The sequence below is a fragment of the Sus scrofa genome, chromosome 3, assembly GCF_054392235.1.
Source record: "Sus scrofa isolate SSC_HxYL_T2T_F1_AM1 chromosome 3, Sscrofa_HxYL_maternal_Yorkshire_Landrace_v2.0, whole genome shotgun sequence".
NCBI classification, from domain to species: domain Eukaryota; kingdom Metazoa; phylum Chordata; class Mammalia; order Artiodactyla; family Suidae; genus Sus; species Sus scrofa.
Genome location: NC_139385.1, coordinates 23,338,270 through 23,481,988, shown reverse-complemented (window position 1 = coordinate 23,481,988; position 143,719 = coordinate 23,338,270). Strand labels below are relative to the sequence as shown.

Below are 143,719 nucleotides of genomic sequence, written 5' to 3'. Positions count from 1 at the left end.
ACTGCAAACAGGTTGTTCATACTCCACGTGAGTCTGGTGAAGGTACTGTGGTGATTTTCTCATTAAGTTCATGAAAGAATAATTTTTCTTTAGTGTCCCGTATATAAGAAAGAAATGTTAGATATAATGTGATGTCCTTTTTTCCCCCTGTGTTTCCAAATTGAAACATATTTCATCAGTTGGTTGTGTTATAACTGCAGAAATAAAAATACATTGAAATCTCAACAGCTGGTTGACATTTAAGAGTGAATATGATCTCTAGCTAGGGTGTAGATATTAGCTGGTTTTTGGACATTAGCTGATGTGCCTCCCTCAGGAAATCATGTTTCCAGGTTTCATTAAGTTATTAGACATTTTTTAGACCTGGGATATATCTGCAAAGAAATAAAACAAATGACACAGACGGTTCCTGAATCCCATCGCTCCAGGTTTAGCCATGATAACATTTAACATGCTTTTGGTACCTTTATTACAATTAGTGAGACAATATGGATACATTTTTATTAATGAGAAGTCTGTAGTTTGCTTTAAGATTCATACTTGGTGCTCTTGTAAGCTCTGCTATTTGGCAAGTGCACACTATTACCTGTCACCATTATACCACAGAGAAATCTATACCCTAATGCTCCCTGGCATGTTTCTCCCAAAAGTCAAAAGGTAGGAAGTACCCAAAGGCTGTGAATAATGTGTGATGAATGGAAGGACTGGAAAAATAAAATGGGAAGTATAACACAAAATGGAATAGTCTTCAGCCACAGTGTGGAGTTAAAGCTTTAAATATGCTAGAGTATGGGTGGACCAAATAATACAAAACTCTATTGTGGTGAGAGAAGTAAGGCAGGCACACCAAGCCAAATATCATGTAATACTAATTGCATAGGCAAATTCATATAGCAGAAGTAGAAATTACCAAGGCCTGGTGGCCAGGGGAAGGTGAATTTTGACCTAATGGGTATAGAAGTCATGTTGATTATGATGACAAAGATGTGGGTATAGCTAGCATTGATGGGTCCTGAACAGTGTGGAAGTAAAAAATGCTATGGAACTGTATACTTAAAAATTATGCAAAGGGTACATATTATATCTGTGTCATCACACTAAAGGAAGTAAAAAATCATCAAGCAGAAGAGATGCTGAGCAGAAGCAGGGCACGTGAATATGTGGGAGATAAAATGGTCTTGTAACATTTCAAGAAGTGGTGGGAATCACCATGAGATTTAAATGGCCTGGAGGAGTCATTGGACTCTGTCCTTGAAACATAGCATGACTTACTTTTGTTATGTTTTTACAGCCACACCTGTGGCATATAGAAGTTCCTGGGCTAGGGATTGACTCAGAGCTGTACCCCAGCCATGGCAACACCAGATCCAAGGCACATCTGCACACTTTACTGCATCGTGCAGTAATGCTGTCTCCTTTACCCTCTGGGGACGGCCTTTCGTTCAGGGGACCTGCACACATTTTGTAGACAATGAATACTGGGAGAAAAATAGTGATGTGATTGGTAGTGACCGCCTTTACTGGCAGGATTTTGGTAATGTCACATATTCAGTATTTGATTTTCTTTAGGAGAAAGAGTTTGGGAATACATTTATTAGCATATTTTGCCTAGAATAGCTATCAACCGTCCATGAACGTTTAAACTCTAATTAAGTACAAAGACTTATGGAAGAGATGATAAGTACAGTCACTACAATGTGGCTTTTTGGGAGCAGACGAACTGAGAAGAAGTCACAAAGACAGTGTCTATTTAGCAGAAATTTAGATCAGCAGGAGGCGTCTGGGTCTCTATGCTTGAAACACAGCTTGCTTTGGGGGTCTTTTCCCATTGATTACGTTCCCCTTAGCTAGAAAACTGAAGGTCTGTTTTCATGTCTTTCCTGCTCTCCTCTGTTGCTTTCCTTCCTCCACTAAAGGGGCTGAACCTGCAGCAACTCAGTCCATACATATTATCCTCTCACACCTGTACACTCCCTCCCCATATCCTCACCAAGAAGAACTCCCTGAGTGATTCCTCAGCATCATGGTCAGTGTCCCGACAATTGCTCTGTGTCCCTCTCGCTCCCCCACCCCAGGATACAATGGAGGAAATGCCCACCTTTGAGGTAGAAGAAGAGGCTCTTTCTGACATTGAGATGAGCTCCCCTTTCTTTATCTCAGATGAAAATGCAGCTTCATTTCTTTTTTCAGTCAAAGGCAGTTATAAAATTCAGACCATGTACGTTATAGCTGATGTATACAATTTCCTTGGTTGGGGCATGTTGAGGGAAAATCAACTACAACAGAGACCTGATTCATTAAATCTTTCCCCCAATGTTAGCATCAAATAACTACTGTCCTAAGAGCAGGCCCTTTCCCCAGCAGAATATTTTCCTCCTTGAAGGAGGAAAATTTTATGATATCTGTTTCAAATTGGACCTGAGAAGTCTTCCAGGAAATGCTAGATCCTTTCCCACTGATGTCTTCTCAGGTTCCTTTGGGGACCATCAACTCAAGGACAGTTTCCCAGTTAGTTTTCTGAGGACAAAGAGGGAACAAAAGACCTGTGAGCCCAGAGCACAGGAAGCTTAGATCCTCACACTGTCCTTGTTTGTGTTTTTTCTCTTGTTACAGAGATCGAATATTGTTACAGATATTCACATGTATTATGAGAAGGACACTCCACCGATGAACAATCAGGGTGAAGGAGAAAAAGGTGGGGCTTTCCTGCTGGCTTTGATGGGAGAGCCGCCAGATTCCGGGTTCCTGGTGGGAATGAGGGCTGGGTCTGTAGAGCAAGTGCCTGTTGCCCAGTGAGGAGCAGTGCCAGATACTATGGTTCTGGAAGACACTACATCACTGGGTCTCTGGGCATGTGGGTGTCTCGGTGTGAGCCTAGGTGATGTGATTGTGGATCTGCACATGTGTGATGTGTAGTTCTTCAGGATGTATTTCCTGCTTAGACAGTACACCCACCACCTTTCTTTAGGAAAAATCACCTTTGCACATCATCTCTCTTGTCACACCTGCATCCTTCACCACAGCTGTTCCCAGTTGGCTTACCATTCCCAATGCTCAGGCAGAGATGGTGCTGAGACAGCTGGCCCAAGCTCTCGACCCCCTGAGTGGAGAAGCCAAAATGGGAACCAGGCGAGGGCCCCCATATGGTGCTCTGGACCCAAGACACTCACCTGTCCCTCAGCCAGGGAAACATCAGTCATGGGGAAAGAAGTGGGGGGGGGGGTCTCTGCTCCCTGTCCGTGTCTGGCAGTACCAGGGTCTCCAGAGGTCACAGACCTGCCCATTGTTATAAGGTGGCCTAAGTGGTCACAGAACCCAGGCAGCTCTGGGTGGACTTTACAGTCACATTGGCACAGACCTTGGTGGGAATGGCTCCTCCTCAGCTCATAGATTCTGAGAGGGCTGAGGCCCCCATGAGACAATGTAAGTCATGCACACTTTGTGTAGAAAAGGAACCCTTTGAGAAAAAACTATGATGTGATTGATAGCAGCTGGTTTTTAATGTAGGATTTCAGTAGAGCCAAATCTTCTACATTTGATTTTCTATAAGACCGGTGGTTTGTGAATCCATTTATTAGCATACTTTTCCCTAAAGTGGAAATCAGCCCTCCAGTGAAGTTTAAACTTTTTTTAATGATTTTTCTTTTTTCCATTAGAGTTGATTTGCAGTGTTCTATCAATTTCTACTGTAGGGCAAAGTGACCCAGGCACACACATAAACACATCCTTTTTCTCACAATATCCTCCACCATGTTCCACCGTTAGTGACTCTATGGTGTTCCCTCTGCTATACAGCAGGATCTCACTGCTTATCCACTTCAAGTGGAATAGTTTGCATCACTTAACCCCAGATTCCCAGGCCATCCTTCTTCCTCCCCCTTCCCCTCCGCTACCACATGTCTTTTCTCCAAGTCCATGGGATTCTTTTCTGTGGAAAGGTTCATTTGTGCCATATATTAGATTCCAGCTATAAGTGATATCATCTGGTATTTGTCTCTTTCTGACTTAGTTCAATTAGTAGGAGGGTCTCTAGTTCCATCCATGTTGCTGAAAATGGCATTATTTTGTTTTTCTATGGTTGAGTAATATTCTGTTGTGTATATATGCCACCTCTTCTGAATCCATCCATTAGTTGGTGGATGTTCAGGTTGTTTCCATGTCTTGGCTAGTGTGAATAGGGCTGTGGTGAACATAACAGGTGCATGTGCCTATTTCAAGGAAAGTCTTGTCTGGATATATGCCCAAGAGTGGGATTGCTGGATCACATGCTAGTTCTGTATATAGTTTTCTGAGGTACCTGCAGAGTGTTTTCCATGGCGGTTGTACCAATTTACATTCCCACCAACAGTGGAGGAGGGCCCTCTCTTCTCCACACCCTCTCCAGCATTTGTTATTGGTTGACTTGTAAATGATGGCCATTCTGACCAGTGTGAGGTGCTACTTCATAGTACCTTTGATTTGCCTTTCTCTAATAATTAGTGATGTTGAGCATTTTTCCATGTGCCTGTTGGCCATCTGTATATCTTCCTTGGGTAAATGTCTATTCCTAGTTCTTTTACCCATTTTTCAAATGGGTTGTTGGTTTTTTGGCTGTCGAGTTGTCCATGTGTTTTTGTATAATTTAGAGGTTAAGCCCTTGCCAGCTGCATCATTCAAAACAATTTTCTCCCATTCCATAGGTTGTCTTTTTTTTTTTTAATGGTTTCCATTGCTGTGCCAAAGCTTGTCAGTTTGATTAAGACCCATTGGGACCGATTGGTTTATTTTTGCTTTTAATTCTTTTCCCTTACAGTCTGATGTAAGAAAACATTTGTAAGGTTGATGTCAGAGACTGATTTGCCTGTGTTCTCTTCTAGGATTTTGATGGCGTCTTGTCTTACATTTAAGTCTTTAAGCCCTTTGGAGTTTATTTTTCTGCATGGTGTGAGGGTTTCATTGATATTCATGCAGCTGTCCCATTTTCCCAGCACCACTTGCTGAAAAGACCATCTTTTACCTGAACTTTTACATTCTCGCCTCCTTTGTTGAAGATTAATTGACCGTAGGTGTCTGGGTTTATTTCTAGGTTGTGTATTCTGGTCCATGGGGCTGTGTGTCTGTTTTGGTACCAGGACCACACTGTCTTGATTACCATAGCTTTGGAATATTGCCCAAAGTCTCCTGCTTGGTTTCTGTTCCTCAGGATTGCTCTGGCAATTCTGGCTCTTTTATGGGTCCATATAAATGTTTGGATCATTGGTTCTAGTGTGGTGAAAAATGTCATGGGTAATTTGATAGTGATTGCATTGACTCTGTAGATTTCTTTGGGTAGGATGGCCATTTTTACCATATCCATTTATCTAACTCTGGAGCATGGAATATCTTTCCATTTCTTTGAATCCTCTCTATTTTCCTTGATTAATGTTTTATCATTCTCACCATATGAGTCTTTTGCCTCCTTGCTCAGGTTTACTCCCAGGTATTTAATTTTCACAGAGGTGATTTGAAAAGGTATTGTATTTTTGTAGTCCTTTTCTGAGACTTCATTTTTAGTGTACAGAAAGGCAACTGATTGCTGAGTGTTAGTTTTGTGCCCTGCTACATTGCAGAATTTGTTGATCAGGTCAAGGAAATTTTGTGTGGAGTCCTTAGGGTTTTTGATATTTAGTATCATGTCATCTGCATAGCGTGACAATTTTACCTCTTCTCTTCCAATCTGGACACCGTTTATTCCTTTTGTTTGTCTGATTGCTGTGTCTAGGACTTCCAATAAGTATGTTGAATAAAAGTCAAGAGAGTGGGCATCTTTGTCTTGGTCCAGATTTTAGTAGGCTGGCTTTCAGCTTTTCTCCATGGAGTATGATATTTGCTGTGGGCATGTCATAAATGGCTTTGATTATGTTAAGGTAAGTTTCCTCTGTACCCACTTGGGTAAGAGGTTTTATCCTGAATGGATATTGCACTTTTTCAAAGGCTTTTTCTACATCTATTGAGATGATCATGTGGTCTTTGACTTTTCTTTTGTTAATGTGGTGTATGCTATTGATTGATTTGTGTCTGGTGAACCATCCTTGTGCACCTGGGATGAATCCCATTTGGTTGTGGTGTATGATCTGTTTTATAGGTTGTTGGATTCGGTTGGCTAAAATTTTGTTGAGAATGCTTGCATCTATGTTCATCACAGATACTGGCCTATCATTTTCTGTTTTGGTAGTATCTTTGGTTTAGGTATTAGGGTGAGGGTGGCTTCACAGAATGTCTTTGGGAGTGTTTTTTATTTTTCACCATTTTGGAAAATTTAACAAAGGATAGGTATAAATTCTTCTTTGTATGTTTGGTAGAATTCAGCTGTGAAGCCATCTGGTCCTGGACTTTTGTTTGTAGGGAGTGTTTTTATGACATATTCAGTTTCATTTGAAGTGATTGGTCTGGTCAGTTGCTCTGTTTCTTCTTGATTCAGTTTTTGGTGGGATGTAAGTCTCTAGAAGGGTGTCCATTTCTTCCAGGTTTTCAAATTTGTTGCCATCTAAATATTCAGAGTCTTCTCTCACTCTTTTTATTTTTTGTATTTCTGCAATATCCATTAAGATTTCTCCTTTTTCTTTTCTTATTTTGTTTATTTGGGTTTTTGTTCTCCTCGCCTTGGTGAGTCTGGCCAGAGGTTTTTCGATTTTGTTACCTTGTCAAAGAACCAGTTCTTGCTTTTAGTGATAGTTTTCTATAGAATTTTTTTCAATCTCTCCTTTATGGATTTCCTCTCAGGTCTTTATGATTTCCTTCCTTCTTTTGGCTTTAGGTTTTGTTCTTCTTTTTCTAGTTCATTTAGGTGGTGGGTAAAGTTGTTTATGTGAGGTTTTTCTTTTTTGAGGAAGGCCTCTATCACTATGCCTTTCCCTCTAAGCACTGCTTTTGCAGCATTCCATAGATTGGAGTGGTTGTGTCTTCAGTATCAGTTGTCCTGAGGTATTTTTCTAATTACCTTTTGGATTTCCTCATTGACATGTAGAGATTTTAGTAGCATGTTGTTGAGTCTCCATGGAGTCAGTTTTTTTCTGATTTCTTTCTCTGTGGTTGATTGCTAGTTTCATGGCATTGTGGTCAGAGAAGATACTTGAAATGATTTCTATCCTCTTAAATATGTTGAGGTTAGTTTTGTGCCCCTGAATGTGTCAGTCCTTGAGATTGTTCCGTGTACTCTTGAAAAGAATGTATCTAATTCTGCTTTTTTTTTTTTTTGGATGTAATATACTGAAAATGTCAGTGAAGTCTAACTTTTTTATTGTGTTATTTAGGATCTCTGTTGCCTTATTGATTTTCTGTCTAGAGGATCTGTCCATTGATGTGAGTGGTGTGTTAATGTCTCCTACTATTAGTGTATCCCCATTGATTTCTTCTTTTATGGCTCTTAGTATTTGGGTGTGCATGGGTGCTCCTCTATGAGGGGCATATATATTGATGATGATAATAACCTCTTCTTGAATGACACTATTTTAACATTAAATACTGTCCTCCTTTGTCTTTCTACATGGGCACCTTTTTAAAGTCTGCTTTGTCCGATAGGAGTATTGCAACTCCTGCTTTCCTGTCTTGTTCATTGGCATGAAACAGCTTTTCTCATCCCCTCACTTTCCATCTATGTGTCCTTTACCCTAAGGTGAGTCTCTTGTAGCTAGCACGTTGTAGGCTCTTGCTTTTGTATTCAGTCAAGCACTCTCTGCCTTTTGATTGAGGCAGTCGGTCCATGGACATTTAAGGCAATTATTGATACATATGCATTTATTGCCACTTTAAACCTTGTTTTCCAGTTGAATCTGTGTTTGTCCTTTTTTCCTTTTTTTGGTTGTATGATTTCTATTTATGCTTGTGTCCCTTTCTTTTTAGTTTTTGTGAATGTAATGTTTGGTTTTGCATTGCAGTTGCCCTATTTTTCAGGTCTGTTAGCCCATTCCTCTATCTGCTAGCATGAGCCTGATAGTCAGATAGGCTCCCACACATTATAATAAAAAAGAGCCTATATATTCTTAATTTCCTTGCTTGCATTTTGTAATTTTGAATTCCTTTTTAACATCTTCATGTTTGTCCTTTTGCTTGTCCTTGTGTGGATCGTCTCTTTTTCAATAGTTTTTTTCTTCTTTTTACATCTGTGTACTGGCGTATTGAAGTGATTGCATTCCAATTGTGATTTCCAGCATCTTGTTTTTCTTCGTGTTTATTTGGAGAAGCCCTTTCAGTGTGTCTTTTAGAATGGGTTTAGTATTGCTGTACTCTTCTACCTTTTGCTTGTTGGAGAAATTCCTTATTTCTCCTTCTCATTTAAAGGATATTTTTGCTGGGCACAGTATCAAGCCTGAAGATTTTTCCCTTGTAGAACTTTGACTATATCTTGCCACTCTCTTCTGGCCTGTAGAGTTTCTGAATTGAAATCATCTGATCGCTTTATGGACTTTCCCTTATAATTCGAGTTTTGTGTTTCTCTTGCTGCCTCTAAAATTCTTTTTCTTTTAATTTTGCCATCTTTATTGTAATGTGTCTTGGTGTGGGCCTGTTTGGGTTCACCTTGTTTGGGGCCCTTGGTGCATCCTGTTTCTTGATATCTGTTGCCTTTAGATTTGGAAAGTTTTCAGACATGATTTCTTCAAATATAGTTTCAATCCCCTTTTCTTTCTCTTCTTCTGGAATTCCTCTTATGCGTAGATTGGCACCCTGTGTTTTACCCCATAGATCTCTTATATTGTTTTCCTGTTGTTTCATTTGGTTTTCCATATGCTGTCCTGATTGGGTCATTTCCATTATTCTATCTTCCAAGTCCCTAATTCATTCCCCTGCATTATTCATGCTGGTCTTTAATGCTTTTAACTCAGTTTGCATCTCTGCAAGTGAATTTTCTAATTGTTCTTGAGCTCCTCCTGATATTTTCTAGTTCCTTTCTAATGTAATATGCTTTCCTTTTTCTATCTGCTCTTGAAAGAAAAATGTATGTCTTCTAGAATCAGTTATTTGGGGAGGGAATCCTTAGAAGATGGGAAAGGTGGCACATTCTTGCTTGTTTTAGTGTGGAGGGCCAGATGGATTCCAGTTTTGTTCTTGGAAGTAGAATGACAGGTTTGCTGATGGAAAGTGACTTACAGGTAAAGGCGTGAGGCCAGGTACTCTAGTCCCAAGAAAAATCCATATTACCTTGAGTTGATGGAGGTTTGTCAGAAAGGCACTAGGTGTGTCTGTATGTGAAATGGCTAGTAGGATTCTTAGTGTGTCAAAATCCTGACCCTTAATCTTTGTACACATAGATGACCCTGAGGAAGCCATGGACAAACTGCCCAAAATTGAACCAAAAGAAGAATCCAACAGCTCCTCAAACGTTAGTGCAATTTATTTATCTGAGAAACAACATAGCTTCACTTCCAACATTTTTAATCAAATTCAACTCTGAAAGTCTACAAAGGTCAAATTAGTGGATAAGTAAAATTTCCTGGGTTATATGAATGTTAACTGAATGTCTCTCCCAATGGATGACTGATTCAAAAGAACATTTAAAAAGTGACAAGAGCAGATAGAATGGGCAGGTGTGGTTGGGAGCATGGTTAGTAGCAGAGAATTGCTCTCCTTGAAAGAGAATTTGGTAACTTTGTATCAAAGAGCACATAAGAGTTTTTCCAGGATAAATCGAAGCCTTTCTCCAAGATGACGCCTGTGTTTTTCCTTTGGGACCTGGGACTAAAGGAATTTTACATTTGGGTTTTCGACAGACAGACAATGAAAAACCTTGAGTCTGTAGAGCACAGGAGGCTTAGATGCTGTCACTGTCTACTTTTCTCTAGATGCTGAATGAGGAGGACACCAACAAAGATGGGGTGAATACAGAGATCAACACTCCAACGAACATTTGGGGTGAAGAGGAAGATGGTGGGTCTTCCTTGCTGGCATTGGTTGGGGAGAGGCCAGATCTGGGGTTCGTTTTTGGAAAGAGGGTTGTAGGTGTAGGGTTCACAGCTCTTTCCCAGTCATAGCGATGCACAAATCATACTCGCCCTGGACATAAGTCTATCCTGTAGATGGTGCTTTGTGGTAAGATACGAGGCCTGGGAAGCGAGGTCCAAACATAAGCATGTGTAGTGTGAGCTTGTGGTTCCCCAGAACCTCTTGCCTGTTTCCACCACAAAGAGACACGTCAGCTTCATGGAGGACAAATCCCACCCCCTCTGAAGAGCTTCTCTGCATTCATGCATTCTCCCTTGACCACCACTGCTCCCAAGTTGGCTTAATGTTCCCATTGCTCAGATGGAGAGGGTGCCAAGCCATGTGGCCCAAGCCCTTGACCTCCTACATGGAAAAGCCAAAGGGGGACCCCGGCCGGGTTCCCCATGGGGTTGCTCTGGAACCCTGACCTGTGCCTCTCCCTCAGCAGGGAATCCTCAGTCATGGAGCCCTGAGGGGTGAGGGTCCCTGTCCCCCATCCATGCGTGGGCATAGCAGGGACTCCAGAGGTCCTGTAACACCTGCCCATCTCGAGAAGGTGGGCGGTCGGCGCTGGTGTCTTTGCTTCCACTTGGCCAAAACAGATCAGAATCAGGGGAATGTTTTCTCGTGTTGGATGGTGTCACGTTAAGACTTCCAACTGCCCACCCGAGGTGGCACACACCCAGGGGCTATTGCACATAAGAGCTCAGGGTGAAACTCCATCGTCAGCCTGGTGTCCGGCACCATGGTACAAAAACTTCTGCAGAGCTGGGCGAGAAGGAGTCAGTGCTCAGTCTTTGTGTCTCTCTGTGACAAACTGTCCCACTCGTCATAAGGCTCCTATGAGTGTGGGTAGCCTTTCACTCAGGGGACATGCACACCTCATGTAGAAAAGGGAGACTGGGAGAACAAGCAGGATGTGACTGAAAGTGGCTGTTATTGAGGGTAGGGTTTCCATAGAGTCACATCATCTATATTTGATTTTCTTTACGACAAGTGGTTGGTAAATACAATTACCAGCATACTTTCCTGGAATTGAAATGAGCCCTCCAGGACAGTTTAAAGTTTTAATCATCAACAATGTCTTACAGAAGATGCAATGAGTGCAGTAAAAACAACAGTGACTCTTGTGGCGCAGATGATCTGGGAAGAGGTCCAGCAGACCCTGGCCATTTAGCAGATATTTCAGATGGGCAGGAGATGTCTGGGTCCCTACGCTCCCAAGAGAGCTTGCCTTTGCGTGTCTTTGCCCATTGATGAGGGTCCTCTTTGCTAGAGAGCCACAGCTCTGGTTTCCTGTCTTGCCTGCCCTTCTCCTTTGCGTTCCTTCCTGCACCAAAGGGGCCGGCCCAGCAGCAGCTCAGCCCACACTTACCAGCCATGCACATCCATTCACTGACTCCCCACATCCTCCTCATCAAGAAAAACTCCCAGCGGGATTCCTGAGCATCACGCCCAGTGTCCTGACAGTTCCTCTGTGTGCCTGCAGATATCTCCGAGATAGCGCTGGATGATGTGCCTTCGGTGAAAATGGTGGGACGGCCTCCATTCGCTCCGCGGGTAAGTTGGGTTTTTAGTCTGAGCTTGCAGTGTTGCTTTATTTCCCCTTCATGGACATTCAGTTATGAAAACCTGAGCATGCACGTTCCAGACAATATGGACGATTCTGAGGGGTGGGACTCCCTGTCAAGCATGTTTGTTGCCAACTCCCGATGCCTGATTCCGCAGGACAGTGCAATAACAACACCTGTCCCAACCTGCAGAGGACAGAGCTCTTTCTTCAGAAGCATTTTTTCCTTGAGGGAAAGAGTTCTGTCACTTCCAACTGACATCGCCTTGGACGTCTCGTCCTCTAGGACAAGTTCTTGCCTTTCTCCCTGAGAAGGGTTTGCTCTGCCTTTGCTGGGTTCTCTGGACTCCACCGCTGTTGTGCATTGGGTTTTCTGCTGTCACCAAGTGAAGGAAAGACCTGTGCAAATACATGACCTTGCGGTCTGATCCTCATGGCACTTTCTCCTCTTGTCATTGCAGGTGGCCTTCATGGTGAACAAAACACGTATGTATGCTAGAAGCACTCATCTGGGGGGAGGGGCACCTTAGAACATGAGGAAGGTGGCACTTTCTTGCTGATTTAATATGGAGCACCAGATGGTTTCCAGTTTTGTCCTTGGAAGTAGCGTAGAAAATTTATTGCCAGAAAGTGACTTACAGGTATAGTCATGAGACCAGGTACTGCAGTCCCAGTAATAAACCATATTACCATAAGTTGATGGAGGTTTGTTTGCAAGGGACCTGGGATGTCTATAAATGGCTGTTAGTATTGTGAGTGTGTCAAAATCCTGAGCATTTATCTGACCTACCTCATAGATGACACCGAGGACCCTATGGAGAAACGGCCCAGCATCAATGCTCAAAAAGCAGCTCTCTACTATGATCAGGTAATTACTTTTTACTTATTTGTGAAAAGTATATTTTCATATCCTGCTTTTTGAAAGAATACAAATATGAACATCTACAAAGTTCAACAGAGGGCATACTTAGGATTATCCTTGGTTAGATGCATAGTGAATGACTATCTATCTCAAGGCATGAAAGTTTCTAGATGTCATTAAGCAAAAGGAAAGCAGCCTTAAGAAGCTGGCTGAGAGCAATATTATCAGCAGAGAATTGCCCTCCTTGCAAGAGATTTTGGTGATTTGGTGTCAAAGTACACATAAGAATTCCTCCACGGAGATTTGAAGCCTCTGTCCAGGATGACCTCTGTGTTCTCTTTGGGACCATGGACTCGAGGCGTGTTTCCCTTTTGGGTTTTGATGGACAGAAAGACCATGACAATTCTTGTGTCCATAGAGACCAGGAAGCTGAGATCTCACACTGTTTTCTTGCACTAGATGATGACCAGTGAAACGACTAATGATAATGCAGTGACGTCAGAGATCACGACTCCAGTGACGAACAATCAGGTTGAAGTTGAAGAAGAAGGTGGGTCTTCCTTGCTGGCATTGGTTGGAGAGTGGCCAGATCCTGGGATGCTTTTGGAAAGGGGGTCGTCTGGGATGTTGAGCAGGCAGCTCTTTCCCGGTCAGAGTGATGCCCTGGTGGTACATGCCCTGGACACAAGTCTCTTGTGTTGATTCCTTGGGTTGTGACACATTAGGAGGGACAGGGAGTGAGGTCCATGTGTGCGCACATGTGGTGTAAGCATCTGTTTCCTCATGAGCTCGCTCCTATTTATACAGAAAATACACCTCTCAACTTTCCTTAAGACACATCCCATCACCTCCGCATACCACCTCTACAGGCATGCACTCATCCCTCACCGCCACTGTTCCCAATGGGGCAGAGACCGTTGGCCCAAGCTCTTGACCTCCTACGTGGAAAAGCCAAAGTGGGACCCAGGCTGGGTTCCCTATGGGGATGCTCTGGAGCCCTGCCTTGCGCCTCTCCCTCAGCCAGGATTTGATCATTCATGGGGAGCACGGAGCGGGGAGGGCCCCTGCTCTGTGTCTATGCCCGGGAAGACCAGGGTCTCCAGAGGTCCTGTTGATGCTGTGCATTTTAAAAGGTCCCTGCCAGTGCTGCTGTCATTGCTTCAACACGGCCAAAGCAGATGGGAATCGGAGAGGCGTCGTCTTGTATTGGACGGTGTCACTGTCATTCTTACGTTTGGCCACCCTAGGTAGCACACACCCAGGCGATGTTGCAAGTGAGAGCTCAGAGTGCACCCTCATCCTTAGCCTGGTGTCCGGCACCATTGTACAAACTCGCTGCCCATCTGGGTGAGAAGGACTCCGTGCTCCCTCTGTGTTTCTCTCCATGAAGTAAGCCCCTCTTGTTGTAAGGCTCTTGTGAGTGTGGACATCCTTTTGTTCAGGGCCCACGCACAAAATGAAGCCTGCAGAAAAACTGTCATGGGATGGATAGTGGCTGCTATTAATGGTTGGATTAGAGCATTGTCATGTCTTCTATTTTTGATTTTAAGATCAATGTATTGTGAATCCTTTCATTAGCATACTTTTCCTAGAAATTATCCCTCCAGTAAAGTTTTAACTTTTTAAATGATTTTTTATTTTTTCCATTATACTAGGTTTAAATTTTTCTGTTAATTTCTACGGTGCAGGAAAGTGATCCTGTCACGCACAGGTGCACACACGTGCGTGTGCACGTGCACATACACACAGGCATGCATACATTTTCTCCCATTATCCTCTATCACGTTCCTTCGTGAGTGACTGGATATTGTTCCCTGTGCAATCCAGTGGGCTCTCATTGCTTATCCAGTCCAGATGCAATGGTTTGCATCCCTTAAGCCCAGAGGCCCAGTCCATCCCACTCCCTCCCTGTCCCTGTTGGCAAGCACAAGTCCCTTCTCCAAGTCCTTGAGTTTCTATTCCGTGGAAAGGATCATTTGTGCTGTGTATTAGAGTCCAGGTATAAGTGCTATCGTACGGGATTGGTGTTTCTCTTTCTGAGGGACTTTGCTTAGTGTGAGCGTCTCTAGTTCCACCCACTTTGGTGCAAATGGCACTATTCCTTCCTTTTATGGCTGAGGAGTATCCCATTGTGTATCTATCCCACCTCCTCCTAACCCATTCACCTGTCGATGGACATTTAGGTTGTTTCCATGTCTTGGCTAGTGTGAGGAGTGCTGCAATGGACATTCAGCACTGTATGTAAACATCCATGGGTGCATGTATCTTGTTCAAGGCAAGTCTTGTCCCCATATTCGCCCAAGAGTGGGATTGCTGGGTCACATGCTAGTTCTACATTTAGTTTTCCAAGGTACCTGCATGGTGTTTTCCATAGCGGTTGTACCAAGCTACATTCCTACCAACAGGGTAGGAGGGAGGGTTCCCTCTTCTCCACACCCTCTCCAGCATTTGTTATTTCTAGACTTACTAATGATGGCCATTCTGACAGGTGTGAGGTGGTCCTTCTTCGTAGCCTTGATATGCCTTGTTCTAATCATTCATGATGTTGAGCATGTTTTGATGTGCCTGTTGGCTGGCTGTCTATCTTCCTTGGGTAACTGTCTGTTCAGTTCTCTTGCCCATTTTTTAAATGGGTTGTTGTTTGTTTTTGCTGTTGTGTTGGAAGTGTCTTGATTTGTGTGTGTGTGTGTGTGTGTGTGTGTGTGTTTTAGATGTTAGGCTGATGTCAGTTGCATCACTTGAAACTATTTTCTCCCATTCCATAGGCTGTGTTAGTTTTTATGAGTTCCTTTGCTGTGCAAGGGCTTATGGGCTTGATTAGGACTCATTTGTTTAGTTCTGCTTTGGTTTCTTTTTCCTTGCACTCAGTGTGACCTACAGAAATGCTTTGATGTCAGAGAATGTTTTGCGGACATTCTCCTCCAGGAGTTTGATGGTGTCTTGTCTTACGTTTCAGTCTTTAAGCCGTTTTGAGTTTCTCTTTGTGCACGGTTTGAGGGTGTTTTCCAGTTTCATGGATTTTCATGTGGCTGTCCAGCTTCCCAGCACCACTCGCTGAACAGACTGTCTTTTCCCCATTTTACATTCTTGCCCCCTCAGTTGAAGAATAATTGACCGTCGGTTTGGGGGTTATTTCTGGGTTCTGCATTCTGTTCCAATGGTCTGTGTGTCGGTTTTGGTACCTTTACCACACTGTCTTGCTTACTGTAGCTTTGTAATATTGACCAAAGTCTGGGAGAGGTGTGCCTCCTGCCTGGTTTTTGTTCCTCAGGATTGCCTTGGCCATTCTGGGCCTGTTTTGGTTCCGTGTAAATGTTTGGATGGTTTTGTTCTACTTCTGTGAAAACTATCACAGGTGGGGATGGCATTGAATCTGTAGATTGCTTTGCGTAGAATGGCCATTTTTAGGATATTCATTTTTCCAAGCCAGGAGCATGGACTATCTCTCCCCTTCTTTGACTCCTCTTCAACTTCCTTGAGTCATGTTTTATTGCTCTCGGTGTAGAGGTCTTGCAGCTCCTGGCTCAGGTTGGTCCCTAGATAGTTAATGCTTTGGGTTCTTCCTTGGACCCCTGCTTGAGTGGCTAAGAGGAAGGCCGTCCCCTTCCCTGGAGTGAACACTGGGGGAGGTGTCTCCTTGCAAGCCTGGGGAGGGCAGCCTTCCTCCTGTTCCTTGGTCCTCTGCAGCTACCCGTGTGCACTCCAGGCCCCTTCTCCATCACCTTGTCTGCCGCCTCTCCTTGTTTTGTCTTCTTTGTTTCTGATTTACACAGGGTCCTTTTTCCCATGCGTCCTCACATGACAAAAACTAAAAAAGAACAAAGAGGAAAAGGGGAGAGCTCTCTTCTTCCTAGAGGGACTGCACCCTCATAAACTAATTGCCTCCCAAAGGCCCCACCTCCCGGTACCATCCCACTGGATGTTGGCATTCCAACATAGCCTCCGCTTAGGAGGGAACACAAAGATGCACGCCATAAGCACAGTAGCTTATGCTACTTATAGGCAGTGGGATTTGGTTAGGCTGTTCATGATACGATGCATGTAGCAGTGATTGTCTCCAAGTTGGCCCTGTTCCATCATTTTTACATCATTTGTCTTGATGCATCATTACTATTAGTCACCAACTTTTAAAAACATTTGTGGAATCAACTAGAGGAAGATTCCCTCCTCTCCCCCCACCACACACACACACAAATAAATAAACCACTGTGTGGCTTGGTCAAAGGAATGCCTAATCTACCTGGCAAACTGACTCTATATCCAAACTCAGTGAATTCTCCACTACCAAAATCAAGAGTTGGACATTTACAAGTTTCTTTTAATCACAAACTGAACGTGCCCCTCTTTGCCAGCAAACACCTACCAGTTCCTTTTGGGATAAGTAGGCACTTTGTACCGTACATCTAAGCTGTTTAAATGGATGAATCATTGGTGCACCATCACGCTCACATCCAATATGTTCTGAGATCTCTATTTGAGACACACATTACCGTGCGTGCTTTATAAAACATTCTGCTCACTTTGGGAATGGACTGGGATATTTCTGGCTGTCCATAACTTCTAGGGGAAAAGTTGTATCCGCTTCCTAAAAAACTGATTGGCCCTTTGACATGCATGTTTAGACATAGTCACAAGTGTTTAATAGAAAAATTTGTCTCAAAAGCCCCATACTTATGTTCCTAAGTAGTAAAAGCTTTTCTTCAGGGCGTCTTTAATCCTTAGTATGAATAAAAGTCATAATATTCTTCCTCCTTTCCTTTCTCAAAGCCAGAAATTACAAAAATAATTACTGATTTTCTTTCATTCTTTCTTTCTTTCTCTTTCTTTCTTTCTCTCTCTCTCTCTCTCTCTCTCTCTCTCTCTTAATTTCTTTTTTTTTTCCGGCAAATGAAAAACTCTCCTCAGGTTGTATGTACAAGTAACTGTAGCAAGATACAAGCATGTGACAAATTGGAAAATTATTTTTAATATGCATCAAAAATATTACTTTTGGACTTCCCATCGTGGCGCAGTGGTTGATGAATCCGACTAGGAACCATGAGGTTGCGGGTTCGGTCCCTGCCCTTGTTCAGTGGGTTAACGATCCGGCGTTGCCTTGAGCTGTGGTGTAGGTTGCAGATGCGGCTCATATCTGGCGTTGCTGTGGCTATGGCGTAGGCTGGTGGCTACAGCTCCAATAGACCCCTAGCCTGGGAACCCCCATATGCTGCGGGAACGGCCCAAGAAGAAATAGCAAAAAAGATTAAAAAAAAAGAAAATATTAAAAAAATAAAAAAATATATTAGTTTTTGTGAGGAGAAAACCTGAATAGGGCACTGCAGAATAGCAGTCGAAATGAAAGATGAAAATATTCACCCTGGTTATAATAAGCGTGAATCTCACATTTTGAAATGGTTTGATCTGCAAATGTCTGGTGACTCAGGAAGAGTAGAAATGGAGGGGTATGATCATTGAAACAGTAATGGGACTTCTTTAAGTTCTCCACCTGCTGGCTTTTTGGCTCTCCCCCCTGCAGGGTTTGCTCTCAACTCCTCCTGGGGGGCAGGTCATTCTCTCTCACAGAAAATTATTTTCTTAATCAGAGAGTTATGTGGGAGCCTGGGATTCAATTTTGGAAATGAAAAGCTTCCTCTGAGAAGCCAAGCTTTTCCACGGAAACACGCTTTCTGCCAGAAGCAGTTGGACCCATCTTGTGCAGGGTTGACTTCCCCCTGAGAGTTGTATGATGACACATCACCATGGTAATGTGCTTATGCACTTCTTGCCTCATGGTCAGACTGTCACTCTGTGGCCTGAGAGGTTCGTATGTGGTGGCCAGTGCGAAGCTCTCACTTCACGGCTCATGCTTTAGGAATGGGCAATCTCAATTGCTGTTCCAAAGGTGAGTTTACATTGATCCCCTGGTGGCTGTTCCTTCAAATGGGCTCACTCACTTTTTCACATGCATTTTTCTTCTTAGATATTTCTTGTCATTTCTACCACTCTGAGCTATCTATAGAGTTATAACTTCCACCTTTGTTGTGTTAATTAATATGTCTGGTCCACCTGCCTCAGATTCATCACTCGTCATTGTTGTGACCCTTGGACTGCCACTTCGTTACTCCTCATGTCGGTCCTGTTTGCACTTCCTCACCTGCAACAGGACTGAGTATCAGAGGAGATGAAAATAGATACTGTCCATCAGCTGCACAGCATCGATCCCATGAAGATGCTGGGGCATAAGCTTCCACCCTTCCTGACTTGAGGCATCCATTTACCCTCTCTGGCTTCAACCACCACTGAGTGTCTAGCTTACTCTTGCCACCACTCAAGGATGAACACATACGGAGCATTGACGAGGCACCCGTCCTTCCTTTTTCTAAAATGTTACCCGTACTTCATGAAGTCGTCCTCATAACATCGTACTAAAAGTCAGCCAGAAGACCAGTTCAAACACATTTAGAAGAATCTTTCCACCTCTTAGAACAGGGCATCGAGGCCCTTAGGGATCTACAACCCTTTCCCCAGGTTCATGATTCTTCTAAATGTGTTTGAACCAGACCATTAGGCACGATCACTCTACTTTCCTGTGTTTCTAGAAGGTCTCAGTTAAACAAAGGCATTTGTTCCAAACTCCTGTCTTTCGGTTGTTTTAAACTGCATGATCCTTCTAAGTCTGACTTTGATCCAGGCAGCACTCCTGGGCAGCTGGTGAGCCAGGGGACCAAAAGATAAAATGGAATAAACGAGTATGAATTTCCCTATGGTCTTCTGACAGCAAGATGTCAACTGTCCTCCCTGTTCTGATAGATTGCATAGGATGCTGCTTCCAGATTCAAAGAAACAATGGACAGAAGTCACAAAGATCAACCTCTGGTTGCATCAGAAAGTTATACTCCCGGTGCCACAAGCAGTTACACCCAGCAGGTGGGCCAGGTACATGGAGATTTTCTCATTAAGTGCATGCAAGGATAAGTTTTCTTTCATGTCCCCTGTATATGAATGAACGAGGAAGTATTATGTGATATCCTGTGTGTGTGTGTGTGTGTGTGTGTGTGTGTGTGTGTGTGTGTGTGGCCAAATTGAAACATACTTGGTCAGGTGGTGGTGTAATACTTGTGGAAATAAAACTACTTTGAAATCTCAATAGCTGGTTGATGGTTAAGAGTGAAGATGATGTCTAGCTAGGGTGTAGATGATAACTGGCTTTTGGACATTAGCTGATATGTCTCCCTCAGGGAGACCATGTTTCCAGATGTCTTTCAATTATTAGACATTGTTTAGACCTGGATTGTGTGGACAAAGAAGTCAAATGACACAGACGGTTCCTAAATCCCACCACTCCAGGTCCAGCCATTGGTGGTACCTTTATTACAATTAGTGGAACACTGTGGATACCTTTTTATTAATGAAACATCTATAGTTTGCCTTGGGAGTCATACTTGGTGTTCTTATAAGCTCTGCTCTTTGACAGATGCGCAATGTGATTTCTCACCACTGTAGCACAGAGAAATCCATACCCGAATGCTCCCTGGCGTATTTCTCCCAGGGGTCCAAAGATGGGCAGTATACAAAAGGCTTTGATGAATGTGATGATGAATGAGATGACTGGCAAAATGAAATGCAAAAGATACTCCGAATGAGCTACTCTTTAGCCACAGAGTGGCATTAAAGCTCGAAATATGTTAGAGTAGGGGTGGACCAGATAATACAAAAATCTATTGTGGTGAGTGAAATGAGGCAGGCACAGCAAGACAAATATCATGTAATTCTGCTTGTGTAGGCAAATTCCTATTAACAGAAGTAGAAATTACCAGGGCCTGGCGGCAAGGGGAAGGTGAGTTATGATGGGTCATGTCGGGCATGATGACAAAGGTGTGGGTGTAGGTAGGGTTGATGGGTACTAAAGCATGTGGAAGTCAAAAAGGCTACGGGACTGTATGGTTAACAATTGTGCAAAGGACAAATATTATATCTGTGTCATCACGCAAAAGGAAGTAAAAAAAATAATCAAGGAGAAGAGATGCTGAACAGAAGCAGGGCATGTGAATGTGTGGAGATGAAATGGTCTTGTAACCTTTCAAGAAGTAGTGGGAATCGCCCTGGGATGTAAAATAGGCTGGAGGAGTCATTGGACTCTGTCCTTGAAACGTAGCATGAATTATTTTTGTTTTGTTATGCTATGTGTTTACGGCCACACCTGTGGCATACGGAAGTTCCCAGGGTAGGGATCGACTCAGAGCTGTACCCAGACATGGCAACACCGGATCCAGGCCACATGTGCACACTACACTGCAGCATGCAGCAACCCTGGATCCTTAAGCCCCTGAGGGAAGCTAGGGAGTGAACCTGCATCCTCACGGAGACAGCTTTGTGTCCTTAACACACTGAGCCACAGTGGGAGGTCCGCAGAACATGAATTTGGAATTTACCTTTTTTCAAATGGCCTACATTGAGTTGATTGTGTTGGCTTTAGCTAGGAAGCTTAAAGCTCCCCTTCTCATTATGTCAAGGAACCTCCCCTTGGCCAGCCTCATCCCACTGGAGTGGTCGGCCAACAGCACGAGGGCCCATACTTAATAATCTCCCATCCTTCCCCTCCCTCCCTGTGTTCACACACCACTCCCCAACAATGCTGCCTGAATAATTCCTGAGCAGCATCACCAATATCATGACCCTTCATCTGTGTCCTCCTAGAAAAAATGGAGGAATTCCAGGCAGAGCTGCCCAGCATCACAGGAGAAACAGAGGCTCCAACTGGCTCCATCGTAAGTGCCTTTTATTATCTGAGATCAAAGCATAACTTCATTTCCTCAATTTTTCTTTTTTCTTGTTGCTTCTCTCTCTCTCTCTCTCTCTCTCTCTCTCTCTCTCTCAGGGCCACACCCTCAGCATATGGAGTGTCTCAGGCTAGGGATCTAATCAGAACTACGGCTGCCAGCGTACCCTACAGCCACAGCAAATCTCGATGTGAGCCGAGTCGGTGACCTACACCACAGCGCATGGCAACACCAGACCCTTAACCCACTGAGCGAGTCCAGGGATCAAACCCGCAACCTCATGCTTTCTAGTCAGTTTTGGTTCCACTGTGCCAAGACGGGAACTCCAATTTCCTCCTTTTGTCTACCAATTTCAACTATGAAAGTCTACACTGTTCAAATCAGTGGAGACCTACATTTTTCCTGGGTTGGATGCATGTTGACTGAATGTCTCTCCCAATGTGTGACTGATTGAAAAAATGACAATAGCCTTTAGAAACTGGAAGTATGGCTGAGAGCAGTGTTATCAGCAGAGAATTGCCCTCCTTGCAAGAGATTTTGGTGATTTGGTGTCAAAGTACACATAAGAATTCCTCCACGGAGATTTGAAGCCTCTGTCCAGGATGACCTCTGTGTTCTCTTTGGGACCATGGACTCGAGGCGTGTTTCCCTTTTGGGTTTTGATGGACAGAAAGACCATGACAATTCTTGTGTCCATAGAGACCAGGAAGCTGAGATCTCACACTGTTTTCTTGCACTAGATGATGACCAGTGAAACGACTAATGATAATGCAGTGACGTCAGAGATCACGACTCCAGTGACGAACAATCAGGTTGAAGTTGAAGAAGAAGGTGGGTCTTCCTTGCTGGCATTGGTTGGAGAGTGGCCAGATCCTGGGATGCTTTTGGAAAGGGGGTCGTCTGGGATGTTGAGCAGGCAGCTCTTTCCCGGTCAGAGTGATGCCCTGGTGGTACATGCCCTGGACACAAGTCTCTTGTGTTGATTCCTTGGGTTGTGACACATTAGGAGGGACAGGGAGTGAGGTCCATGTGTGCGCACATGTGGTGTAAGCATCTGTTTCCTCATGAGCTCGCTCCTATTTATACAGAAAATACACCTCTCAACTTTCCTTAAGACACATCCCATCACCTCCGCATACCACCTCTACAGGCATGCACTCATCCCTCACCGCCACTGTTCCCAATGGGGCAGAGACCGTTGGCCCAAGCTCTTGACCTCCTACGTGGAAAAGCCAAAGTGGGACCCAGGCTGGGTTCCCTATGGGGATGCTCTGGAGCCCTGCCTTGCGCCTCTCCCTCAGCCAGGATTTGATCATTCATGGGGAGCACGGAGCGGGGAGGGCCCCTGCTCTGTGTCTATGCCCGGGAAGACCAGGGTCTCCAGAGGTCCTGTTGATGCTGTGCATTTTAAAAGGTCCCTGCCAGTGCTGCTGTCATTGCTTCAACACGGCCAAAGCAGATGGGAATCGGAGAGGCGTCGTCTTGTATTGGACGGTGTCACTGTCATTCTTACGTTTGGCCACCCTAGGTAGCACACACCCAGGCGATGTTGCAAGTGAGAGCTCAGAGTGCACCCTCATCCTTAGCCTGGTGTCCGGCACCATTGTACAAACTCGCTGCCCATCTGGGTGAGAAGGACTCCGTGCTCCCTCTGTGTTTCTCTCCATGAAGTAAGCCCCTCTTGTTGTAAGGCTCTTGTGAGTGTGGACATCCTTTTGTTCAGGGCCCACGCACAAAATGAAGCCTGCAGAAAAACTGTCATGGGATGGATAGTGGCTGCTATTAATGGTTGGATTAGAGCATTGTCATGTCTTCTATTTTTGATTTTAAGATCAATGTATTGTGAATCCTTTCATTAGCATACTTTTCCTAGAAATTATCCCTCCAGTAAAGTTTTAACTTTTTAAATGATTTTTTATTTTTTCCATTATACTAGGTTTAAATTTTTCTGTTAATTTCTACGGTGCAGGAAAGTGATCCTGTCACGCACAGGTGCACACACGTGCGTGTGCACGTGCACATACACACAGGCATGCATACATTTTCTCCCATTATCCTCTATCACGTTCCTTCGTGAGTGACTGGATATTGTTCCCTGTGCAATCCAGTGGGCTCTCATTGCTTATCCAGTCCAGATGCAATGGTTTGCATCCCTTAAGCCCAGAGGCCCAGTCCATCCCACTCCCTCCCTGTCCCTGTTGGCAAGCACAAGTCCCTTCTCCAAGTCCTTGAGTTTCTATTCCGTGGAAAGGATCATTTGTGCTGTGTATTAGAGTCCAGGTATAAGTGCTATCGTACGGGATTGGTGTTTCTCTTTCTGAGGGACTTTGCTTAGTGTGAGCGTCTCTAGTTCCACCCACTTTGGTGCAAATGGCACTATTCCTTCCTTTTATGGCTGAGGAGTATCCCATTGTGTATCTATCCCACCTCCTCCTAACCCATTCACCTGTCGATGGACATTTAGGTTGTTTCCATGTCTTGGCTAGTGTGAGGAGTGCTGCAATGGACATTCAGCACTGTATGTAAACATCCATGGGTGCATGTATCTTGTTCAAGGCAAGTCTTGTCCCCATATTCGCCCAAGAGTGGGATTGCTGGGTCACATGCTAGTTCTACATTTAGTTTTCCAAGGTACCTGCATGGTGTTTTCCATAGCGGTTGTACCAAGCTACATTCCTACCAACAGGGTAGGAGGGAGGGTTCCCTCTTCTCCACACCCTCTCCAGCATTTGTTATTTCTAGACTTACTAATGATGGCCATTCTGACAGGTGTGAGGTGGTCCTTCTTCGTAGCCTTGATATGCCTTGTTCTAATCATTCATGATGTTGAGCATGTTTTGATGTGCCTGTTGGCTGGCTGTCTATCTTCCTTGGGTAACTGTCTGTTCAGTTCTCTTGCCCATTTTTCAAATGGGTTGTTGTTTGTTTTTGCTGTTGTGTTGGAAGTGTCTTGATTTGTGTGTGTGTGTGTGTGTGTGTGTGTGTGTGTGTGTGTTTTAGATGTTAGGCTGATGTCAGTTGCATCACTTGAAACTATTTTCTCCCATTCCATAGGCTGTGTTAGTTTTTATGAGTTCCTTTGCTGTGCAAGGGCTTATGGGCTTGATTAGGACTCATTTGTTTAGTTCTGCTTTGGTTTCTTTTTCCTTGCACTCAGTGTGACCTACAGAAATGCTTTGATGTCAGAGAATGTTTTGCGGACATTCTCCTCCAGGAGTTTGATGGTGTCTTGTCTTACGTTTCAGTCTTTAAGCCGTTTTGAGTTTCTCTTTGTGCACGGTTTGAGGGTGTTTTCCAGTTTCATGGATTTTCATGTGGCTGTCCAGCTTCCCAGCACCACTCGCTGAACAGACTGTCTTTTCCCCATTTTACATTCTTGCCCCCTCAGTTGAAGAATAATTGACCGTCGGTTTGGGGGTTATTTCTGGGTTCTGCATTCTGTTCCAATGGTCTGTGTGTCGGTTTTGGTACCTTTACCACACTGTCTTGCTTACTGTAGCTTTGTAATATTGACCAAAGTCTGGGAGAGGTGTGCCTCCTGCCTGGTTTTTGTTCCTCAGGATTGCCTTGGCCATTCTGGGCCTGTTTTGGTTCCGTGTAAATGTTTGGATGGTTTTGTTCTACTTCTGTGAAAACTATCACAGGTGGGGATGGCATTGAATCTGTAGATTGCTTTGCGTAGAATGGCCATTTTTAGGATATTCATTTTTCCAAGCCAGGAGCATGGACTATCTCTCCCCTTCTTTGACTCCTCTTCAACTTCCTTGAGTCATGTTTTATTGCTCTCGGTGTAGAGGTCTTGCAGCTCCTGGCTCAGGTTGGTCCCTAGATAGTTAATGCTTTGGGTTCTTCCTTGGACCCCTGCTTGAGTGGCTAAGAGGAAGGCCGTCCCCTTCCCTGGAGTGAACACTGGGGGAGGTGTCTCCTTGCAAGCCTGGGGAGGGCAGCCTTCCTCCTGTTCCTTGGTCCTCTGCAGCTACCCGTGTGCACTCCAGGCCCCTTCTCCATCACCTTGTCTGCCGCCTCTCCTTGTTTTGTCTTCTTTGTTTCTGATTTACACAGGGTCCTTTTTCCCATGCGTCCTCACATGACAAAAACTAAAAAAGAACAAAGAGGAAAAGGGGAGAGCTCTCTTCTTCCTAGAGGGACTGCACCCTCATAAACTAATTGCCTCCCAAAGGCCCCACCTCCCGGTACCATCCCACTGGATGTTGGCATTCCAACATAGCCTCCGCTTAGGAGGGAACACAAAGATGCACGCCATAAGCACAGTAGCTTATGCTACTTATAGGCAGTGGGATTTGGTTAGGCTGTTCATGATACGATGCATGTAGCAGTGATTGTCTCCAAGTTGGCCCTGTTCCATCATTTTTACATCATTTGTCTTGATGCATCATTACTATTAGTCACCAACTTTTAAAAACATTTGTGGAATCAACTAGAGGAAGATTCCCTCCTCTCCCCCCACCACACACACACACAAATAAATAAACCACTGTGTGGCTTGGTCAAAGGAATGCCTAATCTACCTGGCAAACTGACTCTATATCCAAACTCAGTGAATTCTCCACTACCAAAATCAAGAGTTGGACATTTACAAGTTTCTTTTAATCACAAACTGAACGTGCCCCTCTTTGCCAGCAAACACCTACCAGTTCCTTTTGGGATAAGTAGGCACTTTGTACCGTACATCTAAGCTGTTTAAATGGATGAATCATTGGTGCACCATCACGCTCACATCCAATATGTTCTGAGATCTCTATTTGAGACACACATTACCGTGCGTGCTTTATAAAACATTCTGCTCACTTTGGGAATGGACTGGGATATTTCTGGCTGTCCATAACTTCTAGGGGAAAAGTTGTATCCGCTTCCTAAAAAACTGATTGGCCCTTTGACATGCATGTTTAGACATAGTCACAAGTGTTTAATAGAAAAATTTGTCTCAAAAGCCCCATACTTATGTTCCTAAGTAGTAAAAGCTTTTCTTCAGGGCGTCTTTAATCCTTAGTATGAATAAAAGTCATAATATTCTTCCTCCTTTCCTTTCTCAAAGCCAGAAATTACAAAAATAATTACTGATTTTCTTTCATTCTTTCTTTCTTTCTCTTTCTTTCTTTCTCTCTCTCTCTCTCTCTCTCTCTCTCTCTCTTAATTTCTTTTTTTTTTCCGGCAAATGAAAAACTCTCCTCAGGTTGTATGTACAAGTAACTGTAGCAAGATACAAGCATGTGACAAATTGGAAAATTATTTTTAATATGCATCAAAAATATTACTTTTGGACTTCCCATCGTGGCGCAGTGGTTGATGAATCCGACTAGGAACCATGAGGTTGCGGGTTCGGTCCCTGCCCTTGTTCAGTGGGTTAACGATCCGGCGTTGCCTTGAGCTGTGGTGTAGGTTGCAGATGCGGCTCATATCTGGCGTTGCTGTGGCTATGGCGTAGGCTGGTGGCTACAGCTCCAATAGACCCCTAGCCTGGGAACCCCCATATGCTGCGGGAACGGCCCAAGAAGAAATAGCAAAAAAGATTAAAAAAAAAGAAAATATTAAAAAAATAAAAAAATATATTAGTTTTTGTGAGGAGAAAACCTGAATAGGGCACTGCAGAATAGCAGTCGAAATGAAAGATGAAAATATTCACCCTGGTTATAATAAGCGTGAATCTCACATTTTGAAATGGTTTGATCTGCAAATGTCTGGTGACTCAGGAAGAGTAGAAATGGAGGGGTATGATCATTGAAACAGTAATGGGACTTCTTTAAGTTCTCCACCTGCTGGCTTTTTGGCTCTCCCCCCTGCAGGGTTTGCTCTCAACTCCTCCTGGGGGGCAGGTCATTCTCTCTCACAGAAAATTATTTTCTTAATCAGAGAGTTATGTGGGAGCCTGGGATTCAATTTTGGAAATGAAAAGCTTCCTCTGAGAAGCCAAGCTTTTCCACGGAAACACGCTTTCTGCCAGAAGCAGTTGGACCCATCTTGTGCAGGGTTGACTTCCCCCTGAGAGTTGTATGATGACACATCACCATGGTAATGTGCTTATGCACTTCTTGCCTCATGGTCAGACTGTCACTCTGTGGCCTGAGAGGTTCGTATGTGGTGGCCAGTGCGAAGCTCTCACTTCACGGCTCATGCTTTAGGAATGGGCAATCTCAATTGCTGTTCCAAAGGTGAGTTTACATTGATCCCCTGGTGGCTGTTCCTTCAAATGGGCTCACTCACTTTTTCACATGCATTTTTCTTCTTAGATATTTCTTGTCATTTCTACCACTCTGAGCTATCTATAGAGTTATAACTTCCACCTTTGTTGTGTTAATTAATATGTCTGGTCCACCTGCCTCAGATTCATCACTCGTCATTGTTGTGACCCTTGGACTGCCACTTCGTTACTCCTCATGTCGGTCCTGTTTGCACTTCCTCACCTGCAACAGGACTGAGTATCAGAGGAGATGAAAATAGATACTGTCCATCAGCTGCACAGCATCGATCCCATGAAGATGCTGGGGCATAAGCTTCCACCCTTCCTGACTTGAGGCATCCATTTACCCTCTCTGGCTTCAACCACCACTGAGTGTCTAGCTTACTCTTGCCACCACTCAAGGATGAACACATACGGAGCATTGACGAGGCACCCGTCCTTCCTTTTTCTAAAATGTTACCCGTACTTCATGAAGTCGTCCTCATAACATCGTACTAAAAGTCAGCCAGAAGACCAGTTCAAACACATTTAGAAGAATCTTTCCACCTCTTAGAACAGGGCATCGAGGCCCTTAGGGATCTACAACCCTTTCCCCAGGTTCATGATTCTTCTAAATGTGTTTGAACCAGACCATTAGGCACGATCACTCTACTTTCCTGTGTTTCTAGAAGGTCTCAGTTAAACAAAGGCATTTGTTCCAAACTCCTGTCTTTCGGTTGTTTTAAACTGCATGATCCTTCTAAGTCTGACTTTGATCCAGGCAGCACTCCTGGGCAGCTGGTGAGCCAGGGGACCAAAAGATAAAATGGAATAAACGAGTATGAATTTCCCTATGGTCTTCTGACAGCAAGATGTCAACTGTCCTCCCTGTTCTGATAGATTGCATAGGATGCTGCTTCCAGATTCAAAGAAACAATGGACAGAAGTCACAAAGATCAACCTCTGGTTGCATCAGAAAGTTATACTCCCGGTGCCACAAGCAGTTACACCCAGCAGGTGGGCCAGGTACATGGAGATTTTCTCATTAAGTGCATGCAAGGATAAGTTTTCTTTCATGTCCCCTGTATATGAATGAACGAGGAAGTATTATGTGATATCCTGTGTGTGTGTGTGTGTGTGTGTGTGTGTGTGTGTGTGTGTGTGTGTGGCCAAATTGAAACATACTTGGTCAGGTGGTGGTGTAATACTTGTGGAAATAAAACTACTTTGAAATCTCAATAGCTGGTTGATGGTTAAGAGTGAAGATGATGTCTAGCTAGGGTGTAGATGATAACTGGCTTTTGGACATTAGCTGATATGTCTCCCTCAGGGAGACCATGTTTCCAGATGTCTTTCAATTATTAGACATTGTTTAGACCTGGATTGTGTGGACAAAGAAGTCAAATGACACAGACGGTTCCTAAATCCCACCACTCCAGGTCCAGCCATTGGTGGTACCTTTATTACAATTAGTGGAACACTGTGGATACCTTTTTATTAATGAAACATCTATAGTTTGCCTTGGGAGTCATACTTGGTGTTCTTATAAGCTCTGCTCTTTGACAGATGCGCAATGTGATTTCTCACCACTGTAGCACAGAGAAATCCATACCCGAATGCTCCCTGGCGTATTTCTCCCAGGGGTCCAAAGATGGGCAGTATACAAAAGGCTTTGATGAATGTGATGATGAATGAGATGACTGGCAAAATGAAATGCAAAAGATACTCCGAATGAGCTACTCTTTAGCCACAGAGTGGCATTAAAGCTCGAAATATGTTAGAGTAGGGGTGGACCAGATAATACAAAAATCTATTGTGGTGAGTGAAATGAGGCAGGCACAGCAAGACAAATATCATGTAATTCTGCTTGTGTAGGCAAATTCCTATTAACAGAAGTAGAAATTACCAGGGCCTGGCGGCAAGGGGAAGGTGAGTTATGATGGGTCATGTCGGGCATGATGACAAAGGTGTGGGTGTAGGTAGGGTTGATGGGTACTAAAGCATGTGGAAGTCAAAAAGGCTACGGGACTGTATGGTTAACAATTGTGCAAAGGACAAATATTATATCTGTGTCATCACGCAAAAGGAAGTAAAAAAAATAATCAAGGAGAAGAGATGCTGAACAGAAGCAGGGCATGTGAATGTGTGGAGATGAAATGGTCTTGTAACCTTTCAAGAAGTAGTGGGAATCGCCCTGGGATGTAAAATAGGCTGGAGGAGTCATTGGACTCTGTCCTTGAAACGTAGCATGAATTATTTTTGTTTTGTTATGCTATGTGTTTACGGCCACACCTGTGGCATACGGAAGTTCCCAGGGTAGGGATCGACTCAGAGCTGTACCCAGACATGGCAACACCGGATCCAGGCCACATGTGCACACTACACTGCAGCATGCAGCAACCCTGGATCCTTAAGCCCCTGAGGGAAGCTAGGGAGTGAACCTGCATCCTCACGGAGACAGCTTTGTGTCCTTAACACACTGAGCCACAGTGGGAGGTCCGCAGAACATGAATTTGGAATTTACCTTTTTTCAAATGGCCTACATTGAGTTGATTGTGTTGGCTTTAGCTAGGAAGCTTAAAGCTCCCCTTCTCATTATGTCAAGGAACCTCCCCTTGGCCAGCCTCATCCCACTGGAGTGGTCGGCCAACAGCACGAGGGCCCATACTTAATAATCTCCCATCCTTCCCCTCCCTCCCTGTGTTCACACACCACTCCCCAACAATGCTGCCTGAATAATTCCTGAGCAGCATCACCAATATCATGACCCTTCATCTGTGTCCTCCTAGAAAAAATGGAGGAATTCCAGGCAGAGCTGCCCAGCATCACAGGAGAAACAGAGGCTCCAACTGGCTCCATCGTAAGTGCCTTTTATTATCTGAGATCAAAGCATAACTTCATTTCCTCAATTTTTCTTTTTTCTTGTTGCTTCTCTCTCTCTCTCTCTCTCTCTCTCTCTCTCAGGGCCACACCCTCAGCATATGGAGTGTCTCAGGCTAGGGATCTAATCAGAACTACGGCTGCCAGCGTACCCTACAGCCACAGCAAATCTCGATGTGAGCCGAGTCGGTGACCTACACCACAGCGCATGGCAACACCAGACCCTTAACCCACTGAGCGAGTCCAGGGATCAAACCCGCAACCTCATGCTTTCTAGTCAGTTTTGGTTCCACTGTGCCAAGACGGGAACTCCAATTTCCTCCTTTTGTCTACCAATTTCAACTATGAAAGTCTACACTGTTCAAATCAGTGGAGACCTACATTTTTCCTGGGTTGGATGCATGTTGACTGAATGTCTCTCCCAATGTGTGACTGATTGAAAAAATGACAATAGCCTTTAGAAACTGGAAGTATGGCTGAGAGCAGTGTTATCAGCAGAGAATTGCCCTCCTTGCAAGAGATTTTGGTGATTTGGTGTCAAAGTACACATAAGAATTCCTCCACGGAGATTTGAAGCCTCTGTCCAGGATGACCTCTGTGTTCTCTTTGGGACCATGGACTCGAGGCGTGTTTCCCTTTTGGGTTTTGATGGACAGAAAGACCATGACAATTCTTGTGTCCATAGAGACCAGGAAGCTGAGATCTCACACTGTTTTCTTGCACTAGATGATGACCAGTGAAACGACTAATGATAATGCAGTGACGTCAGAGATCACGACTCCAGTGACGAACAATCAGGTTGAAGTTGAAGAAGAAGGTGGGTCTTCCTTGCTGGCATTGGTTGGAGAGTGGCCAGATCCTGGGATGCTTTTGGAAAGGGGGTCGTCTGGGATGTTGAGCAGGCAGCTCTTTCCCGGTCAGAGTGATGCCCTGGTGGTACATGCCCTGGACACAAGTCTCTTGTGTTGATTCCTTGGGTTGTGACACATTAGGAGGGACAGGGAGTGAGGTCCATGTGTGCGCACATGTGGTGTAAGCATCTGTTTCCTCATGAGCTCGCTCCTATTTATACAGAAAATACACCTCTCAACTTTCCTTAAGACACATCCCATCACCTCCGCATACCACCTCTACAGGCATGCACTCATCCCTCACCGCCACTGTTCCCAATGGGGCAGAGACCGTTGGCCCAAGCTCTTGACCTCCTACGTGGAAAAGCCAAAGTGGGACCCAGGCTGGGTTCCCTATGGGGATGCTCTGGAGCCCTGCCTTGCGCCTCTCCCTCAGCCAGGATTTGATCATTCATGGGGAGCACGGAGCGGGGAGGGCCCCTGCTCTGTGTCTATGCCCGGGAAGACCAGGGTCTCCAGAGGTCCTGTTGATGCTGTGCATTTTAAAAGGTCCCTGCCAGTGCTGCTGTCATTGCTTCAACACGGCCAAAGCAGATGGGAATCGGAGAGGCGTCGTCTTGTATTGGACGGTGTCACTGTCATTCTTACGTTTGGCCACCCTAGGTAGCACACACCCAGGCGATGTTGCAAGTGAGAGCTCAGAGTGCACCCTCATCCTTAGCCTGGTGTCCGGCACCATTGTACAAACTCGCTGCCCATCTGGGTGAGAAGGACTCCGTGCTCCCTCTGTGTTTCTCTCCATGAAGTAAGCCCCTCTTGTTGTAAGGCTCTTGTGAGTGTGGACATCCTTTTGTTCAGGGCCCACGCACAAAATGAAGCCTGCAGAAAAACTGTCATGGGATGGATAGTGGCTGCTATTAATGGTTGGATTAGAGCATTGTCATGTCTTCTATTTTTGATTTTAAGATCAATGTATTGTGAATCCTTTCATTAGCATACTTTTCCTAGAAATTATCCCTCCAGTAAAGTTTTAACTTTTTAAATGATTTTTTATTTTTTCCATTATACTAGGTTTAAATTTTTCTGTTAATTTCTACGGTGCAGGAAAGTGATCCTGTCACGCACAGGTGCACACACGTGCGTGTGCACGTGCACATACACACAGGCATGCATACATTTTCTCCCATTATCCTCTATCACGTTCCTTCGTGAGTGACTGGATATTGTTCCCTGTGCAATCCAGTGGGCTCTCATTGCTTATCCAGTCCAGATGCAATGGTTTGCATCCCTTAAGCCCAGAGGCCCAGTCCATCCCACTCCCTCCCTGTCCCTGTTGGCAAGCACAAGTCCCTTCTCCAAGTCCTTGAGTTTCTATTCCGTGGAAAGGATCATTTGTGCTGTGTATTAGAGTCCAGGTATAAGTGCTATCGTACGGGATTGGTGTTTCTCTTTCTGAGGGACTTTGCTTAGTGTGAGCGTCTCTAGTTCCACCCACTTTGGTGCAAATGGCACTATTCCTTCCTTTTATGGCTGAGGAGTATCCCATTGTGTATCTATCCCACCTCCTCCTAACCCATTCACCTGTCGATGGACATTTAGGTTGTTTCCATGTCTTGGCTAGTGTGAGGAGTGCTGCAATGGACATTCAGCACTGTATGTAAACATCCATGGGTGCATGTATCTTGTTCAAGGCAAGTCTTGTCCCCATATTCGCCCAAGAGTGGGATTGCTGGGTCACATGCTAGTTCTACATTTAGTTTTCCAAGGTACCTGCATGGTGTTTTCCATAGCGGTTGTACCAAGCTACATTCCTACCAACAGGGTAGGAGGGAGGGTTCCCTCTTCTCCACACCCTCTCCAGCATTTGTTATTTCTAGACTTACTAATGATGGCCATTCTGACAGGTGTGAGGTGGTCCTTCTTCGTAGCCTTGATATGCCTTGTTCTAATCATTCATGATGTTGAGCATGTTTTGATGTGCCTGTTGGCTGGCTGTCTATCTTCCTTGGGTAACTGTCTGTTCAGTTCTCTTGCCCATTTTTCAAATGGGTTGTTGTTTGTTTTTGCTGTTGTGTTGGAAGTGTCTTGATTTGTGTGTGTGTGTGTGTGTGTGTGTGTGTGTGTGTGTTTTAGATGTTAGGCTGATGTCAGTTGCATCACTTGAAACTATTTTCTCCCATTCCATAGGCTGTGTTAGTTTTTATGAGTTCCTTTGCTGTGCAAGGGCTTATGGGCTTGATTAGGACTCATTTGTTTAGTTCTGCTTTGGTTTCTTTTTCCTTGCACTCAGTGTGACCTACAGAAATGCTTTGATGTCAGAGAATGTTTTGCGGACATTCTCCTCCAGGAGTTTGATGGTGTCTTGTCTTACGTTTCAGTCTTTAAGCCGTTTTGAGTTTCTCTTTGTGCACGGTTTGAGGGTGTTTTCCAGTTTCATGGATTTTCATGTGGCTGTCCAGCTTCCCAGCACCACTCGCTGAACAGACTGTCTTTTCCCCATTTTACATTCTTGCCCCCTCAGTTGAAGAATAATTGACCGTCGGTTTGGGGGTTATTTCTGGGTTCTGCATTCTGTTCCAATGGTCTGTGTGTCGGTTTTGGTACCTTTACCACACTGTCTTGCTTACTGTAGCTTTGTAATATTGACCAAAGTCTGGGAGAGGTGTGCCTCCTGCCTGGTTTTTGTTCCTCAGGATTGCCTTGGCCATTCTGGGCCTGTTTTGGTTCCGTGTAAATGTTTGGATGGTTTTGTTCTACTTCTGTGAAAACTATCACAGGTGGGGATGGCATTGAATCTGTAGATTGCTTTGCGTAGAATGGCCATTTTTAGGATATTCATTTTTCCAAGCCAGGAGCATGGACTATCTCTCCCCTTCTTTGACTCCTCTTCAACTTCCTTGAGTCATGTTTTATTGCTCTCGGTGTAGAGGTCTTGCAGCTCCTGGCTCAGGTTGGTCCCTAGATAGTTAATGCTTTGGGTTCTTCCTTGGACCCCTGCTTGAGTGGCTAAGAGGAAGGCCGTCCCCTTCCCTGGAGTGAACACTGGGGGAGGTGTCTCCTTGCAAGCCTGGGGAGGGCAGCCTTCCTCCTGTTCCTTGGTCCTCTGCAGCTACCCGTGTGCACTCCAGGCCCCTTCTCCATCACCTTGTCTGCCGCCTCTCCTTGTTTTGTCTTCTTTGTTTCTGATTTACACAGGGTCCTTTTTCCCATGCGTCCTCACATGACAAAAACTAAAAAAGAACAAAGAGGAAAAGGGGAGAGCTCTCTTCTTCCTAGAGGGACTGCACCCTCATAAACTAATTGCCTCCCAAAGGCCCCACCTCCCGGTACCATCCCACTGGATGTTGGCATTCCAACATAGCCTCCGCTTAGGAGGGAACACAAAGATGCACGCCATAAGCACAGTAGCTTATGCTACTTATAGGCAGTGGGATTTGGTTAGGCTGTTCATGATACGATGCATGTAGCAGTGATTGTCTCCAAGTTGGCCCTGTTCCATCATTTTTACATCATTTGTCTTGATGCATCATTACTATTAGTCACCAACTTTTAAAAACATTTGTGGAATCAACTAGAGGAAGATTCCCTCCTCTCCCCCCACCACACACACACACAAATAAATAAACCACTGTGTGGCTTGGTCAAAGGAATGCCTAATCTACCTGGCAAACTGACTCTATATCCAAACTCAGTGAATTCTCCACTACCAAAATCAAGAGTTGGACATTTACAAGTTTCTTTTAATCACAAACTGAACGTGCCCCTCTTTGCCAGCAAACACCTACCAGTTCCTTTTGGGATAAGTAGGCACTTTGTACCGTACATCTAAGCTGTTTAAATGGATGAATCATTGGTGCACCATCACGCTCACATCCAATATGTTCTGAGATCTCTATTTGAGACACACATTACCGTGCGTGCTTTATAAAACATTCTGCTCACTTTGGGAATGGACTGGGATATTTCTGGCTGTCCATAACTTCTAGGGGAAAAGTTGTATCCGCTTCCTAAAAAACTGATTGGCCCTTTGACATGCATGTTTAGACATAGTCACAAGTGTTTAATAGAAAAATTTGTCTCAAAAGCCCCATACTTATGTTCCTAAGTAGTAAAAGCTTTTCTTCAGGGCGTCTTTAATCCTTAGTATGAATAAAAGTCATAATATTCTTCCTCCTTTCCTTTCTCAAAGCCAGAAATTACAAAAATAATTACTGATTTTCTTTCATTCTTTCTTTCTTTCTTTCTCTTTCTTTCTTTCTTTCTTTCTCTCTCTCTCTCTCTCTCTCTTAATTTCTTTTTTTTTTTCGGCAAATGAAAAACTCTCCTCAGGTTGTATGTACAAGTAACTGTAGCAAGATACAAGCATGTGACAAATTGGAAAATTATTTTTAATATGCATCAAAAATATTACTTTTGGACTTCCCGTCGTGGCGCAGTGGTTGATGAATCCGACTAGGAACCATGAGGTTGCGGGTTCGGTCCCTGCCCTTGTTCAGTGGGTTAACGATCCGGCGTTGCCTTGAGCTGTGGTGTAGGTTGCAGATGCGGCTCATATCTGGCGTTGCTGTGGCTATGGCGTAGGCTGGTGGCTACAGCTCCAATAGACCCCTAGCCTGGGAACCCCCATATGCTGCGGGAACGGCCCAAGAAGAAATAGCAAAAAAGATTAAAAAAAAAGAAAATATTAAAAAAATAAAAAAATATATTAGTTTTTGTGAGGAGAAAACCTGAATAGGGCACTGCAGAATAGCAGTCGAAATGAAAGATGAAAATATTCACCCTGGTTATAATAAGCGTGAATCTCACATTTTGAAATGGTTTGATCTGCAAATGTCTGGTGACTCAGGAAGAGTAGAAATGGAGGGGTATGATCATTGAAACAGTAATGGGACTTCTTTAAGTTCTCCACCTGCTGGCTTTTTGGCTCTCCCCCCTGCAGGGTTTGCTCTCAACTCCTCCTGGGGGGCAGGTCATTCTCTCTCACAGAAAATTATTTTCTTAATCAGAGAGTTATGTGGGAGCCTGGGATTCAATTTTGGAAATGAAAAGCTTCCTCTGAGAAGCCAAGCTTTTCCACGGAAACACGCTTTCTGCCAGAAGCAGTTGGACCCATCTTGTGCAGGGTTGACTTCCCCCTGAGAGTTGTATGATGACACATCACCATGGTAATGTGCTTATGCACTTCTTGCCTCATGGTCAGACTGTCACTCTGTGGCCTGAGAGGTTCGTATGTGGTGGCCAGTGCGAAGCTCTCACTTCACGGCTCATGCTTTAGGAATGGGCAATCTCAATTGCTGTTCCAAAGGTGAGTTTACATTGATCCCCTGGTGGCTGTTCCTTCAAATGGGCTCACTCACTTTTTCACATGCATTTTTCTTCTTAGATATTTCTTGTCATTTCTACCACTCTGAGCTATCTATAGAGTTATAACTTCCACCTTTGTTGTGTTAATTAATATGTCTGGTCCACCTGCCTCAGATTCATCACTCGTCATTGTTGTGACCCTTGGACTGCCACTTCGTTACTCCTCATGTCGGTCCTGTTTGCACTTCCTCACCTGCAACAGGACTGAGTATCAGAGGAGATGAAAATAGATACTGTCCATCAGCTGCACAGCATCGATCCCATGAAGATGCTGGGGCATAAGCTTCCACCCTTCCTGACTTGAGGCATCCATTTACCCTCTCTGGCTTCAACCACCACTGAGTGTCTAGCTTACTCTTGCCACCACTCAAGGATGAACACATACGGAGCATTGACGAGGCACCCGTCCTTCCTTTTTCTAAAATGTTACCCGTACTTCATGAAGTCGTCCTCATAACATCGTACTAAAAGTCAGCCAGAAGACCAGTTCAAACACATTTAGAAGAATCTTTCCACCTCTTAGAACAGGGCATCGAGGCCCTTAGGGATCTACAACCCTTTCCCCAGGTTCATGATTCTTCTAAATGTGTTTGAACCAGACCATTAGGCACGATCACTCTACTTTCCTGTGTTTCTAGAAGGTCTCAGTTAAACAAAGGCATTTGTTCCAAACTCCTGTCTTTCGGTTGTTTTAAACTGCATGATCCTTCTAAGTCTGACTTTGATCCAGGCAGCACTCCTGGGCAGCTGGTGAGCCAGGGGACCAAAAGATAAAATGGAATAAACGAGTATGAATTTCCCTATGGTCTTCTGACAGCAAGATGTCAACTGTCCTCCCTGTTCTGATACATTGCCTAGCATGCTGCTTCCCAACTGGAGGAAACCCTCCTGCGGTGGCAGAAGTATCAACCTCTGGCTGTGTCGGAAGTTTTTTCTACTGGCGCCGCAAGCAGTTACACCCAACAGGTGGGTCAAGCTCATCGAGATTTTCTCATTAAGTGCATGCAAGGACAAGTTTTCTTTCATGTCCCCTGTATACGAATGAACGAGGAAGTATTATGTGATATCCTGTGTGTGTGTGTGTCCAAATTGAAACATACTTGGTCAGGTGGTGGTGTAATACTTGTGGAAATAAAACTACTTTGAAATCTCAATAGCTGGTTGATGGTTAAGAGTGAAGATGATGTCTAGCTAGGGTGTAGATGATAACTGGCTATTGGACATTAGCTGATATGTCTCCCTCAGGGAGACCATGTTTCCAGATGTCTTTCAATTATTAGACATTGTTTAGACCTGGATTGTGTGGACAAAGAAGTCAAATGACACAGACGGTTCCTAAATCCCACCACTCCAGGTCCAGCCATTGGTGGTACCTTTATTACAATTAGTGGAACACTGTGGATACCTTTTTATTAATGAAACATCTATAGTTTGCCTTGGGAGTCATACTTGGTGTTCTTATAAGCTCTGCTCTTTGACAGATGCGCAATGTGATTTCTCACCACTGTAGCACAGAGAAATCCATACCCGAATGCTCCCTGGCGTATTTCTCCCAGGAGTCCAAAGATGGGCAGTACACAAATGGCTTTGATGAATGTGATGATGAATGAGATGACTGGCAAAATGAAATGCAAAAGATACTCCGAATGAGCTACTCTTTAGCCACAGAGTGGCATTAAAGCTCGAAATATGTTAGAGTAGGGGTGGACCAGATAATACAAAAATCTATTGTGGTGAGTGAAATGAGGCAGGCACAGCAAGACAAATATCATGTAATTCTGCTTGTGTAGGCAAATTCCTATTAACAGAAGTAGAAATTACCAGGGCCTGGCGGCAAGGGGAAGGTGAGTTATGATGGGTCATGTCGGGCATGATGACAAAGGTGTGGGTGTAGGTAGGGTTGATGGGTACTAAAGCATGTGGAAGTCAAAAAGGCTACGGGACTGTATGGTTAACAATTGTGCAAAGGACAAATATTATATCTGTGTCATCACGCAAAAGGAAGTAAAAAAAATAATCAAGGAGAAGAGATGCTGAACAGAAGCAGGGCATGTGAATGTGTGGAGATGAAATGGTCTTGTAACCTTTCAAGAAGTAGTGGGAATCGCCCTGGGATGTAAAATAGGCTGGAGGAGTCATTGGACTCTGTCCTTGAAACGTAGCATGAATTATTTTTGTTTTGTTATGCTATGTGTTTACGGCCACACCTGTGGCATACGGAAGTTCCCAGGGTAGGGATCGACTCAGAGCTGTACCCAGACATGGCAACACCGGATCCAGGCCACATGTGCACACTACACTGCAGCATGCAGCAACCCTGGATCCTTAAGCCCCTGAGGGAAGCTAGGGAGTGAACCTGCATCCTCACGGAGACAGCTTTGTGTCCTTAACACACTGAGCCACAGTGGGAGGTCCGCAGAACATGAATTTGGAATTTACCTTTTTTCAAATGGCCTACATTGAGTTGATTGTGTTGGCTTTAGCTAGGAAGCTTAAAGCTCCCCTTCTCATTATGTCAAGGAACCTCCCCTTGGCCAGCCTCATCCCACTGGAGTGGTCGGCCAACAGCACGAGGGCCCATACTTAATAATCTCCCATCCTTCCCCTCCCTCCCTGTGTTCACACACCACTCCCCAACAATGCTGCCTGAATAATTCCTGAGCAGCATTACCAATATTGTGACCCTTACTCTATGTATTCCTAGGAAAACTCTCAGTAATTTTGGAAGAGTCGTCATCTTTCTCCACAGTAAGTGCCTTTTATTATCTGAGATCAAAGCATAACTTCATTTCCTCCTTGTTTTCAAGCAAATTCAAGCATGAAAGTCTATAATGTTCAAAGTGTGGAGACTTACTTTTTTCCTGGGTTGGGTGATTTTTGACTGAATGCCTTTCCAAATGAATGACTGATTGAAAAGGAGATTTTTCAATATGATAGCATCAGTTACAAACTGCATGTGTGGTTCAGATCATTTTCTCCACAGAGTATTACCCTCCTTGAAAGAGAATTTTGTAATTTTTGGTCAAAATAGTCTTGAGAGGTCTTCCAGGAAATTTTGAAGCCTTTCTCACAGATGGATGACCTCTCTGTTTTCTTTGGGACCACGGACTCAAGGGAAGTTTCCATTTGGTTTTCTGAGAAAAGAAATACAGTGAAATGTCCTTTGTCCATAGAGCCCACAAAGCTTAGATTCTCACACTGTTTTCTTTTCTCTAGTCGACGAAGGAGAAGACTAACAGCAGCGGTGTGTATTCAGAGATCATCACTCCAGTGACGAACAATCTGGGTGTAGTAGAATGTGGGGCTTTCTTGCTGGCATTGGTTGCAGAGCCTCCAGATCCTGGGGTCCTTTTGGAAAGAGAGTTGGGGGTGTAGAGCATGCAGCTTTTTGCCACTCATAGTGATGCCCAAGATGTCCATGCCCTGGACACAAGTCTATCATGTTGATGCCTTGGGTTGTTACATGTTATGAGGGACAAGGAGCGAGGTCCATGTGTGAGCACATGTGGTATGTTTCCTCATGAGATATTTTTCATATTTACATGGACAAGACAATCATCAAATTTCCCTAACACAAACTCCATCCCTTCTGCAAGCTTGTCTACATTCACGCATTCTCCCATCACCAGCACTGTTCCCAAGTTGGCTTAATTTTCCTGTTGCTCAGGTGGAGATGGTGCAGAGCCACATGTCCTAAGCTCTTGACCACCTACGTGGAAAAGCCAAAGTGGGACCCAGGCTGGGTTATCCATGGGTCTGCTCTGGACCCCTGACCTGCACCTATCCCTCAGACAGGATTTGATCATTCATGGGGAGCATGGAGCGGGGAGGGCCTCTGCTCTGTGTCTTTGCTCGGGAAGACCAGGGTCTCCAGAGGTCCTGTCGATGCTGTGCATTTTAAAAGGTCCCTGCCAGTGCTGCTGTCATTGCTTCAACACAGCCAAAGCAGACGGGAATCGGAGAGGCATCGTCTTGTATTGGACAGTGTCACTGTCATTCTTACGTTTGGCCACCCTAGGTAGCACACACCCAGGCGATGTTGCAAGTGAGACCTCAGAGTAGTGCACCCTCATCCTTAGCCTGGTGTCTGGCACCATTGTACAAACTCGCTGCCCATCTGGGTGAGAAGGACTCAGTGCCCCCTCTGTTTCTCTCCATGAAGTAAGTCCCTCTTGTTGTAAGATTCTTGTTAGTGTGGTTATACATTTAATCAGGGCATATGCTGCACACACCATGTAGAAAATGAAGCTTGGAGAACAACCATGATGTGAATGATAGTGGCTGTTTTTAATGGTAAGCTTTCAGTGCTGTCAGTTCTTCTATATTGGATTTTCTTTAAGAGCAGTGTTTTTTGAATCCATTTATTAGCATACTTTTCATGGAAATCAGCCCTTCCATAGTGTTTTTTTTTTTAGTGCTTTTAATTTTTTCCTTCATAAGTGACTAGTTATTTTGCCCTGTCCTATCCAGTGGGATCTCATTGCTTATCTGCTCCCAAAGCAATTGCTTGCATCTCTTAACCACAGAGTCCAAGTTGAGCGCAACATACATTTTCACATATATTTGATCACTGTCATAGCTTCTATGGGGTTATAATCTTCTCAAGGTGTTTACCCATTTTTAAACTCAGCTATTATCCCACAGTCTTCTGTTTTTTGTTTTGTGTGTGTGTGTGTGTGTTTTGTTTTGTTTTAATTGAGTGTTAGTTTCTTATATTTTTGGGATTTGGGTCCCTTATTCAGAAGCAATATCTGCAAGTATTTCCTCCCACCCTATAGATTGCCTTTTCATTCTGTCGATTGTTAAGGAGACTATACTTTTTTGACTGGGGAATCATAGAACCTGGGCAGTGATCATTTGGCCATACATGTGTGAGTTTATTTTTAGGTCCTTGTCTTATGGATCATTGGTCTGTCTTCCTGTTTAGATGCTAGGGGTAGACTTTTTTGCTGCCATGGCTTTGCAGTGTGTTTTGAATCTGGGGATTGGGACATCTCCATTTTTATTCTTTGCTGTCAAGATCATTTTTTTATTTTGGGTTCTTTGGGGTTCTACTTGTATTTTAGGATTTTCTTTTCCAAGTCTCAAAAAATGGCATGAGGTTTTGTGAGTGGTTGCAGTTTATGTGTACTTCATTTTCAGTAGCAGAGAAATGTCGACAACATTAAACCATCCAGTCTAGGAACATGGTGTGTCGTTCCAAGCACTTGCACCTTCTTTAATTTCTTTCAGCCATGATCTGTAGTTTTCAGTGTACAAATTGTTCACTCCATAAAGGGGTGCCACTGCCTTCCTTGGGTCTTCCAGGCTCAGGGGTGAGAAGGATGTGCTCATGAAAAGAGTGACACAACCCTCTCTCCCGTCTGCCCATTCTGTCCAGCACCGGTGCCCTGAGCCATGCGCCTCTCTACTAGCAAAAAATGGGGTGCCCTTCTGGGAGTTCCTCCCAGGTCAGAGTGTTGACACTGTTGTTTGAGTGTCCCCAAGGACTCTCACAACGCCTAGCATGGGTCCAAGTGCCCAAGATAACCTGCAAATGAAAGATCCCCTCTGGATGTCCAGGTTCCCTGAATGAAGGAACAGTGAGGTGAGGGTGGTTGTTTGCCTCTTCTTCATCTTGCAAGCTCTTAGAGCTGCTCCGTCCACTGTGGTACCCACTAGCCAGAAGTGCCAGGTTATTTTTAACTTAGTTCAAATTGTGGTTAACACAAGCAATTAAAATAATCACACACACACACACATAACACCCAATGGCTTGATCACACTAGCCATATTTCAAGTGTGCCTGTAAATGTTGGGGTTTCTAGTTAGCCAACTTGAGGGGGAGAGCTGTAATGGACCTGCGGAAGTGAGAGATTGACAGGTGCTTCTCCCAGCATCTTGCTTTCTTGAAGGTTTAAAACCATGATCAATGTCTTGCTGAAGGACTGTTGCTCCACAGAGCCCAGGGGAGATGTGAGAATCTGGAGAGGACTAGTGGGGTGCCTTGGAAGGCAGCATTAGGTGAAGGGGAAGGGGAGAAATGGGTGGGGCAACTTTTCTTATAATGTCATTGCTCATGTTTATGTTTCTGCAGAATTGATTGTGAAGAGCGTTGGTAGCAACACTGATGAAAATTCAGGTAGGAACAACACTGCCAAAGGTGAAAGCTCGGATTCAGGTTCCCCGCTGGAGGGGATCCCTTGCAGCAGATTTTGGCTTTGTTTTTAAATTCACCTATGACAGCCATAAGCTGATGGGGCACAATACTCTGAGAGTCACTTGACACTGGAGACCCAAGTTCTTGGAGGGAGTGTCTGGTGGTGGATGAGAAGTATACTCTGTCTGCACTTTCAGGATCCCATTGCTCTTTCTTCCTCATGTGAAGGCACTCCCAGGGAAGGATGGCTTGTGGAGCACATCCTCTGGGATCACGGATGTGCTTCAGCCTCCTTAAGGTCATCTCAGACTGGACAGCTCACACAAGGCTGATGTGCTGATGCACACATCATGTTTGAGAGAGGGCTCCACGTCCACCTGCCTGGGGACCCTCCCCACCAGAAGGAAGTCTAGAGGAATGTGTGAAGGGGAGGCTGGGCTTCTCTGCACACTTGCTCTCACAGACCCACACACCTGGTCTCCTGGGCTTGACCAGGCCCAGGACAGAGGCTCAGGGCAGCAGGGCCTGGGACCCCTGGTTGCCTGAGAATCCACCGCTCATCCAGGCAGCCCTGGCCCTGATCCCCACACCCCAGTCATGTGCACACCGTGTCCTCTCCTCAGGCCTGACCAGCTCTCATCCCTCCTTGTCCTTCCAAGTCTCAGGGCAAAATCCTGGCAGGCACCCTGTGTTATGTAGATGCCTGTTGCCTCATTTTGGGGCAAGGAATTTGGATATATTCCTTCACCTCTGATTGTGCTTTTATCCTCTCTGAGGAGCTGGGAAAGTCAGGGTGGTGTTGTGAGCAATAAGCTTCTGCCAGATACCTCAGGTCACCCCAGGTAATAAGGGAGTCCTGGTTGTGTGGAGGTTTTTGTCCTTCCCTCCCCCAGGTGCCAGCACAGGATCAGGCCCATCCATGCCAGGAACTCCCTGGGTGGCATGGATTGGCTAACTGCCTGGAGAGAGGCAACATAGCCATGGCCCTTCTTCCACCCTGCCCTCATTGGAGGAAGGAAATGAGCAGTAATTAGAGGAGAGAAATGAGGAAGGAGGGAGTCGGAAGCTGGGGTGCTGGAGGAAGGCCAGGGTGTGCCCTGAGGTGCATGGGGACAGAGGCAGCCTGTGTGTGAGGCAGGAAGACACAGGTCTTATTCCAAGTCACATTGAGGGAAGCAGAGGGCTGCAGCAGGATCTTGGGGATCAGAGACCTTCTCCACTGTAGATGTGAACCAGCTGAGGCCCTGGGAGGTCCATGGAGGCGAGGACAGAAAGGGGCCCGAGACTGAGCTCCCTGCAGCATCATGGTCCTGAGGTTCCATCTTGATTCTAAATCACCCCTTTCCTTTCCCATGGCCTCCCCAACCTGGTGGCTGCCCCTGGACACAGAACACTACATGGCAGATAATGAGAATTCTGACCACAACTGTCAGGGTCATAAGGTAATCTGTTTCCTCTTTCACATCTTTATGTTTTCCTCTCTTTTTGTCACCCACAGACTCTTCCTTGTAAGTCTTTACCACCTCCTCTCTCCATCCTTTTATGATACTTACCATGATGGATTTGGTCTCAGGGACTGTACTTTTCCTTCCAGACACCAAAACGCTCCCTGTTCATGCGTTTAAGAAAAACATTTGGGGGGACAGCTTCCGATGCTGATGATGAGCACACCTAGGAAGAACCAGTGTCAATGTGGCAGACCGGGGGTGCAAAGGTGAGGAGACAGATGCGCCTGTTCTCCGCAGCATGCCCAACTTTCTTTTGGTTTTTCAGAAAGCCAGACAAAACTGTGTGGCCACCCTTGAGTGTGACCACGAAGTGGAGAAAAGAGGAGGGTATTAATCCATCCAGAGGATGCCATGAGCACACCTTCCAAGCAACACATCCCCATCCCAGGAGCCCCTGAGGTTGCTAGTCAGAGGGGCACTGTAGGGCCATCAAGTGCATAACTCACTAGGGGCTCTTCCCAGTGTGTTCTTTTTGAAGAGCCCCACTGGAGTGGTCCAACATCCTCTGCAGGACCCATCCCTGCAGTGCCAATCCCCATCCCCTGAAGTTACCAGGGAGCCTCCTCCCCCCACCCCCAGGGAATCACCAGGTGATGTGAGGCAATGGAGGAGTAGCCCTGACCTGTCCAGTCTCAGGACTTCTGGGAAAAGGGTGAAGAAGACCCAGACACCTGCTGCTCTGTGAGCAGGGAACTCACCTGTCCCTGCTCTGCATCCCTATGGACTCTTCATGGTCCTGGTATCATGTTGGGAAGCTGCAGGATCCCTGCTTGCCTAGGAGGTACCTGAGCCCTTGGGGTCCCTCAGCCTCTGCAGCCCCCTTGCAAGGTCTGGGTCACCTTATGGCCCCATTTCACAATCTGCGCTGGAGCTTCTGTAGATACTATACGTGTCCAAGTCACACTAAAGCAGCATGAGGTGGCACTCCATTGCAGTGCTCATTTGGGATGGGTTGCCAGGTAGGATTTATGTTACTTCTGTTCCTTTTGTTTTTTTCTTCAATTTTGTCATTAAATAACATAAACAACTTGTTTTATTACATTTAAAAAAAGCAGTGTTGTGGAGTTGCCTTGTGGCTCAGCGGGGTAAGGCTCTGGCTTGTCCCTGCTGTCTCTGGTCACAGGTATGGCATGGGTTCCATCCCTGGCCCAGGAAATTGTGCATGCTGAGAGAGTAGCCAAAGCTTTTTTATAAATAAATAAATAAATAGCAGTATTGTCCCCAAATGATCACCTTTGTGTTACAGATTGTCAGTCCGACACCAGTGACAGCCTGGATGTGGACACCCCCAGCCTGTCTCACAACCTCCATACCATCAGGACCTCCACATAGACAAGCACAGCAGAAGCCTCACTCAATGCTCACCTCCTAGGACACCTCACTTAGTGTAATCTCTGTTGTTTAATTGTGTGTCCCTTGTTTTATCCTTTAGTTTTATCTATATGTTCTACGTGTTCAGTATTCATCTCTATGTTGTGTTTTATGAAATAAAATGTTTCTTATTAAATTTGTTATTACACTGTATTTATCTATACAGCTGCTTTTAGAATCCTGCTTTATAAAATACACACAGAGATAGAAAAGCACCCTCAGCAGAGGCAGCGCTTCATGAATTGTTGGAAGGGAGGTGCCCTAGCGTCCACCAGGATCACTCCCTCCCTCACTTATCCCTCACCAAGTCTCAGTTCAGTAAGGAACTCCAAAGTTCATACTTTACACCGGTCCCATGTCAGTGGTTTGTTGTTGTTGTTGTTATTGTTCTTTTGAGGGCCACACCAGCAGCATATGGAAGTTCCCAAGCTAGTGGCTGAATCTGAGCTATAGCTGTTGGCATATGCCACAGCCACAGCAACACTGCATCCGAGCCACATCTGGGACCTATACCACAGCTCACCGCAGTGCCAGATCCTCAAACCCACCGAGAGAGGCCAGGGATTGAACGTGCATCCTCATGGATGCTAGTCAGATTCATTTCTGCTGAGCCACGATGGGAACTCCCCATGTCAGTGTCTTTCTAGGGAGTCTGTTGTCTGAAGCCTGTTCAATCCAGTGGTCATGGGGACAATAGACCCAGGATCGTTCGTGATGGCTTGGACATCAGGACTCTTGATACCCACTCGGCCTGGCTTGTAAAAAGTTCGTGATTCATCATCTGCCCCCTTGTGAATCTTAAATATGTTTCTCTATTTCCTTCCAGCACAGAGTATTTATTGGCAACAATGTTTCTGAAATTATAAGTGTTATTTCCTTATAGTTCTCCTTTTTATTCTAGATGCCCAGAGGAATTTTTTTTAAGCCCGACACTGCAGTATCATCTCTTATTAGTCATTGCAAGTAAATGATCAGTGTTCTTTTGAAAACAATTTCAAGACCGACCTTTTTAATTTTCAGAAAAATCTGCATGATACTGTTTAAAATTTGCTTTGTACCATTGGTTTTTCTCCTTCAGGTCCCTCAATCATTCATCTTTCAGATCTCTTATGACTGTCTTTTATTTCAACACATTCATCAGATATTTTACAATGTCTTGCTTGATTTATGTTCCAGGAGTTGTTTTTGTTTTGTTTCGTTTTGTTTATAGTTACTGAGAATTTCTTCCTTTTCATCCACCATTTCTGATAAGGTCTTATTTCTCACCCTGTTTCTCCTAGTTTTAACTTCATTTACAAAATGATTTTTCAGTATGTTAATTCTTTTTTGAATCCTATACCCTAACTGCTGAGTTTTTAAAATTCTGATCTCTGAAGCACTTGGATTATTTTCACTTTTTCTAATGCATTTTTTCTTCTTTACATTATTTGGTCTTTATTATTAATCACATCATCATGCATGACAAGAGGATCATCATATCCATGGAGAAGTTGATAAGCATTTGGATTGGGCTTACTTATCCCAGTTTTTTTTTTAATTGAATTTTATTTGGCCACGCCTATGGCATGTGGAGTTTCCTGGGCCAGATACCAAACTAGCACTATAATAGTGACCCAAGCAGCTGCAGTAACAATGCCAGATCATTAACCTGCTGAACCTCAAGGGAAATCCTTTTAATTGAAGTATAATTGACCGACAACACTAAGAGTTCCAGACGCAAAAATATATTTTTGATTTTGCTGTTCATTCCAAAATGATCATCACAACTAATATAGTAACCATCTGTCACAAGCCAATGTTGTTACAAAGTCACTATGTTATCTATGCTACACATTTAATCCCCATAACTCATTTATTTTTTACCTAGATTTTTGTAAGTCATTAATTTCCCTGGCATATTTCTCTCATCAGTGCACCCATATCCCCTCTTGCAACCACCTCTTTGTTTTCTGTATCTATGACTGCATTATGTGTTGTTAGGTTTGTTCACTTGTTTTGTTAGTTTCCACATATAGGTGATATCACATTGTTTGTCTTTTTCTGATATTTAACTGAGCATAATACCCTGTAGGTCCATCCATCTTGTCACAAATGGTAAGACTGCATTCATTTTTATGGCTAATAGTCCATCTGTGATATATATACATATGTGTGTATATCACAGGAGCATGGCTGGTTGTGTGTGTGTGCGTGTGTGTGTGTGTGTGTGTGTGTGTGTGTGAGAATCACATCTTCTCATGCATTCATTTATTCATAGATGCTTTGGAAAAATACCCAGAGGTGGAACAGGTGGATTTTCTGAAATTTCTATTTTCAATTTGTTTAGGAAACTCCATATTTAAAGTATATTACTTAAGATAATTATTAATTAATAATGCGTCCTACTGCATTTCACCTCATGCTGCAGATATGAGGGGTTTTTTTTTCTTCAGTGATACTAGGTTCGTTAAAGGCAGAAAAATTTTTAGGATGCCAATTTTCTCCTGATCTATTTACAGTATCTAGAAATAAGTTCTTAAAATTACTTTTTGTTAACTTTCGGTGATTATTTATAATTGCTATCTCTAGAGCAGTATTTTCTATAAGGGTGAATAATTTCATGTGACACTGAATGGAACACATAAAGAGTATAAAAGCAATTTTAATAAAACAATTTGCATTACAAAGCAAACTTACCTCCATGTTATGGACTCAACTGGGGTGACAAAGGCTGGAATGCAGAGAAAAGAGACAGAGGACCTGTGGGAATGCATAAAAGGGCAGAATTTATTACCAAGTCCAGGCTCAAATGGCTCATCACACAACAGGACAATAAAGTGAGAGGTGATACACAAATGTTGGCTAAAGAAATAGCTTTATTCAGAAAGCTAGCAGACAAACCAGTGCAAAAGGGTCCCAAAGACTTTCTACTAAAAGGGGTGAAGGTGTGGCTGGTTGTGGCCAACTTCTTGGTGCCAGAATTCTTTTTTTTTATTATTATTTTATTTTTTATTTTTTATTTTCCCACTGTACAGCAAGGGGGTCAGGTTATCCTTAGATGTATACATTACAATTACAGTTTTTCCCCCACCCTTTCTTCTGTTGCAACATGAGTATCTAGACATAGCTCTCAATGCTATTCAGCAGGATCTCCTTGTAAATCTATCCTAAGTTGTGTCTGATAAGCCCAAGCTCCCGATCCCTCCCACTCCCTCCCCCTCCCATGAGGCAGCCACAAGTCTCTTCTCCAAGTCCATGATTTTCTTTTCTGAGGAGATGTTCATTTGTGCTGGATATTAGATTCCAGTTATAAGTGATATCATATGGTATTTGTCTTTGTCTTTCTGGCTCATTTCACTCAGTATGAGATTCTCTAGTTCCATCCATGTTGCTGCAAATGGCATGATGTCATTCTTTTTTATGGCTGAGTAGTATTCCATTGTGTATATATACCACCTCTTCCGAATCCAATCATCAGTCGATGGACATTTGGATTGTTTCCATGTCCTGGCTATTGTGAAGAGTGCTGCAATGAACATGCGGGTGCATGTGTCTCTTTTAAGTAGAGTTTTGTCTGGATAGATGCCCAAGAGTGGGATTGCGGGGTCATATGGAAGTTCTATGTATAGATTTCTAAAGTATCTCCAAACTGTTCTCCATAGTGGCTGTACCAGTTGACATTCCCACCAGAAGTGCAGGAGGGTTCCCTTTTCTCCACAGCCCCTCCAGCACTTGTTATTTGTGGATTTATTAATGATGGCCATTCTGACTGGTGTGAGGTGGTATCTCATGTTGGTTTTGATTTGCATTTCTCTTATAACCAGCGATGTTGAGCATTTTTTCATGTGTTTGCTGGCCATCTGTATATCTTTGGAGAAATGTCTATTCAGGTCTTTTGCCCATTTTTCCATTGATTGATTGGCTTTTTTGCTGTTGGGTTGTATAAGTTGCTTATATATTCTAGAGATTAAGCCCTTGTCAGTTGCATCATTTGAAACTATTTTCTCCCATTCTGAAAGTTGTCTTTTTGTTTTCCTTTGGGTTTCCTTTGCTGTGCAAAAGCTTTTCAGTTTGATGAGGTCCCATGGGTTTATTTTTGCTCTAATTTCTATTGCTTTGGGAGACTGACCTGAGAAAATATTCATGATATTGATGTCAGAGAGTGTTTTGCCTATGTTTTCTTCTAGGAGTTTGATGGTGTCCTGTCATATATTTAAGTCTTTCAGCCATTTGGAGTTTATTTTTGTGCATGGTGTGAGGGTGTGTTCTAGTTTCATTGCTTTGCATGCAGCTGTCCAGGTTTCCCAGCAATGCTTGCTGAATAGACTTTCCTTTTCCCATTTCATGTTCTTGCCTCCCTTGTCAAAGATTAATTGACCATAGGTGTCAGGGTCTATTTCCGGATTCTGTCTTCTGTTCCATTGGTCTGTCTGTCTGTTTTGGTACCAGTACCACACTGTTTTGATGACTGTGGCTTTGTAGTATTTCTTGAAGTCTGGGAGAGTTATGCCTCCTGCTTGGTTTTGTTTCTCAGGATTGCTTTGGCGATTCTGGGTCTTTTGTGGTTCCATATAAATGTTTGGATTGTTTGTTCTAGTTCTGTGAAAAATGTCATGGGTCATTTGATAGGGATTGCATTGAATTTGTAGATTGCTTTGGGTAGTATGGCCATTTTTACAATATTGATTTTTTCCAATCTAGGAACATGGAATATCTTTCCATTTCTTTACATCTTCTTTGATTTCTTTGATTAAAGTTTTCTAGTTCTCGGCATATAGGTCCTTTACCTCTTTGGTCAGGTGTATTCCGAGGTATTTGATTTTGTGAGGTACAATTTTAAAAGGTATCGTATTTTTGTATTCCTTTTCTAATGTTTCATTGCTGGTATACAGAAATGCAACCGACTTCTGAATGTTAATCTTATATCCTGCCACGTTGCTGAATTTATTAATCAGTTCAAGGAGTTTTGGGGTTGAGTCCTTAGGGTTTTCTAGGTATAGTATCATGTCATCTGCATACAGTGACAGTTTGATCTCTTCTCTTCCTATATGGATGCCTTTTATTTCTTTTGTTTGTCTAATTGCTGTGGCTAAGACTTCCAAAACGATGTTGAAGAGCAGAGGTGAGAGTGGGCATCCCTGTCTTGTTCCAGATTTGAGTGAGAAGGCTTTCAGTTTTTCCCCATTGAGTATTATATTTGCTGTGGGTTTATCATAAATGGCTTTGATTATATTCAGGAATGTTCCCTCTATACCCACTTTGGCGAGGGTCTTGATCATGAATGGATGTTGGACTTTGTCAAATGCTTTTTCTGCATCTATTGAGATGATCATATGATTTTTGACTTTTTTTTTGTTAACGTGATGAATGATGCTGATTGATTTGCGTATGTTGAACCATCCTTGGGAACCTGGGATGACCCCAACCTGGTCATGGTGTATAATTTTTTTGGTATGCTGTTGGATTCGGTTGGCTATGATTTTGTTGAGAATTTTTGCATCTATATTCATCAATGATATTGGCTGATAGTTTTCTTTTTTGGTGGTATCTCTGCCTGGTTTTGGAATGAGGGTGATGGTGGCCTCATAGAATGTCTTTGGGAGTATTCCTTCTTCTTCAACCTTTTGAAAGTGTTTAAGGAGGATGGGCACCAATTCCTCTTTATAAGTTTGATAAAATTCACCTGTGAAGCCATCTGGTCCTGGACTTTTATTTGTAGGGAGTGATTTTATGACCTCTTCAATTTCATTTCTAGTGATCGGTCTGTTCAGTTGGTCTGTTTCTGCTTGATTCAGTTTTGGCAGGCTGTAAGATTCTGGAAAATTGTCCATTTCTTCCAGATTGTCAAACTTGTTGCCATATAATTGTTCATAGTATTCTCTTATGGTTTTTTGTATTTCTGCTGTATCCGTTGTGATTTCTCCTTTTTCATTTATAATTTTGGTGATTTGGGTTCTTTCTCTCCTCTTTTGAGTGAGTCTGGCCAGGGGTTTGTCAATTTTGTTCACCTTTTCAAAGAACCAGCTCTTGGTTTTATTAATTTTCTCTATTGTTTTTTGAGTCTCTATTTTATTGATTTCTTCTTTGATCTTTATAATTTCCTTCCTTCTGCTGACTTTAGGACTTTTTTGTTCTTCTTTTTCTAACTCGTTTAGGTGAAGGGTGGTCAATTTGGGATCTTTCTTCTTTTTTGCGAAAGGCCTGTATTGCTATGAATTTCCCTCTGAACACTGCCTTCGCAGCATCCCATAGATTTTGAGAGGTTGTGTCTTGATTATCATTTGTTTCAAGGTAGTTTTTAATTTCCTTCTTGATTTACTCATTGACCCCTTGGCTTTTTAGTAGCATGTTGTTTAGTCTCCATGGAGTAGGTTTTTTCTCTTTGCTTTTCCCATGGTTGATTTCTAATTTCATGGCATTGTGGTCAGAGAAGATACTTGAGATAATTTCTACGCTCCTAAATTTATTGAGATTCGCTTTGTGTCCCAATATGTGGTCGATTCTTGAGAATGTTCCATGAGCATTTGAGAAGAATGTGTATTCTGCTTTTTTTGGATGTAGTGTCCTGAAGATATCAATGAAGTCTAACTTTTCTATTGTTTCCTTTAGGATCTCTGTTGCTTTATTGGTTTTCTGTCTAGAGGATCTGTCCATTGATGTGAGGGGGGTATTTAGGTCTCCTACTATGATTGTATTCTCATCAATATCTCCCTTTATGTCTGTTAATATTTGTTGTATGTATCTGGGTGCTCCTATATTTGGGGCATATATGTTGATGATAGTAACATCCTCTCCTTGGATGGATCCCTTAATCATTAAGTAGTGTCCTTCTTTGTCTTTATGTCTTTTGTTTTAAAGTCTATTTTGTCTGATATGAGCGTTGTGACTCCTGCTTTTCTGTCATGTCTATTGGCATGAAATATTTTTCCCCACCCTTTCACTTTCAATCTATATGTATCCTTTGTCCTAAGGTGAGTTTCTTGTAGGCAGCGTATTGAAGGTTTTTGCCTTTTTATCCACTCCGCCACTCTGTGTCTTTTGATTGGGGCATTCAGCCCATTGACATTTAAGGTGATAATTGATAGATGATTATTTATTGCCATTTGAACCTCATGTTCCAGTTGATTCTATGGTTCTCCATTCTTCCTTTCTTTCTTTTTTTTTTTGGTTGGATGGTCTCCTGTTATTATCTGCTTGAGTGTATTTTTTTTCCATTTTTTTGCAAATGCAATATTTGGTTTTGGCTTGTGGTTGCCCTGTTTTTTAAGTATGCTAATCCCTTCCCATAATTGTGTGTTTTAGCCTGATGGTCCTGTAAGTTCAAACACTTCATTACTATATTAAAATTAAGAAGAGAGGGATACAAACAAAAAGGGTTATTTACCTCCTGACATCCCTTGCCCACATTTTATGGTTTTGATGACTCTTTTTTTTTCTTTTTAATTTTATTTTGTTTGAAGCATGTTCATGATTAAATCTGTATGCTGGCTTATTTGAGTGACTGCTCTCTGATTGCGGTTTCCTCAGTCCTAGTTCTTCCTCTTCTTTTTTTTTTTCTTTTCTTTTTTCTCTTCCCTTTCCTTCCTTTCTCTTTGGTTTAGAGAAGCCCTTTCAATATTTCCTTTAACCTGGGTTTTGTGTTGCTGTATTCTTTAAGTTTTTGTTTGTTGGGAAAAACTTTTATTTCCCCTTCTATTTTAAATGATATTCTTGCTGGATAGAGTAATCTAGGTTGCATATTTTTTCCTTTTAGCACTTTAAATATCTCTTGCCATTCCCTCCTGGACTGGACTGTTTCTGTAGAGAAATCAGCTGATATTCTTATGGGGGTTCCCTTGTAGGTAACTTTCTGTTTTTCTCTTGCTGCCTTTAGGATCCTCTCTTTATCACTAACTTTTGCCACTTTTATTATGATGTGTCTTGGTGTGGGTCTGTTTGGGTTCAGTTTGTTTGGGGCCCTCTGTGCTTCTTGTATCTTGAACCCAGTATCCTTTAGATTTGGGAAGTTTCCATCGATAATTTCTTCAAATATTTTTTCCATCCCCTTATCTTTTTCTACTCCTTCTGGAATTCCTATTATGTGTAGATTGGCCTGCTTTATATTATCCCATAGGTCTTTTATATTGCTTTCCAGTTTTTTGATTCGGTTTTCTGTCTATTGACCAGATTGAGTGATTTCCATTATTCTATCTTCCATATCACTGATTCGTTCTTCTGCATTATTCATTCTGGTTTTTACTGCCCCTAGTTCAGTTTGCATCTCTGCAAATGAATGTTCTAGTTTTTCTTGGCTCCTCCTTATATTTTCTAGTTCCTTTCTGAGGGTATCTGCATTACTGTTCATATCTTCTCTTAATTCCTTCAGTAGTTTCACTATTTCTCTTTTGAACTCCAGGTCTGTCTGACTGCAGAGATGTGTTTCATTGCTGACTGTTTTAGGTGAGTTCTCCTGTTGGTTTGACTGGGGGTGGTTTCTCAGCTTCTCCATCTTGCTTGTTGTTTCCTTTCTCCTGAGGGAGTTGTACTCTCCGTTATCGGGCAGTGTTTGCCTTGTCACTGCCGTGGAATATTTCCTGAGGGCTGGCGTTGTTGGTCAATCTTTTTTGAGGCAGTGTGGCTTTTCTGGAGAGTTGATGGGGCTAACAGTGTTTCTTTGAAGCAAAGGAGGGCTTCCTGAGGGCAGACAGGACTGGGAGGTCCACACCACGATGGTAGCAGATTTCACTTGGTCATGCAGAGCTTGGTCTGGTGTTTTTAGGCTGTGGGGTTCTTGCAGGGGGTTGGCGGTGTTGGGCAGCTGTTCCTCAGGAGTGCAGCACCCCCTGGGGGCTGGAGCAGCTATCTGGGTCACTGAGAACCTAAGAGGCTCTTCCCTAGGGCTGCCTGACTCAGAAGGATGGCCTGAGAATGTAGGCGGATCTTTTCACAGTCTGGCTGAGCTTGTTGCAGCTTTTCTGGGCTGCAGGGGCTCTTCCAGGGGGCTGGTGGTGCTGAGCAGTTACTTCACGGGAGTGGGGCACCCCCTGGGGGCTTGGGCGGGTAGCAGGGCCGTTGGAGACCCAAGAGGCTCTTCCCCGGAAGAGCCCGACTCAGAAAAACCGTCTGAGATCTTTTCCCGACTCGGCCAGGCTTGTTGCAGCTTTTCTGGGCTGCAGGGGGTCCTGCCTGGAGCTGGCAGTCCTATGCAGCTGGTCCACCAGAGCATCCCCTGGGGGCTTGGGCGGGTAGCAGGGCCGTTGGAAACCCAAGAGGCTCCTCCCCGGGGCAGCCCGACTCAGAAAAACCGTCCGAGAATTAGGCCAATCTATTCACAGCCTGGCTAAGCTTGTTCTAGCTTTTCTGGGCTGCAGGCCTTTTCTCGGGGGCTGGTGGTGTTTGGTGCTGCTCTGCGGAAGTGTAGCCCCTCCAAAAGGCAAGCAGGCCTGTGCAGGGACAGCCCCTGCGGTGGTAGGCTTCAGGCAATTGTTGAGGCCAGCCCTCCTGGATGGCAGGCAGCCCCGGTCCGGTGAGAGCGTAGGGTGTGGCGGGGGTGGGGGGAGGGGATGCACTGGGAAGCACAGCTTTCAGCTAGCTAGTGGGCCTGTAAGCTTGCTGTGGCATGGGGGGTATTCTATGGGGACCCACCCCTTCTTCTCTCCCCTCCCCAGCACAGGTGCAGACCAGGCTCTTCTCCCAGGTTCCCTCTGATGCGGCTTTCCACTTGCCCGCTCCTAGAGTATTGTTCCCTTCCTCTGCGACAGCTTTGTTTTCTAGTCTCCCAGGCAGTCTCTGCCCCGTCAAATGGTTTCTAGACCTCCCAAGCAGTTTCCGCTCTGCCCCGCCCCCCCAGCCCGGGGACTAACCTCTGGAGCTGAGGTATCGGTGCCCAGCCCCCACCCAGGAGTTCCCCGGCCCTTTCTCGGGGACTAACCTTCGGAGGCGAGGTCTCGGTGCCCAGCCCCCACCCAGGCGTCCCCCGGCCCTTTCCCGGGGACTAACCTCTGGAGCCGAGGATTCGGTGCCCAGCCCCCACCCAGGCGTCTCAATTTTTGGTGACTGTGCCCATAGTTCAGATGGTCCGTTGGGTTCTTGATCGGCTTTTCCGTACTCCAACTTACTGCTACACTCTTCTCTGCATCTGAAGATTCCTCTGGTTCATTTGATCTTTCCCCCGGTAGGTGACTTTCCAGGGTGCGGGATCCCTTTCTCCTCCGCAATTCCCTTTCAGGAGCGCCCTTCCCGCTGGGATTCACCTTCTCTCACTCTCCTCTTTTCTCCCGTTCTGCCCAATAATGTCACGAACTTCTTGCCATTATTGGAGTTTAGGTTCCTCTGCCAACAATTGGTTGCTGTTCTGTGCGAGTCATTTATTCTGTAGATGTGCTTTTTTAGTTGTGTTTGTGGGAGAGGGCGAGCGTGTCCCCCTACTCCTCCACCATCTTGTCCTCTCTCCCAGAATTCTTTGTTCTTGCAGCTGTCCATGTAGGTCTGGTCACAATGGTTCTGTGAACATCCAAAAAGACAAAGGTTATTCTCTGCAACTTTTTCTCTGTGAATGGAAAAGTGTTACATACCTTCACAGATCAGAGCCTTGAGAATGGACTATCCTGTGTATTTCTCATTTTCAGCAACATACTTTTATAAGAGGTGCAGGGCCAGCATGACTAAACACAGACAAGTGAGCACAGAGGTTAGGGCTAAAGGAATAGATTTAACAGAGAGTCAGGTTTGTTCTTCCTGGTTACATCTTTTCTGCAATGGCAGAAAAGAAACACTTAGTTGTCCCAAGAAGAAAAAGAGATTGCTCTAGGGTTTGGTGGGAAGAGGATTTTCCCCAATATCTGAGATTTAATCCCAAGGAAAATAAACCTATAATTATGTGTTCATTCTGACTCTGTTTCTTCTTTGAAGAAAAAATACTTAATTTGTACGGCTGATGCCAAGGAAATTGTATTTGCTCAGATATAACCAAGTGATTTGCAGACTTTTTTTTTTTTTTTTTGTCTTTTGCTGGGCTGCACCCAAGACATGGGGAGGTTCCCAGGGTAGGGGTCCAATCAGCTGTAGCCTCCAGCCTATACCACAGCCACAGCAATGTGGGATCTGAGCCGAGTCTGCAACCTACACCATACCTCATGGCAAGGCCAGATGCTTAACCCACTGAGGCCAGGGTTCAAACCTGCAACCTCAAGGTTCCTAGTTGGATTTGTTAACCACTGAGCCACGACAAGAACTCCCAGATTTGCAGACTTCTTGAAAATGAACTGTATTGTCATCTTGTTACCCAAGCTGATATGGCCATGACATTATATTTTCAAAGAAGAAATACAAAATATGCACAAAATGTTCATAGGTAAAAAAAATTATGAACAATTTTTGGACTTTATTTAGTTAAGCCTTCAAACTTTACTCTGAGAGATTGACTGAAACTACTGTTAAAGCTGTATGTGTGATGATTTTAGTACTGACTGAGATGACTACCTCATTAATGTAAGGTCACAGTAAGTTCTTCTGAGGGGGGAGGATGTGTATGTGTGAGTGAAAAGACCCTCTACCTATCTGGAAATGGGTTATAACCACGAATGCAGAGACATTCTTTAAGGGTGTTGTTTGGCCTGTGATCTAATGCCTTTTTGAGAAAGGTATCCATAGATATATTAAACGTCATAGCTCTGTTGATGTATGTCTTTGCCGCCGATGTTTAGCACCTTGGAGGCACTTCTCCACTTCTCAGTGGGCATCAGGGGTGAGCAGCCTGCTTTGCCTGGATCTTGCTCTCATCAGTTGCGGCAGGGCCTCATTTCTGTCTCTCATGGTTGGTTATACTTCACTCTGCCCTGTGATTCCCACAGTCCTCAATGTCCTCACTACTGTCGTACTTGGCATATGACTTCTAACCTTTCCCTCTACTCTTTTAGCAAAAAGGCATTAGGTCATGGACCACTTGTCCTCAGGGCTGAGTTTTAACATCTGTCCTGAAGGACTATATTGAGAGAAAACAAGGAGCACTTGGTCCACAAGGGTTTTCTCTTGCTTTCTCCTGAGTCCTAGTATATACTGTAATAGTCATCACAAGCCCCATTTTTGCTTTCTATCATGAAACTTTCCAAGGACTAAAAAATATTAAATGGTTGCATATTAAATAAATAAACCCTTCTTTCTCAAGGTTAATAAGCCTTACAATAGAAACATATTTTTATGATTACTGTCCTTTCATCAAATCTTGAATATCACTAAATCATATTTTTGGAAGGAAATTCCTCATAGCTTATCACATTTTCATGCTTTCATTAGAGGAGTTTATTGATGTTTAAGTGATCCTACTAAAAATAATTTACTTTGGTTTGGTTTAAAGAATATTTCTGTGGTTTTCTCCATGGTTTGTATAAATATATTACTAATATCTTTGTCTACAATGACATAATGCATTTTTATATTTAATACCACTTCTTAAGCAGAAGTTTCTGTATGACTTTCTCTGAAAATTGATTAATATTCTTCAGCTAGGAACATGGCCCTTTTCCAATAGAAATATATTGAGAACTTTAATGGATTTTGAGGAGCATGGTGATGTATCATGGATCATATGTGATTAGAAGCAAGAAGGAGAAGAAACTGTTGATGCCTTGGTTTCTTTTAGTCTCTTAGTGTTGGCATAAATTCTTCAGACTGTACACTCATCTTCACCACTCCTCCTTACATATGTGTTTGGCTGATTTGATAGAAGAATCTGAATTTGTTTCATGAAGACCAGGATAATTTGCTGCCTAGTTCGTTCTGCGATAAGCTCTATTAAAGATCACATTCAGTGAAGTGCAAACTTCTCAGGAGGAGAAGTTAGATAAAGAAAAGAGACAAAGTATAAAAGGTAAGGAAAAGGAAAGTGGGAGGAAAATAAATGGAAAAAATGACGAGATATTTCACGTATGGTAAAACATACCAAATTATTCATTTTTAAATTCATCATAAATTTTTGCCAAAATATTTGTCTACATAGTTTAATTATCCATTTAGTAAATATCAATGGCATATACAAAATGGCACAAAACTGATTTTCTTTGTTTTCCTGATTAGCTGGAAGAAAAAAATTCCATGTTAATTACACCACAGAATCTTGAGTTATCAGTTAAACATGGGGAAAACACTCAAAATTAGGAAGTTTTTATTGAAATAAAAATACTTAAATAAGTTCACAGATTCAAAAGAGTTGTGTGATGGATTAAAAATTTATAATATAAATGACTCTTTCATATCAGAATCAAAAAAGCTCAGAATCTAAGTCCCATAGTAATCTATTTTAGGAATTTGAAAACGGGGGCCTGTGGACCAAATCTTGTCTGTCACCTGTTCTTTTGTTAAAGTTTATTGTGACACAAACTTTCACATTTGTTTACATGTCTCTGTACCATCTGTGGCTGATTTTGTGCTACAAATATTGAGGTTATTAGTTGTCACACAGACTGATCCACAAAGGCAAAACTATTTATTATTTGACTCTATAAACAGTTTATTGACTTCCTTGTTTATTTAAAACTGTTTAAATATTATTCTAGTTTCAACCTGAATCTTCTAAAAATTTTTTGCAGTTTTTCCTGCCCATACTGTTCTTTGTTTCTGTAGAATGTTGTTAAAATTATAGATATATCCATACCATCCACTGCTTACTTTTTCTTTTTTACAACTATATTTCAAGCACTTATTGTATGAAGTGAAAGAATACTTATTTGATATTCCTTATTGTAAAGACAATGTCACTGAAAAATGCTTTTGTCCATACATCAATATCTACTTATAGAAGCAAGTATATATGATCCATTAGATTATATCCTCAATTCATAAAAAGTGTCATTAGACAAAAGCATCATTTTTAATTTTTCCATATATACTCCCATGATTATGTTTCTCATTTGTGTTCATTAACTGAAATCCAAAGACAAAACGTCTTTAAACATACACTATATATCATTGCTGATACATTAACCAACTAATGGCAATCTATTCACTAGGGGTGTACACTAGAACTCCTAATTTTGATTAATTGAATACATGTGGAAGGGTCTTCAAGCAAACAGCTAACATCTTGATTTTATAGATAAACTTGAAGAAAAACAATGTCATAAATTGTGAGATGGATAATACATATTTTGTGAGAAGACAATGTATGCTCATAGTAAGATTCAAGCAATAAATGAAGTATAAGAAGAAAAGAATTCTGCAAACCCAGCAATGAGATAACCACTATCAATATTTGTTGAGACTCATTCAATCCCAAAAGTGCACAATTCAAAAGATAAGGACATGTTGAAATTTCATAAAATAAACCCACCCTTACATCATCAGAATACAGATGCAGAAATTAACATCAATATACCTCAAAAGACCCTAAATTAAGTCTCCTACTAGTTAATATCTCCCAAGGAAAACAACAACCCTGGATTCAGTCAACACAAATTTGTTTTGCCTGTCTTGGAACTTTAGGTAATGGCTTCGTGAAGAATATGCTTTCTTTATATTTGGCTTCTTTCACTAAACATTGTATTTTTGAGATTTATCAATCTGGTTGCATACCAAGTTTGTAAAACCTCATTGCTGTACAGTGTTCCATTATCTGAATAAACTATAACTGGTTTATCTCTTCTACTCAGGAGAAGCATTTAGAGAGTTTCCAATACATACAACAAATATTAACAGACATAAAGGGAGAAATTGATGGGAGTACAATCATAGCAGGAGACTTTAATACCCTGCTCACATCAATGGACAGATCCTCTAGACAGAAAACCAGTAAAGCAACAGAGATCCTAAAGGAAACAATAGAAAAGATAGACTTAATTGACATCTACAGGACACTACATCCAAAAAAATCAGAATACACATTCTTATCAAGTGCACTTGGAACATTCTCAAGAATCAACCACATATTGGGACACAAAGCTAACCTCAACAAATTTAGAAGCATAGAAGTTATTTCAAGTATCTCCTCTGACCACAATGGCATGAAACTAGAAATCAACCACAGGAAAAGAAATGAGAAAAAACCTACTCCATGGAGACTAAACAACATGCTACTAAAAAACCAATGGGTCAATGAGGGAGTCAAGAAGGAAATTAAAAAATACCTGGAGACAAATGATAATGAAGACACAACCTCTCAAAATCTCTGGCACACTGCAAAAGCAGTGCTCAGAGGGAAATTCATAGCAATACAGGCCTTCCTCAAAAAAGAAGAAAGATCTCAAATTGACAACTTAACCCTCCACCTAAACGAATTAGAAAAAGAAGAACAAAAAAGACCTAAAGTCAGCTGAAGGAAGGAAATTATAAAGATCAAAGAGGAAATCAATAAAACAGAGATTCAAAAAACAATAGGGAAAATTAATAAAACCTAGAGCTGGTTCTTTGAAAAGGTAAACAAAATTGACAAACCCCTGGCTAGCCTCACTAAGAAGAGGAGAGAAAGAACCCAAATAAACAAAATTAGAAATAAAAAAGGAGAAATCACAACGGATACTGCAGAAATACAAAAAAACCATATGAGAATACTATGAACAACTATATGCCACCAAATTTGACAATCTGGAAGAAATGGACAACTTTCTAGAAACTTATAGCCTCCCAAAAGTAAATCAAGAAGAAACAGACCAACTGAACAGACCAATTACTAGAAATGAAATTGAATACATCATAAAAACACTCCCTACAAATAAAACCCAAGGACCAGATGGCTACACAGGTGAATTCTACCAAACATGCAAAGAGGATCTGGTGCCCATCCTCCTTAACCTTTTTCGAAAGGATGAAGAAGAACACTCCCAAAGACATTCTATGATGCCACCATCACCTTAATTCCAAAACCAGACAAAGATACCACCAAAAAAGTAAACTAGAAGCCAGTGTATTTGATGAATATAGATGCAAAAATTCTCAACAATATTTTAGCCAACCAAATCTAACAACATATCAAAAGGATCGTACACCATGATGTAGGGTTCATCCCAGGTTCACAAGGATGGTTCAACATATGCAAATCAATCAACATCATATACCACATTAACAAAAGAAAAGTCAAAAACCATATGATCATCTCAATAGATGCAGAAAAAGCATTTGACAAAGTCCAACATCCATTCATGATCCAGACTCTTGCCAAAGTGAGTATAGAGGGAACATTCCTGAACATGATCAAAGCCATTTATGACAAACCCACAGCAAATATAATACTCAATGGAGAAAAACTGAAAGCCTTCTCACTCAAATCTGGAACAAGACAGGGATGCCCACTCTCACCTCTGCTCTTCAACATCGTTTTGGAAGTCTTAGCCACAGCAATTAGACAAACAAAAGAAATAAAAGGCATCCAAAGAGGAAGAGAAGAGAGAAAACTGTCACTGTATGCAGACAACATGATACTACACATAGAAAACCCTAAGGACTCAACCCAAAAACTACTTGAACTGATTAATAAATTTAGCAAAGTAACAGGATATAAGATTAACATTCAGAAATCAGTCACATTTCTATATACCAACAATGAAATATTAGAAAAGGAATACAAAAATACGATACCTTTTAAAATTGCAACTCAAAAAAATCAAATACCTCGGAATACACCTGGCCAAGGAGGGAAAGGACTTATATGCCAAGAACCATAAAACTTTAATTAAAGAAATTAAAGAAGATGTAAAGAAATGGAAAGATATTCCATGTTCATGGATTGGGAAAATCAATATTGTAAAAATGGCCATACTACCCAAAGCAATCTACAGATTCAATGCAATCCCTATCAAATGACCCATGACATTTTTCACAGAACTAGAACAAACAATCCAAACATTTATATGGAACCACAAAAGACCCAGAATCACCAAAGCAATCCTGAGAAACAAAAACCAAGCAGGAGGCATAACTCTCCCAGACTTCAAGCAACATTACAAAGCCACAGTCATCAAAACAGTGTGGTACTGGTATCAAAACAGACAGACAGACCAGTGGAACAGAATAGAGAACCCAGAAATAAACCCCAACACATATGGTCAATTAATCTTTGACAAGGGAGGCAAGAACATAAAATGGGAAAAAGAAAGTCTATTCAGCAAGCATTGCTGGACAATCTGGACAGCTGCATGCAAAGCAATGAAATTAGAACACGCCCTCACACCATGCACAAAAATAAATTCAAAATGGCTGAAAGACTTAAATAGAAGACAAGACACCATCAAACTCCTAGAAGAAAACATAGGCAAAACATTCTCTGACATCAACCTCATGAATATTTTCTCAGGTCAGTCTCCCCAGGCAATAGAAGTAAGAGCAGAAATAAACCCATGAGACCTAATCAAGCTGAAAAGCTTTTGCAGAGCAAAGGAAACCTAAAAGAAAACAAAAAGACAACTTTCAGAATGGGAGAAAATAGTTTCAAATGATATAACCGACTAGGGCTTAATCTCTAGAGTATATAAACAACTTATACAACCCAACATCAAAAAGTCAATCAATCAATGGAAAAATGGGCAAAAGACCTGAATAGACATTTCTCCAAAGAAGATATACAGATGGCCAGCAAACACATGAGAAAATTCTCAACATCACTGATTATAAGAGAAATGCAAATCAAAACCAACATGAGATACCACCTCACACCAGTCAGAATGGCCATCATTAATAAATCCACAAATAACAAGTGCTGGAGGGGTTGTGGAGAAAAGGGAACCCTCCTGCACTGTTGGTGGGAATGTAAACTGGTACAGTCACTATGGAGAACAGTTTGGAGATACCTTAGAAATGTATACATAGAACTTCCATATTGCTGGAGGCCCGCTCTGGCGGCCAGGGAGCGTACACTTTTTCCTGAAGAAGATGGACGGACATTGGCTTTTGCATCGGAGACAGCCTCTTTGTCTCTTCTTTCAGGGCGCTGGACTACTCAAACTTTATTGGCAACAGTGGTTGATTATATAGATAGTTTTTCACTACAGATTACATTACAGTGTTAAAGTATATTGGTTAACTATCACATGGTATAGCAGCTGTGCATCCTGTTTTAAGATCTCGACCTTAAGTAAACTTAGTGAGTACTTTGAAGAGGCCATAAAACACAAGAATTTAGCATTTACAAACTTTGTTTGTAGACTGGTGTTTATCTTCAAAGCGTTATGGCAGGGAGACAGTGTGAGTAAATATAAACCAACTTAATTAAACTAGCTATCACTAAAAAGCTTTTAAAATCAAAGACAAAACTCACAGCTAGGTTTTTTGGATAAGATATGGCTAACTTCTATGGACCTCATTAAAATCCTAACTCTAAAGTTACTATATAACTAGTTAATAGATAAACACTATGTTTTAACTAAGTTGGATTTAAATAGGGGAAAAGTCCTTCAGGATGAAATTTTTATTATACTATTGTTACAAATCACCACAGGACAATAAGAATGGGAAATAAAAATAATAAGTAAATAATCAGGAAAGACTGAGAAAAACTGAATAGCAAATAAAACAGCAGGAAAGACTAGGTTACTCGAGAAACAATCCATGTTCTCCAATGCAAACATGGAAACTGTTTTCCCAGGAAAGCCCCAAATCTTCCCCATCAACATCAAAGTGAGAGCTGAGTAACCTGAGGCCTGCCCTCGGCTTGTACCATGCAGGTAGGCTTTTATCCTGACCAGAGGCCCACCTTCGGCATGCACCGTTCAGGTGAGTTTTTTTCCTGACCAGAAGCCCACCTTCAGCTTGTACTGTTCAGGTGAGCTCCCTTTCTTGGTTAAGAACCTGCCTTCAGGTTTTTCTGCCATCAGGCAAGGTCCTTGTTTTGAGTCCCTGCATTTTCTCAGCTCCTCACAATCCCACTCTTGGGCATATATCCAGACAAAACTCTACTTAAAAGAGACACATGCACCTGCATGTTCATTGCAGCACTAGTCACAGTAGCCAAGACATGGAAAGAACCCAAATGTCCATCAACAGATAATTGGATTAGGAAGATGTGATATATATATACACAATGAAATACTACTCAGCCATAAAAAAGAACAACATAATACCATTTATAGCAACATGGGTGGAACTAGAGACTCATACTGAGTGAAATAGTCAGAAAGAAAGATAAATACCATTATGATTTCACTTATAACTGGAATCTAATATACAGCACAAATGAACATTTCCACAGAAAAGAAAATCATGGACCTGGAGAATAGACTTGCGGCCACCCAGGGGGAAAGGGAGGGAGTGGGAGGAATCGGGAGCTTGGGGATATGAGATAAAACTTGGAATGGACTTACAATGAGATCCCGCTGAGTAGCATTGAGAACTATGTCTAGATACTTATATTGTAACAGAACGAAGAGTGGGGAAAAGAAAACGTATTCATGTAAGTGTATCTTGGCCCCCATGCTGTACAGTGGAAAAATAAATAAATAAATTTTAAAAAAATTGTGAAATATAAGAATTAGGACTTGACTGACATGACTAATATAAAAAGGATGGAGGGACTGTAGGTTAAAACCATTGGGAAACCTTAACCTTGGTCTGGAGGTCAGGGTTTAAATCCCTGCTCCATCCCCTTTCTAGCCAGGTGACCTGAGGCAAGTTCACTGCACTTCTTTGAGCCTCAGTTTTCTCACCTATAAAAGGGGCTAATGATAGCACTTACTCCATGAGTGGGCTCTGAGGACTGAGTGAGACAATGCAAATGAGGCACGTCCCATGGGACTCGGCAAACGACAGCTCTGGGCAAAGAGCAGCAACCTCACCACTTAGAGCTTGGCAAACTCCTTGAAGACTAGACTCAGAATGCAAACCCCCCCAATATCTCAGATATGATCACTGATTCACTTCAGCCCCCCAAGGATTCATTCAAAAATATTTACAACACATCTAGTCTGAGCCAGGCATCTTTCTGTACCCTGTTGGGTGAAGACATAAGCCAAATACACATAAAAATTCAGATCACTAAACTATGATAGGTCACTTGTTTCAATGACAGAGAAATTACATTCTTGGACAGAAAGCCCAGGAGAGGGTCTATTTCATTTTGAAGACTTCAGGACACACTGCAATGAGAGTCAAGGGACAGGGAGAGAGGGAAGAGGCCAGGAAAGGAAGGCAGTGCCTACGTGAGGTCTCCCGCAGTCAGCCCTGCTGTCTGCCAGGAGCTGGTTCTGATGCCACGGGGCTCTGGCTTCCGGCCAAAGCCACACTTACTTGATGCTGTGCAGCTTCCTCGTGATGATCCCTGCAACATCGACTTTCCAAGATGTACTTGGTAGAAGATCCTCATCCTGAGAAAACACACATAGAAATCTTTATACAGTTATCTATTACTCACACCTTCAGCCATCATCTTCATGAACCAAGTACTAGGCCCTGAAGAGCAATGGCGGGACTTTAGGATTTTCAATCACGGGAACAATATGGTTAGAAATGTACTTTTCAAGAGTTCACATTTTGGCTCAGTGGTAATGAATCTGACTAGAATCGTGAGGATACGGGTTTGATCCCTGGCCTCACTCAGTGGGTTAAGCATCTATTGTTGCTGTGAGCTGCCATGGAGGTGGCAGATGCAGCTTGGATCCTTCATTGCTGTGGTCCAAGCTGGCAGCTACAACTCAGATTCAAGCCCTAGCCTGGGAACTTCCTATGCCACAGGTTCGGCCCTAAAAAGACAAAGAGAGGAGTTCCCTTCGTGGCGTAGTTGTTAACAAAACCGACTAGGAACCATGAGGTTGTGATCCCTACCCTTACTCGGTGGGTTAAGGATCTGGCATTGCTGTGAGCTGTGGTGTAGGTCACAGATTTGGCTCAGATCCCTCATTGATGTGGCGCTGGCGTAGGCCAGTGGATACAGCTCTGATTAGACCCCTAGCCTGAGAATCTCCATATTATTCAAGAGCGGTCCTAGAAAAGACAAAAAGAAAAATTAATAAATAAATAAAGACAAAGAGATAGAGAAAAAGAAATGTGCTTTCCAAAGTACTTTGATGTCAGTATAAAGAATGGATGGAGGGAAACAAGGTCATTGGAGCTGTCCAGCTAAGAAGTGATGAGGACAAAAAGAAAAAAAAAAACAGACATGATAAGGAACCTGAAGTGTCAGAGTGGCGATGGGGAGGGATGAAGGGAGGTGTTAAAAGCTGGTTTGGAAGCAGGACATCACAGGATTTCCCAAAAGGCAGCTTGAGACCTATTAGAGTCAAGACATCAATGTGGGGCATTGTGACCAGCAGTTGGGGATAACAGAGAAATGGCACATATCCGAAAGCATCCCATGGAATGAGGTAAGTATTATTTTGTGATGCACGGATTTCTTTCCAGGATGGTGGAGAACAGAGGGGCAGTAAAGAGAAGGCTCGCTGGGCCTGGGGAGACAGGGTTCAAATCCCAGCTCCACCACTTGTTTGCTGGGAGGCCTTAGGAAAGTCATGAACTCCCTGGGCCAGTGTTTCCTCATTGGAAAAGGAAAGAAACTGATAACACCTCATGGGGTTGTGAGGATTATTGAGGAAATAGGAGAGGGACACGCAGAGGAGGGCATCATGTGTGTGCCTCTACCATTTACAGACATAGGTATGTAGACGCAGGTCCTGGTTAGGGACGCACAGTAATTTTCCCCTGTGACCTCAGTTAACAAAAGTGTTAAACACACACACACACACACACACACACACACACACACACACACACACACACACACACACACAGGGCCCTGCATCTCCCTTCTGCTTTTCCTAGATTAGTCACTGACCACACCCACATCTAGTCCCCTGCTGGTCATGACAGAATTTTCCCGTCTCCTCCCTGTCCAATCAGTCACTCAGCCCGGAACATATTCAAATGTCAGATCCCTGTGTAATACACCTGAAACTAACACAATACATCCAATCTTAGGATATAGCTTCTATGGGGAAGCTAAAAACGCAAAAGATACAAATGGCCTTAAATATAAGACAGGAATAGACCCACAGAGCAGAAACACCTATGGTTACCAAGGGGGAAAGGGGATGGCGAGCGACAAATCAGGAGTTTGGGATAAACAGATACACTCCACTACCTATAAAACAGATAACCAACACGGACCTCCTCTATAGCACAGGGAACTATACTGAATATTTTGGAATAAGCTAAAGGCAAACACATACACATAAATAACTGAATCTCTGTCCTATACACCTGAAACTAACACAACACTATAAATCAATTATAGCTCAGTAAAAAGTTATACGACACACAGAAATCAATTTTCAGCAAATTGCTCAGCCCCACTGCCTATTCTCGAAGGCATCCTCTCCTCAGCTCCCTCACCAGCTGTGGAAACTGAAACACCACCCCTTTCAACCTACAGCAGCCCCCACACCTCTAAGACTAAGACTCTAAAACTCCAGGAGACCCTGAGGACCCCGAGAAGGACAGCACAGCATCCTACATCCGCACAGGACGTCTGACAGTTTGAGGGGCCTGCCCGGGCACGCGCACACTTGCTCCTCATCAGAGCTCTGAGGGAGGGATCCCTGCAGAAGGAAGCCTCCAAAAGGCACCCCTGGAGCTGCTCAGATGCAGATGTCCTCTTTGTCAGCCTTGAGAAAGGGGCAAAAAGGCTGTGGCAAGGGATGCCTCAACATCGGATTCAGTGATTCTCTCCGGCTCCTCTGACTCTCCCCTCTGAGGAGCTGGCAGGGCACCTGAGGCAGGGAAGGCTGCCAAGGCCGAGCACAGCCACCAGGGGGCGGCCAGGAACAGCCACCAGGAAGGGTGGCACTGAGACAAAGACCCAAGGTGGTCACCCAGTTCACAGGCCCCCAAACAGAGACTGCGTCCCCTGGGCTCTGGATCCTTTGGCTGCACAGAAACGTTCTTCAAGGAACACGAGAACCGAGGCCCCTTAAAGGGTTTCACTCACCCTTTATTCTTTGCCCCATACTTGCTGCTGCCTGGAAATGGGGATATTGGACTGTCAGTCTTAGGCCCCTGGGATCTGATGGAGTAGCTCTCAAGGCCATGGTCCCTGAAAGCCTGTGACTCTTGGCTAAGCCTCTCCAGGTGTGGCTGGGGGGCCACCCCAGGGGGAAGAAGTGTGAGGCAACTGGACCAACAGACAGACTTTCCCTGCCCTTTTACAGAGATATAAAGCTCTAAGACAGGGCTTAGAAAACATTCTGGAAAGAACCAGAAAGGAAGCATTACAGCTGTGTAGGCTAGGGGGTCTCTGTCGAAGCTGCTCAGCCCTGCAGTCCGAGTACTAAAGCAGCCACAGATAAGGTGTACATAAACGGGAGTGGCCATATTCCAATAAAACTTGATTTACAAAAATACATGGTGGGCTGGATTTGTCCTGTACAGCCTCTCCTCTCAAAGAGCAAGCCGGCATAACATTTAAACACACACACACACACAGAGAGAAAGGGAGAAATTTTAAATTAAAAAAAATAAAATAAAATAAAACTCAAGAGTTCCCTTGGTGGCTCAGTGGCTACCAAACCCAACTAGGAATCATGAGGACACGGGTTCAGTTCCTAGCCTCCCTCAGTGGGTTAAGGATCTGGTGTTGCCATGAGCTGTGGTGTAGGTCACAGAAGTGGCTTGGATTGGCGTTGCTGTGGCTGTGGTGGAGACCAGCATCTGTAGCTCCAATTTTACCCCTAGCCTGGGAACTTCCGTAGGCTGGGGATAGGGTCCTAAAAAAAAACCAAACCAAAACAAAAAACCACTCAGATTCATATAATCATCAAACAAAAGAAAAAAACTTCCACAGAGGACTCTGAGGCCCTAAGCCATTCCCCTTCTTTTCTCTCTAACAGACAACCTTTTTCTTCGAAGGGGCACCTTGCCCCGATGTACCTTGCTCGGAAATTAAAGTCTCACGCTTAGAGTTATTAACCCACCTCCAAGATGGGAGTAGGAAAGCAAACCACATGAACACATCCATAGGGTGTCAGCCACAGGCAGGATCTCTCCAGCAGCCCCTCTTAACACCAGCAGTGCACACACTCTTACACCACATTCTGTTCCAGATGCTTCCACCACACCGGGGGCACGACATAGAGACACAGCTGAGACACAGAAAAGACCACCCCACCCCACCCCACCCCTAACAACCCCAGGGCTGAGGGCATAGGAAAAAGAAGGGAATCTGCAGTTTGATAGGCAGAGGGCAGCATTTGCTTCATGTCCCAGTACCACGGGCTGTCTAATTTGGGGGAAGACACAAACCTTCAAAGCCCCACTTCCCACATATGTGTAAGTGCCTGGCTGCTGCCCCCCCTCCACACCACAATAGCTCTCGGGTTAATTCATGAGGTCCTCTGTGTAAAAGCACTTCCTATGTGCTAGTTATCTTCTCCAGAAGGAAGACTGCAGAGGCAAACTGTAAACACTAGGGCCACGTAGAGGCTACAGATTCTCAAGGAAGGAAAAGGTTGGGAGCGCTGATCACCAAAGACCTACCTATCCAGTGAGCTCCTGAGGGACAAAATAGATACTGTGGGTCAGGTCACGCCTACATGCCTCTCCACTCTACAGTTTCTCTTGGTCTAAGTCTGCAAGAAATCTGGGGAAACGCACGTGGCTGTTACTGTTATGTGACCGACCTGACAGAACCAAGAAAAATCTGTACACGTACGTACACACACACACACACACACACACACACACACACGCAGGAAGAAGGAAAGAGAAAGAAAGAAAGAAAATGCAATTAGTGACATATCTACAGGGAAAAGGTTTGGTGATACTATTCCAGCCCAGGAATCAAACACCAGAACCTTATCCTGGTTCTGCCACTAACTGGCCCCAGGGTTGCTCTCCTGGGAGTGTCATTACACCTGCCCTTCAACCCTAATGGTGCAGTGGAGGAAACAAATTGCCAAATGACTCCAAAGGGGCTCTGCATCGTGAAATCACTACCCAGCCCTGCAAGGCGCCAAATGTTAGGGAAGACTGTTAGGATGACCAAAGACCTTACATTACTGTCCAAAGGACAAACGCACATTCCTGGTCTCAGCAGTTCCTTCCACTGGCACAGAAGTTTTTCTCTTGATGTAGTGCCCCAGACACTGAGGGAAATGTACCCAAAGATGTGTATTATAACCCCGTTTAACAGGGCGGCTTAAGAGCAAAAGGTGAGAACCAACCCACATGTCTCCACTAGGGCCCTGCTGGGATCCAGTACCAGGCTGATGGGTGATGTTGGGGGTGGGGAACCTCAAACACGGTGACACTGCATCTTTTTTGTATATACATTTCAATATATATACATATTTTTCAAGTTTCCTAACCAGGTAATTTCGCAAAATGAAGTTTAATCCCCTGGAGAGTTAAGAGGGGACATTTTCATGTACCTTTAACCTCCAGAAGGTGGTATCCATCCCAGCCCCAAGGTTTAGAATTTGACAGTTGCATCCTGTCTTCCGTAGAAACACCTTGATAAAGCTGACTGATGCCGTGGACATGAGCAAAATATCCTAGAGACAGACAGAGAAGCAAACGATCACTTGGTGACCCAGGAAGTAATCCCTGCAGAGCCCACTGTGCTGGGAGAGCAAGACACACGTTATCCTTCTTCAGGGTCAGCATTTATCTGGAGACTTTCTGGAGAAATGATGTTCAAATCTCCTTTCTTTTTTACTAATAAAAAACTACTGGAACCAAAACAAGTACAAGCTCCTTAGGGATGGAATTAACCAGCTTAAGAAAAATAAGATGGCCTATATCGTTACTTAGGAAAAATGAATGTCTCTGTCAAAACATCTGATCTAAATGGTCCTCTTGGAAATGTGCTTTTTCTGGCTCTAGTGAAAGGGACTCAGTACTCTGATAAAAATAAAAATTGTGCAGGTTTGATCCCTGACCAGATCGTCCACATTCCACATGTGTGGCCAAAACAAACAAACAAAAAACAAAACAAAACCCCCATGTGACAGCACGCAGAAGAAGAAATTTAAAAATCATTAGAAATGATGGGATTTTAATTGGGATTTTGCCAAATCTGTGACTCAGTGTGAGAGGATTAAAAGTTTCGAACCTCCTAATCCATAAAAGTATTATACCAGTGCAACTGCACATGCCTTCATTAATATTAACAATTTTTCAGTTTTCTATGTACAGATCTTGCACATCTTTCATTGAACTTATATTTCAGCATTTGATGTTCTTGATGCCATTGTTCTTGGCATCTAGAATTACACTTGATTTTTTCTTGAGTTTGTACCTAGTGATCTTGCTAAAATGACTAATTTATTCTAACACACTAGCAACAGATTTCTCTCAGCATAAATATGTAATGATGCAGTCTGTGAAAAATGGCAGTTTGTGATGCTTATTTTTCAATCCTTATGCCTTTGTTTTTATCTTTTTCTTGCTTTATTACCCTGGCTAAAGCCTCCCTAAAATGCTAAATAAAACATGATAATCAGTATACTTGTTCTTGATCTCAAGGGGGTGAGTTTTGAGTAATTCACCACTAGTTATTATATTTGCTTCAGGTTTCTGAGATGTTTTTGCTTTTCACTGTGGCAAATTTTGTCCAATGGCATTTAAAAAAATAAAATGTTCTTTTGACCCTGTCTGTGGCATGCAGAAGTTTCATGGCCAGGGAATGAACCCAAACCATAGCAGTGACTCCAGCCACAGTGGCGAACCCACTGAGCCACCAAGGAACTCCTGTCTAATGGCATTTTTGCATATTTTGGGATAACCCTATTATTTTTTTCCTTTGTTCTGTTAACTTTGATTTCCAAATGATACAAAACTGTTTGTGTCTTCCCCCAAACATTTCAACATATATATCTATTTTTCAAGTTTCCTAACCAGGTAATTTTGCAAAATGAAGTTTAATCCCCTGGAGAGAGAAGAGGGGACATTTTCATGTACCTTTAACCTCCAGAAGGTGGTATCCATCCCAGCCCCAAGGTTTAGAATTTGACAGTTGCACCCTGTCTTCCATAGAAACGCCTTGATAAGCTGACTGACACTGTGGACATGAGCAAAATATCCTATAGACAGACAGAGAAGCAAACGATCACTTGGTGACACCGGAAGTAATCCCTGCAGGGCCCACTGCGCTAGGAGAGCAAGACACATGCTATCCTTATTCAGGGTCAGTATTTATCTGGAGACTTTCTGGGAGAAATGATGTTCAAATCTCCCTCCTTTCTTACTAAAAAAAAAAAACAAACAAAAAAAACAAACTACTGCAACCACAAAAGTATGAGCTCCTTAAGGGTGGAATTAACCAGCTTAAGAAAAATAAGATGGCCTATATTGTAAGAAAGGAAAAATGTTTTCTGTCAAAACATCTGATCTAAATGGTCCTCCTGGAAATGTGCTTTTTCGGGCTCCAGTGAAAGAGACTCAGTCCTGTGATAAAAATCAAACTTGTGAGAGCACATGGAAAATAATGTTTTGGGGTCAGGAAATTGGGCAGATGGATGTCAGAGCACAGAAAGCCACACTTCTTATCGCGGTCCCCTCGCTCCCACCCTGTCTGGCTTAGAGCCTCTGTGTGGATAACGTGGCATCACAGGCGGGAGGGGGGACACAAGCCAGTGGCGGCCTAATGACTGGCCTTGTTCAGCTCTGGGGCAGGGGCAGCTGGGACAGAGGAGCTGGGAAACACCGAAGGGGGACAGGAAGACAGAGTCTGTCTGTTCGGAAGGCCTGCTGCTCAAGTGTCACCACTTCAAGAATAAAACTTGAGAGCAGCATTTGGAAACTTGTACTGCAGTTTGACAGAGGGATTTTATATCTGCTGAAGCTACTAATAAGTTAGGCTTCTATTCTGCATGTCTTTTCATGACATTCTGCTAGCAAGTCTTTGTTTCTTCTTTTTTCTTTCTGCAGCTGCATCTCGAAGTTCCCAGGCTAGGGATCAGATCAGAGATGAAGCTGCCAACCTATGCCACAGCCACCGCCACACTGCAACCCTGACACACGTGGGACCTACACTCCAGCTTTGGCCAATACCCGAGCCATAACCCACTGAGTGAGGCCAGGGACTGAACCCACATCCTCCTAGAGTCTACAGCAGGTCCTTAATCCACTGAGCCACAACGGGAACCCTGCAAAGCATCTCTCACTGTATTTTACAGAACCTCATCCACAATGGATTCCCTTTGGGGACAAGAATATGTCCTCAGGGCAGACATTTGGGAAGCCCTCTCCTGCTGGGCTGCAGGTCCAATCTCCAGATGCAAACCCAGGAGAAGAAAGAAGGAAGGGGGAACTGAGCCACTGGCCATGGAGGGTCCCTGCCTCTGGACCATTCACGAGGCAATCTGCCTCCAGAGCCCAGGGGGGAGGCTGCAGGCCTCGTAGCCAGGCCTTGCCCAACCTAACTGATGCCTGGCTTCACCCGCAGCTCAAAGTAAATACCACATCCTTCTTCTCAGGAGTCACCATTTAGAAGTTTCTCTGCATTTCGTACAGCACCGACCTACAGGACCCATCATGAGGGCCAAGCTGCCCTGCACACCCAGGAACTACACTCCTGGGACAGTTTCTCCATCCGGCTGAAATGAAGTCACACTCCTGTCTCAAATCCTTCCATTTCACTGATGGAAATTACTTGCCGAGGACTTCCTGTTGTGGCTCAGCAGGTTAAGAACCTGACTAGGATCCATGAGGATGCAGATTGGATTCCTGGCCTCACTCAGTGGGCTAAGGATCTGGCACTGCTGAGAGCTGTGGGGTACACTGCAGACAAGGCTCGGATCTGGCATTGCTGCGGCTGTGGTGTAGACTGGCAGCTGCAGCTCTGATTTGACCCCTAGCCAGGAACGCCCATATGCCAGGTGTGGCCCTAGAAAAGGAAAAAGAACGATGTTACTTGCAGAACCTGAGAGTGTTATGAACATTCTAACAAGGTGGCAACAACAACAATAATCCCTTATGTGGACAGTTCAGAGTAAAAGACAGATCAATGGCTTCTAAGCATATAAAAATCATTTTCAACCTCACCCCAAGAGGAATAAAAAATAAAAAGAGTGTACATTTATCATGTATCAGATGAACAAAGATTACCTTTCATAAGACAGAGGGTCCCGGGTATGGCCAAAAAATACAATTTCCTAAGACACTGTGCTGGTGAGGAAGTTGGAAAGTGTGCACAAAAGCACTTTCTTTTCCAGAATGAATCCCTAGGAGATCCCTGGTGGTTCTGCAGACTAAGGATCTGGCATTATCACTGCTGTGGCTCAGGTCACTGCTGTGGTAATGGTCTGATGCCTAGCCTAGGACCTTCCACATGCTGAGGGTGCAGTCAATTTAACAACAACAACAAAATAAAAACCAAGAAGGAATCCCTAATCCCTAAAACCTCAGACCTCTCAGTTGATGAGCAGATGCTGGGGAGGGAGAGGGTCACTTGCCTCTGTTAATTTCGGGGGCCTTCCTCGCTTTAGACAGTCTCACCAAATGCGGGATGCAAGGGTCCTGCCAGTAGCCAATGCTCACCGCAAATCTGGAAACAATGGAAAAAGAAGCAGGTGAGGAGAGTAGGTCAGGCCAGGTTCCATGGCCAAGTTCCCAGGACCCAAGTAAAGGAGCCACAAGAAATAATGTATTGACCCCAAAGGCCAAGTCCCACCTAGGGCCCCAGCACCAGCATAAACAGGCTTCTCCATCCACCTTTCTACTCCCAGACGCTGCCCCTCACACAGTGCCCACCATGCTCGTTTCTTCCCTCAGATCACACATTCCATTCCCAGGACCCTGAACATCAAGTAACCCCACGTCCTACACCATTCAGAAGACCTGCAACCATGTATTCACTCAGCAAACGCACTGGCCAGAGCTGATCAGAGCCATTTCATCCACCAAGAGTGCGGTTTCCAGGGGAAGGGAGATCCCAAAAGAGTGGGCCAACATCACTAATAACTCCCAAGGAATTTCTCCGGATTCATACACACCTGTCATTTCCTGTCCCTTAAGCAGGTCAAGGGAGGGAAACCAGGAACATGTACGCAATGCAGCTACAACTTGGGAAATGCTAAGGAAGCCCAAACTCTATCCTCATCTACCCTACCAGGATTTAAAGCGAGACTGTTCCAACCTGGGGAGCTGAGGCCCTGCTGGCCCCTGAAAGTCTCCTGCCACCATGAGTGGAACCAGCCTGAGGACAAATGACAAGTCATAGAAGGAACCTGGATCCCTAAGGCTTCATCATGTTCCATGGCCTGGAGCCTTCTCTATGTCCCTAGGAATATGAGCGAGGTAACAGTGAGATGATACAGCTCTTTACAACTTAAGCCAAATGGAGTTGGGCTTCTGCTACTTGCAGCTTAAAGCAAACTAAGTGATATCCTATTAACACAACGACTTCCACATTGCTTGATAAGTAAGTCCAAACTTAAGATGTGGGGCAGGAGGGGGGCATATGCTGGATGTCACCCATTAGGTTGTCAGCTCCTCGATACACATATCACATCCTTCCTTTCCTTCCTTTTCTTCACATCCAGCAACAAGGCTTCCTGCTGCCTTGACTGCAAGAGGTGCTCAATTTGGTACAAACACATCAACCCCTCCCCACTCCAGCCTCTCCCATCCATGTTTGCACATCCATACACACCCAGGAGAAAGCATGCATATGCAGCTACTCAAGGCAGCAACTCCACACAGCCACACACAAAGGACTCACTAAGGGACACAATTCACTACAAGCCCAGGCTGTCCAAGGAGAACAGAGAACACCTGCTCCCTGGTCTGAAACAGCGCTTTTCAAACAAGGAGCTGGGACTCATTCATATCCTAAAATCCCGGTAGCTTAACCGGACCTTTACAATTACTATAAGCAGTGTAAGTTCCCCAGATTCCCTCTTCTTTTGAAGATATTTGATTTGGCTAGTCCAGATTCTTTGGGTTTCCACACACATTTAGATTCAATTTGCTATTTTCTTACAGAAAAAGAAAAGACAGCTAGAGTTTTGACTGGGACTTAAACAGCTAGTCTTTTGTAATGCTATATTGTAAATGATATTTCAAATTCTCATTTTCCTGTGCATGCACATCTATTCACAACACGTGTCTGACAAAGGAGTCCTAGCCAGAATGTATCATGACCTCTAATAAGGTGAACCCAATGTGATCACCAGCAGCAACAATGGACAAAGGACTCCAATAGTCCATTCACAATAAGCACCTGAGAAGTACGCATTTGTCACCAGGGAAATGTCATTTAAGATCAAAATGAGACACTAGTTCACATCCACTGACAACAATGAATGTTTAACAAGGATATGGAGCCACTGCAGTTTGAATACATTGCCAGTGAGAACTGCAAACTGATACACCACTTTGGAAATTCGTCTGGCAATTCGTCTGGCAGTTAAATACATACCCACCCTATGGCTAAGCAATTCCACTCCTAGATATCTATCCAAGAGACATTTCAGACTGCTACAACAATGTTCCCTGCAGCCTGTTCACAATGGCCAAACACTAGATCCAACTCAAATCGGCACCACCAGGTAAACAGAACAAATCATGTCATGTTCACACCACAACACAAAAAGGAGCACATGATTTGACACTGACCACAATTCTCTCCTTGACCAATCTGCCGCCTGCCTCCTCTGACCTGCTCCTCCACTAGACCTCTGCCTGGGCTTAGAATATAAAGGCCTGGAATTCTGATCATGGTACAGTGGTTAAGGAATCCAACTAGGAACCATGAGGATGCGGGTTCAATTCCTGGCCTTGCTCAGTGGGTTAAGGATCTAGCATTACTATGAGCTGTGGTGTAGGTTGCAGATGTAGCTTGGATCCTGCATTGCTGTGGCTCTGGCGTAGGGCGGTGGCTACAGTTCCAATTAGAACCCTAGCCTGGGAATCTCGGATATGCCATGGGATTGGCCCCAGAAAAGGCAAAAAGAAAAAGAGACAAAAAGACAAAAAAAAAAAAAAAGAACATAATAAAGGCCTGAGCAAACTTGAACTCAGCTGCGAACAGCTCAAGGCCACATCGCCAGGATGACTCCCGTTCCCCTTAGAGGGCTTGCTTGCTTGCCTGAGAAAACTCCAGGCTGCCAAAAGAACTTACTCTTTGCTCCAGGTAACACCCTGTCCCCCAGTTAGCAAAGCCAGATGCTTTCACGGGGACCAACCCCCTCTTCCCCACGTTCTGTGCTTTTTCTCTGACTCCAATGAATCCCTGCTTCCCCCTCCTTCCTCCCTCACTCTCCCTTTAAAACACTCTCTCTACAAACTGGAGTTGGGTTGAGTTCATACTGGATTCTTTTCTGCATTGCAATCGTTCTTACTGATTAAAATCTAACCTTACCACTTTAACACGCGTATCCAGCTTTGTTCACCTGTGACAATGCGTGTTTTATCTTTGACAACGTGTGAGACATGGATGAATCTCCAAGAACATGTTGAGTGAAAGAGACACAAAAAGAATGCATGCTGCATGATTCCATTTATCTTATACTCAAGAATGGGCAAATCTATTCAGGGTAGCCAGAATCAGAAAATATTTGCTAAGTAAGGGTAAGGAGACAAACTAGAGCTAAAAGGGAACTTCCTGGGTTTTAGAAATATTTTATATCCTGTTTTGGGCAGTGATACACAAACACATTCAACTGTCAACACTCATCAAACTGAACCTTCATGTTCTGTATAAATTATCTCCCCCTCTCTCCCTCACACCTGCCACCTCTCTCTCGCGCTCTGCTGTCTTAAGAATACCTGAGCGGAAAGTTCCCGTTTTGGCTCAGCGTGTTAAGAACTCGACATCGGGGAGTCCCTGTTGTGGCTCAGTGGTAACAAACCCGACTAGGACACATGAGGACAGGGGTTCAATCCCTGACCTCTCTCAGTAGGTGAAGGATGCGGCCTTGCCGTGAGCCGCAGTGTGGGTCACAGACACAACTCAGATCTGGCTTGGCTTTGGCTGTGGCACAGGCTGGCAGCTACAGCTCCCATTCCACCCCTAACCTGGGAACTTCCACATGCCACAGGTGTGACCCTCAGAAGACCTAAAACGAAAAAAAGGAAAAGGAAAGAGAGCTTGACCTTGTCTCTGTGAGGGTGCCTGTTTGATCCCTGACATTGCTCAGTGAGTTAAGGATCTGGCCTTGCCACAAGCCTTGGCCTAGGAGGCAGATGTGGCTAGGATCCAGTATCGCTACGGGGGTGGCAAAGGCCTCAGGTGCTGCAGCTGATTCCACCCCCAGCCTCGGAACTTCCACATGCCACAGGTATGACCTAAAAAAAACAAAAAACCTGAGGAAATTCTAGATGGAGGAAAAAAAAGATGAGGACTGTAGCTAATCCTCCCAGGTTTCTTTCCAGGTCTCAGTCCCTCTTCTTCCTAGGAGGACCCCCATTTTGTCTGAGGCATCCATCTGCACTAGGAGGAAGTCTACCTCCCCACACTGTGCTGCACCCAGGAGTGGGGCCGTGTGTCCGAACTCTGGCTAAAGAGCTCTTAGTTCACAGAAGTCTTCAGAGCAGAGCTCCCCAGAAAGCTCCTGCTCTCCTGATGAAAAGGGGCACACTCAGACACACACGCCTCTTGCTAATATCCCTTCCTTTGCTTTCCTCCTGGACCGCAGCTGCTCACACGGTGCTCCCGGAAGCACAGACTAAAACAATTCGGACATCCCTGCAACAAATCTGTTTTTAACCTGCAAAGCAAGCTTGCGGAGCCTTGAATCCATTCACAACAGAGCAACTTTCTAATCAGAAGTTTTCAGACAGTGGAATTCCCTGGTGCCACAGCAGGCTAAGGATTCAGCACAGTCACTTCTGTGGCTCCCGTTCCAGCCCTGCACCAGGCACTGGAGCATGCCACGAGTGTGCCCCCCACCAAAAGAAAACAAAAACAAAAACAAAAACAATGAGTGTGACCAGAGAAAAAATACTCCGTCTCACTCCTGATTTAGGAAAACAGATCCTCTTCCACCTCACACCAGTCAGAACAGCCATCGCCGACTGGGTCATTTTGCTGTACAGCAGAAATTGACCCAACATTGTAAATCAACTATAATAAGAAAACATTTTAAAAAAAGAATGGCCATCATGAGTAAGTCTTCAAATAACGAATGCTGGGGAATGTGTGGAGAAAAGAGAAGCCTCCTACCCTGTTGGTGGGAATGTAAACTGGGGCAAGCAGTACGGCGGGGCCTCAGAAAACTACATTCAGAACTACCATATGCTCCAGCAATTCTACTCACAAAACCTGCATTCAAAAAGATCCATGCACCCCTATGCTCACTGCAGCCCCATTCCCACCAGTCAACACAGGGAAACCACCCAGAGGTCCACTGACAGATGAATGCATCAAAAAGGCATGGCACATAAATACACAATAGAATACTACGTAGCCATAGGAAAGAACAAAATAATGCCATCTGCAGCAACATGGATGCAACCAGGAATTACCATACCAAGTGAAATCAGAAGGAGACAGACAAATACCACAAACATCACTTCTAGGTAGAATCTACAATACAGCACAAATGAACCCACCTATAAAACAGACACTTTGTGGTTGCCAAGGGAAGGCAGGAGGGAGCGGGATGGACTGGGAGTTTGGAGGTAGTACATGCACACTCCTACACTTAAAATAGACCAGCAATGTGGTCCTGCTGTGTAACACAGGGAACCCTGTCCAGGCTCTTGGCACAGACCATGATGGAAGATAGGACGAGAAAGGCAACATATGTAGGACTGGGTCACTGGACTGGATGGTAGAAATGGGCACATCGTAAATCAACTATACTTTAAGGAAAAAATTATCATCCACCTGCCAGTATCGTTACACACAAAAGCAGTACATCCCATCAGAAGAGTTCTAACTTCTGGATTGTAGGAGGGATGATGGAGATGAGGAGGAGGAGGAGGACAAAGGGGGTGGGGATGCTAACAATGACTCATTCTGAACACCTACTATGTGCCAAGCACTGTGGGAAGGGCTCCACACTTAATCTCACAGCTACCCTCTGAGACAGGTTAACGGTATTTATCTTGCACAGGAGGGCTCCGTACCAAAGGATGCAGCAAATCCAAGCAGAAATTACAGACCTAACTCAGGAGCTAACTGGCTTTTGAAACATGATTTGTAGGGACCTTAGACAGCTGTAACTCAGGGGGGGCAGGAACCACCTGACTCGCAGCTACATCAGTGACTTCAAACAAATAATATTCAGGCTGCAGGGAAATCAAAACTAGCCATAAGAGGAGTTCCCGCTGTGGCACAATGGGATCAGGGACATCCCCACAGTTCCAGGAGGCAGGTTTAATCCCCAACCCCACTCGCAGTGTTAACGGAACTGGCATTGCCAAAGCTGTGGTCACAACCATCTGATCTGATCCTAGGCTTAGGAACTCTTAGGTCGCCGCAGGGTGACCAAAAATAACCCATCGATTAATTATTTTAAAAAAACTAGCAATAAGCATTTATCGAAGGCTTCACTTAGGGCCAGATCCTCTGCTAACCTTTGCATGGATTATCTCATTGGATTCTCACATGCAAAGGGCACGTTACCATTATTACCCCCAGTTTATTTTGTTTTATTTTATCTCATGTTATTTTATTTTGTCCACACCTGTGGCAGGCAGAGAGTCCCAGGCTGGGAATCAAACCTGAGCCACAGCTGTGACAACTCCACATCCTTAACAGCTGGGCCACCACGGAACTCTTCTTAGAGCCATTTTACAGATGAGGAAACAGAGGCAGAAAGAGAATAAAGGGCCTACCATTCTGCAAGGAGTCACAAGATGACTCTGTGACAAGCCGTAACGGTTTAATATGTTCCCCTGAAGATGCAGAAGAACCACAGAACTTGAACGTCACTGGTCCTGGACACTGTCCACAGTCATTCACCTGACGACTCTCACCATCTCTTTGCCTGGTTTGTTCACATAAGAGAAAACCCGGTGCAAACAAAGCTTGGATGCAATGCATCCAGGGGGCAAACAGGTCCGGGTTTTATGGCCCCAGAACCTATGTCAGAAGATTCTGACTCGGCATCTTCAGGATCCAGAGTAGGCCCTGAGCACCTCTGCCTTTCTTTTCAAAGTCCCACAGGCTATGCCGATGGGCACTCAGGCCTGGGAACGAGATTCCCCGCAGTGCCAAACCCTACCTTCCCCACAATGTGAAGCGGTCTCAGGACACGCGGGCCTTGCAAACTGAGGCAGAGAAGAGCTCAAATTATGACAACTATCCAACAGAGGGTCAAGGAAAGGCAGGCCCGCATTACACTATTTCTCTGCACTGCTGAGTCTGAACTATTTTATACCAAACTTGCCCTGTTTTAAAGTAAGCAACGTAGCCAAAATTGTTACCAACAACTTCTTTTTTTCTCTTTTTTCGCCGAGCCGGCAGCATGTGGGAGTTCCCAGGCCAGGGACTGAACCCCTGTCACAGCAGTGACCCGAACCACAGCAGTGACAAGGCCATATTCTTAACCCACTGCACCCCCGGGGAACTCTACCAACAAATATTACATAAACCAATACTACCAACACAAACGGCAGTCCCTAGGTGGCCCCAGCTTCCAGGAAGGACATTCAGTTGCTCTAACAGTCCACACTCCCTCCTGGCTCTGCCACAACACCCTCCTACATCCCTGTTTCCTTTCGCCCTCCTTTCTTTGCTCTCTTCCTTCCTTCCTTTCTTGCTTTAGGTCTTCTCTTCTCAGGCGAACATCATCCACTCAATTACAAACTCCAAGAACACGTTGTTTTTCTCAGCACTCGGCACAAAACTGTAACTATGTTGCTACCCCGGTAACTGTTTGCCTCCTGGCCTTTCCAACTGGAGTGAGTTCAGACACCACCTCAAACTTGCTCATTACCAGTTCTCCATCACAAAACACCACCAACTCGCCAAAAGGAAGGGCCTGGAACAAATTAAACTCTGAATTGTTGTTGAACGACAGGACGAGTGGAGGACACTCAAGCGTCATGCTTTCTTTTTCACGCCTTCAGGTCCATGACACACACCTGTGCTCACCACGCACACCCACCCCCCCCCCACACACACACACACAGCCTCCACTACACTCCTAATTCTAGCCTCCCTTAGCAAAACCCAGAGCTCTGGAGAATACAGGCTCGGCATGCAAATATGTGGCCCTGGACAGGCCATTCCCCCCCTTAACCAGCCTGGGTTTCAGGAGCACGACGGGGATCATGACAAGTCCCAGGGGAATCTAACTTATACAAGAGCAAGAACCTGCATTTCTCTTCCGAACCCATCAAGGCCGCAGTTATGATTTCCTTCAAGTGTGTGTCCAGGCCCAGTCCGCGCCCACCTTCTTCAGTGCCTTATCCCAGTCAAGGCATCCCCAGGCTTATACTGTGCCAGGCACACAACAAACGTTACATATTATTAGTCAAGTAAATGAGTCCCCGCTCTGAGCAGGGGATCACAGATGGCCCACAAGGGAACGCGTACCTTTTGGGTAAAAGCCCACTCCCAAGACACAGGCCCGCCTCCCACCTAGGCCCCACCACCCAGGGGAAGCCAGCCCCTAACCTCCCGGCGCCGCGCAGGTACCGCTTGCACAGAGAGGCATCTTCACAAGGGCCACGCACGCCCTCGTCGTCCGCGTCCAGAAGGGAGGAAGAACAGGCGGTAAAAGACGGCCTCCTCAGGCTAGTGGCCATGGGCGTGGAGGGTGCGAAGGGCTGCGTCCACCGGGGGCATGGAAAAGGCTCGAGGGACGCCTGGTGAAGAAGCGAGCCGCAGAGAAGGCAGGCGAGAGGAGCGGGGCTGCACCTGGCTCCGCTGGCGCGGCTCAGTGACGCCGCCCTAGGCAGCTGCACCAGCAACCTCCCAGCGTCTTGGCTTCTCCACCGAGGGGCTCCTTGGACAATTTCCCCGCCCCCTCAGCCCACGGAGGGGTCTGTTGGAGAACTCCTTTGGCCCCGCCCCCACAACCCGGTAGGTCAGGCGGCGAGGGGGCGGGACCTGAAATGGATGCCAGGGAGCACCGCAAGCCCTTCTGGGAATGGAAGTCCTAGCGCTTTGGGAAGCCAGCGGGTTACTCAGGGCAGGTTATGAGCTTTTAGAAGTGCAATTAAGAGTTCCCGTCGTGGCGCAGTGGTTAACGAATCCGACTGGGAACCAAGAGGTCGCGGGTTCGATCCCTGCCCTTGCTCAGTTGGGTTAAGGATTCGGCGTTGCCGTGAGCTGTGGTGTAAGTTGCAGACATGGCTCTGATCCCGGGTTGCGGTGGCTCTGGAGTGCGGTGGCGTAGGCGGTGGCTACAGCTCTGATTGGACCCCTAGCCTGGGAACCTCCATATAGCGCGGGAGCGGCCCAAGAAATAGCAAAAACAACAACAACAAAAGACAAACGACAAAAAAAAAAAAAAATACAATAAAAAAATAAAATATCATCCAACAAAGGACAATGAAGTTTACAACTGGGACAGGTATACATAACTCGAGGCATCTACAGTCCATCGTGCCCACTGAATAACAACTTTGCTGCTGAAATTTCTTAAAACTTACAGAACTAAAACAAAAGACTGAATAATACAAACGAGGAGTATTTCAGTGTAGTCATCTGTTCTGTCAATTGGTTTTTTTGAAAAAGGAAACACATCCTGTTTCCCCCGACCAGTAAATAAGCAAGAGCTACATGCAGCAGTGTGAGTATTAAGACATTTCTCAAGTCTTCTCAAATGAGTCCAAGGCAGGGATGGGATGGGGGAGGAAACTGATAGAAAAAGCATTGCTATAGACATCATAACAAACAATAAATTTAGATAATTTAAAATTAAAAAAAAAAAAGGCAAGAGGCAGCATTTCAGCAGCAAAGTGCTCAATAAAAAGTATACTGTAGAGGGTAATACACGAAAGTTGGGGTAAGAAGAGGACAGAAAAATGGGTCAGCAGGATGGGCGAAGGCCTCAAAGGAAATACGGCATTGTCGTTCTGGGAGGAATAACACGTTCTGAATCTGGAACTGCCCGGAATAACTTTGGTTCTCTTGTATTTACATCTTTGAAGACCATGATCGAAGCAATATTTCCACAACGATAGCAGTAATTAGGAGCAGACCATACTGTTACCAGCTTCTCATCAAACATAAATTTATGGCCTTCATGCACTAGCTGGTGTGCTCTGCAGATGAGTTTTAAGTTGTTGATATGAACAAACTCATTTGTGACCTTTGCGCCAAAAAGTCAACCTGCTCCTCGGGGACTGATTGCCCAAGTATCCACATCTTCAGGATCTGACCAAACCAGATCACAAAATGCTCCTTTATGAGGAATTTCTTGATTCCGTTCAATAGTACGGATCTGATCCAGTGTTTTGATATCAGGAGATAAACCACCATGAACACACAAAATCTGCTCATCTATTAAAGCTGCTACTGTGAGCATGTCAAAAACTTTGGTACAGTATCTCCAGGCATTAGCATTTCCATATTTGGTTTGGCACTCATCATAAAATCCATACACCTGTGTTATCTGTCTACTCTCATGATTTCCTCACAAAAGTGTAATACGATCAGGCCATTTAGCCTTTAGTGCAAGAAGGTAAGTGAAGGTCTCCAAACTATAATAACCTCTGTCTACAAAATCACCCATAAATATGTAGTTTGTGTCAGGAACCTGACCTCCAGTTCTGAATAGTTCACAAAGATCATAAAACTGTCCGTGTATGTCTCCACACACTGTTACAGGTGTCGACACTGGCTGGACATTTGACTCTTCCAAGAGGAGGTCACAAACATAGTCACACAACCGCTTCAGGTCGTTCTCGGGCAGGTACTTGCATAGACGCACTATCTCCACATACTTGTCCAAGTCCAGGGGCGCCATTTTAGAAATAACAAGCCCCGACAGCGGCGGCGGTATCGGCGGCTTTACTAGCTGCGGCAGCGGCGGAGGCCGAAGGTTATGAGCTTTTGGAAGTGCAATTAACTCATGATGGAAGAGCTGGCATAATCCTCAGCGTTGGGGCAAAGGGCAGAGAAGCCATCTGCAAAAACAAGTGCAGTGATGGATGCAGTAGGAGCTGGCTCATTCAGCAGGAAGAAGGCAGGGGACCTGCACCCCAGCCGAAGAGGACTTCCTAAACCTCTGCTGGGAGAACATATTATTTTCCCCAAACTGAATCCTTTGTGGATGACATTCTGTAAAATATAATAAAAGATGCTTTGCAGAATTCCTGATGTGGCTCAACAGATGAAGGACTTGGAGGCTGCGGGTTTGATCACTGGCCTCACTCAGTGGGGACAGATCCTCCAACAATGTCATACGCCATGGCAAAAGTCACAGATGTTGTTTGGTTCTGGTGTGGCTGTGGCATATGCTTCAGCTGCAGCTCCAGTTAGACCACTTGCACAGGCACTTCCAGATGCCACACGTGTGGTCATGTGAAGAAAAAAGGGAAAAAAAATGATTTGATAGAAAAATAACACGGAAAAGACATGCAGAATACAATACCGACTTTCGGGGGGGGGGGATTTTTTGGTTTTTCCTTTTTTTTTGTTCACCTTTTAAGGGCCTCACCCTCTGCATATGGAAGTTCCCAGGCTTTGGATTGAATTGGAGATACACCTCCTGGGCCTACACCACAGCCACAGCAATGCCAGATCCCAGCCTCATCTTTGACCTTGGCCTATGCCACAGCTTATGCAATGCCAGATCCTGAACCCACTGAGCAAGGCCAGGGATCAAACCCATGTCCTCATGGATACTAATGGGATTCATTTTTGCTGAGCCATGTGAGCCACCCCAAGCCCAACTTACTTTTTAGTAGATTCACCAGACGTAAAATCCCCCTGCTCACTTGCAGTAAAAGTGTCCAAATGCTACCCTCAAGTGTCATTCTGCAAATAGTCACCGTTGAGCAGCAGGCCTTCAAAACAGACAGACTCTGTCTTTCTGTCCCTCTTCAGTGTTTCCCAGCTCCTCTGTCCCAGCTCCCCTGACTCCAGAGCTTAACAAGTTCAGTCATTAGGCCACCACTGGCTTGTGTTTCCCCTCCCCCTGTGATGCCATGTTATCCACACAGAGGATCTAAGCCAGACAGGGTGGGAGTGAGGGGAACACGGTAAGAAGTGTGGCTTTCTTTGCTCTGACATCTGTCTGCCTGATTTCCTAGATCACCAAATAGTATTTTTTCATGTGCTCTCATGATGTTGAGTTCCATTTATTTTTTTACTTATTTACATATTTATGTATTTATTTATTGCTTTTGAGGGTCACACCTGAGCATTCTGAAGTTCCCAGGCTAGGGGAGGAATCAGAGCTACAGCTGCCAGCCTACACCATAGCCACACCAACATGGGACCTGAGACATATCTGTGATCTACACCACAGCTCAAGGCCATGCCAGCTCTCAACCTACTGAGTGAGGCCAGGGATTGAGCCCTAGTCCTCATGGATACTAGTCGGGTTCATTACCACTGAGTCATGACTGGAAGTGCAATTTTGAGTTTGCCTAAAATACTGAGTAGATATCACTAAAGCCTCAAAAAAGTACATCTCCAAGAGGCACATCTAGATCAGATATTTTCACAGAAAACATTGTGTTTTCCTAAGTAGCAGTATAGGACACTGTATTTTTCTTAAGCTCATTAGTTCCAGTCTTAAGGAACTTGTACTTATTTTGGTTAGGGCAGCTGTTTTTTTGTTTTTGTTGTTTTTGTTTTTGTCTTTTTGCTATTACTTGGGCCGCTCCTGCGGCATATGGCGGTTCCCAGGCTAGGGGTCGAATCAGAACTATAGACGCTGGCCCATGCCAGAGCCACAGCAATGCAGGATCCGAGCAGTGTCTGCAACCTACACCACAGCTCACAGCAATACCGAATCCTTCACCCACTGAGCAAGGGCAGGGACCAAACCTGCAACCTCGTGGTTCCTAGTCAGATTCGTTAACCACTGCACCAAAACGGGAACTCCTTTTTTTTTTTTTTTTCAATAATAGAAAGGGAGGGAATATCAAAGTCATTAATTTTCCTGGAAAGCCTCCAGATAAATGCTGACCCCGAAGAAGGGCAAAGTGTTGTCTTGCTCTCCTAGCACAGTGGGCTCTGCAGGGATTACTTCCGGTGTCACCGAGTGATCCTTTGCTTCTCTGTTTCTAGGATATTTTGCTCACATCCACAGCATCAGTCAGCTTATCAAGGTGTTTCTACTGAAGACAGGATGCAACTCTCAAATTCTAAACCTTGGGGCTGGCATGGATACCACCTTCTGGAGCTTAAATTTCTCCTCTTCTCTCCCAAGTGGTTTAAGTTTTTGAAATTACCTGGCTCAGAAACTTTAAATATATATATATTGAAACATGGTGCATGTCAGTCTGTCTCCAACCCCTGTTTGAGGCCACCCACCCCCCAACACACCACCCCTCAGCCCTGTCCTTGAACTCACCAGGGCCCTAGTGGAGACATGGGGGTTGTTTCCTTTTGCTGCTACAGCCAGGGTTCAAGTCAAAATCTTTGGGCACATTTCTCTCTGTGTCTGTGGCAATATAGCAGGACAAAAAGTTCTACCAGTGAAGGAACTGCTGACACAAGGAACATGTGTGTTTGTCATGTGGACTATAATGCAAGGTTTTATTGTCCTCATAACAGTCTTTGGTAAGATTTGGTGATTTGCAGGGCTAGGTAATGGTTTTTGGTGATTTGCAGGGCTGGGTAATGGTTTGGAGTCATTCTCTCATGGCTTTCCTCCACTGCACCATTAGGGTTCAAGGGAAGGTGTAATGACCCTCATAGGAAAGAAAACCTGGGGGTAATTAGTGGCAGAAGCAAAACACCAAGGTTCCAGTGTTTGCTTCCTAGGCTGGAAGTTTATGGCCAAAACTTTTCCCTACAGGTATCATACTGACTGCATTTTCCCTTCCTTCCTTCTTCCTTTCTTCCTTTCTTTCTCTCTTTCTTTCTACAGACTTTTCTTAGTCCTTCTATCAGCTTAGACACTTGACCATAATGGCTACATGCACTTCTCCAGATTTCTTGCAGACTTAGACCAGGAGAAATGGTATAGTGTAGAGGCATGTAGGCATAACTCTCCCTGCAGTAGCTATTCTGTCCCTCATCAGCTCACTGGATAAGAAGGTCTTTGTCCATCAGAGACCCCTTCCAGATGGGGTTGGAGAGTACAGAGAGCAGGTCCAGTCCTAGGAAGGCAATGCTCTGTGGGTCACTGGGGCCTCCAAATGTTGGGAGCGGGGAGGTGCAGCCCCTCCTTATCCAGAGGGTCTCAGGGACCAAGCAAGGGCCCAGAGCCAGGTGCCCAGCCTTATTCTTTATCCCAGCATGGGGCCCTCTGGCTCAGTGAACTCCCCTGCCCACATTCTGGTTGGCCAGCAGCTTCATGTGGTGGAAATGCTTCTTCTTGGCTGAGGCCCACCAGGCCTCTGCTGTGCAGAATAGGGGCATGGGGGAGGTGGGGTTAGTGCCTGGAGCTCCTACATCAATCACTGGCCAAGGTGGCAGTGGGGGCTCCCCAGCACATGGCCCAAACCTTGTCAGTTCACTTGCAGCTCACCTCTTGCACTGACCATCTGACCAGGAGAAACTGGCACTGTGAGGCCACTAGCCAGGCTACTGCAAGCCCGGCCCTCACCTTGGAGCCCCTCAATCCCCCCAGTAGGTTTGCTTGACTCCCGGAGCTTAGAGGATCAAAGCCCAATGGGCCACTCACTAGATGACCTCCATGTCCTTTCACGCAGCAATCACCTGTTCCAGTGATATTTAACTCACTTCCCAGGTGACATCTCAAACGCAAAGTGAAAAAAGCAGACACAAGTATGTAGACGGTAGGAAACCCATACATGACGTCCAAGAACCGCCAAAACTCCTCCGTGGGACTAGACCCCCAAGTAGGGTCAGATGGGGGAGGAGTGCAGACTTGGAAGTGGAGAGGTGCTTTTGGGTGATGGAAAGAGTCAGTGTCTTTATAAGGGTCCACACTGATGCGCAGGTGTGGACTTCTGCAAAATGCACTGACTTTACTCTTTACAGGGATGCAGGTCACTGTGTGCCTTTTACATTGACTTAAAAAATGCTGTGATGTGAGACTCACAAGCTGCAGGGCAGGGAGGGCCATATGATTCCACTTAGTAAAAAAGGGAAAGGCAACATGTCTGGGAATTAATAGCTACAGAGTATACTGTATGAAATAGAGAAACAACAAGTTCCTACTGTGTAGAACAGGGAATTATACTCAGTAGTTTGAAATAACCTGTAAGAGAAAATACCCTGAAACAGGATTTCTACCTGAGTGTGTGGGGATATATATCTATGTATAGAATACAAATCACATTTCTGTACACCTGAAACTAACTCAACATTCTAAATCAACTGGACTCCTGTTTTATCTAATTAAGTAAAACTTAAAAAACAAAGGCAAGGAGTATTTTCTGTAAACACACTCAGAGATGGTGCCTTCATCAGGGCTGGGATGCTGGACGCAGGTCCAGGGAATCCAAGCATCACAGTGGCACCTGGAAAATCACACTGGTGGGTAAAAGGCCCAGGCCCTGGGCTAGAAAGTCATGGGGGTGAGCCTGGGGGCAGGGTTGGGGGGACAGGTCCCTGGAGTCAGGCCCTTGGTGAGGTCTCAGGCCAGAACCTTGTTGCCTAGAAACCACTCATTGTGATTAGATTCTTAGCCTTGCACTGGCAACAGTGTGGGGACATTTTGCGGGACTGTCTGACGGCACGGGACGCTTTGTACGAGTGGACCAGGTCTGTTCCATGACCCGCTATAATGGCCACCTGGTTTGGGACCCTTGGCTCCGGCCTAGGGAATTCCCTGGGGCAGGTGGGTGGTAGTATGGCCTCCCTCACAGGCTACATCTCAAATGCGACAAAAGTGGTGTTGGGTAAGGCAAGTGAGCGGGGACCTCAAGACGTACATCAATCCATGAAGAAGGAAGGTACGTCTTCTTCCTTGAAATCAGGGGATGAGGGGAAAGAGAGTGCTATTGTAAGTGTCGAGAACAAGGTTCTTCCACAGACAACATCATGGAAAGACGTAGCCAAAGATCAGCCAGCACAGTCTGCTGCTGACAATGAGATCATAACACTAGGCAGTTTCAATAAGAACAATAGTGCTACGGAAGAGAACTTGAACCCTGAAAAACCAGCCCAAGGTATCAATTTGGAGATACAGTGTCTTCAGAGGAACTTATCCTCTGAAGCCTCCAACCAAGAGAACACACAGGTTCATCTCCAAGTACAAGCATGTACTTGGGAAAGAGACCAAATCTTATCTGTTTTAGAGGAGAAAACTCGAGAAAACAGCAATCTGAAGAGAGAAAACTTCCACATGATGGATGTACTTGTTGCCAAAGAAGTAGACCTGGTCAGACTTCAAGAGGCAAATACAAAACTCTGCACTCAACTTGAGAGCAGTGGTCAGGACATGTTTCAAGATAGGCTTCAGCATTTATCCCACCTCATTCGAGAAAAAGACATTGAAATCGATGCTTTAAATCAGAAATGTCAGACGTTGCTGACAATCCTGCAAACCTCCAAGGACGGGGATGAGGTGACCGGAGTTGGTAGGAGTCAGGTGGAGGAGCTGCTATGGCAACGGGATCAGTTCCAACAACAAGTGAAGAGGATGCAAGAGTGGAAAGAGCACGTGATGACCTCGGCGCAGAATATGCAGCAGGAGGCAACCCAACTCCAGAGAGAGCTGCAACAACTTCACGTGCAGGATTTAATTCACAAGGATAAGAATGCTAAGCAACAAGCCAAGTACACGGACCCGATCCAAGACTGGGAAGGCAATGAAATCAGACTGAAAACCATGGGGAAGCAAGTAGCACAACTTCAGCTCAGCCTAGAGCAGCTCTGCCATTCCAGAGATCTTTCTGAAGGGGAGTTTGACTTTACTGTACCACAGCCCTCCACCCAATCTCTCCCTTCCGAGTCAGCTGACTCTCTCAAGGACAGGAAATCCGGTGTGTTGACTGAGTCTTCTCAATTGCTCGAACAAGATGGAGGAGACTTAAGAAAAGTATTGGAGGAGAAAGATGCCATGATTAGAACCCTCCAGGAAGATAAGCAGAGACTGTCTGATTCCATCGCAGCCAGCGCCGACCTCGAAAGGAAACGACGAGAAGAGACAGATTCAGAAATGAAGCAGCTCTGGAATAAACAGGATGAATTCCAAATGTTACTGAAGGAAAAAGAGCTCATCATCCAAGCGAAAACCAATGATGTCCTTTCTTTGAGTGACAGGTGCACGAGTGAAGTGCGTGAAAATGAACTTTTGAGGCAGGCCGTGATCAACCTCCGGGAAAGGGTCGTCCATTTGGAAGCCGATGTGTGTACACTGCAAGAGGAAAAGGGAAAAAGAGTAGAAAAGTGTAAGGAGAGGGAAATGGAAACTCAAGCACTGCAAGAGACCAATGTGCAGCTCTCCATGATGCTGAGAGAAAAGGACTCAGAGATTATCACCATCAAGGAGAAGGCTCTTGCTCTGGAGCATCTCCTGAAAGAGCAAGAGCACGGCAACACAGAGCAACTGAGCCAGATTTTAAATGCCCTGACAGCCACACAGGAGAAGACCGTTTTGACTCAGAGAGAGAGAGACGAAGCCATGCTGCTCTTGAAAAGGAAACAATTGGAAAACGCTGCCCTCCAGAGCCAGGTTCAACACTTCCATGAAAAAGAACTCAGTTTCAAGAAGGACCTGGAGAGATTGAGTCACCAGGCTGTCCACTCGGAAAAGTCCTATAAACTCCAAACATTGATGGCTGAGGAGAGAGCTGCTCAACTGGGTATGAGAGTCAGCACCTTGGAGGAAAAGCTCCTTCTGGCCTCCAGGGCCCTGGAAGAGGCCAGCCAGCAAGCGAGCTGGCAGAGAGAATCCCTGAAGGAGCAACTGCATGCCATCTGCAAGCAGAGCGAGGACACTCGGCTGCAGCTTTCTCTCTCCCAACAGCAAGAGAAGCAGGCTGTACAAGCACTAGCGAACATGAAGACGGTCCTGGCTGAATGGATGGCAAAGGCAGACCACCTCGAAGGCCAACTCCTATCGGCTCACAAACTTCAGGAGAAAGTACAGGCGGCTTTGCATGGGAAGGAAGACCAAATTAGAGATCTGAAGAAGCAAACTGCTGTCCAACAGGAAGTGCTGGATGACCTCCAAGAGAAACTGATGAACTTAAGAAGTGACGCAGAAGGCAAAGTCGATAAAAGCCTCATGAGAAATCTCTTCATGGGCTATTTTCAAACACCCAAAGCTCAGCGCCCTGAAGTGTTCCAGATAATCGGAAGCACTCTGGGCATCAAAAGGGAAGCCATGCAGGTGCTTCTGAATGAAGAGCAAGGCAGTGGTCCCAGATGGATGACCAGGTGGCTGGGATCCAAAAGTGGCCCCGGGACACCTCTGGAACCAAATCAGCAATCAGCAATGCCCAAGATGTCGTTCTCAGAACTTTTTGTTAAATATCTAGACACAGAATCTCATCACACTTTGCCACTACTCAAACCCTCTGCTCCTGATGTGAAACATTCAAATGCAGCAGGAAGGAAAAAACCAGCTCAGAACATCCAACTCCATCTTCAAACTACCCTTGGATCCACACCCAAAAAACCAGAGGTGAAAGTGGGCTCTCTGTCTCTCTCTCTGGTTAACCCTCCAGGACCTGAGCCTGGTGGGTCTGGGCATCTTCTTTTAAATGCTATTACCGATGTGGTGCCCACATACCCACCTTTGCTGCTGCCACCTGGCAAGAATGCTGGTGCTGGGCTGAAAGACCTTTCCAAGCAACGAATGGTTCTCTAGCCAGAGAGGAAGACAGCCCTTCATAGAAACCACAACATGGCCTTTTAAGAAAAGCCATGAACTGTCCCCCCCCTTCAGTTTTTCTCTGTTAAATAAACATATAAATTCCTTCAAAAAGTGTGTTTTAAGGACTTCGACACCGTCACCCCAATTAACACAGTGGGTATTTATTTCTTTATTAATTTATTTTGGCATTTAGGGCCACACCCAAAGTGTATGGATGTTCCCAGGCCAGGAGTCTAATTGGAGCTACAACTGCCAGCCTATGCCACAGCACAGCAACGAGGGATGTGAGCCGGGTCTGAGACCTATACCACAGCAGACAGCATCACTGGATCTCTTAAACCACTGAGCGAGGCCTGGGTACTGGTTGGGTTTGTTACCACTGAGCTACAACAGGAACTCCCCATGCAGTGGTTCCTTCTTCTGTGAGAGGGTGATTGTGGGATTCCAGGCTGTGAGCAAAGGGTACTTCCAATAGTATTTCTAATCCTATCATTTTGTGTTTGGACTGCACCCAGGCCAGAGAGCTCATCCATGCCACCCACAGCAATGACAACACAAGTTCCTTAACATGCTGGGCCACCAGGGAACTCCATGCCTTCATTGTTTAAAACAGGTAGGTATTGATGTATTCCATAGGGAATGAAAACTCTAACTTGTGTTAATGTTTCAAATGATAAAATACACACGTGCACACTCCTTGTACAAGAAAAAAAGGTGAAAAGCACAAAAGTACAAGATGGGTGCTGGAAACTATCCATTCAGCCTTTTTCCAAGACCTCAATCCATTTATTTTCCATCCTGCTTTTGCTTTAGCCTCTTTCCTACGTGGAAATCTGCCCACATCTCTACAAGCAAACATTTCTCATTGTCCTCATTCAGCAGCATCCTTCTCTCCGCCTCTCAGAGTGAAGCTTCTAAAAAAATTCTTTTCTTTCTTTCTTTCTTTTTTTTTTTTTGTCTTTTTGCCATTTCTTGGGCCATGCTGAGGGATCTAATCAGAGCCATAGCTGCCAGCCTACACCAGAGCCACAGCAACACAGGATCTAAACCATGCCTGCAACCTACACCACAGCTCACGGCAACACTGGATCCTTAACCCACTGAGCAAGGCCAGGGACCAAACCTGCAATCTCATGGTTCCTAGTCGGATATGTTAACCACTGCACCACAAAGGGAACTCCCTGAAAAAATTCTTTATGCCTTGTCACCAGCACTTGTCACCCACATCTTACGAGAGCTCCCCCAAATCTTCTCTCATTAATGTCTTGGGCATTTTCTAATGCATTCAAGATTAGTCTTTTCATTAAAATCTCTGCAGTTTCTGGTCAATGTTCAGCACATCATCATTATTTAGAATTCCCTCCCTTGTCCTTTTTCTGGGGATGCCCCTCCAGAGGCCCCCTTCCTAACATCTGACCCCTTTTTTCTCAGCTTTCTCTGAGACATCTTTGGACCCCTTCATAATGGGTGTGTTCTCTCAGGGACCATGGTCTGATATGTGTCTTCTCATGCACCCTGTGGTCTCAGGGGAAGCTCCTCCACTCCCCTGACTTGACTTTCACCTGGATGCCAATGACCTGAATGCCCACCTCCCACCTCACCCTTCTCCTGACTCCACACTGATTTATCAGAGTGTCTGCTGGATGCCTCTACCAGGTTCTCCTCAGGTTTCTCAAAATCCCATGGCCTAAGGGAGCTCAGGACCCTCCCTTGGAACTTGCTTCCTCCTCCTTCATCCTTTTGTCATCTCAAAACCTCTGTCCATCTTGTCACCCAAGCAAGAGCTCTCAGAGCCGTGATGGCTCTCTCTCTCCCCCATTCTATATCCCATCAACCATCAAGTCCACTTCATTTCCTTCCCTTCCTGCCTCTTCCATGGACCAGAAGAGTGGACTCCTCCCTACTCTGGCTCGTTCCATCCCTGGGCTTCGCTGAGTCCACATTGCTCACTGCTCAGAGAGTGAAACTGCTCACATGGAGATCTGATGTTACTTCCCTGCTTGAAGTGGCTGTTGGGTCCCCACTGCCTTGAGTCCCAGCTTGAATCCAGTAACCAGGGCCTTTGGAGCCTTTCTGCCTGCTTGTCATCCCCACACAGGCCACCCTCCAGCCACATATGACTTCTTGCAAATTCAAACAGACTCTTACCCCAATAATTGCCAGTCAGATCATATCAGGACCATGCCTTCCAAAAAGTGAGGATCAGGAATGTGCAATTTCTCTCCTCTTCACCTCTTGGGGCAGGAGTATTTCCACACAAAACTGATGGGGAGGGCCAAACACTAAATGGATGATCCCCATGGCATTTTCATAGTCTAGGGGAGGACACGGTGACACTATGCAGGGCCACATGGAGTTTTCCCTTGGGCCTGGAGTGAACAAGCAGGTCCTGGAGTGGGCAGACTTTGGAGTCATAAGACAGTGGAGGTGACTCTGGTTCCCAGCAGGAGGGTGTGGTTTGCTTATTTGAATAATTTCCCAGTCTGGCAGGGAACTGGAGGTCCTACTTGGGGACTTGGGGATAAGTTGTGCCTGGTCTCTGGGATACGGAGGGTGGTTGGACTAGGGGCCCTTACCTGTGGGAGCAGAGGGAGGGAGTTTGGGCCATTTGAGGCCCTCGGATTTTACCAAGTGTCAAGGCAAGACTTCCCACTGAATCTGGATTTCAGGGGTTATACCCCAAAGACTCTGAGATACCTTGACACCAATGTGAACCTTGGTGATGACACAGCCTTTAGGCAGGAGGTGAAGTCCTGCCCCAGGCAGTGAAGCTGGCACTTGACCGAGAGGGAGAGGGGGTCTTCCACCACATGAAGTGTCTGAGCCCTAAGTGATGTTCACTCCGTGGATTCCAGAGGGTCTGGGGGAGCGCTGATATCGTCAGGCTCAGTGGCACCTGACCATGGACTGAAGAAATGGGAAGCCAGGCCACCTACAGGTAGGATGTTCCAGAGGGCCCGGATTCAGCTCTATCCTCTAGCAAGGAGGCCTGAATGACCACACTGAGCTTGTGGGGTGTGGCCTCCATGACTCAAGGAGTACTGGGAAGCTGGGTATTGGAAGCTCAGGATCTGTGAGAGTGACTCTATTTCCAGCAAAACCTAGGGCATGGCCAGCAATTCTTGCTCTGATTGTATGTGAGCCAGGGCCTAGAGGGGCAGTTTCTTGCATCAGAAGCCCACAGATATCTGATGGACATCACAGGTGGTCCAGAGACCCAGGAAGCAGGAGAGGAAGCTGCTAATACCTCTTCATGGAAGGCATCTCCAAAGGCACTAAGGGGAGCCCCTGTTGATTTCAGTCTAGACAGATTCCAGGGCCAGTTGTTAGAAGGGCCCGACCCAAGGGGGGCTAATTTAAAGTAATAGCATAGGAGTTCCCACTATGCCAAAGTGGGCCATGAACCTGACATGGTCTCCTTGAGGATGTGGGTTTAATCCCTGGACATGTTCAGTGGGTTATGCATCTGGCATTGCTTCAAGGTGCAGAGTAGGCTGCAGATGCAGTTTGTCTATAGTGTCACTATGACTCTGCCATGGGATGGAGGCTGCACAGGACACAGGCAACATCACCAACTTAGCTGTACCGTAGTGGCTCAGGAGGCAATCAGGGGGCCATTTTTCAGTCTTCTTGGGTTTGTGACATCCTGCCTTTGCCAGAACAGCATGAAGGGTGACTTCCAGGACTGTGTTGGGGGTACTTTCCTATAGAGAGTCCACCTGCTTACCCCATGCAGCCAGTGATGGAAATCAGGATAGATGCAGTGACCAAAGTCCTAGCGTCACACCTGGGAAATGGAACTCAAGCACCCACGATTTAGGATGTTGGGTTGTCACTGGTCTCAGGCAGGATCCTCGGGGGACCTCCTGGTAGACACAAGGCACACTGATGTCACCTTGCTTTGGGACAAAGTGAATTGAGAGAAGCTTCTGGAGTTCCCAGGAGGTTCAGGGGATTCAGAATCAGTCATTGTCACTGTGGTGGCTGTGGTCACTGCTGTGGTGGGGGTTCCATCTCTGGCCCAGAAATTTCCATGTGCTATAGGCCTGGCCAAACAAAACAAAAGAAGACACAATAGGTTTTGCCTAAGTGGCAAGAATGAGCCATTCGGGTGGGACAGATGGCAACAGCCATTGGAGACAAGAGATCATGAGCTAAAGCCCAAGCTGGCCAGCCAATGGCACTCACATCCCAGATAGTAATGCCTGCCTTGCAAACCCATTAACTAGCAAAAGAGTGGGTAGTTACAGCTGACCCGGTATCCTCACTTGAGGTCAGAGCATCCTGTTTGTGAAGCCAATTGCTTTCCTCATCTCTCCTTCAGTCTATCCGAGAGAGGTTCCCAGTTAGAGTTGTTGGGTTGGCTGAACACAGGACCCTCAACACCAAAAGATGGGATGGACAGCAGCTTACAAGTCACATGGACTCGCAGCCCAGGGGAGGACACTACACAGCATGCAGGGCTATCAATGAGCTCTTGTTCCTTCATTGAATACTCAGCCAGCATTTGATAACTGATCTTGCCCCACCATATGGGTACTGGGTTTGTGTTGTTTGTTTATGTTCCCTGTGTGTGTACCCCTTGGTTCTTGAAGTTTGAGAACATCCATTTCCTGCTTCGGAGAGATAGTGAAATAGAGAATACAAACAGAATTTTATTTAGAAGATTCTTTATAGTAAGTCTAGCATAGTGTATGTGATGAACATCTTGCAAATGCGTAATTGTGAAAGAGACACACATGAACTCACTTCACCTTGAGAAATTATGGACATGTCTATGGACTTTTTCACTCCAGTGTGTGACCTTCTACACTCCCTAAAGGGCACACATAGCCTAATTTCTGATTTTCCCCTTGGTCTTACACTAGCCTGTAATATTATTTGACCATCTATATGTGTTTTTCTAAATAACATTACTTCCGCCTTGATTGAACTTTACAAAAATGTTATTTTTTTCACTGAGCATTATGATTTGCAATTCAACTACGGATGCTTTGAAGTGGTAGCTCTAGTTCACTCATTTTCACTGCTGCATAGTTTTCATGGTATCCCTTTTCCACACGTTCCTTTCTTCACAAGATTTCTTTTTTTTTTTTTTTTTTTGTCTTTTTGCTGTTTCTTGGGCCACTCCTCCGGCACAGGGAGGCTCCCGGGCTAGGGGTCCAATCTGGACCGCAGCTCCCGGCCTACGCCGGAGCCACAGCAACGCAGGGATCCGAGCTGAGTCTGCAACACTCACAGCTCACAGCAATGCCAGATTCCCGGCCCACTGAGCAAGGCCAGGAATCGAACCCGCAACCTCATGGTTCCTAGTTGGATAGGATAACCACTGAGCCATGAGCCATGACGGGAACTCCTCTTCACAATTTCTGAGGTGACTTTGCGTGCAAAGCTCTTCCCCCAGTTCCTGCCACAGAGTCAGAACTCAGTAAACATATACTCAACTGCTGAATGAGACAACTTCTACTGACTCTATCACTGCACTTGTTTTTGCAGATGGCTTCTCTGCCCTTTGCCCCGACGCCCTGAGTTAATTGCACTTTTTTTTTTTTTTGTCTTTTTTTGCTATTTCTTTGGGCCGCTCCTGCAGCATATGGAGGTTCCCAGGCTAGGGGTCGAATCAGAGCTGCAGCCCCTGGCCTACGCCAGAGCAACGCGGGATCCCAGCCGCGTCTGCAACCTACGCCACAGATCATGGCAACGCCGAATCCTCAACCCAACTGAGCAAGGGCAGGGATCGAACCCGCGACCTCTTGGTTCCCAGTCGGATTCGTTAACCACTGCGCCACGACGGGAACTCTTAATTGCACTTCTAAAAGCTCATAACCTGCCCTGAGTAACCCGCTGGCTTCCCAAAGCGCTAGGACTTCCATTCCCAGAAGGGCTTGCGGTGCTCCCTGGCATCCATTTCAGGTCCCGCCCCCTCGCCGCCTGACCTACCGGGTTGTGGGGGCGGGGCCAAAGGAGTTCTCCAACAGACCCCTCCGTGGGCTGAGGGGGCGGGGAAATTGTCCAAGGAGCCCCTCGGTGGAGAAGCCAAGACGCTGGGAGGTTGCTGGTGCAGCTGCCTAGGGCGGCGTCACTGAGCCGCGCCAGCGGAGCCAGGTGCAGCCCCGCTCCTCTCGCCTGCCTTCTCTGCGGCTCGCTTCTTCACCAGGCGTCCCTCGAGCCTTTTCCATGCCCCCGGTGGACGCAGCCCTTCGCACCCTCCACGCCCATGGCCACTAGCCTGAGGAGGCCGTCTTTTACCGCCTGTTCTTCCTCCCTTCTGGACGCGGACGACGAGGGCGTGCGTGGCCCTTGTGAAGATGCCTCTCTGTGCAAGCGGTACCTGCGCGGCGCCGGGAGGTTAGGGGCTGGCTTCCCCTGGGTGGTGGGGCCTAGGTGGGAGGCGGGCCTGTGTCTTGGGAGTGGGCTTTTACCCAAAAGGTACGCGTTCCCTTGTGGGCCATCTGTGATCCCCTGCTCAGAGCGGGGACTCATTTACTTGACTAATAATATGTAACGTTTGTTGTGTGCCTGGCACAGTATAAGCCTGGGGATGCCTTGACTGGGATAAGGCACTGAAGAAGGTGGGCGCGGACTGGGCCTGGACACACACTTGAAGGAAATCATAACTGCGGCCTTGATGGGTTCGGAAGAGAAATGCAGGTTCTTGCTCTTGTATAAGTTAGATTCCCCTGGGACTTGTCATGATCCCCGTCGTGCTCCTGAAACCCAGGCTGGTTAAGGGGGGGAATGGCCTGTCCAGGGCCACATATTTGCATGCCGAGCCTGTATTCTCCAGAGCTCTGGGTTTTGCTAAGGGAGGCTAGAATTAGGAGTGTAGTGGAGGCTGTGTGTGTGTGTGGGGGGGGGGGGGTGGGTGTGCGTGGTGAGCACAGGTGTGTGTCATGGACCTGAAGGCGTGAAAAAGAAAGCATGACGCTTGAGTGTCCTCCACTCGTCCTGTCGTTCAACAACAATTCAGAGTTTAATTTGTTCCAGGCCCTTCCTTTTGGCGAGTTGGTGGTGTTTTGTGATGGAGAACTGGTAATGAGCAAGTTTGAGGTGGTGTCTGAACTCACTCCAGTTGGAAAGGCCAGGAGGCAAACAGTTACCGGGGTAGCAACATAGTTACAGTTTTGTGCCGAGTGCTGAGAAAAACAACGTGTTCTTGGAGTTTGTAATTGAGTGGATGATGTTCGCCTGAGAAGAGAAGACCTAAAGCAAGAAAGGAAGGAAGGAAGAGAGCAAAGAAAGGAGGGCGAAAGGAAACAGGGATGTAGGAGGGTGTTGTGGCAGAGCCAGGAGGGAGTGTGGACTGTTAGAGCAACTGAATGTCCTTCCTGGAAGCTGGGGCCACCTAGGGACTGCCGTTTGTGTTGGTAGTATTGGTTTATGTAATATTTGTTGGTAGAGTTCCCCGGGGGTGCAGTGGGTTAAGAATATGGCCTTGTCACTGCTGTGGTTCGGGTCACTGCTGTGACAGGGGTTCAGTCCCTGGCCTGGGAACTCCCACATGCTGCCGGCTCGGCGAAAAAAGAGAAAAAAAGAAGTTGTTGGTAACAATTTTGGCTACGTTGCTTACTTTAAAACAGGGCAAGTTTGGTATAAAATAGTTCAGACTCAGCAGTGCAGAGAAATAGTGTAATGCGGGCCTGCCTTTCCTTGACCCTCTGTTGGATAGTTGTCATAATTTGAGCTCTTCTCTGCCTCAGTTTGCAAGGCCCGCGTGTCCTGAGACCGCTTCACATTGTGGGGAAGGTAGGGTTTGGCACTGCGGGGAATCTCGTTCCCAGGCCTGAGTGCCCATCGGCATAGCCTGTGGGACTTTGAAAAGAAAGGCAGAGGTGCTCAGGGCCTACTCTGGATCCTGAAGATGCCGAGTCAGAATCTTCTGACATAGGTTCTGGGGCCATAAAACCCGGACCTGTTTGCCCCCTGGATGCATTGCATCCAAGCTTTGTTTGCACCGGGTTTTCTCTTATGTGAACAAACCAGGCAAAGAGATGGTGAGAGTCGTCAGGTGAATGACTGTGGACAGTGTCCAGGACCAGTGACGTTCAAGTTCTGTGGTTCTTCTGCATCTTCAGGGGAACATATTAAACCGTTACGGCTTGTCACAGAGTCATCTTGTGACTCCTTGCAGAATGGTAGGCCCTTTATTCTCTTTCTGCCTCTGTTTCCTCATCTGTAAAATGGCTCTAAGAAGAGTTCCGTGGTGGCCCAGCTGTTAAGGATGTGGAGTTGTCACAGCTGTGGCTCAGGTTTGATTCCCAGCCTGGGACTCTCTGCCTGCCACAGGTGTGGACAAAATAAAATAACATGAGATAAAATAAAACAAAATAAACTGGGGGTAATAATGGTAACGTGCCCTTTGCATGTGAGAATCCAATGAGATAATCCATGCAAAGGTTAGCAGAGGATCTGGCCCTAAGTGAAGCCTTCGATAAATGCTTATTGCTAGTTTTTTTAAAATAATTAATCGATGGGTTATTTTTGGTCACCCTGCGGCGACCTAAGAGTTCCTAAGCCTAGGATCAGATCAGATGGTTGTGACCACAGCTTTGGCAATGCCAGTTCCGTTAACACTGCGAGTGGGGTTGGGGATTAAACCTGCCTCCTGGAACTGTGGGGATGTCCCTGATCCCATTGTGCCACAGCGGGAACTCCTCTTATGGCTAGTTTTGATTTCCCTGCAGCCTGAATATTATTTGTTTGAAGTCACTGATGTAGCTGCGAGTCAGGTGGTTCCTGCCCCCCCTGAGTTACAGCTGTCTAAGGTCCCTACAAATCATGTTTCAAAAGCCAGTTAGCTCCTGAGTTAGGTCTGTAATTTCTGCTTGGATTTGCTGCATCCTTTGGTACGGAGCCCTCCTGTGCAAGATAAATACCGTTAACCTGTCTCAGAGGGTAGCTGTGAGATTAAGTGTGGAGCCCTTCCCACAGTGCTTGGCACATAGTAGGTGTTCAGAATGAGTCATTGTTAGCATCCCCACCCCCTTTGTCCTCCTCCTCCTCCTCATCTCCATCATCCCTCCTACAATCCAGAAGTTAGAACTCTTCTGATGGGATGTACTGCTTTTGTGTGTAACGATACTGGCAGGTGGATGATAATTTTTTCCTTAAAGTATAGTTGATTTACGATGTGCCCATTTCTACCATCCAGTCCAGTGACCCAGTCCTACATATGTTGCCTTTCTCGTCCTATCTTCCATCATGGTCTGTGCCAAGAGCCTGGACAGGGTTCCCTGTGTTACACAGCAGGACCACATTGCTGGTCTATTTTAAGTGTAGGAGTGTGCATGTACTACCTCCAAACTCCCAGTCCATCCCGCTCCCTCCTGCCTTCCCTTGGCAACCACAAAGTGTCTGTTTTATAGGTGGGTTCATTTGTGCTGTATTGTAGATTCTACCTAGAAGTGATGTTTGTGGTATTTGTCTGTCTCCTTCTGATTTCACTTGGTATGGTAATTCCTGGTTGCATCCATGTTGCTGCAGATGGCATTATTTTGTTCTTTCCTATGGCTACGTAGTATTCTATTGTGTATTTATGTGCCATGCCTTTTTGATGCATTCATCTGTCAGTGGACCTCTGGGTGGTTTCCCTGTGTTGACTGGTGGGAATGGGGCTGCAGTGAGCATAGGGGTGCATGGATCTTTTTGAATGCAGGTTTTGTGAGTAGAATTGCTGGAGCATATGGTAGTTCTGAATGTAGTTTTCTGAGGCCCCGCCGTACTGCTTGCCCCAGTTTACATTCCCACCAACAGGGTAGGAGGCTTCTCTTTTCTCCACACATTCCCCAGCATTCGTTATTTGAAGACTTACTCATGATGGCCATTCTTTTTTTAAAATGTTTTCTTATTATAGTTGATTTACAATGTTGGGTCAATTTCTGCTGTACAGCAAAATGACCCAGTCGGCGATGGCTGTTCTGACTGGTGTGAGGTGGAAGAGGATCTGTTTTCCTAAATCAGGAGTGAGACGGAGTATTTTTTCTCTGGTCACACTCATTGTTTTTGTTTTTGTTTTTGTTTTCTTTTGGTGGGGGGCACACTCGTGGCATGCTCCAGTGCCTGGTGCAGGGCTGGAACGGGAGCCACAGAAGTGACTGTGCTGAATCCTTAGCCTGCTGTGGCACCAGGGAATTCCACTGTCTGAAAACTTCTGATTAGAAAGTTGCTCTGTTGTGAATGGATTCAAGGCTCCGCAAGCTTGCTTTGCAGGTTAAAAACAGATTTGTTGCAGGGATGTCCGAATTGTTTTAGTCTGTGCTTCCGGGAGCACCGTGTGAGCAGCTGCGGTCCAGGAGGAAAGCAAAGGAAGGGATATTAGCAAGAGGCGTGTGTGTCTGAGTGTGCCCCTTTTCATCAGGAGAGCAGGAGCTTTCTGGGGAGCTCTGCTCTGAAGACTTCTGTGAACTAAGAGCTCTTTAGCCAGAGTTCGGACACACGGCCCCACTCCTGGGTGCAGCACAGTGTGGGGAGGTAGACTTCCTCCTAGTGCAGATGGATGCCTCAGACAAAATGGGGGTCCTCCTAGGAAGAAGAGGGACTGAGACCTGGAAAGAAACCTGGGAGGATTAGCTACAGTCCTCATCTTTTTTTTCCTCCATCTAGAATTTCCTCAGGTTTTTTGTTTTTTTTAGGTCATACCTGTGGCATGTGGAAGTTCCGAGGCTGGGGGTGGAATCAGCTGCAGCACCTGAGGCCTTTGCCACCCCCGTAGCGATACTGGATCCTAGCCACATCTGCCTCCTAGGCCAAGGCTTGTGGCAAGGCCAGATCCTTAACTCACTGAGCAATGTCAGGGATCAAACAGGCACCCTCACAGAGACAAGGTCAAGCTCTCTTTCCTTTTCCTTTTTTTCGTTTTAGGTCTTCTGAGGGTCACACCTGTGGCATGTGGAAGTTCCCAGGTTAGGGGTGGAATGGGAGCTGTAGCTGCCAGCCTGTGCCACAGCCAAAGCCAAGCCAGATCTGAGTTGTGTCTGTGACCCACACTGCGGCTCACGGCAAGGCCGCATCCTTCACCTACTGAGAGAGGTCAGGGATTGAACCCCTGTCCTCATGTGTCCTAGTCGGGTTTGTTACCACTGAGCCACAACAGGGACTCCCCGATGTCGAGTTCTTAACACGCTGAGCCAAAACGGGAACTTTCCGCTCAGGTATTCTTAAGACAGCAGAGCGCGAGAGAGAGGTGGCAGGTGTGAGGGAGAGAGGGGGAGATAATTTATACAGAACATGAAGGTTCAGTTTGATGAGTGTTGACAGTTGAATGTGTTTGTGTATCACTGCCCAAAACAGGATATAAAATATTTCTAAAACCCAGGAAGTTCCCTTTTAGCTCTAGTTTGTCTCCTTACCCTTACTTAGCAAATATTTTCTGATTCTGGCTACCCTGAATAGATTTGCCCATTCTTGAGTATAAGATAAATGGAATCATGCAGCATGCATTCTTTTTGTGTCTCTTTCACTCAACATGTTCTTGGAGATTCATCCATGTCTCACACGTTGTCAAAGATAAAACACGCATTGTCACAGGTGAACAAAGCTGGATACGCGTGTTAAAGTGGTAAGGTTAGATTTTAATCAGTAAGAACGATTGCAATGCAGAAAAGAATCCAGTATGAACTCAACCCAACTCCAGTTTGTAGAGAGAGTGTTTTAAAGGGAGAGTGAGGGAGGAAGGAGGGGGAAGCAGGGATTCATTGGAGTCAGAGAAAAAGCACAGAACGTGGGGAAGAGGGGGTTGGTCCCCGTGAAAGCATCTGGCTTTGCTAACTGGGGGACAGGGTGTTACCTGGAGCAAAGAGTAAGTTCTTTTGGCAGCCTGGAGTTTTCTCAGGCAAGCAAGCAAGCCCTCTAAGGGGAACGGGAGTCATCCTGGCGATGTGGCCTTGAGCTGTTCGCAGCTGAGTTCAAGTTTGCTCAGGCCTTTATTATGTTCTTTTTTTTTTTTTTTGTCTTTTTGTCTCTTTTTCTTTTTGCCTTTTCTGGGGCCAATCCCATGGCATATCCGAGATTCCCAGGCTAGGGTTCTAATTGGAACTGTAGCCACCGCCCTACGCCAGAGCCACAGCAATGCAGGATCCAAGCTACATCTGCAACCTACACCACAGCTCATAGTAATGCTAGATCCTTAACCCACTGAGCAAGGCCAGGAATTGAACCCGCATCCTCATGGTTCCTAGTTGGATTCCTTAACCACTGTACCATGATCAGAATTCCAGGCCTTTATATTCTAAGCCCAGGCAGAGGTCTAGTGGAGGAGCAGGTCAGAGGAGGCAGGCGGCAGATTGGTCAAGGAGAGAATTGTGGTCAGTGTCAAATCATGTGCTCCTTTTTGTGTTGTGGTGTGAACATGACATGATTTGTTCTGTTTACCTGGTGGTGCCGATTTGAGTTGGATCTAGTGTTTGGCCATTGTGAACAGGCTGCAGGGAACATTGTTGTAGCAGTCTGAAATGTCTCTTGGATAGATATCTAGGAGTGGAATTGCTTAGCCATAGGGTGGGTATGTATTTAACTGCCAGACGAATTGCCAGACGAATTTCCAAAGTGGTGTATCAGTTTGCAGTTCTCACTGGCAATGTATTCAAACTGCAGTGGCTCCATATCCTTGTTAAACATTCATTGTTGTCAGTGGATGTGAACTAGTGTCTCATTTTGATCTTAAATGACATTTCCCTGGTGACAAATGCGTACTTCTCAGGTGCTTATTGTGAATGGACTATTGGAGTCCTTTGTCCATTGTTGCTGCTGGTGATCACATTGGGTTCACCTTATTAGAGGTCATGATACATTCTGGCTAGGACTCCTTTGTCAGACACGTGTTGTGAATAGATGTGCATGCACAGGAAAATGAGAATTTGAAATATCATTTACAATATAGCATTACAAAAGACTAGCTGTTTAAGTCCCAGTCAAAACTCTAGCTGTCTTTTCTTTTTCTGTAAGAAAATAGCAAATTGAATCTAAATGTGTGTGGAAACCCAAAGAATCTGGACTAGCCAAATCAAATATCTTCAAAAGAAGAGGGAATCTGGGGAACTTACACTGCTTATAGTAATTGTAAAGGTCCGGTTAAGCTACCGGGATTTTAGGATATGAATGAGTCCCAGCTCCTTGTTTGAAAAGCGCTGTTTCAGACCAGAGAGCAGGTGTTCTCTGTTCTCCTTGGACAGCCTGGGCTTGTAGTGAATTGTGTCCCTTAGTGAGTCCTTTGTGTGTGGCTGTGTGGAGTTGCTGCCTTGAGTAGCTGCATATGCATGCTTTCTCCTGGGTGTGTATGGATGTGCAAACATGGATGGGAGAGGCTGGAGTGGGGAGGGGTTGATGTGTTTGTACCAAATTGAGCACCTCTTGCAGTCAAGGCAGCAGGAAGCCTTGTTGCTGGATGTGAAGAAAAGGAAGGAAAGGAAGGATGTGATATGTGTATCGAGGAGCTGACAACCTAATGGGTGACATCCAGCATATGCCCCCCTCCTGCCCCACATCTTAAGTTTGGACTTACTTATCAAGCAATGTGGAAGTCGTTGTGTTAATAGGATATCACTTAGTTTGCTTTAAGCTGCAAGTAGCAGAAGCCCAACTCAATTTGGCTTAAGTTGTAAAGAGCTGTATCATCTCACTGTTACCTCGCTCATATTCCTAGGGACATAGAGAAGGCTCCAGGCCATGGAACATGATGAAGCCTTAGGGATCCAGGTTCCTTCTATGACTTGTCATTTGTCCTCAGGCTGGTTCCACTCATGGTGGCAGGAGACTTTCAGGGGCCAGCAGGGCCTCAGCTCCCCAGATTGGAACAGTCTCGCTTTAAATCCTGGTAGGGTAGATGAGGATAGAGTTTGGGCTTCCTTAGCATTTCCCAAGTTGTAGCTGCATTGCGTACATGTTCCTGGTTTCCCTCCCTTGACCTGCTTAAGGGACAGGAAATGACAGGTGTGTATGAATCCGGAGAAATTCCTTGGGAGTTATTAGTGATGTTGGCCCACTCTTTTGGGATCTCCCTTCCCCTGGAAACCGCACTCTTGGTGGATGAAATGGCTCTGATCAGCTCTGGCCAGTGCGTTTGCTGAGTGAATACATGGTTGCAGGTCTTCTGAATGGTGTAGGACGTGGGGTTACTTGATGTTCAGGGTCCTGGGAATGGAATGTGTGATCTGAGGGAAGAAACGAGCATGGTGGGCACTGTGTGAGGGGCAGCGTCTGGGAGTAGAAAGGTGGATGGAGAAGCCTGTTTATGCTGGTGCTGGGGCCCTAGGTGGGACTTGGCCTTTGGGGTCAATACATTATTTCTTGTGGCTCCTTTACTTGGGTCCTGGGAACTTGGCCATGGAACCTGGCCTGACCTACTCTCCTCACCTGCTTCTTTTTCCATTGTTTCCAGATTTGCGGTGAGCATTGGCTACTGGCAGGACCCTTGCATCCCGCATTTGGTGAGACTGTCTAAAGCGAGGAAGGCCCCCGAAATTAACAGAGGCAAGTGACCCTCTCCCTCCCCAGCATCTGCTCATCAACTGAGAGGTCTGAGGTTTTAGGGATTAGGGATTCCTTCTTGGTTTTTATTTTGTTGTTGTTGTTAAATTGACTGCACCCTCAGCATGTGGAAGGTCCTAGGCTAGGCATCAGACCATTACCACAGCAGTGACCTGAGCCACAGCAGTGATAATGCCAGATCCTTAGTCTGCAGAACCACCAGGGATCTCCTAGGGATTCATTCTGGAAAAGAAAGTGCTTTTGTGCACACTTTCCAACTTCCTCACCAGCACAGTGTCTTAGGAAATTGTATTTTTTGGCCATACCCGGGACCCTCTGTCTTATGAAAGGTAATCTTTGTTCATCTGATACATGATAAATGTACACTCTTTTTATTTTTTATTCCTCTTGGGGTGAGGTTGAAAATGATTTTTATATGCTTAGAAGCCATTGATCTGTCTTTTACTCTGAACTGTCCACATAAGGGATTATTGTTGTTGTTGCCACCTTGTTAGAATGTTCATAACACTCTCAGGTTCTGCAAGTAACATCGTTCTTTTTCCTTTTCTAGGGCCACACCTGGCATATGGGCGTTCCTGGCTAGGGGTCAAATCAGAGCTGCAGCTGCCAGTCTACACCACAGCCGCAGCAATGCCAGATCCGAGCCTTGTCTGCAGTGTACCCCACAGCTCTCAGCAGTGCCAGATCCTTAGCCCACTGAGTGAGGCCAGGAATCCAATCTGCATCCTCATGGATCCTAGTCAGGTTCTTAACCTGCTGAGCCACAACAGGAAGTCCTCGGCAAGTAATTTCCATCAGTGAAATGGAAGGATTTGAGACAGGAGTGTGACTTCATTTCAGCCGGATGGAGAAACTGTCCCAGGAGTGTAGTTCCTGGGTGTGCAGGGCAGCTTGGCCCTCATGATGGGTCCTGTAGGTCGGTGCTGTACGAAATGCAGAGAAACTTCTAAATGGTGACTCCTGAGAAGAAGGATGTGGTATTTACTTTGAGCTGCGGGTGAAGCCAGGCATCAGTTAGGTTGGGCAAGGCCTGGCTACGAGGCCTGCAGCCTCCCCCCTGGGCTCTGGAGGCAGATTGCCTCGTGAATGGTCCAGAGGCAGGGACCCTCCATGGCCAGTGGCTCAGTTCCCCCTTCCTTCTTTCTTCTCCTGGGTTTGCATCTGGAGATTGGACCTGCAGCCCAGCAGGAGAGGGCTTCCCAAATGTCTGCCCTGAGGACATATTCTTGTCCCCAAAGGGAATCCATTGTGGATGAGGTTCTGTAAAATACAGTGAGAGATGCTTTGCAGGGTTCCCGTTGTGGCTCAGTGGATTAAGGACCTGCTGTAGACTCTAGGAGGATGTGGGTTCAGTCCCTGGCCTCACTCAGTGGGTTATGGCTCGGGTATTGGCCAAAGCTGGAGTGTAGGTCCCACGTGTGTCAGGGTTGCAGTGTGGCGGTGGCTGTGGCATAGGTTGGCAGCTTCATCTCTGATCTGATCCCTAGCCTGGGAACTTCGAGATGCAGCTGCAGAAAGAAAAAAGAAGAAACAAAGACTTGCTAGCAGAATGTCATGAAAAGACATGCAGAATAGAAGCCTAACTTATTAGTAGCTTCAGCAGATATAAAATCCCTCTGTCAAACTGCAGTACAAGTTTCCAAATGCTGCTCTCAAGTTTTATTCTTGAAGTGGTGACACTTGAGCAGCAGGCCTTCCGAACAGACAGACTCTGTCTTCCTGTCCCCCTTCGGTGTTTCCCAGCTCCTCTGTCCCAGCTGCCCCTGCCCCAGAGCTGAACAAGGCCAGTCATTAGGCCGCCACTGGCTTGTGTCCCCCCTCCCGCCTGTGATGCCACGTTATCCACACAGAGGCTCTAAGCCAGACAGGGTGGGAGCGAGGGGACCGCGATAAGAAGTGTGGCTTTCTGTGCTCTGACATCCATCTGCCCAATTTCCTGACCCCAAAACATTATTTTCCATGTGCTCTCACAAGTTTGATTTTTATCACAGGACTGAGTCTCTTTCACTGGAGCCCGAAAAAGCACATTTCCAGGAGGACCATTTAGATCAGATGTTTTGACAGAAAACATTTTTCCTTTCTTACAATATAGGCCATCTTATTTTTCTTAAGCTGGTTAATTCCACCCTTAAGGAGCTCATACTTTTGTGGTTGCAGTAGTTTGTTTTTTTTGTTTGTTTTTTTTTTTTAGTAAGAAAGGAGGGAGATTTGAACATCATTTCTCCCAGAAAGTCTCCAGATAAATACTGACCCTGAATAAGGATAGCATGTGTCTTGCTCTCCTAGCGCAGTGGGCCCTGCAGGGATTACTTCCGGTGTCACCAAGTGATCGTTTGCTTCTCTGTCTGTCTATAGGATATTTTGCTCATGTCCACAGTGTCAGTCAGCTTATCAAGGCGTTTCTATGGAAGACAGGGTGCAACTGTCAAATTCTAAACCTTGGGGCTGGGATGGATACCACCTTCTGGAGGTTAAAGGTACATGAAAATGTCCCCTCTTCTCTCTCCAGGGGATTAAACTTCATTTTGCAAAATTACCTGGTTAGGAAACTTGAAAAATAGATATATATGTTGAAATGTTTGGGGGAAGACACAAACAGTTTTGTATCATTTGGAAATCAAAGTTAACAGAACAAAGGAAAAAAATAATAGGGTTATCCCAAAATATGCAAAAATGCCATTAGACAGGAGTTCCTTGGTGGCTCAGTGGGTTCGCCACTGTGGCTGGAGTCACTGCTATGGTTTGGGTTCATTCCCTGGCCATGAAACTTCTGCATGCCACAGACAGGGTCAAAAGAACATTTTATTTTTTTAAATGCCATTGGACAAAATTTGCCACAGTGAAAAGCAAAAACATCTCAGAAACCTGAAGCAAATATAATAACTAGTGGTGAATTACTCAAAACTCACCCCCTTGAGATCAAGAACAAGTATACTGATTATCATGTTTTATTTAGCATTTTAGGGAGGCTTTAGCCAGGGTAATAAAGCAAGAAAAAGATAAAAACAAAGGCATAAGGATTGAAAAATAAGCATCACAAACTGCCATTTTTCACAGACTGCATCATTACATATTTATGCTGAGAGAAATCTGTTGCTAGTGTGTTAGAATAAATTAGTCATTTTAGCAAGATCACTAGGTACAAACTCAAGAAAAAATCAAGTGTAATTCTAGATGCCAAGAACAATGGCATCAAGAACATCAAATGCTGAAATATAAGTTCAATGAAAGATGTGCAAGATCTGTACATAGAAAACTGAAAAATTGTTAATATTAATGAAGGCATGTGCAGTTGCACTGGTATAATACTTTTATGGATTAGGAGGTTCGAAACTTTTAATCCTCTCACACTGAGTCACAGATTTGGCAAAATCCCAATTAAAATCCCATCATTTCTAATGATTTTTAAATTTCTTCTTCTGCGTGCTGTCACATGGGGGTTTTGTTTTGTTTTTTGTTTGTTTGTTTTGGCCACACATGTGGAATGTGGACGATCTGGTCAGGGATCAAACCTGCACAATTTTTATTTTTATCAGAGTACTGAGTCCCTTTCACTAGAGCCAGAAAAAGCACATTTCCAAGAGGACCATTTAGATCAGATGTTTTGACAGAGACATTCATTTTTCCTAAGTAACGATATAGGCCATCTTATTTTTCTTAAGCTGGTTAATTCCATCCCTAAGGAGCTTGTACTTGTTTTGGTTCCAGTAGTTTTTTATTAGTAAAAAAGAAAGGAGATTTGAACATCATTTCTCCAGAAAGTCTCCAGATAAATGCTGACCCTGAAGAAGGATAACGTGTGTCTTGCTCTCCCAGCACAGTGGGCTCTGCAGGGATTACTTCCTGGGTCACCAAGTGATCGTTTGCTTCTCTGTCTGTCTCTAGGATATTTTGCTCATGTCCACGGCATCAGTCAGCTTTATCAAGGTGTTTCTACGGAAGACAGGATGCAACTGTCAAATTCTAAACCTTGGGGCTGGGATGGATACCACCTTCTGGAGGTTAAAGGTACATGAAAATGTCCCCTCTTAACTCTCCAGGGGATTAAACTTCATTTTGCGAAATTACCTGGTTAGGAAACTTGAAAAATATGTATATATATTGAAATGTATATACAAAAAAGATGCAGTGTCACCGTGTTTGAGGTTCCCCACCCCCAACATCACCCATCAGCCTGGTACTGGATCCCAGCAGGGCCCTAGTGGAGACATGTGGGTTGGTTCTCACCTTTTGCTCTTAAGCCGCCCTGTTAAACGGGGTTATAATACACATCTTTGGGTACATTTCCCTCAGTGTCTGGGGCACTACATCAAGAGAAAAACTTCTGTGCCAGTGGAAGGAACTGCTGAGACCAGGAATGTGCGTTTGTCCTTTGGACAGTAATGTAAGGTCTTTGGTCATCCTAACAGTCTTCCCTAACATTTGGCGCCTTGCAGGGCTGGGTAGTGATTTCACGATGCAGAGCCCCTTTGGAGTCATTTGGCAATTTGTTTCCTCCACTGCACCATTAGGGTTGAAGGGCAGGTGTAATGACACTCCCAGGAGAGCAACCCTGGGGCCAGTTAGTGGCAGAACCAGGATAAGGTTCTGGTGTTTGATTCCTGGGCTGGAATAGTATCACCAAACCTTTTCCCTGTAGATATGTCACTAATTGCATTTTCTTTCTTTCTTTCTCTTTCCTTCTTCCTGCGTGTGTGTGTGTGTGTGTGTGTGTGTGTGTGTGTACGTACGTGTACAGATTTTTCTTGGTTCTGTCAGGTCGGTCACATAACAGTAACAGCCACGTGCGTTTCCCCAGATTTCTTGCAGACTTAGACCAAGAGAAACTGTAGAGTGGAGAGGCATGTAGGCGTGACCTGACCCACAGTATCTATTTTGTCCCTCAGGAGCTCACTGGATAGGTAGGTCTTTGGTGATCAGCGCTCCCAACCTTTTCCTTCCTTGAGAATCTGTAGCCTCTACGTGGCCCTAGTGTTTACAGTTTGCCTCTGCAGTCTTCCTTCTGGAGAAGATAACTAGCACATAGGAAGTGCTTTTACACAGAGGACCTCATGAATTAACCCGAGAGCTATTGTGGTGTGGAGGGGGGGCAGCAGCCAGGCACTTACACATATGTGGGAAGTGGGGCTTTGAAGGTTTGTGTCTTCCCCCAAATTAGACAGCCCGTGGTACTGGGACATGAAGCAAATGCTGCCCTCTGCCTATCAAACTGCAGATTCCCTTCTTTTTCCTATGCCCTCAGCCCTGGGGTTGTTAGGGGTGGGGTGGGGTGGGGTGGTCTTTTCTGTGTCTCAGCTGTGTCTCTATGTCGTGCCCCCGGTGTGGTGGAAGCATCTGGAACAGAATGTGGTGTAAGAGTGTGTGCACTGCTGGTGTTAAGAGGGGCTGCTGGAGAGATCCTGCCTGTGGCTGACACCCTATGGATGTGTTCATGTGGTTTGCTTTCCTACTCCCATCTTGGAGGTGGGTTAATAACTCTAAGCGTGAGACTTTAATTTCCGAGCAAGGTACATCGGGGCAAGGTGCCCCTTCGAAGAAAAAGGTTGTCTGTTAGAGAGAAAAGAAGGGGAATGGCTTAGGGCCTCAGAGTCCTCTGTGGAAGTTTTTTTCTTTTGTTTGATGATTATATGAATCTGAGTGGTTTTTTGTTTTGGTTTGGTTTTTTTTTAGGACCCTATCCCCAGCCTACGGAAGTTCCCAGGCTAGGGGTAAAATTGGAGCTACAGATGCTGGTCTCCACCACAGCCACAGCAACGCCAATCCAAGCCACTTCTGTGACCTACACCACAGCTCATGGCAACACCAGATCCTTAACCCACTGAGGGAGGCTAGGAACTGAACCCGTGTCCTCATGATTCCTAGTTGGGTTTGGTAGCCACTGAGCCACCAAGGGAACTCTTGAGTTTTATTTTATTTTATTTTTTTTAATTTAAAATTTCTCCCTTTCTCTCTGTGTGTGTGTGTGTGTTTAAATGTTATGCCGGCTTGCTCTTTGAGAGGAGAGGCTGTACAGGACAAATCCAGCCCACCATGTATTTTTGTAAATCAAGTTTTATTGGAATATGGCCACTCCCGTTTATGTACACCTTATCTGTGGCTGCTTTAGTACTCGGACTGCAGGGCTGAGCAGCTTCGACAGAGACCCCCTAGCCTACACAGCTGTAATGCTTCCTTTCTGGTTCTTTCCAGAATGTTTTCTAAGCCCTGTCTTAGAGCTTTATATCTCTGTAAAAGGGCAGGGAAAGTCTGTCTGTTGGTCCAGTTGCCTCACACTTCTTCCCCCTGGGGTGGCCCCCCAGCCACACCTGGAGAGGCTTAGCCAAGAGTCACAGGCTTTCAGGGACCATGGCCTTGAGAGCTACTCCATCAGATCCCAGGGGCCTAAGACTGACAGTCCAATATCCCCATTTCCAGGCAGCAGCAAGTATGGGGCAAAGAATAAAGGGTGAGTGAAACCCTTTAAGGGGCCTCGGTTCTCGTGTTCCTTGAAGAACGTTTCTGTGCAGCCAAAGGATCCAGAGCCCAGGGGACGCAGTCTCTGTTTGGGGGCCTGTGAACTGGGTGACCACCTTGGGTCTTTGTCTCAGTGCCACCCTTCCTGGTGGCTGTTCCTGGCCGCCCCCTGGTGGCTGTGCTCGGCCTTGGCAGCCTTCCCTGCCTCAGGTGCCCTGCCAGCTCCTCAGAGGGGAGAGTCAGAGGAGCCGGAGAGAATCACTGAATCCGATGTTGAGGCATCCCTTGCCACAGCCTTTTTGCCCCTTTCTCAAGGCTGACAAAGAGGACATCTGCATCTGAGCAGCTCCAGGGGTGCCTTTTGGAGGCTTCCTTCTGCAGGGATCCCTCCCTCAGAGCTCTGATGAGGAGCAAGTGTGCGCGTGCCCGGGCAGGCCCCTCAAACTGTCAGACGTCCTGTGCGGATGTAGGATGCTGTGCTGTCCTTCTCGGGGTCCTCAGGGTCTCCTGGAGTTTTAGAGTCTTAGTCTTAGAGGTGTGGGGGCTGCTGTAGGTTGAAAGGGGTGGTGTTTCAGTTTCCACAGCTGGTGAGGGAGCTGAGGAGAGGATGCCTTCGAGAATAGGCAGTGGGGCTGAGCAATTTGCTGAAAATTGATTTCTGTGTGTCGTATAACTTTTTACTGAGCTATAATTGATTTATAGTGTTGTGTTAGTTTCAGGTGTATAGGACAGAGATTCAGTTATTTATGTGTATGTGTTTGCCTTTAGCTTATTCCAAAATATTCAGTATAGTTCCCTGTGCTATAGAGGAGGTCCGTGTTGGTTATCTGTTTTATAGGTAGTGGAGTGTATCTGTTTATCCCAAACTCCTGATTTGTCGCTCGCCATCCCCTTTCCCCCTTGGTAACCATAGGTGTTTCTGCTCTGTGGGTCTATTCCTGTCTTATATTTAAGGCCATTTGTATCTTTTGCGTTTTTAGCTTCCCCATAGAAGCTATATCCTAAGATTGGATGTATTGTGTTAGTTTCAGGTGTATTACACAGGGATCTGACATTTGAATATGTTCCGGGCTGAGTGACTGATTGGACAGGGAGGAGACGGGAAAATTCTGTCATGACCAGCAGGGGACTAGATGTGGGTGTGGTCAGTGACTAATCTAGGAAAAGCAGAAGGGAGATGCAGGGCCCTGTGTGTGTGTGTGTGTGTGTGTGTGTGTGTGTGTGTGTGTGTGTGTGTGTGTGTGTGTGTGTGTTTAACACTTTTGTTAACTGAGGTCACAGGGGAAAATTACTGTGCGTCCCTAACCAGGACCTGCGTCTACATACCTATGTCTGTAAATGGTAGAGGCACACACATGATGCCCTCCTCTGCGTGTCCCTCTCCTATTTCCTCAATAATCCTCACAACCCCATGAGGTGTTATCAGTTTCTTTCCTTTTCCAATGAGGAAACACTGGCCCAGGGAGTTCATGACTTTCCTAAGGCCTCCCAGCAAACAAGTGGTGGAGCTGGGATTTGAACCCTGTCTCCCCAGGCCCAGCGAGCCTTCTCTTTACTGCCCCTCTGTTCTCCACCATCCTGGAAAGAAATCCGTGCATCACAAAATAATACTTACCTCATTCCATGGGATGCTTTCGGATATGTGCCATTTCTCTGTTATCCCCAACTGCTGGTCACAATGCCCCACATTGATGTCTTGACTCTAATAGGTCTCAAGCTGCCTTTTGGGAAATCCTGTGATGTCCTGCTTCCAAACCAGCTTTTAACACCTCCCTTCATCCCTCCCCATCGCCACTCTGACACTTCAGGTTCCTTATCATGTCTGTTTTTTTTTTTCTTTTTGTCCTCATCACTTCTTAGCTGGACAGCTCCAATGACCTTGTTTCCCTCCATCCATTCTTTATACTGACATCAAAGTACTTTGGAAAGCACATTTCTTTTTCTCTATCTCTTTGTCTTTATTTATTTATTAATTTTTCTTTTTGTCTTTTCTAGGACCGCTCTTGAATAATATGGAGATTCTCAGGCTAGGGGTCTAATCAGAGCTGTATCCACTGGCCTACGCCAGCGCCACATCAATGAGGGATCTGAGCCAAATCTGTGACCTACACCACAGCTCACAGCAATGCCAGATCCTTAACCCACCGAGTAAGGGTAGGGATCACAACCTCATGGTTCCTAGTCGGTTTTGTTAACAACTACGCCACGAAGGGAACTCCTCTCTTTGTCTTTTTAGGGCCGAACCTGTGGCATAGGAAGTTCCCAGGCTAGGGCTTGAATCTGAGTTGTAGCTGCCAGCTTGGACCACAGCAATGAAGGATCCAAGCTGCATCTGCCACCTCCATGGCAGCTCACAGCAACAATAGATGCTTAACCCACTGAGTGAGGCCAGGGATCAAACCCGTATCCTCACGATTCTAGTCAGATTCATTACCACTGAGCCAAAATGTGAACTCTTGAAAAGTACATTTCTAACCATATTGTTCCCGTGATTGAAAATCCTAAAGTCCCGCCATTGCTCTTCAGGGCCTAGTACTTGGTTCATGAAGATGATGGCTGAAGGTGTGAGTAATAGATAACTGTATAAAGATTTCTATGTGTGTTTTCTCAGGATGAGGATCTTCTACCAAGTACATCTTGGAAAGTCGATGTTGCAGGGATCATCACGAGGAAGCTGCACAGCATCAAGTAAGTGTGGCTTTGGCCGGAAGCCAGAGCCCCGTGGCATCAGAACCAGCTCCTGGCAGACAGCAGGGCTGACTGCGGGAGACCTCACGTAGGCACTGCCTTCCTTTCCTGGCCTCTTCCCTCTCTCCCTGTCCCTTGACTCTCATTGCAGTGTGTCCTGAAGTCTTCAAAATGAAATAGACCCTCTCCTGGGCTTTCTGTCCAAGAATGTAATTTCTCTGTCATTGAAACAAGTGACCTATCATAGTTTAGTGATCTGAATTTTTATGTGTATTTGGCTTATGTCTTCACCCAACAGGGTACAGAAAGATGCCTGGCTCAGACTAGATGTGTTGTAAATATTTTTGAATGAATCCTTGGGGGGCTGAAGTGAATCAGTGATCATATCTGAGATATTGGGGGGGTTTGCATTCTGAGTCTAGTCTTCAAGGAGTTTGCCAAGCTCTAAGTGGTGAGGTTGCTGCTCTTTGCCCAGAGCTGTCGTTTGCCGAGTCCCATGGGACGTGCCTCATTTGCATTGTCTCACTCAGTCCTCAGAGCCCACTCATGGAGTAAGTGCTATCATTAGCCCCTTTTATAGGTGAGAAAACTGAGGCTCAAAGAAGTGCAGTGAACTTGCCTCAGGTCACCTGGCTAGAAAGGGGATGGAGCAGGGATTTAAACCCTGACCTCCAGACCAAGGTTAAGGTTTCCCAATGGTTTTAACCTACAGTCCCTCCATCCTTTTTATATTAGTCATGTCAGTCAAGTCCTAATTCTTATATTTCACAATTTTTTTAAAATTTATTTATTTATTTTTCCACTGTACAGCATGGGGGCCAAGATACACTTACATGAATACGTTTTCTTTTCCCCACTCTTCGTTCTGTTACAATATAAGTATCTAGACATAGTTCTCAATGCTACTCAGCGGGATCTCATTGTAAGTCCATTCCAAGTTTTATCTCATATCCCCAAGCTCCCGATTCCTCCCACTCCCTCCCTTTCCCCCTGGGTGGCCGCAAGTCTATTCTCCAGGTCCATGATTTTCTTTTCTGTGGAAATGTTCATTTGTGCTGTATATTAGATTCCAGTTATAAGTGAAATCATAATGGTATTTATCTTTCTTTCTGACTATTTCACTCAGTATGAGTCTCTAGTTCCACCCATGTTGCTATAAATGGTATTATGTTGTTCTTTTTTATGGCTGAGTAGTATTTCATTGTGTATATATATATCACATCTTCCTAATCCAATTATCTGTTGATGGACATTTGGGTTCTTTCCATGTCTTGGCTACTGTGACTAGTGCTGCAATGAACATGCAGGTGCATGTGTCTCTTTTAAGTAGAGTTTTGTCTGGATATATGCCCAAGAGTGGGATTGTGAGGAGCTGAGAAAATGCAGGGACTCAAAACAAGGACCTTGCCTGATGGCAGAAAAACCTGAAGGCAGGTTCTTAACCAAGAAAGGGAGCTCACCTGAACAGTACAAGCTGAAGGTGGGCTTCTGGTCAGGAAAAAAACTCACCTGAACGGTGCATGCCGAAGGTGGGCCTCTGGTCAGGATAAAAGCCTACCTGCATGGTACAAGCCGAGGGCAGGCCTCAGGTTACTCAGCTCTCACTTTGATGTTGATGGGGAAGATTTGGGGCTTTCCTGGGAAAACAGTTTCCATGTTTGCATTGGAGAACATGGATTGTTTCTCGAGTAACCTAGTCTTTCCTGCTGTTTTATTTGCTATTCAGTTTTTCTCAGTCTTTCCTGATTATTTACTTATTATTTTTATTTCCCATTCTTATTGTCCTGTGGTGATTTGTAACAATAGTATAATAAAAATTTCATCCTGAAGGACTTTTCCCCTATTTAAATCCAACTTAGTTAAAACATAGTGTTTATCTATTAACTAGTTATATAGTAACTTTAGAGTTAGGATTTTAATGAGGTCCATAGAAGTTAGCCATATCTTATCCAAAAAACGTAGCTGTGAGTTTTGTCTTTGATTTTAAAAGCTTTTTAGTGATAGCTAGTTTAATTAAGTTGGTTTATATTTACTCACACTGTCTCCCTGCCATAACGCTTTGAAGATAAACACCAGTCTACAAACAAAGTTTGTAAATGCTAAATTCTTGTGTTTTATGGCCTCTTCAAAGTACTCACTAAGTTTACTTAAGGTCGAGATCTTAAAACAGGATGCACAGCTGCTATACCATGTGATAGTTAACCAATATACTTTAACACTGTAATGTAATCTGTAGTGAAAAACTATCTATATAATCAACCACTGTTGCCAATAAAGTTTGAGTAGTCCAGCGCCCTGAAAGAAGAGACAAAGAGGCTGTCTCCGATGCAAAAGCCAATGTCCGTCCATCTTCTTCAGGAAAAAGTGTACGCTCCCTGGCCGCCAGAGCGGGCCTCCAGCAATATGGAAGTTCTATGTATACATTTCTAAGGTATCTCCAAACTGTTCTCCATAGTGACTGTACCAGTTTACATTCCCACCAACAGTGCAGGAGGGTTCCCTTTTCTCCACAACCCCTCCAGCACTTGTTATTTGTGGATTTATTAATGATGGCCATTCTGACTGGTGTGAGGTGGTATCTCATGTTGGTTTTGATTTGCATTTCTCTTATAATCAGTGATGTTGAGAATTTTCTCATGTGTTTGCTGGCCATCTGTATATCTTCTTTGGAGAAATGTCTATTCAGGTCTTTTGCCCATTTTTCCATTGATTGATTGACTTTTTGATGTTGGGTTGTATAAGTTGTTTATATACTCTAGAGATTAAGCCCTAGTCGGTTATATCATTTGAAACTATTTTCTCCCATTCTGAAAGTTGTCTTTTTGTTTTCTTTTAGGTTTCCTTTGCTCTGCAAAAGCTTTTCAGCTTGATTAGGTCTCATGGGTTTATTTCTGCTCTTACTTCTATTGCCTGGGGAGACTGACCTGAGAAAATATTCATGAGGTTGATGTCAGAGAATGTTTTGCCTATGTTTTCTTCTAGGAGTTTGATGGTGTCTTGTCTTCTATTTAAGTCTTTCAGCCATTTTGAATTTATTTTTGTGCATGGTGTGAGGGCGTGTTCTAATTTCATTGCTTTGCATGCAGCTGTCCAGATTGTCCAGCAATGCTTGCTGAATAGACTTTCTTTTTCCCATTTTATGTTCTTGCCTCCCTTGTCAAAGATTAATTGACCATATGTGTTGGGGTTTATTTCTGGGTTCTCTATTCTGTTCCACTGGTCTGTCTGTCTGTTTTGATACCAGTACCACACTGTTTTGATGACTGTGGCTTTGTAATGTTGCTTGAAGTCTGGGAGAGTTATGCCTCCTGCTTGGTTTTTGTTTCTCAGGATTGCTTTGGTGATTCTGGGTCTTTTGTGGTTCCATATAAATGTTTGGATTGTTTGTTCTAGTTCTGTGAAAAATGTCATGGGTCATTTGATAGGGATTGCATTGAATCTGTAGATTGCTTTGGGTAGTATGGCCATTTTTACAATATTGATTTTCCCAATCCATGAACATGGAATATCTTTCCATTTCTTTACATCTTCTTTAATTTCTTTAATTAAAGTTTTATGGTTCTTGGCATATAAGTCCTTTCCCTCCTTGGCCAGGTGTATTCCGAGGTATTTGATTTTTTTGAGTTGCAATTTTAAAAGGTATCGTATTTTTGTATTCCTTTTCTAATATTTCATTGTTGGTATATAGAAATGTGACTGATTTCTGAATGTTAATCTTATATCCTGTTACTTTGCTAAATTTATTAATCAGTTCAAGTAGTTTTTGGGTTGAGTCCTTAGGGTTTTCTATGTGTAGTATCATGTTGTCTGCATACAGTGACAGTTTTCTCTCTTCTCTTCCTCTTTGGATGCCTTTTATTTCTTTTGTTTGTCTAATTGCTGTGGCTAAGACTTCCAAAACGATGTTGAAGAGCAGAGGTGAGAGTGGGCATCCCTGTCTTGTTCCAGATTTGAGTGAGAAGGCTTTCAGTTTTTCTCCATTGAGTATTATATTTGCTGTGGGTTTGTCATAAATGGCTTTGATCATGTTCAGGAATGTTCCCTCTATACTCACTTTGGCAAGAGTCTGGATCATGAATGGATGTTGGACTTTGTCAAATGCTTTTTCTGCATCTATTGAGATGATCATATGGTTTTTGACTTTTCTTTTGTTAATGTGGTATATGATGTTGATTGATTTGCATATGTTGAACCATCCTTGTGAACCTGGGATGAACCCTACATCATGGTGTACGATCCTTTTGATATGTTGTTAGATTTGGTTGGCTAAAATATTGTTGAGAATTTTTGCATCTATATTCATCAAATACACTGGCTTCTAGTTTACTTTTTTGGTGGTATCTTTGTCTGGTTTTGGAATTAAGGTGATGGTGGCATCATAGAATGTCTTTGGGAGTGTTCTTCTTCATCCTTTCGAAAAAGGTTAAGGAGGATGGGCACCAGATCCTCTTTGCATGTTTGGTAGAATTCACCTGTGTAGCCATCTGGTCCTTGGGTTTTATTTGTAGGGAGTGTTTTTATGATGTATTCAATTTCATTTCTAGTAATTGGTCTGTTCAGTTGGTCTGTTTCTTCTTGATTTACTTTTGGGAGGCTATAAGTTTCTAGAAAGTTGTCCATTTCTTCCAGATTGTCAAATTTGGTGGCATATAGTTGTTCATAGTATTCTCATATGGTTTTTTTGTATTTCTGCAGTATCCGTTGTGATTTCTCCTTTTTTATTTCTAATTTTGTTTATTTGGGTTCTTTCTCTCCTCTTCTTAGTGAGGCTAGCCAGGGGTTTGTCAATTTTGTTTACCTTTTCAAAGAACCAGCTCTAGGTTTTATTAATTTTCCCTATTGTTTTTTGAATCTCTGTTTTATTGATTTCCTCTTTGATCTTTATAATTTCCTTCCTTCAGCTGACTTTAGGTCTTTTTTGTTCTTCTTTTTCTAATTCGTTTAGGTGGAGGGTTAAGTTGTCAATTTGAGATCTTTCTTCTTTTTTGAGGAAGGCCTGTATTGCTATGAATTTCCCTCTGAGCACTGCTTTTGCAGTGTGCCAGAGATTTTGAGAGGTTGTGTCTTCATTATCATTTGTCTCCAGGTATTTTTTAATTTCCTTCTTGACTCCCTCATTGACCCATTGGTTTTTTAGTAGCATGTTGTTTAGTCTCCATGGAGTAGGTTTTTTCTCATTTCTTTTCCTGTGGTTGATTTCTAGTTTCATGCCATTGTGGTCAGAGGAGATACTTGAAATAACTTCTATGCTTCTAAATTTGTTGAGGTTAGCTTTGTGTCCCAATATGTGGTTGATTCTTGAGAATGTTCCAAGTGCACTTGATAAGAATGTGTATTCTGATTTTTTTGGATGTAGTGTCCTGTAGATGTCAATTAAGTCTATCTTTTCTATTGTTTCCTTTAGGATCTCTGTTGCTTTACTGGTTTTCTGTCTAGAGGATCTGTCCATTGATGTGAGCAGGGTATTAAAGTCTCCTGCTATGATTGTACTCCCATCAATTTCTCCCTTTATGTCTGTTAATATTTGTTGTATGTATTGGAAACTCTCTAAATGCTTCTCCTGAGTAGAAGAGATAAACCAGTTATAGTTTATTCAGATAATGGAACACTGTACAGCAATGAGGTTTTACAAACTTGGTATGCAACCAGATTGATAAATCTCAAAAATACAATGTTTAGTGAAAGAAGCCAAATATAAAGAAAGCATATTCTTCACGAAGCCATTACCTAAAGTTCCAAGACAGGCAAAACAAATTTGTGTTGACTGAATCCAGGGTTGTTGTTTTCCTTGGGAGATATTAACTAGTAGGAGACTTAATTTAGGGTCTTTTGAGGTATATTGATGTTAATTTCTGCATCTGTATTCTGATGATGTAAGGGTGGGTTTATTTTATGAAATTTCAACATGTCCTTATCTTTTGAATTGTGCACTTTTGGGATTGAATGAGTCTCAACAAATATTGATAGTGGTTATCTCATTGCTGGGTTTGCAGAATTCTTTTCTTCTTATACTTCATTTATTGCTTGAATCTTACTATGAGCATACATTGTCTTCTCACAAAATATGTATTATCCATCTCACAATTTATGACATTGTTTTTCTTCAAGTTTATCTATAAAATCAAGATGTTAGCTGTTTGCTTGAAGACCCTTCCACATGTATTCAATTAATCAAAATTAGGAGTTCTAGTGTACACCCCTAGTGAATAGATTGCCATTAGTTGGTTAATGTATCAGCAATGATATATAGTGTATGTTTAAAGACGTTTTGTCTTTGGATTTCAGTTAATGAACACAAATGAGAAACATAATCATGGGAGTATATATGGAAAAATTAAAAATGATGCTTTTGTCTAATGACACTTTTTATGAATTGAGGATATAATCTAATGGATCATATATACTTGCTTCTATAAGTAGATATTGATGTATGGACAAAAGCATTTTTCAGTGACATTGTCTTTACAATAAGGAATATCAAATAAGTATTCTTTCACTTCATACAATAAGTGCTTGAAATATAGTTGTAAAAAAGAAAAAGTAAGCAGTGGATGGTATGGATATATCTATAATTTTAACAACATTCTACAGAAACAAAGAACAGTATGGGCAGGAAAAACTGCAAAAAATTTTTAGAAGATTCAGGTTGAAACTAGAATAATATTTAAACAGTTTTAAATAAACAAGGAAGTCAATAAACTGTTTATAGAGTCAAATAATAAATAGTTTTGCCTTTGTGGATCAGTCTGTGTGACAACTAATAACCTCAATATTTGTAGCACAAAATCAGCCACAGATGGTACAGAGACATGTAAACAAATGTGAAAGTTTGTGTCACAATAAACTTTAACAAAAGAACAGGTGACAGACAAGATTTGGTCCACAGGCCCCCGTTTTCAAATTCCTAAAATAGATTACTATGGGACTTAGATTCTGAGCTTTTTTGATTCTGATATGAAAGAGTCATTTATATTATAAATTTTTAATCCATCACACAACTCTTTTGAATCTGTGAACTTATTTAAGTATTTTTATTTCAATAAAAACTTCCTAATTTTGAGTGTTTTCCCCATGTTTAACTGATAACTCAAGATTCTGTGGTGTAATTAACATGGAATTTTTTTCTTCCAGCTAATCAGGAAAACAAAGAAAATCAGTTTTGTGCCATTTTGTATATGCCATTGATATTTACTAAATGGATAATTAAACTATGTAGACAAATATTTTGGCAAAAATTTATGATGAATTTAAAAATGAATAATTTGGTATGTTTTACCATACGTGAAATATCTCGTCATTTTTTCCATTTATTTTCCTCCCACTTTCCTTTTCCTTACCTTTTATACTTTGTCTCTTTTCTTTATCTAACTTCTCCTCCTGAGAAGTTTGCACTTCACTGAATGTGATCTTTAATAGAGCTTATCGCAGAACGAACTAGGCAGCAAATTATCCTGGTCTTCATGAAACAAATTCAGATTCTTCTATCAAATCAGCCAAACACATATGTAAGGAGGAGTGGTGAAGATGAGTGTACAGTCTGAAGAATTTATGCCAACACTAAGAGACTAAAAGAAACCAAGGCATAAGCAGTTTCTTTTCCTTCTTGCTTCTAATCACATATGATCCATGATACATCACCATGCTCCTCAAAATCCATTAAAGTTCTCAATATATTTCTATTGGAAAAGGGCCATGTTCCTAGCTGAAGAATATTAATCAATTTTCAGAGAAAGTCATACAGAAACTTCTGCTTAAGAAGTGGTATTAAATATAAAAATGCATTATGTCATTGTAGACAAAGATATTAGTAATATATTTATACAAACCATGGAGAAAACCACAGAAATATTCTTTAAACCAAACCAAAGTAAATTATTTTTAGTAGGATCACTTAAACATCAATAAACTCCTCTAATGAAAGCATGAAAATGTGATAAGCTATGAGGAATTTCCTTCCAAAAATATGATTTAGTGATATTCAAGATTTGATGAAAGGATAGTAATCATAAAAATATGTTTCTATTGTAAGGCTTATTAACCTTGAGAAAGAAGGGTTTATTTATTTAATATGCAACCATTTAATATTTTTTAGTCCTTGGAAAGTTTCATGATAGAAAGCAAAAATGGGGCTTGTGATGACTATTACAGTATATACTAGGACTCAGGAGAAAGCAAGAGAAAACCCTTGTGGACCAAGTGCTCCTTGTTTTCTCTCAATATAGTCCTTCAGGACAGATGTTAAAACTCAGCCCTGAGGACAAGTGGTCCATGACCTAATGCCTTTTTGCTAAAAGAGTAGAGGGAAAGGTTAGAAGTCATATGCCAAGTACGACAGTAGTGAGGACATTGAGGACTGTGGGAATCACAGGGCAGAGTGAAGTATAACCAACCATGAGAGACAGAAATGAGGCCCTGCCGCAACTGATGAGAGCAAGATCCAGGCAAAGCAGGCTGCTCACCCCTGATGCCCACTGAGAAGTGGAGAAGTGCCTCCAAGGTGCTAAACATCGGCGGCAAAGACATACATCAACAGAGCTATGACGTTTAATATATCTATGGATACCTTTCTCAAAAAGGCATTAGATCACAGGCCAAACAACACCCTTAAAGAATGTCTCTGCATTCGTGGTTATAACCCATTTCCAGATAGGTAGAGGGTCTTTTCACTCACACATACACATCCTCCCCCCTCAGAAGAACTTACTGTGACCTTACATTAATGAGGTAGTCATCTCAGTCAGTACTAAAATCATCACACATACAGCTTTAACAGTAGTTTCAGTCAATCTCTCAGAGTAAAGTTTGAAGGCTTAACTAAATAAAGTCCAAAAATTGTTCATAATTTTTTTTACCTATGAACATTTTGTGCATATTTTGTATTTCTTCTTTGAAAATATAATGTCATGGCCATATCAGCTTGGGTAACAAGATGACAATACAGTTCATTTTCAAGAAGTCTGCAAATCTGGGAGTTCTTGTCGTGGCTCAGTGGTTAACAAATCCAACTAGGAACCTTGAGGTTGCAGGTTTGAACCCTGGCCTCAGTGGGTTAAGCATCTGGCCTTGCCATGAGGTATGGTGTAGGTTGCAGACTCGGCTCAGATCCCACATTGCTGTGGCTGTGGTATAGGCTGGAGGCTACAGCTGATTGGACCCCTACCCTGGGAACCTCCCCATGTCTTGGGTGCAGCCCAGCAAAAGACAAAAAAAAAAAAAAAAAAGTCTGCAAATCACTTGGTTATATCTGAGCAAATACAATTTCCTTGGCATCAGCCGTACAAATTAAGTATTTTTTCTTCAAAGAAGAAACAGAGTCAGAATGAACACATAATTATAGGTTTATTTTCCTTGGGATTAAATCTCAGATATTGGGGAAAATCCTCTTCCCACCAAACCCTAGAGCAATCTCTTTTTCTTCTTGGGACAACTAAGTGTTTCTTTTCTGCCATTGCAGAAAAGATGTAACCAGGAAGAACAAACCTGACTCTCTGTTAAATCTATTCCTTTAGCCCTAACCTCTGTGCTCACTTGTCTGTGTTTAGTCATGCTGGCCCTGCACCTCTTATAAAAGTATGTTGCTGAAAATGAGAAATACACAGGATAGTCCATTCTCAAGGCTCTGATCTGTGAAGGTATGTAACACTTTTCCATTCACAGAGAAAAAGTTGCAGAGAATAACCTTTGTCTTTTTGGATGTTCACAGAACCATTGTGACCAGACCTACATGGACAGCTGCAAGAACAAAGAATTCTGGGAGAGAGGACAAGATGGCGGAGGAGTAGGGGGACACGCTCGCCCTCTCCCACAAACACAACTAAAAAAGCACATCTACAGAATAAATGACTCGCACAGAACAGCAACCAATTGTTGGCAGAGGAACCTAAACTCCAATAATGGCAAGAAGTTCGTGACATTATTGGGCAGAACGGGAGAAAAGAGGAGAGTGAGAGAAGGTGAATCCCAGCGGGAAGGGCGCTCCTGAAAGGGAATTGCGGAGGAGAAAGGGATCCCGCACCCTGGAAAGTCACCTACCGGGGGAAAGATCAAATGAACCAGAGGAATCTTCAGATGCAGAGAAGAGTGTAGCAGTAAGTTGGAGTACGGAAAAGCCGATCAAGAACCCAACGGACCATCTGAACTATGGGCACAGTCACCAAAAATTGAGACGCCTGGGTGGGGGCTGGGCACCGAATCCTCGGCTCCAGAGGTTAGTCCCCGGGAAAGGGCCGGGGGACGCCTGGGTGGGGGCTGGGCACCGAGACCTCGCCTCCGAAGGTTAGTCCCCGAGAAAGGGCCGGGGAACTCCTGGGTGGGGGCTGGGCACCGATACCTCAGCTCCAGAGGTTAGTCCCCGGGCTGGGGGGGCGGGGCAGAGCGGAAACTGCTTGGGAGGTCTAGAAACCATTTGACGGGGCAGAGACTGCCTGGGAGACTAGAAAACAAAGCTGTCGCAGAGGAAGGGAACAATACTCTAGGAGCGGGCAAGTGGAAAGCCGCATCAGAGGGAACCTGGGAGAAGAGCCTGGTCTGCACCTGTGCTGGGGAGGGGAGAGAAGAAGGGGTGGGTCCCCATAGAATACCCCCCATGCCACAGCAAGCTTACAGGCCCACTAGCTAGCTGAAAGCTGTGCTTCCCAGTGCATCCCCTCCCCCCACCCCCGCCACACCCTACGCTCTCACCGGACCGGGGCTGCCTGCCATCCAGGAGGGCTGGCCTCAACAATTGCCTGAAGCCTACCACCGCAGGGGCTGTCCCTGCACAGGCCTGCTTGCCTTTTGGAGGGGCTACACTTCCGCAGAGCAGCACCAAACACCACCAGCCCCCGAGAAAAGGCCTGCAGCCCAGAAAAGCTAGAACAAGCTTAGCCAGGCTGTGAATAGATTGGCCTAATTCTCGGACGGTTTTTCTGAGTCGGGCTGCCCCGGGGAGGAGCCTCTTGGGTTTCCAACGGCCCTGCTACCCGCCCAAGCCCCCAGGGGATGCTCTGGTGGACCAGCTGCATAGGACTGCCAGCTCCAGGCAGGACCCCCTGCAGCCCAGAAAAGCTGCAACAAGCCTGGCCGAGTCGGGAAAAGATCTCAGACGGTTTTTCTGAGTCGGGCTCTTCCGGGGAAGAGCCTCTTGGGTCTCCAACGGCCCTGCTACCCGCCCAAGCCCCCAGGGGGTGCCCCACTCCCGTGAAGTAACTGCTCAGCACCACCAGCCCCCTGGAAGAGCCCCTGCAGCCCAGAAAAGCTGCAACAAGCTCAGCCAGACTGTGAAAAGATCCGCCTACATTCTCAGGCCATCCTTCTGAGTCAGGCAGCCCTAGGGAAGAGCCTCTTAGGTTCTCAGTGACCCAGATAGCTGCTCCAGCCCCCAGGGGGTGCTGCACTCCTGAGGAACAGCTGCCCAACACCGCCAACCCCCTGCAAGAACCCCACAGCCTAAAAACACCAGACCAAGCTCTGCATGACCAAGTGAAATCTGCTACCATCGTGGTGTGGACCTCCCAGTCCTGTCTGCCCTCAGGAAGCCCTCCTTTGCTTCAAAGAAACACTGTTAGCCCCATCAACTCTCCAGAAAAGCCACACTGCCTCAAAAAAGATTGACCAACAACGCCAGCCCTCAGGAAATATTCCACGGCAGTGACAAGGCAAACACTGCCCGATAACGGAGAGTACAACTCCCTCAGGAGAAAGGAAACAACAAGCAAGATGGAGAAGCTGAGAAACCACCCCCAGTCAAACCAACAGGAGAACTCACCTAAAACAGTCAGCAATGAAACACATCTCTGCAGTCAGACAGACCTGGAGTTCAAAAGAGAAATAGTGAAACTACTGAAGGAATTAAGAGAAGATATGAACAGTAATGCAGATACCCTCAGAAAGGAACTAGAAAATATAAGGAGGAGCCAAGAAAAACTAGAACATTCATTTGCAGAGATGCAAACTGAACTAGGGGCAGTAAAAACCAGAATGAATAATGCAGAAGAACGAATCAGTGATATGGAAGATAGAATAATGGAAATCACTCAATCTGGTCAATAGACAGAAAACCGAATCAAAAAACTGGAAAGCAATATAAAAGACCTATGGGATAATATAAAGCAGGCCAATCTACACATAATAGGAATTCCAGAAGGAGTAGAAAAAGATAAGGGGATGGAAAAAATATTTGAAGAAATTATCGATGGAAACTTCCCAAATCTAAAGGATACTGGGTTCAAGATACAAGAAGCACAGAGGGCCCCAAACAAACTGAACCCAAACAGACCCACACCAAGACACATCATAATAAAAGTGGCAAAAGTTAGTGATAAAGAGAGGATCCTAAAGGCAGCAAGAGAAAAACAGAAAGTTACCTACAAGGGAACCCCCATAAGAATATCAGCTGATTTCTCTACAGAAACAGTCCAGTCCAGGAGGGAATGGCAAGAGATATTTAAAGTGCTAAAAGGAAAAAATATGCAACCTAGATTACTCTATCCAGCAAGAATATCATTTAAAATAGAAGGGGAAATAAAAGTTTTTCCCAACAAACAAAAACTTAAAGAATACAGCAACACAAAACCCAGGTTAAAGGAAATATTGAAAGGGCTTCTCTAAACCAAAGAGAAAGGAAGGAAAGGGAAGAGAAAAAAGAAAAGAAAAAAAAAAAGAAGAGGAAGAACTAGGACTGAGGAAACCGCAATCAGAGAGCAGTCACTCAAATAAGCCAGCATACAGATTTAATCATGAACATGCTTCAAACAAAATAAAATTAAAAAGAAAAAAAAAGAGTCATCAAAACCATAAAATGTGGGCAAGGGATGTCAGGAGGTAAATAACCCTTTTTGTTTGTATCCCTCTCTTCTTAATTTTAATATAGTAATGAAGTGTTTGAACTTACAGGACCATCAGGCTAAAACACACAATTATGGGAAGGGATTAGCATACTTAAAAAACAGGGCAACCACAAGCCAAAACCAAATATTGCATTTGCAAAAAAATGGAAAAAAAATACACTCAAGCAGATAATAACAGGAGACCATCCAACCAAAAAAAAAAAAAAAAAAAAAAAAAGAAAGAAAGGAAGAATGGAGAACCATAGAATCAACTGGAACATGAGGTTCAAATGGCAATAAATAATCATCTATCAATTATCACCTTAAATGTCAATGGGCTGAATGCCCCAATCAAAAGACACAGAGTGGCGGAGTGGATAAAAAGGCAAAAACCTTCAATACGCTGCCTACAAGAAACTCACCTTAGGACAAAGGATACATATAGATTGAAAGTGAAAGGGTGGGGAAAAATATTTCATGCCAATAGACATGACAGAAAAGCAGGAGTCACAACGCTCATATCAGACAAAATAGACTTTAAAACAAAAGACATAAAGACAAAGAAGGACACTACTTAATGATTAAGGGATCCATCCAAGGAGAGGATGTTACTATCATCAACATATATGCCCCAAATATAGGAGCACCCAGATACATACAACAAATATTAACAGACATAAAGGGAGATATTGATGAGAATACAATCATAGTAGGAGACCTAAATACCCCCCTCACATCAATGGACAGATCCTCTAGACAGAAAACCAATAAAGCAACAGAGATCCTAAAGGAAACAATAGAAAAGTTAGACTTCATTGATATCTTCAGGACACTACATCCAAAAAAAGCAGAATACACATTCTTCTCAAATGCTCATGGAACATTCTCAAGAATCGACCACATATTGGGACACAAAGCGAATCTCAATAAATTTAGGAGCGTAGAAATTATCTCAAGTATCTTCTCTGACCACAATGCCATGAAATTAGAAATCAACCATGGGAAAAGCAAAGAGAAAAAACCTACTCCATGGAGACTAAACAACATGCTACTAAAAAGCCAAGGGGTCAATGAGTAAATCAAGAAGGAAATTAAAAACTACCTTGAAACAAATGATAATCAAGACACAACCTCTCAAAATCTATGGGATGCTGCGAAGGCAGTGTTCAGAGGGAAATTCATAGCAATACAGGCCTTTCGCAAAAAAGAAGAAAGATCCCAAATTGACCACCCTTCACCTAAACGAGTTAGAAAAAGAAGAACAAAAAAGTCCTAAAGTCAGCAGAAGGAAGGAAATTATAAAGATCAAAGAAGAAATCAATAAAATAGAGACTCAAAAAACAATAGAGAAAATTAATAAAACCAAGAGCTGGTTCTTTGAAAAGGTGAACAAAATTGACAAACCCCTGGCCAGACTCACTCAAAAGAGGAGAGAAAGAACCCAAATCACCAAAATTATAAATGAAAAAGGAGAAATCACAACGGATACAGCAGAAATACAAAAAACCATAAGAGAATACTATGAACAATTATATGGCAACAAGTTTGACAATCTGGAAGAAATGGACAATTTTCCAGAATCTTACAGCCTGCCAAAACTGAATCAAGCAGAAACAGACCAACTGAACAGACCGATCACTAGAAATGAAATTGAAGAGGTCATAAAATCACTCCCTACAAATAAAAGTCCAGGACCAGATGGCTTCACAGGTGAATTTTATCAAACTTATAAAGAGGAATTGGTGCCCATCCTCCTTAAACACTTTCAAAAGGTTGAAGAAGAAGGAATACTCCCAAAGACATTCTATGAGGCCACCATCACCCTCATTCCAAAACCAGGCAGAGATACCACCAAAAAAGAAAACTATCAGCCAATATCATTGATGAATATAGATGCAAAAATTCTCAACAAAATCATAGCCAACCGAATCCAACAGCATACCAAAAAAATTATACACCATGACCAGGTTGGGGTCATCCCAGGTTCCCAAGGATGGTTCAACATACGCAAATCAATCAGCATCATTCATCACGTTAACAAAAAAAAGTCAAAAATCATATGATCATCTCAATAGATGCAGAAAAAGCATTTGACAAAGTCCAACATCCATTCATGATCAAGACCCTCGCCAAAGTGGGTATAGAGGGAACATTCCTGAATATAATCAAAGCCTTTTATGATAAACCAACAGCAAATATAATACTCAATGGGGAAAAACTGAAAGCCTTCTCACTCAAATCTGGAACAAGACAGGGATGCCCACTCTCACCTCTGCTCTTCAACATCGTTTTGGAAGTCTTAGCCACAGCAATTAGACAAACAAAAGAAATAAAAGGCATCCATATAGGAAGAGAAGAGATCAAACTGTCACTGTATGCAGATGACATGATACTATACCTAGAAAACCCTAAGGACTCAACCCCAAAACTCCTTGAACTGATTAATAAATTCAGCAACGTGGCAGGATATAAGATTAACATTCAGAAGTCGGTTGCATTTCTGTATACCAGCAATGAAACATTAGAAAAGGAATACAAAAATACGATACCTTTTAAAATTGTACCTCACAAAATCAAATACCTCGGAATACACCTGACCAAAGAGGTAAAGGACCTATATGCCGAGAACTAGAAAACTTTAATCAAAGAAATCAAAGAAGATGTAAAGAAATGGAAAGATATTCCATGTTCCTAGATTGGAAAAAATCAATATTGTAAAAATGGCCATACTACCCAAAGCAATCTACAAATTCAATGCAATCCCTATCAAATGACCCATGACATTTTTCACAGAACTAGAACAAACAATCCAAACATTTATATGGAACCACAAAAGACCCAGAATCGCCAAAGCAATCCTGAGAAACAAAACCAAGCAGGAGGCATAACTCTCCCAGACTTCAAGAAATACTACAAAGCCACAGTCATCAAAACAGTGTGGTACTGGTACCAAAACAGACAGACAGACCAATGGAACAGAAGACAGAATCCGGAAATAGACCCTGACACCTATGGTCAATTAATCTTTGACAAGGGAGGCAAGAACATGAAATGGGAAAAGGAAAGTCTATTCAGCAAGCATTGCTGGGAAACCTGGACAGCTGCATGCAAAGCAATGAAACTAGAACACACCCTCACACCATGCACAAAAATAAACTCCAAATGGCTGAAAGACTTAAATATATGACAGGACACCATCAAACTCCTAGAAGAAAACATAGGCAAAACACTCTCTGACATCAATATCATGAATATTTTCTCAGGTCAGTCTCCCAAAGCAATAGAAATTAGAGCAAAAATAAACCCATGGGACCTCATCAAACTGAAAAGCTTTTGCACAGCAAAGGAAACCCAAAGGAAAACAAAAAGACAACTTTCAGAATGGGAGAAAATAGTTTCAAATGATGCAACTGACAAGGGCTTAATCTCTAGAATATATAAGCAACTTATACAACCCAACAGCAAAAAAGCCAATCAATCAATGGAAAAATGGGCAAAAGACCTGAATAGACATTTCTCCAAAGATATACAGATGGCCAGCAAACACATGAAAAAATGCTCAACATCGCTGGTTATAAGAGAAATGCAAATCAAAACCAACATGAGATACCACCTCACACCAGTCAGAATGGCCATCATTAATAAATCCACAAATAACAAGTGCTGGAGGGGCTGTGGAGAAAAGGGAACCCTCCTGCACTTCTGGTGGGAATGTCAACTGGTACAGCCACTATGGAGAACAGTTTGGAGATACTTTAGAAATCTATACATAGAACTTCCATATGACCCCGCAATCCCACTCTTGGGCATCTATCCAGACAAAACTCTACTTAAAAGAGACACATGCACCCGCATGTTCATTGCAGCACTCTTCACAATAGCCAGGACATGGAAACAATCCAAATGTCCATCGACTGATGATTGGATTCGGAAGAGGTGGTATATATACACAATGGAATACTACTCAGCCATAAAAAAGAATGACATCATGCCATTTGCAGCAACATGGATGGAACTAGAGAATCTCATACTGAGTGAAATGAGCCAGAAAGACAAAGACAAATACCATATGATATCACTTATAACTGGAATCTAATATCCAGCACAAATGAACATCTCCTCAGAAAAGAAAATCATGGACTTGGAGAAGAGACTTGTGGCTGCCTCATGGGAGGGGGAGGGAGTGGGAGGGATCGGGAGCTTGGGCTTATCAGACACAACTTAGGATAGATTTACAAGGAGATCCTGCTGAATAGCATTGAGAGCTATGTCTAGATACTCATGTTGCAACAGAAGAAAGGGTGGGGGAAAAACTGTAATTGTAATGTATACATCTAAGGATAACCTGACCCCCTTGCTGTACAGTGGGAAAATAAAAAATAAAAAATAAAATAATAATAAAAAAAAAGAATTCTGGCACCAAGAAGTTGGCCACAACCAGCCACACCTTCACCCCTTTTAGTAGAAAGTCTTTGGGACCCTTTTGCACTGGTTTGTCTGCTAGCTTTCTGAATAAAGCTATTTCTTTAGCCAACATTTGTGTATCACCTCTCACTTTATTGTCCTGTTGTGTGATGAGCCATTTGAGCCTGGACTTGGTAATAAATTCTGCCCTTTTATGCATTCCCACAGGTCCTCTGTCTCTTTTCTCTGCATTCCAGCCTTTGTCACCCCAGTTGAGTCCATAACATGGAGGTAAGTTTGCTTTGTAATGCAAATTGTTTTATTAAAATTGCTTTTATACTCTTTATGTGTTCCATTCAGTGTCACATGAAATTATTCACCCTTATAGAAAATACTGCTCTAGAGATAGCAATTATAAATAATCACCGAAAGTTAACAAAAAGTAATTTTAAGAACTTATTTCTAGATACTGTAAATAGATCAGGAGAAAATTGGCATCCTAAAAATTTTTCTGCCTTTAACGAACCTAGTATCACTGAAGAAAAAAAAACCCCTCATATCTGCAGCATGAGGTGAAATGCAGTAGGACGCATTATTAATTAATAATTATCTTAAGTAATATACTTTAAATATGGAGTTTCCTAAACAAATTGAAAATAGAAATTTCAGAAAATCCACCTGTTCCACCTCTGGGTATTTTTCCAAAGCATCTATGAATAAATGAATGCATGAGAAGATGTGATTCTCACACACACACACACACACACACACACACACGCACACACACACAACCAGCCATGCTCCTGTGATATACACACATATGTATATATATCACAGATGGACTATTAGCCATAAAAATGAATGCAGTCTTACCATTTGTGACAAGATGGATGGACCTACAGGGTATTATGCTCAGTTAAATATCAGAAAAAGACAAACAATGTGATATCACCTATATGTGGAAACTAACAAAACAAGTGAACAAACCTAACAACACATAATGCAGTCATAGATACAGAAAACAAAGAGGTGGTTGCAAGAGGGGATATGGGTGCACTGATGAGAGAAATATGCCAGGGAAATTAATGACTTACAAAAATCTAGGTAAAAAATAAATGAGTTATGGGGATTAAATGTGTAGCATAGATAACATAGTGACTTTGTAACAACATTGGCTTGTGACAGATGGTTACTATATTAGTTGTGATGATCATTTTGGAATGAACAGCAAAATCAAAAATATATTTTTGCGTCTGGAACTCTTAGTGTTGTCGGTCAATTATACTTCAATTAAAAGGATTTCCCTTGAGGTTCAGCAGGTTAATGATCTGGCATTGTTACTGCAGCTGCTTGGGTCACTATTATAGTGCTAGTTTGGTATCTGGCCCAGGAAACTCCACATGCCATAGGCGTGGCCAAATAAAATTCAATTAAAAAAAAAACTGGGATAAGTAAGCCCAATCCAAATGCTTATCAACTTCTCCATGGATATGATGATCCTCTTGTCATGCATGATGATGTGATTAATAATAAAGACCAAATAATGTAAAGAAGAAAAAATGCATTAGAAAAAGTGAAAATAATCCAAGTGCTTCAGAGATCAGAATTTTAAAAACTCAGCAGTTAGGGTATAGGATTCAAAAAAGAATTAACATACTGAAAAATCATTTTGTAAATGAAGTTAAAACTAGGAGAAACAGGGTGAGAAATAAGACCTTATCAGAAATGGTGGATGAAAAGGAAGAAATTCTCAGTAACTATAAACAAAACGAAACAAAACAAAAACAACTCCTGGAACATAAATCAAGCAAGACATTGTAAAATATCTGATGAATGTGTTGAAATAAAAGACAGTCATAAGAGATCTGAAAGATGAATGATTGAGGGACCTGAAGGAGAAAAACCAATGGTACAAAGCAAATTTTAAACAGTATCATGCAGATTTTTCTGAAAATTAAAAAGGTCGGTCTTGAAATTGTTTTCAAAAGAACACTGATCATTTACTTGCAATGACTAATAAGAGATGATACTGCAGTGTCGGGCTTAAAAAAAATTCCTCTGGGCATCTAGAATAAAAAGGAGAACTATAAGGAAATAACACTTATAATTTCAGAAACATTGTTGCCAATAAATACTCTGTGCTGGAAGGAAATAGAGAAACATATTTAAGATTCACAAGGGGGCAGATGATGAATCACGAACTTTTTACAAGCCAGGCCGAGTGGGTATCAAGAGTCCTGATGTCCAAGCCATCACGAACGATCCTGGGTCTATTGTCCCCATGACCACTGGATTGAACAGGCTTCAGACAACAGACTCCCTAGAAAGACACTGACATGGGGAGTTCCCATCGTGGCTCAGCAGAAATGAATCTGACTAGCATCCATGAGGATGCACGTTCAATCCCTGGCCTCTCTCGGTGGGTTTGAGGATCTGGCACTGCGGTGAGCTGTGGTATAGGTCCCAGATGTGGCTCGGATGCAGTGTTGCTGTGGCTGTGGCATATGCCAACAGCTATAGCTCAGATTCAGCCACTAGCTTGGGAACTTCCATATGCTGCTGGTGTGGCCCTCAAAAGAACAATAACAACAACAACAACAAACCACTGACATGGGACCGGTGTAAAGTATGAACTTTGGAGTTCCTTACTGAACTGAGACTTGGTGAGGGATAAGTGAGGGAGGGAGTGATCCTGGTGGATGCTAGGGCACCTCCCTTCCAACAATTCATGAAGCGCTGCCTCTGCTGAGGGTGCTTTTCTATCTCTGTGTGTATTTTATAAAGCAGGATTCTAAAAGCAGCTGTATAGATAAATACAGTGTAATAACAAATTTAATAAGAAACATTTTATTTCATAAAACACAACATAGAGATGAATACTGAACACGTAGAACATATAGATAAAACTAAAGGATAAAACAAGGGACACACAATTAAACAACAGAGATTACACTAAGTGAGGTGTCCTAGGAGGTGAGCATTGAGTGAGGCTTCTGCTGTGCTTGTCTATGTGGAGGTCCTGATGGTATGGAGGTTGTGAGACAGGCTGGGGGTGTCCACATCCAGGCTGTCACTGGTGTCGGACTGACAATCTGTAACACAAAGGTGATCATTTGGGGACAATACTGCTATTTATTTATTTATTTATAAAAAAGCTTTGGCTACTCTCTCAGCATGCACAATTTCCTGGGCCAGGGATGGAACCCATGCCATACCTGTGACCAGAGACAGCAGGGACAAGCCAGAGCCTTACCCCGCTGAGCCACAAGGCAACTCCACAACACTGCTTTTTTTAAATGTAATAAAACAAGTTGTTTATGTTATTTAATGACAAAATTGAAGAAAAAAACAAAAGGAACAGAAGTAACATAAATCCTACCTGGCAACCCATCCCAAATGAGCACTGCAATGGAGTGCCACCTCATGCTGCTTTAGTGTGACTTGGACACGTATAGTATCTACAGAAGCTCCAGCGCAGATTGTGAAATGGGGCCATAAGGTGACCCAGACCTTGCAAGGGGGCTGCAGAGGCTGAGGGACCCCAAGGGCTCAGGTACCTCCTAGGCAAGCAGGGATCCTGCAGCTTCCCAACATGATACCAGGACCATGAAGAGTCCATAGGGATGCAGAGCAGGGACAGGTGAGTTCCCTGCTCACAGAGCAGCAGGTGTCTGGGTCTTCTTCACCCTTTTCCCAGAAGTCCTGAGACTGGACAGGTCAGGGCTACTCCTCCATTGCCTCACATCACCTGGTGATTCCCTGGGGGTGGGGGGAGGAGGCTCCCTGGTAACTTCAGGGGATGGGGATTGGCACTGCAGGGATGGGTCCTGCAGAGGATGTTGGACCACTCCAGTGGGGCTCTTCAAAAAGAACACACTGGGAAGAGCCCCTAGTGAGTTATGCACTTGATGGCCCTACAGTGCCCCTCTGACTAGCAACCTCAGGGGCTCCTGGGATGGGGATGTGTTGCTTGGAAGGTGTGCTCATGGCATCCTCTGGATGGATTAATACCCTCCTCTTTTCTCCACTTCGTGGTCACACTCAAGGGTGGCCACACAGTTTTGTCTGGCTTTCTGAAAAACCAAAAGAAAGTTGGGCATGCTGCGGAGAACAGGCGCATCTGTCTCCTCACCTTTGCACCCCCGGTCTGCCACATTGACACTGGTTCTTCCTAGGTGTGCTCATCATCAGCATCGGAAGCTGTCCCCCCAAATGTTTTTCTTAAACGCATGAACAGGGAGCGTTTTGGTGTCTGGAAGGAAAAGTACAGTCCCTGAGACCAAATCCATCATGGTAAGTATCATAAAAGGATGGAGAGAGGAGGTGGTAAAGACTTACAAGGAAGAGTCTGTGGGTGACAAAAAGAGAGGAAAACATAAAGATGTGAAAGAGGAAACAGATTACCTTATGACCCTGACAGTTGTGGTCAGAATTCTCATTATCTGCCATGTAGTGTTCTGTGTCCAGGGGCAGCCACCAGGTTGGGGAGGCCATGGGAAAGGAAAGGGGTGATTTAGAATCAAGATGGAACCTCAGGACCATGATGCTGCAGGGAGCTCAGTCTCGGGCCCCTTTCTGTCCTCGCCTCCATGGACCTCCCAGGGCCTCAGCTGGTTCACATCTACAGTGGAGAAGGTCTCTGATCCCCAAGATCCTGCTGCAGCCCTCTGCTTCCCTCAATGTGACTTGGAATAAGACCTGTGTCTTCCTGCCTCACACACAGGCTGCCTCTGTCCCCATGCACCTCAGGGCACACCCTGGCCTTCCTCCAGCACCCCAGCTTCCGACTCCCTCCTTCCTCATTTCTCTCCTCTAATTACTGCTCATTTCCTTCCTCCAATGAGGGCAGGGTGGAAGAAGGGCCATGGCTATGTTGCCTCTCTCCAGGCAGTTAGCCAATCCATGCCACCCAGGGAGTTCCTGGCATGGATGGGCCTGATCCTGTGCTGGCACCTGGGGGAGGGAAGGACAAAAACCTCCACACAACCAGGACTCCCTTATTACCTGGGGTGACCTGAGGTATCTGGCAGAAGCTTATTGCTCACAACACCACCCTGACTTTCCCAGCTCCTCAGAGAGGATAAAAGCACAATCAGAGGTGAAGGAATATATCCAAATTCCTTGCCCCAAAATGAGGCAACAGGCATCTACATAACACAGGGTGCCTGCCAGGATTTTGCCCTGAGACTTGGAAGGACAAGGAGGGATGAGAGCTGGTCAGGCCTGAGGAGAGGACACGGTGTGCACATGACTGGGGTGTGGGGATCAGGGCCAGGGCTGCCTGGATGAGCGGTGGATTCTCAGGCAACCAGGGGTCCCAGGCCCTGCTGCCCTGAGCCTCTGTCCTGGGCCTGGTCAAGCCCAGGAGACCAGGTGTGTGGGTCTGTGAGAGCAAGTGTGCAGAGAAGCCCAGCCTCCCCTTCACACATTCCTCTAGACTTCCTTCTGGTGGGGAGGGTCCCCAGGCAGGTGGACGTGGAGCCCTCTCTCAAACATGATGTGTGCATCAGCACATCAGCCTTGTGTGAGCTGTCCAGTCTGAGATGACCTTAAGGAGGCTGAAGCACATCCGTGATCCCAGAGGATGTGCTCCACAAGCCATCCTTCCCTGGGAGTGCCTTCACATGAGGAAGAAAGAGCAATGGGATCCTGAAAGTGCAGACAGAGTATACTTCTCATCCACCACCAGACACTCCCTCCAAGAACTTGGGTCTCCAGTGTCAAGTGACTCTCAGAGTATTGTGCCCCATCAGCTTATGGCTGTCATAGGTGAATTTAAAAACAAAGCCAAAATCTGCTGCAAGGGATCCCCTCCAGCGGGGAACCTGAATCCGAGCTTTCACCTTTGGCAGTGTTGTTCCTACCTGAATTTTCATCAGTGTTGCTACCAACGCTCTTCACAATCAATTCTGCAGAAACATAAACATGAGCAATGACATTATAAGAAAAGTTGCCCCACCCATTTCTCCCCTTCCCCTTCACCTAATGCTGCCTTCCAAGGCACCCCACTAGTCCTCTCCAGATTCTCACATCTCCCCTGGGCTCTGTGGAGCAACAGTCCTTCAGCAAGACATTGATCATGGTTTTAAACCTTCAAGAAAGCAAGATGCTGGGAGAAGCACCTGTCAATCTCTCACTTCCGCAGGTCCATTACAGCTCTCCCCCTCAAGTTGACTAACTAGAAACCCCAACATTTACAGGCACACTTGAAATATGGCTAGTGTGATCAAGCCATTGGGTGTTATGTGTGTGTGTGTGTGATTATTTTAATTGCTTGAGTTAACCACAATTTGAACTAAGTTAAAAATAACCTGGCACTTCTGGCTAGTGGGTACCACAGTGGACGGAGCAGCTCTAAGAGCTTGCAAGATGAAGAAGAGGCAAACAACCACCCTCACCTCACTGTTCCTTCATTCAGGGAACCTGGACATCCAGAGGGGATCTTTCATTTGCAGGTTATCTTGGGCACTTGGACCCATGCTAGGCGTTGTGAGAGTCCTTGGGGACACTCAAACAACAGTGTCAACACTCTGACCTGGGAGGAACTCCCAGAAGGGCACCCCATTTTTTGCTAGTAGAGAGGCGCATGGCTCAGGGCACCGGTGCTGGACAGAATGGGCAGACGGGAGAGAGGGTTGTGTCACTCTTTTCATGAGCACATCCTTCTCACCCCTGAGCCTGGAAGACCCAAGGAAGGCAGTGGCACCCCTTTATGGAGTGAACAATTTGTACACTGAAAACTACAGATCATGGCTGAAAGAAATTAAAGAAGGTGCAAGTGCTTGGAACGACACACCATGTTCCTAGACTGGATGGTTTAATGTTGTCGACATTTCTCTGCTACTGAAAATGAAGTACACATAAACTGCAACCACTCACAAAACCTCATGCCATTTTTTGAGACTTGGAAAAGAAAATCCTAAAATACAAGTAGAACCCCAAAGAACCCAAAATAAAAAAATGATCTTGACAGCAAAGAATAAAAATGGAGATGTCCCAATCCCCAGATTCAAAACACACTGCAAAGCCATGGCAGCAAAAAAGTCTACCCCTAGCATCTAAACAGGAAGACAGACCAATGATCCATAAGACAAGGACCTAAAAATAAACTCACACATGTATGGCCAAATGATCACTGCCCAGGTTCTATGATTCCCCAGTCAAAAAAGTATAGTCTCCTTAACAATCGACAGAATGAAAAGGCAATCTATAGGGTGGGAGGAAATACTTGCAGATATTGCTTCTGAATAAGGGACCCAAATCCCAAAAATATAAGAAACTAACACTCAATTAAAACAAAACAAAACACACACACACACACACAAAACAAAAAACAGAAGACTGTGGGATAATAGCTGAGTTTAAAAATGGGTAAACACCTTGAGAAGATTATAACCCCATAGAAGCTATGACAGTGATCAAATATATGTGAAAATGTATGTTGCGCTCAACTTGGACTCTGTGGTTAAGAGATGCAAGCAATTGCTTTTGGAGCAGATAAGCAATGAGATCCCACTGGATAGGACAGGGCAAAATAACTAGTCACTTATGAAGGAAAAAATTAAAAGCACTAAAAAAAAAAAAACACTATGGAAGGGCTGATTTCCATGAAAAGTATGCTAATAAATGGATTCAAAAAACACTGCTCTTAAAGAAAATCCAATATAGAAGAACTGACAGCACTGAAAGCTTACCATTAAAAACAGCCACTATCATTCACATCATGGTTGTTCTCCAAGCTTCATTTTCTACATGGTGTGTGCAGCATATGCCCTGATTAAATGTATAACCACACTAACAAGAATCTTACAACAAGAGGGACTTACTTCATGGAGAGAAACAGAGGGGGCACTGAGTCCTTCTCACCCAGATGGGCAGCGAGTTTGTACAATGGTGCCAGACACCAGGCTAAGGATGAGGGTGCACTACTCTGAGGTCTCACTTGCAACATCGCCTGGGTGTGTGCTACCTAGGGTGGCCAAACGTAAGAATGACAGTGACACTGTCCAATACAAGACGATGCCTCTCCGATTCCCGTCTGCTTTGGCTGTGTTGAAGCAATGACAGCAGCACTGGCAGGGACCTTTTAAAATGCACAGCATCGACAGGACCTCTGGAGACCCTGGTCTTCCCGAGCAAAGACACAGAGCAGAGGCCCTCCCCGCTCCATGCTCCCCATGAATGATCAAATCCTGTCTGAGGGATAGGTGCAGGTCAGGGGTCCAGAGCAGACCCATGGATAACCCAGCCTGGGTCCCACTTTGGCTTTTCCACGTAGGTGGTCAAGAGCTTAGGACATGTGGCTCTGCACCATCTCCACCTGAGCAACAGGAAAATTAAGCCAACTTGGGAACAGTGCTGGTGATGGGAGAATGCGTGAATGTAGACAAGCTTGCAGAAGGGATGGAGTTTGTGTTAGGGAAATTTGATGATTGTCTTGTCCATGTAAATATGAAAAATATCTCATGAGGAAACATACCACATGTGCTCACACATGGACCTCGCTCCTTGTCCCTCATAACATGTAACAACCCAAGGCATCAACATGATAGACTTGTGTCCAGGGCATGGACATCTTGGGCATCACTATGAGTGGCAAAAAGCTGCATGCTCTACACCCCCAACTCTCTTTCCAAAAGGACCCCAGGATCTGGAGGCTCTGCAACCAATGCCAGCAAGAAAGCCCCACATTCTACTACACCCAGATTGTTCGTCACTGGAGTGATGATCTCTGAATACACACCGCTGCTGTTAGTCTTCTCCTTCGTCGACTAGAGAAAAGAAAACAGTGTGAGAATCTAAGCTTTGTGGGCTCTATGGACAAAGGACATTTCACTGTATTTCTTTTCTCAGAAAACCAAATGGAAACTTCCCTTGAGTCCGTGGTCCCAAAGAAAACAGAGAGGTCATCCATCTGTGAGAAAGGCTTCAAAATTTCCTGGAAGACCTCTCAAGACTATTTTGACCAAAAATTACAAAATTCTCTTTCAAGGAGGGTAATACTCTGTGGAGAAAATGATCTGAACCACACATGCAGTTTGTAACTGATGCTATCATATTGAAAAATCTCCTTTTCAATCAGTCATTCATTTGGAAAGGCATTCAGTCAAAAATCACCCAACCCAGGAAAAAAGTAAGTCTCCACACTTTGAACAGTATAGACTTTCATGCTTGAATTTGCTTGAAAACAAGGAGGAAATGAAGTTATGCTTTGATCTCAGATAATAAAAGGCACTTACTGTGGAGAAAGATGACGACTCTTCCAAAATTACTGAGAGTTTTCCTAGGAATACATAGAGTAAGGGTCACAATATTGGTAATGCTGCTCAGGAATTATTCAGGCAGCATTGTTGGGGAGTGGTGTGTGAACACAGGGAGGGAGGGGAAGGATGGGAGATTATTAAGTATGGGCCCTCGTGCTGTTGGCCGACCACTCCAGTGGGATGAGGCTGGCCAAGGGGAGGTTCCTTGACATAATGAGAAGGGGAGCTTTAAGCTTCCTAGCTAAAGCCAACACAATCAACTCAATGTAGGCCATTTGAAAAAAGGTAAATTCCAAATTCATGTTCTGCGGACCTCCCACTGTGGCTCAGTGTGTTAAGGACACAAAGCTGTCTCCGTGAGGATGCAGGTTCACTCCCTAGCTTCCCTCAGGGGCTTAAGGATCCAGGGTTGCTGCATGCTGCAGTGTAGTGTGCACATGTGGCCTGGATCCGGTGTTGCCATGTCTGGGTACAGCTCTGAGTCGATCCCTACCCTGGGAACTTCCGTATGCCACAGGTGTGGCC

The 143,719-nt window shown here is 44.4% G+C and overlaps 3 protein-coding genes and 2 pseudogenes across 6 annotated transcripts in view; 3 read left to right on the top strand and 2 right to left on the bottom strand.

Moving 5' to 3' along the window:
• The window catches only part of LOC146404473 (uncharacterized), a 47,779-nt gene extending 2,225 nt beyond the window's left edge, over nt 1-45,554 (top strand). Inside the window, exons 2-19 of one of the 4 annotated variants that reach the window (XM_085017262.1) lie at nt 1-42; nt 2,614-2,695; nt 9,267-9,337; nt 9,798-9,882; nt 11,426-11,496; nt 11,968-11,992; nt 12,304-12,374; nt 12,828-12,918; nt 28,206-28,322; nt 30,095-30,165; nt 30,912-31,002; nt 37,259-37,366; nt 39,105-39,148; nt 39,617-39,644; nt 42,477-42,521; nt 43,929-43,981; nt 44,134-44,253; nt 45,294-45,554. The exon at nt 1-42 is cut by the window's left edge and continues 84 nt beyond it. In XM_085017262.1, coding sequence (XP_084873388.1) covers nt 2,641-2,695; nt 9,267-9,337; nt 9,798-9,882; nt 11,426-11,496; nt 11,968-11,992; nt 12,304-12,374; nt 12,828-12,918; nt 28,206-28,322; nt 30,095-30,165; nt 30,912-31,002; nt 37,259-37,366; nt 39,105-39,148; nt 39,617-39,644; nt 42,477-42,521; nt 43,929-43,981; nt 44,134-44,214 — 1,107 coding nt within the window. In that variant the 5' untranslated portion in view covers nt 1-42; nt 2,614-2,640 and the 3' untranslated portion in view covers nt 44,215-44,253; nt 45,294-45,554. Of the gene's footprint in view, nt 43-2,613; nt 2,696-9,266; nt 9,338-9,797; nt 9,883-11,425; nt 11,497-11,967; nt 11,993-12,303; nt 12,375-12,827; nt 12,919-28,205; nt 28,332-30,094; nt 30,166-30,911; nt 31,003-37,258; nt 37,367-39,104; nt 39,149-39,616; nt 39,645-42,476; nt 42,522-43,928; nt 43,982-44,133; nt 44,254-45,293 lie in introns of all 4 variants that reach the window. The other 3 variants (XM_085017261.1, XM_085017263.1, XM_085017264.1) reach the window with 3 other exon arrangements.
• A 7,434-nt stretch (nt 45,555-52,988) lies between these two features.
• LOC100625764 (leucine carboxyl methyltransferase 1-like) lies at nt 52,989-83,191 on the bottom strand. Its single transcript, XM_021082512.2, has 6 exons — nt 82,854-83,191; nt 74,737-74,828; nt 72,242-72,363; nt 70,711-70,833; nt 65,582-65,658; nt 52,989-55,879 (listed from the first exon to the last, which is right to left on the bottom strand). Exons 1-6 carry the CDS (start codon nt 82,982-82,984, stop codon nt 55,801-55,803), a joined length of 624 nt encoding a protein of 207 aa, XP_020938171.2. The 5' UTR covers nt 82,985-83,191; the 3' UTR covers nt 52,989-55,800.
• An 898-nt stretch (nt 83,192-84,089) lies between these two features.
• On the bottom strand, nt 84,090-85,223 carry LOC100625660 (serine/threonine-protein phosphatase 6 catalytic subunit pseudogene; annotated as a pseudogene).
• Nucleotides 85,224-90,057: 4,834 nt separating this feature from the next.
• On the top strand, nt 90,058-98,625 carry LOC146404472 (thyroid receptor-interacting protein 11 pseudogene; annotated as a pseudogene).
• A 481-nt stretch (nt 98,626-99,106) lies between these two features.
• On the top strand, nt 99,107-141,201 carry LOC110258596 (leucine carboxyl methyltransferase 1-like). Its single transcript, XM_085017266.1, has 8 exons — nt 99,107-99,444; nt 107,471-107,562; nt 109,936-110,057; nt 111,466-111,588; nt 116,645-116,721; nt 126,425-126,928; nt 134,160-134,222; nt 138,107-141,201. Exons 1-6 carry the CDS (start codon nt 99,314-99,316, stop codon nt 126,501-126,503), a joined length of 624 nt encoding a protein of 207 aa, XP_084873392.1. The 5' UTR covers nt 99,107-99,313; the 3' UTR covers nt 126,504-126,928; nt 134,160-134,222; nt 138,107-141,201.
• Nucleotides 141,202-143,719: the final 2,518 nt, after the last annotated feature.

What these genes read in the sequence shown, in the direction of transcription:
- LOC100625764 (XM_021082512.2), bottom strand. Translation starts at nt 82,984, where the DNA reads ATGGCCACTAGCCTGAGGAGGCCGTCTTTTACCGCCTGTTCTTCCTCC. An exon ending in GGCCCCCGAAATTAACAGAG is followed by an intron (nt 72,364 to 74,736) that starts GCAAGTGACCCT and finishes GTCTGTCTATAG; the next exon opens with GATATTTTGCTCATGTCCAC. An exon ending in CCACCTTCTGGAGGTTAAAG is followed by an intron (nt 65,659 to 70,710) that starts GTACATGAAAAT and finishes GTGTTTTCTCAG; the next exon opens with GATGAGGATCTTCTACCAAG.
- LOC110258596 (XM_085017266.1), top strand. Translation starts at nt 99,314, where the DNA reads ATGGCCACTAGCCTGAGGAGGCCGTCTTTTACCGCCTGTTCTTCCTCC. An exon ending in CCACCTTCTGGAGGTTAAAG is followed by an intron (nt 110,058 to 111,465) that starts GTACATGAAAAT and finishes GTCTGTCTCTAG; the next exon opens with GATATTTTGCTCATGTCCAC. An exon ending in CCACCTTCTGGAGGTTAAAG is followed by an intron (nt 111,589 to 116,644) that starts GTACATGAAAAT and finishes GTGTTTTCTCAG; the next exon opens with GATGAGGATCTTCTACCAAG.